A 144179-nucleotide genomic window follows, 5' to 3' on the forward strand; every position below is an offset into this window, starting at 1 on the left:
GGACCAGCCCTAAACTCTGCTTTCTGGTTCAAAGGAAGCTAATTAGCATTTCAGTCCTCAGTTCTTTGATGACTAGTACATGATTTTTAGTGTGCTCCCTGCAAAATAATCCTTGCCATTAACAGTGTTCAATAAATATGTTACTGCCATATCATGCTTCATTTTCACCAGAACTGCAAACAACATTTGTCTTACAAAACTACTAAAATTTTTTGCCTTCACCTGAATTTTTTTCCCTTGCATTGTCCTGTAAACGAAACTTCAGTTTAAAAAATCATCTATTAAAAGTTCACGCAGAGCTAAAAAAATGCATTTGTTCCCATGTTCACTTTTAAATTAACAGTCAAAATAATGTAAGACAAAGGGCGCATTTAGAAGACTCTACAGACTCACAGAGAACCTTTTTTAGCATTTGGTATGTTTTTGTTAAGCTTTGCATTTCTTGTACAGGGTACCCTTTCTGTCATGGAAAAAGAGGGGACAGAGAGAAAAAACCAACTTCAAAAGAAAAGGCTTGCTGTTCAGGTGTACCAATGAAGTGTTCAACTTACATACATAATTCATAGCACCAAGCTGTTTGACCAATCAGAGAAGTTTCCAGTAGCATACATGCACACGCATACTTCTGTACTGGTGTAACTATAATCCTACACAGATGTTTTATAAACGTGCTATCTTGCATTAAAAAATAAGTGCATCAAGTATCTTTGTACATTCAAGTCACTTTCTAAGGCAAATTGTCTACCATAGGTACTCCCAACTGCTTTGGTTTTTTGCTTCAGTAAACTTGATTGCAACGTGGGTGTTTCAGCAAGCAAGTCTGTTAGATTTGATTGGACTTGGTAGATTTTCAATGGGAGCATGCCTTAGACCAAATATTTGCATTTTAAAAAGAAGCAAGTGTATAGTATTGAATGGGGTTCAAACTACTCACATATATTGCCTAAGAGAATGTTACCAGAGAATGAAGCATTAAAAGTGAAGTTGCTAACAGTGAGTGAGTGTTCCGGATTGTATGTCCCTTCAAAGCCACGCTCAGTTTCGCTTAATTTTCTAGCTAATTTGTCCCTAAACTAAAAACGCTTGCTGTTGTGAGAATGTCAACTGATGCAAGCATTCATCATCTTTCTTTTTACATGATGGCAGACTACAGGAGGCAATACTATGGATTGCTGCTTTGAGAGTAATGCCGAACTGATTATTTTATTCTCCTCTACCTCTCTCTCTCACACACTTTCTCTCCCTGTGATTCTCTCAAGGGCAAATGCCCCTACCTGGCAGAAGTCAGCAGTGGTTGCTAGTGCATGGTTTCCAAGCGTTCAGTGGAAATAAACCTGGATCTGCAGTTTTTGCAGAAATTTGAACCCTATAGTGGAAATACTGTTATTTCCCTTAGCAATCAGCAAAGACTGAAAAAAGATTAGTGACTTGCATCACTGTGATACAGTATAGCATTTGGCAGGTATATATATAGTTCAGCAGCTGAATTAGATGGATTACATTTTTAGAAAAGGTGTTTTCAAATTGAAGAATTTCTGGAAACAAAGTTTAAGGTTGTGATGCATTGCTTTTTTTTTTTACAGTTCGATCTTGCATGCAGGGAAAGATTCATCTTGCATAACAACAGTGCTGCTGCTTGCCAAAACCATGATGTTAAGGTCCTGCTGCTTCTCATGGGTCTCTTGGTACCATTCCCTCATCACCTCAGAGTCATGGGTTGGAATTAAGGTCACCTGCGACAGAAAAAAACATTCCTCATCAGATCCTCATCAGTTTTAACACACCATATCAATACTGGTTGGAAAGCGTATGTCTTAAGTACGGGTACATGTGAAGGATAATTAGGTCCAGGAAAGCAATTGATATGAAGTTGGAATGGATCCTATGATGCTGCAAAATCTCGACTCCATTCTCAAGGCAATGAGACCAAGACTCAGTGGCAGATCATCGGCTTTGCATGCAGAAGTTCCCAGGTTCAGGTCTCTGAATCTCCATGTAGTAGGTGCTGGAGAGTATCGGCCAGTTAGAGTGTACACTGACCTTGACAGACCAAGGACTGACCCTGTATGATGCAGATTCTGGTGTTCATTATACATTGCAGCTTTCAGAAAACCACACTTGTAATTAATGGAGCCTCTGCAATCTCATTGGCCTATCTTCACTATATCAGTATGTTTCAAAATTCTAAAGATGTGTGTAATGTTAAATAGCCATTAAAGTTTACCATAGCCTTTTTTAATATATATAACTGGCACCCATGCCTGTACATGGATGAAATCAACAGCAGCCCGTACACGGGATTTCTCTATGGTAGTCCCTACCCTGTGGAAAGGCCTGCTTGAGGAGGTCAGGAGAGCCCCATGCTTCTCACTTTCTGTAAACAATGCAAAACCAAATTATTCAAAAAGGCTTTTTACTCAGATAGGAGGGTGGTATTGTAGGGAGGGGTCTCAGATGTTTCGCTAGAGTTAGAGACCATAACAACAACAACAACATTCGATTTATATACCGCCCTTCAGGATGACTTAACACCCACTCAGAGTGGTTTACAAAGTATGTTGTTATTATTCCCAAAAGAACAAACACCCTGTGAGGTGGGTGGGGCTGATTGACCCAAGGTCACCCAGCTGGCGTCAAGTGGAAGAGTGGGGAATCAAACCCAGTTCTCCAGATTAGAGTCCCCCGCGCTTAACCACTACACCAAACTGGCTCAAAGATTTCACCACTATGTTGCCTTACATATTATATGTTGCTTTAAATATATACTCTTATATACTACCTGTGCCTTATGTTGTCTAATGTCAGTCCTAGAATTGATTATGTTCTGTTTCAGCAATTCTTCAACTTCCTACTGTATCCTTGCTAATGCTATATCTTTGTAAACTTGTATTTATGACATTGTTTATGACATTATGACATGACATTGTTTATGGAAATATCCTTGACACTGTATGGAAATGCCTGCCCTTTTCCTTGATACTGATTGTACTGATCTCACACTACGTAATCCGCCTTGAGTCTCAATGAGAAAGGTGGACTATAAATGACATAACTAAATAATAAATAAATAAATAAATAAATGTCTCTGGAGTAACATTAAAAAGACCCAACTATGTGGGTGAAGGCCAACTGTGAGGATCCCAACCAGAGAACTGGCCCTTTGTCAGGAAGAAAGAGGAGAGGTGTTCACTCCATAGGAAAGGTCCACAAGAGCACGCTCGAGCTGTGTTTGGATCATTGGAATGATCCCCCAGGCATCCACAAGTTGTCCATGGAAACAGCATTTAAGATATGGTTTAACAGGCCCTGCTTTCAAAATCTTGGATGTAAATCAGGAAACAATAAACAACACAATCCATGATTTACTTGGAATTCAGTCAGCTATACGAGAGAAGTTAATATATAGACTGCACACAACTTCTGAAAAACAATCTTCTATATTAGTAAACCACAAGTTGGGACCTGCAAGGACTTGAGGGGAGGCATTTCATTTCCCCCTCCCCCACTATGTTCTTTTTCCCTTCTTTGCCCCCCATAGCCTCTCCACCATTTCCTGCTTCCTTCTCTTTTTCTCACCCACTTTTGTCTGCTCCTCTGTTTTCATCTTTCCCCTTTCTCCTCCCCAGTAGCCTTTTCCCTACTGCCCAGTTGCATGGTGCCAGCTGAGCCAGACCCAATTGCATGATGGGGAACCTGCAAGGACTTGCAGGGGTTACTTCACTTTCTCCTGTATCCTCTCCTCCAGACTATTTCCTCTTTCCCTCCTCCTAGCAGCCTCCATATACTCACCTTTCCCTGTGTCCTTCTCTCCTTCAAACCCACTAAACAGCCTACCTTTTATCTGCCCCCTTTCATCTTTATTTTTAATTGTCTTCATTTATATAATGCATTTCTTCACAATCGTGATCCAAAGCAGCTTACATCATTCTCTTTTCCTCTGTATTAACCTCACAACAACCCTGAGAGGTAGGTTAGGCAGAAAATGTGTGACTGGATCAAAGTCTCACAGTAAGCTTCCATAGCAGAGTGGTGGTTCAAGCCTAGGTCTCCTAGGTCCTACTGTGAAACGCTAATCACTACACTACACTGGCTTGAGAGAGGGATAGCTGTTGAACAGTAGCAAGCACGTCATGCAAGTCATGTAGTATCAAGGCATCTGGTGGTTGCTTCTAAGCCTGACCCCAATGCGTCTTCCCTCAAAGGCAATAACAGGGCCTTGCCTGCTTCCCTTGCCTTTTACTGAAAGAAACCAAGCCTGGAATATTGGCTGAACTGTTACAGTTGTCTGGCAACAGCCACTAAGTGTATCTGGTTAAAGCTGCAGGTGCTTCTTTCATCATGTTGGATTTTTTTTAAAAAAAAAACCTTTCCGATTTTTCTGCAAACCTGGGATATTTTTCAGGTGTGTAGAAAGATCTGTCTTGTCTGTTCACGGCTACTGTCTCCAGACTGAAGTATCCTCAGATCAGGGCCACTTGGCTATTAATATATAAATTTCTTCCCACTATAGCTGAAATCTTATATTGGTTTATAGGTAGAGTCAGGGCTCATTTTGAGGGGGAACGCACAGGAACACAGTTCCGGTAGTTCTCCAAAGAGGTCACATGTCAGGCGCCCCCGCCCACCTGATTTTTGGCCATTTTGGCCTGGATTGGGCCCAAAATGGCCAGGATTGGGCCTAAAACAGCCAGGATTGGTCCCAAAATGGCCAGGATCTGGCATCTTACAGGTGGTGGATCACTTTCCCGCTCTGCAGCAGCCCAATTCTGACCATTTTTGGCCCCTTTTCAGCCCGTTTTTGCAATTTTGGGCCCAATTTCGGCCCTGAATGGCCAGGATTGGGTCCAAAACAGCCAGGATAGGTGAGGTCAGGGGGTGTGGCATATCCAAATCAGTTATGCCAATGACACACTTCCGGTGATGGCAAGGGGCGTGGCATATGCTGATGAGTTATACTAATGAGTTATGCTAAGGAGTTCCTGCAGCTCTTTTTCTACGAAATGACCCCTGGGTAGAGTAAATAGAGTGCTCTCAAACTTTTTAAAGTAGGATGCCCCTTTAAACTTACTATATTTTGGGGGCCCATTTGCAAAGTAACTCCATACTACTCTATCTCCACTCCCAGTTTAAAATACAGACATCTCACATCAGCTAACACTGAACAACTCTATCATGTGTGGCTGTCCACCAGCTTATACTATACAGCTGTTTGGCTCTGAGTTTTATCTAAAAATAGGGTCTAGTTTTCATTTTATTCCTTTCATATCTTAGTGGTAGGTGGCGAGCTTTTAGTAATATTCCAGTTTATTTGAAACTTTATCAACTAGTTTTAGTTTATCAACTAAAATTCTTTGATCATTAACAGCCCTCTTAAAAACATAAACATCTGCAAAAGTTTAAGAATCTTTTTCAGGTGTTGCCTTTAAACAGAGGACAGTGTTGCTCATTAATTACAGGCTTTTATTAAAAGTTATCTTTTCTTCAATGATATTTTTTCACTTTTACTAGACAAAGCTTGAGGATAGAATCTTATCTCTCTGGCACCTCTTATGGTCTTGGCTTAATAGGTTGTCCCAGATTTTATTTTATTTTCAAAGGTTAATGCACAACTACTACAGAGCCTACCTGCATGTTGCTTCCCCACTGAGCTTTGCCCTCCAACAGGGAGTCCAGGACAGCCCTGCTTGGTTCTTCAGCGGCAGGATCATTCCCACTCACTACATAGTAGGAGGACCTCACCCTCTTGAAAAACTCTACATCAACATTCTTGCTATTGCTGTGGTTGGGAATGTAGACTAGGTCCAAATACACCGGAGGTCCTGGAGGCACAGATATGGATTTTGTGGGTTTTCCATTTCCAGGTCCTTAAAAAAAGAGAAAGTTTTGTCTCAGTTATTGGTGATGAAATATTAATAATCTGCTATTGCGTCCTTAGAAGCAACACACTTCAAGAGTTGGATGGAATGGCATTATCATGTTTTTTATGGTATTCAGATGCACTCCCTGGGCCATTTGTGTTGTTGTTATCCTATTAAGCCTAAAGGTATCTCAAAATATGACTTCAGCACACTTTTTAAAACAGTCTACCCTTCCTTCAAGAAGCTCAGGATGATAGAGCCTTTCATTGGATCCTCCCAACAACTTGATAAGTTGATTAGCTGAGACAGACTGGCTGCTCAAAGATCACCCCAAGAGCTTTTTGGAGAATGGAATTTGTAACCACGTCTCCCAGTTCCTACTCTAATGCTCTAGCCACTAGACCTCACTTAATCAGTTCAAAAGCCATGGAGTAGAACGACATAAAAACTTACCTGTGGATATTTTTATAAATCAAAACAACAGAGAAATTAAAAACTTACCCAAGAGAAATTGTGATTCCCGAATTGCCATTTTAAAAAGAATTAAACATGGATTTTTCAAAGGAATTCGTTCAATACCCCTTAAATAAGTCTTTCTATTTATGACAATATGAATTATCATGCAGTTGTCCAAACTGGAAGAATCAGAAATCATGCTGACCAAAGACAAAATAGGAGGAAAGCAGAGGGCAAATACAATGCACAATGTATAGTTCTATACCGCTACTGTACTTCTTCAAACAAGAACAACAGGGCTTAAAAAATAAACTAGAAATTCAGATGTAATAAAGACAGAGCATGTGCCGGAACAGCATGTACTAATTGTGGTTCAAGAGCTATGAATCACCCGAAATAATTCCTGTGCGGACACCTGTCCTTTCCCTCCAGCATCATTTTACCCACCAGGTTGCCAATGGTAAAACAAGGCTCAATCTTATTGCTTCAAGTCATTTCAATCAATACTATAATTGTTCATGATTATCCATAACAGTTTTTTAAAAAAACATTTATTGAACCAATTGCAAGAATATAAGGAAAGCAGAGTAATAACAAATATATCAAAAACGTTAATTTATAATACATTTTGCATGAAGAAAAAAGAGAAAAGAAAAAGGATTTTTTAAAAAAAGTATATAAATATATATGTGTATATATGAAAGTGTATAAATCGTTAGCACTTTCATTTTACGCTTCCCAATTTCAGCATTGTGAAGATTAATAAAATTAAATATGGTATTGATTCTAAAAATTTGGCATTGCGATCTCTTCCCTTTTTTTTGAGTAAGTCTGATTTAGAATCGAAAATAGATTGATACAAATGGTTAGGAGCCTGTAATTGTTTTACTGTAATGTATTCATAAAAGGGTATCCATTTTTCGTAAAATTGTGAGTTTTTAGAAGATACACTCTGATTGCATAAATTATTTGTTATTTTTTCAATAATAACAAAGTCCCAAATTTTCAGGTTTCATTGACTGATCAATGGTTTTGTTGATTTGTTCCAATTTAAAGCTATTAGATTCTTTGCTGCAGTTAAAAGCGTCGATATTAAATCTCTCTTAAGTATAGGAATGTCAATGTTTTGCCATAAATCTAAGAAGATTAATTGTGAGGAGAAAGGAATCTTAAAGTTGGTTATTAAAAATATATGATGGATAATATCTTCCCAAAATTTGCTGATAATGGGGCACTGCCACCAACAGTGGGCATAAGTACCAATTTGACCACACTTCCTCCAGCAAAGTGGTGAGTAGGTTGGTATGATTGTGGAGAGTTTCTTTGGGGTATAATACCATCTTGTGATTATTTTGTATGTTTGGAGTTTCAGATTGATATCTGGCATGTTAACTAGTTTAGATGACCAGATTTGGTTCCAAAGGTCTGTTGTAAGTTGACCATTACAGTCTTGTTGCCATTTAATTTGAAAATTGGCGACTTTTGGTTTTTCGGTGAGAAGTATAGTGTTATATACCTTAGCTATAAGTCCTTTTCGGTTTTCATTTGTTGATTGACTTAGTATAACCTCTAGTTCACATTTAGGTGAGCGGAGTATCTCCTTTAGTTTTATTTTAGAAGCCATGTGTGTCAATTGGAAATATAGGAGCCATGGTATGGCAATTATCCATAACTGTTAACGGTAGTGTGGGAGTCTATGAACGTGATGATGGTGGAAAGTGTTCACTAATAGCAGTATCTAATGCTTATTTTCTTTCAGACGTTGTGTTTCCTAGTATAATTGATAATGGACATAAGTTACACCGATTTATATATTTGCTATGCACCCAAGTATTTGTTATTCCCCATTTACTGAGCAGCCTTGTAAATTCAGAAGGATCTTCCTGAAAGTTCAGCCTGTAAATAGAAGATCTTATATGCATTTTATCTAAACTCACTGTGCACTCTAGTTCTTTCAGCAGTTTGTAATATATAGACCTATTTGATGGGCACTTCCCAATCCTAAGCAGACTTACACTCTTCTAAGTCCACTGAAGCCAATAGTCTTAAAGGGTGCAATTCTGCTTAGGATTGCACTGTCGATTCTTCTTTTCTGCTTAGTGTGGCATGCTGCCCTGTGGAATGTTACAAGTATTTAAAGTTTAAAATGAGAGATGTTGTGGAGCAAAGATTCCTAGCAATCCTCTCCCCTATCCTGAAATTTGAATACTTAAATGTGATTACTCATCAGTAAACCAAAGGCATTTTGCCTTTGTAAGACAGTGCTCTCCTTTTAGTACTGTGGGTTGTATAATTTGGGCACAATTAGGGAATCAACCAATTCTCCATGCCTTACTCTTCCCAAAATAGCACAATGCACATGAGAAACATGGCAATTAGGGTCCCTTTTGCACTTACAGTTTAAACTGCCATTTATGAACTTTTGCCTCAATTGTAATGGCTTTGGCATGGCACCCCCACATTCCACACTGTCCAAGGCAGTTTTGATTTGGCGTCTTGTTTTTCATTTTAGATGGGCTTTCAAGCCTTTGTGAATTTTCGGGCTTTTGGGGCTTTGCGATTCACATCACACTTTTTTTTTTAAACTTTGAGCATGTGTAGTAACTTTGCAATGTTGGAACACATCCCCCCCACCCCCACCTGTATTTGCTGATTGGGCTGTCCTGCGCCCACTGGACAGACAATTGGTGGCAGAGTTCTGGGGGAAAACATGTACTTCCTGTGCTTGTTCCACTCTCATTTATTTTTTAAGCCAAGCCAGGAAAGGGTTAAAATGCTGCTGCTTCATCCTCTCCTGCTTCCCTGCTGCTTTGTTTTGCAGCATGCTTGGGAGTTTTTTGGCATTAGCAGAAGGCACTGGGAGGAAGGGAAAAGCAGCCATTTAACCCTTTCCCGGCTAGCAGGGAATAAGCAGCAAAGTTAAGACTTGTTCCTGGCTTTGGGGGGGGGGGGAGTGTGTGTGCATACCTGGGAGGAAGGAAGCCAACAGAGAAGCAGCCTTATGAGCCTTACTTCACTTTACTGATAAAAATGGTGGGAAAAGGAGTTCAGAGAGCTGAGGAGGGTGGGAGTGGTTAATTCCACACAGACCAATCAGCTCCTGGGGAAAAGGAGAGGGGGGAGAAGAGAAGCAGAAGGGGAGTATAGAGTTTGTCCTGACATTAATTGGGCCAGACACGACTTGGCAGCAGCTTCAAAATAAAATCGGGGTATGTTCTCAGTTGGATAAATCATACCAGGGACAAACATCAGTACTGCGTCCCATGACCACCTTACAAATGTGAAATGCAAACATGGAAAGCAGAACAGATACTGACATGTTTTAAAGCCCCAGTGCAAAAAGGACTGTAGTCTTGCCCAATCTGGAACACTAAAGCAGGGCCTCATCAGGTTCCATCAGTGTGTAGTACAACATAGTAGCACTATTATTACCAAAAATGGTCAACATGTATCTGTAAAGTCCACAGGTGCTTATGACTGGGCCCTACTGGTGTGCCTATAGATGTTTAAAGATGTTGGTACATAGTTCACATATTTACTTTTAGAAACACTGCTGTAGGCAAGTTGCCATGTTAAGTGCAGATTTCATGCATATAGATGTTACCTCTATGTATTACAATTGTAACTTCTTACCTGCAGTTGCAGTTTTTGCAGACTTTGATGCTGTAGTATTGGTTATATTCTTCGTTTCCTTGTCTTTTTCCTCACTACGAGAAGATTTTATTTCTGGAGTAGAGATGTTTTTTGCAGCTTTCTCCACAGATTCTTTCTTCTTTGGAGAAGCTGTTCGTGAAACTTTATCCAATGATTCTTTCAAGCCACCAGGCTTTGGTGAAGAAATCTGCTTTGATTTGCTGTCACTCTTCTTGGCAGGAGAGGAGGACTTGGTCTTTGTACCCTGCTTTTTAGTTTTTGTCTTTTCTTTCAGATCTTTCCTCAAAGGCTTGCCTAAGTTCTGATCAATAGGCAATGCTTCTGGGTCTACCATTGAAACATCAGGGTGTCGCGGTGAAGGGCTGCGATCTTGCAGTGGCGCTGGAGGAGGGTCTATATGTTCGTATGTAATTGTTTTATCTGTCGGAATAGTTTCAGATTCATCTTCAGAGTCAATGTTAGCATCTGCTGTAATAGAAGGGCATTCTTCTGTTTCAGGGGGCACATCTGAGTCAGTCTGTGATGGGGCAGACTCACTGACTGAGGTCGGGGGGGTTTCACCACATAGGCGTGCTGGCTGCTTTCCTCCTGGAGGAGGTGGTGCACCTCCAGATTGCGTTAACGGCTTCTCTTCTTCTTGGGACTGCTCTTCACTTGCAAACCACTCTAAGGGATTAGGGTTGATAAAGGAAGGTGAAAGTTCTGTCTTGGGATGCTTGTATTCGCAGGAAGAAACCAGGCACAGATCAACATCTTGACGAGTCTCTGGTTTTTCAGAAACAAAGTACCTATCGACCTCGTATTGGTAGCTAGCCATGTCAGGTGATCTGGTGGCCTTCCCAGACTCTTCATATGAGTAATTGACATTTTCAGGTGATTTGCTGCTTCTTCCAGTGGTTTCATAAGAATAGCTGACAGTCTCAGAAGATCTAGTGGTTTTCTCAAAGGAATAATCAAAGGCTTCTGGTGACTTGGTAGCTTTTTCATTTTTTTCAAAGGAGTAACTATCATCCTCTGGAGTTCTTGTGATTTTCCCAGCTGTTATATAGGAGTAGTCAAGGGCTTCAGGGGATCCACTGACTTTCTCTATTTTTTCATAAGAATAGCTAACAGCCTCAGGTGATCTGGTGGTTTTTCCAGCTGTGTCATAAGAGTAACTAAGAGCCTCAGGTGATATTGCTGTTTTCTTAACATCTTCCTGTTTTGTACAGGCTGAGAACTCTTGACTATGATCTATTAGTGGATCTTGAACTACTAAGGTATGGTAGCCTAATGATTTATCTGGGGACATAGGCAATGATAATGAAGGTGAATGGCAAGCAGAAGTTTCTTTCATAATGGGAGGGGCATCTGAGAAACTAGGTGAGTATAAAGGAGATGATTCTCGTGGGGTTAATGGAGATAAGTCAGACTTTGGTGAAAGTTTTTCTCCCAGGCTGTGCACTTTTTCTGACGGGAATGTAGAGTGCAGTGGCATTTCACATGGCGGTATAATGCCAGACACACTTTCTTCTTGTAGTGGAGAACTTGCCTGTGATGGTGTATGGGCGGAGGAGGAAGAGGGTGAAGCCTCTATCTGAGATACTGAAATAATCTCAGAAATATCTTTTTCATGGCCAAAACTTGTTTGTTCTATGGGTGATATTTTATGTGGGAAAGAGTGATCCTGTATGTCTGATGGGCTATAATCAACTTCAGTTGGTCCATTTTCAGATATATGATGCATAGCAGCACCCACTGTGGGATATTCAGGAGACTGTCTGCTGAAGTCCATCGCCAAAGAATGTTCAGGGGAATCCTGGCCAAATTCTACTGACATAGTAGATTGTTCAGGGGACCTATGATCTTGAATAGGCGTCCTTGATTTTGCTGTTTTAGGGGAGAAGTCTGGAGGAGAAATGGACATAGGTCTTGGGCACTCTTCTTTAGATGGAGACATTTCTGTTTCCTGAAATGTCGTTGGTGTTTGCACAACGGATACAGAAAGAGAGTCATCTACTTCAGTAGAATGAGGGGATCCTACTTCAGCGTGCAGTGAAGGAGATACATCATCAGTAGTTGGTTCTGGAAACGAACTAGTAGCAACGGAGGCTGTGGAAACAGATGCCACTCCTTCAATATGGGAATAAGTGTCTTCTGCAACAACTTCATCAACAGGTGTTGCAGACTTATCAGACACTGTACTTTCTGAAATAGACATTTTAGTGTCCTCTTTGAAACAACTGAAATGACTAATATCTACCTGTGTAGGAGAAATATCTCCTGGCTTCTTTTCTTCCAAAACCAATGCAGACTGAGTTTCTGAAGGTTCTAAATCATCCTTTTTCTTTTCTAGGTCAAAATCTGATTGTGATGGTATAAACTGCATCTCTTTTTCCACTTGCTTTTCTTCTAAAACACTCACAGAAGTAATTTCAGAAACTGGGCTCTTCTGCAAAGGAGAAACATCTATTTCACTTTTCTTTTCAATGGGACTTTCAGTTTCTCTGGCTGGAGATTTTATATCATCAGCACTCAAAAATGTATCATAAGGAGACTCTGAACCTATCAATGGTGGACTTCGTAGAGGCGAAAGCACTTTTTCAAAAGGCGATTCTGAATCAGGCACTGGTTCATCCATTGGACTTATTCTATGTCTTGCAATATCATCTTTGGCATCAGTAACTTCAAAGCAGATTGGTGCTTCTGATGCTTTTACAGGCATTTCAGATGGAAGATTACTTGATTTTTCATCAGTAGGAGACTGATAATAAGGTGTATGACCAGCACTACCAGCAGCTGATTGTGAAGGAGATACCACTTCTAAAGTTTTATCATCAGGACTAGGGCAATGCTCTTCGCGGACTTCATGATGCTTTTCAGGAAGTGATGTGAGAGTTGCAGTTTCAGTGGCCACTTTAATCTCATTAGGAGTCAGAGAAAAGTTCACACAACGTTCACTGAGAGGTGTTTTAGCAACTGGTGATAGAGGAGTTGGACTTTCATCTGGACTTCTAGTTGGGCTGTGCTTCTCATCTAAAACTTGTGAAATTTCTAAGTTACTTGTACTTTTAACTTCATGTTCTTGTTGGTGATACGCATCTTGTAAGGAAGATTTGCTGAATCTGTCTTCCTCTAAGGAAGAAGGTGGAGAAATGGTAGAAGCTGAAACATTGTAGTCTTTCCCTTCAGTGGCATCTGTTTTAGAGCCTTCAGATAACCCATTGAAAGCATCAGGCAGTGGAGAAAGTTTAGGCCGAGTACATTCTTGAGAGTACAGCACTGACTCATACTTAGTAATGTTAACATATTCCTGGGAAGGTGACTCACTTTCTTCATTATTCGTTTCATCACTCATCACATCCCTTGGAGTTGACATTTCATCCATTGGCGTTGGCTCACTGGATATTTCAATAGTTGATTGTGTGTAACCTGAAGTAGCAGTGAATTCTTCAGGCTGGTCTTCTCTGTTTTCTTCATCTGAAACAGTTGCTTCACTTTCTGAACCACCAGGTAAGGTTTCATCATGAATGGAAGATGCTGGCTCCTTAGCTGGAGACTGGGGTTCTGATTGCTTTGGTGGAGTAGTTATTTGCAAGGCATATTTATCATCAATCTCCCCAGCTTCTGCAGCTTTGTCTACCACAGCCATAACATAATCTTCTTCAGCTTCTATTTTTTCAGTTTCCTCTTCCTCATCTCTGACATCCTCTGTTTTGTCTTCTTCCTCAACTTCCTCCTCAGTCTCTTCTGTTTCTGCCTTTTCAAATGTGTCATCTACGTTTTCTCCATCTTCCACTCTAAATCCTGCCTTTTCATTGTATTTTAGATCTTTCAATTTTTCATACTCATGATGAACTTCAGTAATTTCTTTTTCAGTTTCTTGAGTCTCTGCCATATCCTTTGTACCTTGCTTTTTAACGCCTAGCAGTGCCTCTTCCTCCTCATCTTGCTCTTCTGCTTCCTCCGTCTCAGCCTTTTCTTCATAATCACCAGTCTCAGAAGATTCTTCAAAACCTGTTCCCTCATCTTCAAACTTTTCGTTGTCATCAACCCTGTCCTTTTCTACAGGCTCCAGTTCCTCAGGAGTTTGTTCACATTCTCCCTCAGGTTCAGTAGTAGTTATTCCTTCATCTGGGGAATCTGCTGGCCCTTCTGTTTTTTCTTTCTGAATTTCATAATCCTCTTTTTGTTCTGTATCAGTTAACTTTCCTTCATTTTCTATGATATCTACTTGAAGCTTTGTTTCTTTCACAACTTCAACTTCTTCAGCCTTTAACTCTTCAAAGTCTTTTGTTAAATCCTCCGGTGAAGACATAAGTGATCTCTCAGCTTCAAGTTCTTTCCCAGTAGCTGCTACACCTGCAGCGGCTACGGTTGCAGCAACAGCTCCCAATGCAGCCATTGCAGCTGGTGCTTCAGTAACCTTGATTTCTTTCTTCAGTGGCTTGCTTTTAACTTTTTCCTTTGGTTTCGCAAGAATCCCACTTTCTTTTTTGACAGATTCCTCCTTCTTTTGTGACTTCGGCTTTGTTGCAGTCTTTTTAGAGTCAGGCAAAGAAGCAGATGTTTTCTTTGTTTCTTTAAGAAGCTTTTTGGAGTCTTTCTTGGATTCCTTTTCTTCCTTTTTAATTTCCTTTTTCTCTTCTTTTTTAGCTTCTTTTGGAGGAACTTCTTTCTTTGATTCTTTTTTAGATTCTTTTTTCACATCTTTCTTGATATCTTCCTTCTTAGGCTTTTCCTCCTTCTTAGCAGGCATTTTTTCTTCTCTCTTAGACACTTCTTTCTTTGGCTTTATTTTCTCCTCCTGCTTTTCTTCAGGTTTTACTTTCACTTCCTTTCTCACATGCTTCTCTTTTATTACTTTTGGTTTGACATCTGCTGCTTGTTTTTCAGGTGTTTCAGACTTCACAAGCTGCTGTTCCTTAGCTGGCAGATCTTTTTCTGTCACAGAAAGCCTTGGCTCAGCTTTTGCTGATTTATCTTTTTTTACTGTGGGTTTTTCTTTGCTTTCTGCCTTTTCAGTCTTTTCAGGTGGGCTAGACTTCCCTGTTTCAGATGTCTCTTCTCTTGATTCTTTTCTGACTGTCTTGCTAGAGATTAGTTTTGTTGCAGGCTTGAGACTTTCCTTACTGTCTGTTCGCTGCTTAAGTTTTGCTTGTTTTACTGCTGGGCTAGCCAGGTTACCGGTTAGGTCTTTCTGTGTAACTGTTGGCTGCTTAAGGAAGTCTAAATGTTTGAGTCTTTCTAGTCCATCTAGTATGCTGTATTGAGTACTGTTTCCTGGGAAAAGAACTCGTATTATTTTCTCAGCAGGGTTTGCGGGATGCCATACAATCAAAGATGAGATTGATGTCAAGTAGGAAACAGGGATGTCTATCTCTTGACCATTTGGTAACACCAGTTCAGCTTTATCTTTACTTGTGCCAGTCCACTGGTGCATAAAATAATTTATCTCTTTGCTGTTTTTGACAGGGTTGAGCACATACATTTCAAGCTTTCCTACTCCCATTTTTTGAAAAAGAATGATGGGATCAATGGTGTTTCCTACATTTCTGAAAAGAGGCTCTGGTTTCATAGACAGCTTATTTAAGTACTGTAGTGTGAAACAAGCTTCCTCCACACTTCTTTTTAACCGAAAACTGGGGTCAGGATTAGGATTTCCCAGGCTGTCAGGGACATTGAGAAATATAACTCCTAGGTCAGGCGAAATTAGATTTTTCATCCAGTCACTGTTGGTAGTAGAACCTTGGGACTGTTCCTCTTCTAATTCTGCTATTTTCCGTTGTAGCATGCTATTAATTCCTGGCAGGTTGTCATCGCCAACGTGAGTGAGTAAAATGGAATCCACTCTGTCTAAATGTCGAATGAGCTTCCAGAAGCAAGACTTTCTTTCTGAACCTCCATTAATAAGCATGTTGAATCCATTAACTGCAAATAATGCAGAGTCTCCCCTCCCACCTGGGAAAATGTAACAGCAAGGCTTAGAAAGCTTCAGAAAACCTCCTGATGTTGGTGGCTCCAAAATATCAAAAGGTGATGGCACTTCAACTGATTCTGACAAGTACTCTGTAAATTCAGAAAGCCCTTCCATTTCAGGCAAGACAGAGGCAGAGTTGAGTTTAATATTGATGAAGTCTTGAAGGTTGTGTCTGTCAAGGTTTGAATTTTTCCAGTCCCCTTCCTCAGGACAAAAAAGTGTTAAGCTGGCTTTGTTGGCAGGATGTGTTGTACTCAATAATTCTCCAATCTGGGATTGTAAAACACAAAATAAAAAAGTTTGTCAATCTAGAATGAACCATATCAGATTCTCGTTAAACAAAAAGGTTTTCTCATTATTCCCATACATTTTCAAACAGTAATTCTTGTATTCTACTTCAAAAAGAAAGAAATCCACTCTTGTATATTCTGTGATAATTCTGAATAAAATCTGCACAACGTTTAAACAACAAACTGAACACAGTATACTAGCCTATTCTAAAAAGCTTCTCTGGATCATGCTGCTTGTTTATGCTGAAAACCTTGAACCACAAACTTAATTATAAATACAAGATAATATAAATAAATTATAAAAAAGCATATACATTCATCTACTTTAGAGATTTAAGTCCTTGTTTCTTAGTTTGTTTTCTGATGTATGCTATATATTCTATTTAATGATTTTGAAAGTTACAGTTAACAAGTTACACAATACAACTGCAGATCCTTTGTACCCTCTTTTGTGTACATAAAAATAATGAAACCAACTGAACAGCCATATTGTGTTCTTTCTAAAGTCGCTAAAAATGAGAAATTAACTCATTTCATAGGACTATAAATAGATCTTATCCAAATGGCAAGCAGAATATTGCCTGAGAATCTAAAGAGCTATTATAAAAAGGGCAGAGAACAGCTAAACAGTCCAAGATAAAAGAGAAATGCAAAGAAAAGGTGACTGATTTTCAAAAGATTGTCAAACAGTTACATTTATTAGAGGTTATCTACATTTTTGAAAGGTTTGATATGAAATAACTGGATGCCAGCTGACAAATAATCTCTTTGATCTGGCTGTCCTCTCCTGAGAAGTCCACATGACAAGAGCCATAAGCCAACAACATCTAGACCTGTACTCATCTGGCATTTTGTTTTATTTCAGTTTTGCCCTCAGTGTCCTTAAATAAATCTATGCCTATCTCCCACATATATGGAAAAGGACAGGGTTTTCTCCCCTTTAATAAATGCTTAACTTCTTTAATTGCACCTGAATGTCAATATGGGTCCAAAACAAACAGGAATCCTTTGGCATCTTAAAAGTTTTTATTCTATCATCAACTTTTCTGGATTACAGCTTCCTTTTGCAATAACAAAGCTTATAACAGACTAAAAGCCAGTTAGTTTTTAAAAGAGCCAGAAGATTCCCATTTATTTTTGCTGCAACAACTAACGTGGAATATAGGTGCAGACAACTTAATTTTCCGGGGGTGGGGGTGGGAATAGGATACACATTTTGGGATTCAATTATGAAGTCACCTGGCTCTTTAATTATGAATAGAGAAGGGCACAAACAGAAAAAAAACCCGAACACGATGTTCATTGTCATCCACGAACAGGGATTCACGAACATTGACGGACATGACATGTTCATAAACATGTTCGTAGTTGGAGGTTCATGAGAGTCAGAACAGCCCGCTTGGGACTTAGTTGAACCTGAGCCAGGGAAAGGAGAGTCCATGGGTCTCCCCCTTTCATATCATTTTCTCTTCACAGTGGCAAAAACTGGACTGTCTGCTGGAAGCTACTTTGAGGTGTTACAAACTGACCTTCCCTATGTCCAATACTCACCAAATCTGCAGGGGGCATACTCCTCACTGTCCTATGAAGACCCCCCAAGTTTCAGAGAGATCGAACCCTGGGAAAGCCAAGATCCATGGATCCCTCCCTTTCCTGTCATTTTCTTTTCACAGTGGAAAAAACTGGACTGTCTGCTGGAAGCTACTTTGAGGGGTTACAAGCCAGAAGGAAAGCCAGAAGGAGTTCAGACAGAGTTCAGATAGTCCATGCCTATGTTGCCAGGGGAATTGACTGAAAGGCACCAGACTGTCTAGCTTTACGAATGGCTGACAAATGCCACGGAGAGGGCTTGGAACGAACACATGTTCACCGGGAACAGGGCCTCATGAACAGCTTGCTCGCGAACAGCGGATTGGGCTGTCCGTGGCTTTTTTTTGTACGTATTGCTGTTCGTGCTCATCTCTAATTATGAAGTCGCCAAGTTTAAGATCTTCTAAAAATAATCACATATGAAATGAGCAACAATTTAGGTTTGTGGATACAATCATGTGAATGTGTCACAAAAAGTACTCAGGGAAACAGAAGAGAAGGAATAGGAAGAACACTGTCAATATTTCTGTTCAGATCAATCAATATTAATCTTGTACTCCTTTAATAAGGTCAAGTTGGGTGTGTGCAAACTCCTGGCTAGACTCTATAAAGGTGACAGCAGTGTACCTAAAATGCATATCTCTTGAAAAAAATGTTACTCTAGATACACCCTTACCACAATCTAAGGGCTGGTTCTGACCTCTAAAACCCTACACAATCTGAATCCTGCTTACTTTGAAGGCCTATTTTCTCCCACATTTCTTTTCCGGCATGAAAAGAATCTCAGAAGGTTCAGTTAAGATTCCCTATTCTTTGGAGTCATGGTGGATGCCTGTACCATCTACAATCTTCTTGGTAATGGTTCCCAGTTAGGAAATATGTTGACCAGACACATCTTTCACAGAATAGTTTTCTTCTGGAGGCAACTTTGCCAGGACTGAATTAGTTTCTGATGTGCTTTTAATGGACAAAATATTTATTTTATTCTTGTATTAGATTTTTAACATTGTATTTTAATACAAATTAGAATGCTGCATATGATATACTGTGATATTAATTCCAAAGGAGTAGCCATGTTAGGCTTGCATCAAAAATTAACAGGAGTCTTATGACAACTTTAAGATTAATGTTTTTTTTATTCCAGTGGATGTTTTTGTGGACTAGAATTCACCTAAACAGACAAATATAGCAGGTCCTCACTAGGCAGAAATAGAGAGGATAGAGACAGTGAACCTTGACTAATATATATGAAAAAAAATTAATCCTGATGTTTACATTTTTATAACCTCATTTGTGTGTCTGCCTAGAGAACACCCACCACATGAATCTGACAAAATGAGCAGTTGCCTGTCAATATGCTAGAATAAAAAAACTTTTTAATCTTTAAGATGTCAATGTGACTAGAGTCTTTATCATGGTTTATTTTATGGTTAACTGCTTTGTTATTAAGTGTAATATAAATCTACAAAATAATGTTGTAGATGACAAGTCTCTCAATAAATGTCACATTAGATTCCTATGCAGTGAATGTTTAAAAACAAACCTCTTGGTCAGTGAAGATCTCAATAAAGTTCTGGAATGAGAAAGATCCTGATTGGAGAATAAGCTCGCCTGTATTTTCAAAGCTTTGCCCAGTTAGTACCAGGAGCTTGTGCCTTGCTGCATCTGTGATCATTAAACGCACCTGTAGTAAAAGACAAACACAATATATTGTCCAAAACGTCCTGCTTTCTGTAGCGACAATGGTTCACTTCTCTTTAGACTTAAATATAAAATATCAAGAATTCAAAGAACAAATAATAAATTAATGGTCTTGTGTGTTATTTACTCAAGATGCAAACTTGGCAGGGGGGGGGGGGTCATAAAAATGATAAGCAGATTGAACCTGTTCTGATTCTTGGGTTGTTACCTCAATCTAAGACCCTTGGTTGTTGTTTCTAGTGCTTTAATCCTAATGGAGTCAGAGAGATTTCAAAAAGGACTAAGGTTTGAAATAGCTTTCACTGCTAGTGCAATCCCCCCCGTGTTCTCCCATTGTTTCTCAAGAAAACCTAAGAAAATTGAGACACAAGTAAAAGCAGTGATTCTTTTGTCAGACTTGAGCTATTTTCAGGGTTGAATAGAGCATAATTGAATTCTCTCAAAATATTTTCTCATGGCCAAGTCTTCTAGTTTTTAAAATTTTTTACATGTTGACAGTCAAACAACAAATTGCTCTAACCAATTCTCTCGTCATGAAAAAACAGCATTGACCTGAATTTTTACTTGAGGCCTCACCATTCCTTGCAGGTCGAAGGTATGGTACAGCAGAACATCTCATAATCGGAAGTAAATCCCATGTTGGTTTGATGCTAATTGTGTTGGGATGTAAAACTGTAACACTATCCTTGGTGAGTCAAGTCCATTTACTGTAGGTCTATTTCAGAAGACTACACTGAGAAGTGCATTCAGTCAGCAGCCTGATGAATGTCAATTAAATTTCATCTGTTTTAATTGCATTAAACCCATTAAAGAATTGAATTCTCTTGCTTTATTGTTTCCTGTGTTTGGTGACAAAGGTCTGGGAAGTCTGCCAGATTCTGGGACAAAGCTATTAGATTTTTCAGTAGAAAGAAAGAAAAGACTTGCTGTTTATCACTGCTATATGATTGCTGCATTATATTCTTGCATATTGTTTCTTTAATGATAACCACAGCTGATATATAATGATAGACACTAGAGGAAATGCAAAAGTAAATAACTTTCTAAATGCTTACTTTCAGAACTTCTATCTATTTAAAAAGTGGAATATCCCAATGCCGATATCCTGTGTGCTTAGGTGGTCTTTATGAGACCACCTGCTTTGGCAGGAAAATGGTAGTAGTTAGAATCAACACTCAGTACTCCTTCCAAAAAAGTTCCATGTGAGGGTTGGGTGTGTGTGACCCTTACAATAAATCTGTGCCACCAATGACTGTGCCACCAATGACTTTGCCACCAAAGACTGTGGCAAAGTCATTGACTGGAAAGTTAGCAGGAAAGGGAACATCAGCTTTGCTTTCTTGGGACCTTGATGAGATTTTCTGGGCTCTTATTATCTAATAAAACAGAATGGAAAATTGTGTATGTATGTATGCATGCATGCATGCATGTATGTATATACACACTCACTGTTCATATATACAATTAATTAGAAAGGGGGATTAATTTAGTGTACTGGATATCATCTTTGTAATTATATTGTTGGTTCATGTCAAACTACAGATTATAATCTTGTTACTGTGTTGTCCAGTTTGTTGGAATTGAATCCTCTTTTGCAAGCAGAGTGAATTGTAAGAATCTTGGTGAACTGCACGAGATTGAACTTGGCTTACCACAAAGGTTTGCAAGCAGTTGTTTAATTGAACTCAAAGAGACTATCAGTTACATGTTTCTGCTTTTGTTTTCTCTTCATTTATTTATTACATTTCTAAGATACCTTTCCATCCAATTTAAAGTTATGAAGTCATAGAACAATAAAAAGATTAAAAGCACACATAAATATATTAAAAACAATTAAAAACAATTGTGAATGAGAGGCAGGGTCAATGAGAATTTGTGAAGGAACACCAGACAAAACAGCAAAGTCTTCTCCTGCTGGTGGAAGATAATGACAGAAGGGAACAGAAGAATCTCCCTGGGGAGGGAATTCCATAATCTTGGTGCCATGACTGAAAAGGGCTCCCACTTGGTTAGCCTCAAATGGTAGGAGCACCCAAAGCAGGCCCTCTGAAGATGACCATAGTGGCCAGGTAGGTTCATATGGGAGTAGGTAGCCCTTAAGGTATGCTGCCTCAAGCTGTACAAGGCTTTAAAGGCCAATACCAAACCTTGAACTGGGCCTGAAAGAAAATTGGGATCCAGAGGAGATGGACCAAGAATGGAGTGATATGGTCCCTATGACCCACTTGCAGGGGGCAGGGCTTAGAGAAAAGGAGTGGTTCATTCAATTTATTGCAGAGGAAAAGAAGGAAGACAAAAGAATAAAATTTCCCTACTCCTTCCTCTCATCAATTACAATTATGCTTTCTGATCTTATCCTGAAAGCTACTTTCAGTCCCACAGTGTGGGAGAAAAATGGGCTAAAATATTTTAATATAAATGCCTAGCAGGTTCTAATTTAATACATACTAGACAACTGACAAATGATAAATGTAAGCATGGGTGTGGTGTTTGATATGCTTTAAATGTGTATACAAGAGTTATACTTGTAAATATGGAAGCTTTCTTCTTCTAATTTCCATTTGCCTATGAGTATAGGAGAATATCAACATCAACAGATAGTACCCAGTAGAATAGTCTACAGACCCTGTCCTATCCAAGGCATCTCTCTGAGCCAATTCTTACAATATAGTACAGTATCCAATACCTGAGTAAAAGAGCCCTCCTGAATAATTCAGTTTTGCATAGTTTGCAGAATGCCAGGAGAGTGTGAGCTTTTCTGACCTGCTCTGGCAAGCCATTCCATAAGGTAGGGACTACCATAGAGAAAGTGTGTGTATTGGCAGCTCTTGATTTTGACCAAGTGCTGAAGGTATCTTCCCTGTTCAGATGAGTGATGCTGCCATGGCTGAACTTATGAGGAGAGGCAGTCCTGCAGATATAAAGGGCCAAACAAAGAGTTTCACAATACAAAGGATAACAAAGAAGATTACAATCACGAACACTTACTAAATGTCAAGTCAAAAGTACATTTAAACATTTAATAAACTGTTTCCAACAAAACTGTGTCTAATTCACTTGTGGAAAACAACTGGACGACCTATATAGTCACAATTATTTCCTGAGCTCCACTCATCGGCTGTGTAACAACTTTCAGCAACTTTGGACTATGAATTGAGTTTTGATAAGGAACTGTACATAAATGGATGAAAACTGAACTTTTATCTTTCCAGTTTGCTATTGTGGTTTGTGACATTGGTGGGACTACTGCAATATTCCTTTATTTATTATATTTATGAAATCTGTATGTAAATAGGATTAAGCACTAGCACTTTATGGAGCAAATTTACATAGAAGGAATTTAATATAGGAATGGATTGTTAACAAATAATATTGCTTGTAAGTTGCTTGTTTACCCCTTGTGGTTAAATGCTTGTTTTCCACACATGAATTAGACACAGTTTTGTTGGATACAGTTTATTAAATGTTTAAATGTACTTATGATTTGACGTTTAGTAAGTGTTCATGATTGTAATCTTCTTTGATATAAAGGGCCAAGGCATGAAGGGCTTTGTACGTGATATCTAAAACCTTGAACTGAGCCCAGTAACTGATAGGTAGCCAGTGGAGTGACTGCAGAATGGGAGTAATATGCATGCTCTGCCTAGCTCCTGAGCATAAATGAGCTGCAGCATTCTGTACCAGTCTTTGAGTTGACTTTGACTATGCAGAGTGCATTTCAGTTGTCTAGTCTTGATATTACCGTGGCATGAATCCAGGTGGCCAGAAAGGTAAGAGGTCATCCTCCGGACTAGTCTGAGATGGGAGAAGGCCTTTTTTTGCAGCTGCATTTACTTGTTTCTCTAGCAACAGAGCTGGATTCAGTATATCCCCTAGGCTCTTAACTAACCCCACCAAACATGGGAAGCGCAGTACCCTTCAAGATCTTTGCCTTCCCAACCATCCTCACTTCTGTCTTGTCTAGGTTCAGTTTGAGTTTCTTCCCTTTCAGCTATCTGACCACAACTTTCAAGCAGCGACTCAGGACCTCTACTGCATCACCAGGGGGTTGGATAACAAGATACAGAGCTGATACATCTGCATACTGATGCCATTTAATTCCATAGCTGTGAATGACTTTTCCTAAAGACTTTATATAGAGGCATGAGAAGTAGCTCATAGAATTTCTCTTTCAGCTGTGTACAGCCACAGCAGACATTTAAAGCTGGGTTGCCACATTTCCTGGTTTCTCTTGATATTTAAAAGTGACATAAAAAAATCAAGCTTCCCCCATCTCCCACCACCAAAGGTGGGAATAAATAAGCCACTGTTTCTTTCATTTTTCAGATTCAGATAGGAAAGGCTCATTAGTGGGCCACTGAAAATTTGAAATGGTAAGTATTTATGAACAGCTTCTCCTAGCTTCTCCGAAATGAAGTTCTGGCTCATTTTTATATCCCTTTGTGTTATGTATTCAATGACACATTTCTGGACAATTTTACCTCAGTGCTGACAGCTTCATCTGAAGGGTTAATCAGAACTACAGTTTCTAAGACATCACTTCGGTGGTGAAGGATTTTCTGACCTGCAATATATAAAAAATAATAATAATAAACTGTAGGGCTTGCAATTTATTTATTACCTTTAGATACGACCTCCCCAAGAGGGAACTTTCCTCAAGAGGGAGCTTTTCCCAAGAGTCTCAGTCCTGTACCATGTTGATTTCCTGTCATTCCTTCATGTTTCAATGTTATGGGAAGAGTCTGAAAATAACATTGTTTTATTTTAATCCACATATCAGGTAAGTGCCCAAACCTTAGTATGTCTTCTTTTTTTCCTTTTTCAAAATGATGTTCATGAGCCCATGCACTAGTAACAGCCCCTCTTCCCAAAAACAAGCCTTTGACTTTTTCTTTTTTTTAATGGTATTTGGCACCATTCTAACTGCTGCTTCTTCTGAAAACAGCAGTGATATTAATTACCACTTGTGTTGTGATTCTGAAGAAAATATCATCCAACACTAGGACTGCATTCAGACATCAAGATAAACGGTGGTTTTATTAATTATGATGTGTGAAAGTACAGAGTTCTACAACCTGGGATTGTTAGTTTGCATTTTACCAGGATTTCAGACAGAACCTAGCTAGTTTTGTTAACCACAGGTTGTAGTTAGGGTTACAAGCCCACCGGTGGGAGCAGGGGATACCCCACTCACAGCCCCACCTCCCTGCCATCTCCCCCCTGGCTGGTGGTGCGAGGAGGCATGGGAATGCGGCTGGAGACTCCGGAGGGCACAGCGTGATCCAGAATGCTTCCGCAACACACCTGAAATGACATCACTCCCAGCATGACGTAGAAGAGACAAGTTGCAACTGTGGCTGAGTCAATAAAAATCAGCCCCAAGAACTAAATTTGGGGCCAATTTTGACTGAATGAGCTTCTGGCGCAACCTGCCACTTCCATGTTGCTCTAGGAATGATGTCATCCCCAGTACTATGTTGGAATATTTCAGATTTTGCACGAGAAGTAGAATTCCACCAGCATGTCCCCCCAATTGACTCCTTTCCCCCACTTTCAGCCCCGGGGGGCCTGGCAATCTTAGTTGCAGTAATTTTGGTTTGCTATAACATCTGAGTTCACAAATCACTGTTCCTTGTGGACAATATAACGAAAATGTCATCCCTGTTGGGAAGAAGGGGAGAGAGGGAAAGTGGCCAAACTGAGTTTAGATACAAACCAGGATTAGTTTCTTATGTCTAGTACAATTTGTTGTACCAACCATGGGTACAAAATACATTTTATTATGTATTTGGGGTTTAATGATAACTCTCTTTGTTTCAGTTCTTATGGTACATCCTAAGTGGTTATATGCTTCAAATGGCCATTGAAGTGACTGTCTTAAATACTTCACAAACTAATGTCCAGTTCTACGCATTAAAATGTGACTTATTTATGTCCTTGCTCTATAGCTCCCTTTACTTCTGCCTTCAAGGTCTGAATCTATAATAGCTTTTATACCATTATCTCACGTAGCCATTTAGAGCAAATTTCCACTATACCATCAAAAAGTTTTTGTGCAAGTTCCGTAACTGCCACCCCATTTTATATTCTTTTACTTGCTTATTTACAACATTTATATTCCATCTCTCCGTCCATTCAGGGGCACCAAGGTGTCAATCAAGCGTAGGTAGGGGGTCTCAGATGCTTCACTAATGAGTTAGGGATCACAGAATTCACCACTATGTTGCCTTACATATTATCTGTTGCTTTAAATTTGTACTCCAATATACTACCTGTGCTTCATGTTGTCTAATGTCAGTCCTAGAATTGATTATGTTCTGTTTCAGCAATTCTTCAACTCTGTATTGGATTCTTGCTAATGCTATGTCTTTTTAAACTTTATTTATGCTATGTCATTGTCTACGGAAATGTCCTTGACACTGTATGGAAATGTCCTTGACACTGTATGGAATTGTCTTTGATACTGATTGCACTAATCTCACACTATGTAATCCATCTTGAGTCTCAGTGAGAAAGGCGGACTATAAATGATATTAAATAAATAAATAAATAAGACCATAAAATGCATTATAAAAATATTAAAACCAAAAATAAAGCGCATTTACAAAAACACAAAGCCAGCAACAAAAACATAGGGCAGGAAGGATGGTTATTGAGTGAATAGCAGACAAAACAAAGTCTTCACCTACTAGCAGAAGTGAGAAGAGGACAAATATCCTTGGGGAGGTCATTCCATAATTTCAGAGCCACAACTGAGAAAACTCTCAGGCTGCCACTTATGCCACCTCAGAAGGTGGGGACACACAAGTAGGGTCTCAGGAGATAATCACAATGGTCAGGTAAGTTCACATGAGAGTAGATTGTCTTTAAGGTATGCTGCTCCCAACCCATATAGGGCGCCTTAAATTAGGCCCAGAAATAAATTAGGACCCAGTGGAGATGGACCGATACATGGTTCCTATGACCCAATCCAGTCAGCAATGTGGCTGTAACATTCTGCACAGAGTTTCTGAACACTTTTAATTGGTAGCCACATAGAGAGCATTGCACTAGTCTAATGCAGATGTTACCAGGGCATTGGCCACAGTGGCCAGCTCTTTCCTGTCCAGGAAAGGCCACAGCTGGAAAACCAGTTGAAGCTAGTAAAAGGAACTCCTGGGCAAGCAAAATGGTCACAGTGGGCCACCAAGCAGTCCTCCTCCTGGCTCTCAATAGGTATCTGATGACCTGAAACAGCTCTGTTGGTCTACATTGTGCACACACAATGCTAGTGGAAAACTATTGTTTCTTTGCTGCCACTGCCATGGAGTAGGCTTTGAAATGAGCTTTAGCCCATGTCTTACTGGATTCCTCCACTGTTGTCTCTAGATCTCTCCCTTGTTTTTTCATCAAGGTGTGTGTTCTAACCCCTGAGAGAAGGCACCTAGGAGCGATCATATCAACTATCAACGGCATTTCCCCATTCCAGAGGTCATCCAGGGCATCGACAGGAGCACTGGCCATCAGAAAGCTATTTCACAACTGAGCTGGATATTCTTAATGAGCATAAATTCAGCTTACATGCCATAGTCACCTGCTAGAGTCAAAGGTCAGTTCACAAAGTTAAAAAGTACAAGGCATTTCATAGTGAATTACTTCCTACATTTTGGCATCTCTTGGTGGGGGGTGGATTTATTTTTGAAAGTGGAATCATATGTTATGCCCATCTGCATCAAATTTAGGATAATGCTAAAATGTGGAATGTAATCAGTTATCTTTATTGACCTCTTATTATGTAGTACTTGTTACCTCATGCAGAAGATGCCAATTATCAACTGAAATGCCCTTTTTACTCAGGAGTTAATTTCTGCAGGTCAGGTTTTGACACTTTAGCAGGATGTCTAGTGACCCTTTCCAATGCTATCGATTTCATGTTGTCCTTTCTCTACAGATCACTCATTATGTAGACAAGGTCATTCATTTTGTTTAAAGTTTACATACTGACTTCATAAATAAAGGCCAGGGCAAAATAAGCGTAAGTGCCTCTGACTTTTATTTCCACAATGGCGGTCATTGACATGCCCTTTGTGTACTTAATGCTGCTGATAACATCCCCTGATCAGTCAACTGAGATACCAGCCTGAGTTTTCAATGGCACTGGATACTAATTCTCTCTGCCCTGATTAAAATCTTAAGGAAATGTTCATGGGAATTCTTGATAGAATTTTTCCAGAAAAAAAAAGATCTTTGAAAGATTCTCCTTGTTAAAAATAATAGCGATATTATATTATGTATAATATGTTATGCATAATATTTATTATGTTATGCGTAATATTTTGATAGTATATTTATTTACTATAGACACTGCACCTTAAGAGGCTTAGAGCCAGCATAGTCCTGCAAGTCAGTATGTTGTAGCAGTTAGATTCAGAATGGAATCTGGGATCCAGGTACAAATCCCTGCTCTGCCATGAAAGCTTGGTGGGCGACCTTAGGCCAGTCATACACTCTCAGCTCAACCTACGCCATAGGGCGGTAAGCCGTTTTGGGTCCCAACTGGGAAGGCAGGGTATAAAGTAAGCAAGTAAGTAAATCTGTAAGTAAGTATGTAAATAAGTAAAGTAATGAACATTCTATTTTCAACTGGAAAATGGAATTATCAGCCAGTTGTGTTTAGTTTATATTTGGTTCACATAGCCCCTTGCCTTGACAAAATGTTTCTCTATGATACAAAAAGGTTTTGAAAGAAAGATTCCAGCATCTTCTCAGATTTTAAAGGAAAAAATAATGACACAGACGTGGTGGTGGTGGTGACTAGAATACAGAATGCAGTGTTCTGTTTTAGAAACCACATCTTGACCTTCTTATTTAACTTTTTATGCAGATAAGTAACTACCTCGGAATTGATGTTACTGTTAGTGACAGCAAACAAAGTTATACTTACATAACTCCTACAGGATCATAGATTATATTTTTCATATTGTACCAATGAAAATAGATCACTTTATGGGGCCTGGACTGTCTCACACCTAATGTATGAAACGGAGATCTCAACTTGGAATGGAAAGAAAAACAAAAAATTATTTCAGATTATAATGGAGTCATAATGTTCATGTAATAATATCAGTCATTCAAATTCTATGTTTTAGATGGCTGATTGTGGACACACACAGTGGTTTGTAGACTGTGAACAGAGAGTCCCCATACTGCAGTTTCAGAGCTTTCAGCTAAAGAATTAGCAGGGGAAATAACAGTTAAGACAGGAAGCTCTCTCTTCCCTCGTATCCCCATGGTTTAAACACACAGTCTTTCCAATGCTTCAGTCCCCTATGAAATAAAAACAGAAAAGCCAGACTTTATTGTATGCCAAACAAGATAACCTAAGGAGAGCATTTAGGCAGAGCATCAATGGAAAAATAACACAAAGCACTGATCAGCATAAGAAGTACATCAAAACAATGACCCATGCAGCACAGTAGTCTGTCTCCAAAAACAGCTGTACACATAACAAAATTACTCAGATTAAAAAGAAATGCAAATAAATGGCCTCATTTTTATAAATTAATACAAAATAGAAGGTAAGCGGAGATAGCCATGGCCTTGGAAGGACAATGTTCATGTTAATAAAGCAAACAAGATGACATAGGGGAAGCTGTGGTATGAGATAGAGCACAATTATGGAGTACATTTCATTTAATTTCACTCTAATCATCACACAAGTTAAATAAAAATACAACCACTTGGAATGTCTGCTGATTCCCTGGTAAAGAGCTTTGTAATGACAAGATCAATTAAATGCTGTCCAGCAGCACAGAAACAAATGATGGAAGAGCTAATCAAATGTCTATGCAAAGTTTAAAGAGCTCCTGAACGGGACAAAATCAAGGCAAGCCAGTTTAACTTGGAGGAAGATTGAAGGTGAATTCCAATTCTGTATTCAGTTCTTATGTTTAATTTCTTGTCCTTGTGTTACAGATTAGTGACTATGTTAAACAATAGCTAGATAAACATCATATTAAGTCAAGTGCTGCTTGTTTCCTAGTATATAATATGGATTATATCATTCAGCCATTTGGCTTGAACAGTAATTTCTCTAACTCTGTCCAGTCTCACTCCTGGCATAGAATTGTTCATATTGTTTTACATCAATAGCTATGCTGATCTCATAGCTATGCCGAATCGCAGGGCTTTTTTTGAGGGGGAATGTGCCGGAACACCGTTCTGGAAGCTCTAGAATCTGCCCACATGATTCCTTCCTCCTTCAGCCCCGTGGGCTCTGCAGAGGAGGCTAAGCTGCTTTGAGTTCATTCTGCTTTCTTGAGTGAGAGAGAGAGAGAGAGAGAGCAAGAAAGCGAGCGAGCGCAAGCAGATGCTGCTCGGGCTTGGCGCTGACTCTGCAGAGGAGGTTTAGCTACTTTGAGTTCATTCTGCTTTTTTCCATTCCTCTGTGTGTGTGTGTGTGTGTGTGTGTGTGTGTGTGTGTGTGTGTGTGTGTGAGAGAGAGAGAGAGAGAGAGAGAGAGAGAGAGAGAGAGAGAGAGAGAGAGAGAGAGAGAGAGATGGGGCCTGGCATGAGCTCTCCAGAGGAGGTTTAGCTGCTTTGAGTTCATTCTGCTTTCATTTCATTCACGGGTTTCTGTGTATGTGTGTGTTGTTTAAGTGCATTCTGTTTTATTTTCATTGGGTGAGTGGATGGGTGGGGCTGTATGCATATGTGTGCTGCTTCGAGTTCATTTTAGGGTGTGTGTGTGTGCTGCTTTGAGTTCATTCTGCTTTCTTTTCATGGGGGTGGGTGGGACTGTGCATGTGTGTGTGTGTGTGTGTGTGTGTGTGTGTGTGTGTTGCTTTCATTCTTTTGTTGACTGAAGTTGACATTGGTCTGATTCCCACAGCTTTTGAATGCAGATTGGTTCTGTGTCAGTTAAATATATTAGTTATGGTTATTTGTATTAGTTGAAATATCAGTTATGGTTATTCCAGTTTTATGCTAGGAATGGATAGCTGTGTCCAAGTCACAGAAGGCTTTCATCAATATATTAATCTGCATATAGGTGTTCTTATGTCTTAATAGCTGTAACTCAAATGGTTCTTCCCACCCTCAGCTGATTAACATCACTGAAATTGCAGTGGACATATGGGTGTTAAGGAAGTTTTTATGAATATTGTTTGTCTGGGACATTGGAATATTTATGACCATTTCACAATGTACAACAGCTTAGCCATTGGTAGAGTTGGCAGGCAACAAAAAAAAAGCCATTTTAAATGAAGTATAAATCTAATGCAGCTAGAGTATCTAATTTTGAATTGTTCCAATAAAGCAAAACCCTCTATTCGTTAGATTAGGAATTTCAGACTCTGTGGAATTTTGAGAAAGAATTTGAAAAGAAATTTCTACGCAGGCAGAGGGAATCTGTTAGAATTTAGATTCATGAGATGGGTTTTGGATTTTTAAGAGGACCCCTCCTCTGGAAGGAGGAAGTGAAGTCATCATGCATTTCTGGGAGCACACATGTGATAATAGAGTTCCACCACCTCTTTTCCCAGAAAAAAAGCCCTGCAGAATAGCATAATTAGAAAGTAAAATAGAAACGACGAGTGGAAGCCTCAAGGACTTTCAGGGGGATACCTCATTTCCCTCTCCCTCACTAGTTCTTCTTTCCCTTCCCTGAAAAACCTGATGGCCTCATCTCTTTGCCTACTTCCTTCTCTCTTTCTCACACACCAGCCAACCTACCTTCATCTTCCCCCTGCCTCAGCGATATATATTATTTTTTTACTCCATTTATACCCCACCTATTTCCAAAGTGGAGACCTAAAGCAGCTCACATCATTTTCCTGGCCTCCATTTCATCCTCACAGCAATAACTCTGAGGTAGGCTAGGCTGAGAGGCTGTGACTAGCCAGCAAGCTTCCACAGCAGAGCGGGGAATGGATTTGAACCTGGATCTTCCAGATTCTAGTTTGAAACTCTAACCACTGTACCACACTGGCTTTTGTGGGGTGGTTACCATTGAACAGTAGCAAGTAGTCAGGCCTGGTAAGCCATGCAAGTTGTGTGGTATCAATTAGCTTGGTAGTTGCTGCCAGACCTGGCTCTGATGAAGTCCTCCCTCATAGGCCAAATTAGCCCTGGAAAGGGCTTTGACCCCCCCCCACACACAAACTTTTTACTGTCAGAAAATAAGGCATGAAGACTGTCAGCACTACAACACCATGGATGACATTAATTTGTTAAAGCAACAACACTGCTTCCATATGGGGGCGGGGTTAACCCCAGAGTATTGGAGGGAGTTAGATTTGAGATTTTTCTGTATACCTGGTGCTTTTCTCTGGTTTGTAGAAAGATCTGGATTTAAATACCTACAGATTTGGCCATGCTGAAAATTAGATGTAGCAGGAGCCCGCAAAAATTGCAGCAGGGGAGATTTCAGGGAGCCATGCCCGATCTTGGCGCAGCTCATTTCTGAGGTGCCCAGGTTCTCCCAGTCTCAGGACAGTTTGTTCCTACCATGGCCAGCCTCAGCATTGCTTGTTTTGACAGCACCCAAACTCTCCCAGCATCAAGTCAGATTGTTGCCACCACCACCAGTCTCAGTACCACTTGTTGCTGAGACACTCAGGCTCCCTCAGTTTCAGGGCAGGTTGCTGCTGCTACATCCAGCCTTGGCACGGTTCACAACTGTGCTATTTGGCCAGGTAAAGGCCTGCCCTTCCTGCCCCCATGTCTACTGAGAACAGTTCACGTGTTTGCATAGTAAATTATTCTAGGGTGGGTTTTTGTTTGTTTTTTTATAACACTCAACCCCACCTTTTTATGCTTTCAGATTTTTCTGCAAACCTGGGAGGTATTCCAAGTTTGGAGAAAAATCTCCCTTGTGTCAAAGTGCTCTCAAACCACAGGTTTGAGTATCCACTGGGGGTGGGGGGCACTTGGCTATTAGTATATAAGATATAATACTTATAGCTATAGAGGGCAGACTAAAAATCTAATATAATAAATAAATAATAAAATAATCAACTGAAGAAATGGATATGTAAAAGTAGAGATTATTAATTTAAGGTATAACACAATCTCCAACATTATTTACCCAAAACTTCTTAAAAATTAAGTGTAAAATCAAGTTTAAGTTATAAGAAGAAATGCATACATAAATGAACTCCTCTAAGCTGGCTGGTAAAATATCATGTACATGATTCCCTAAAAATGTGGTACTAGTTGGTTCCTGTATATTGGATTTAAAGTATTTTTCCAGTTCTGCCTTTATAAATTTGAACAAAGCTGTCCAAAACCATTCTTGTAAAAATCCAGAAACAAAAACCAGAACAAAATTTGCAGGAAATTAATTCCATTGATCTAGGTCATGTAGTGATCCAGGTCATACCTAATAACAATCTTCCTTCCTTCCAGGATCTTTACAATGTAATTTAAAGCAAAACAAACAAACAAAATCCAACTGATTATTCTTTGCACCTCAACATTATACCTTATTAGTGCAATTCAGATCTTGAGTTCACACTTTCAGGTTAAGAATAAATGCCTGGGAATAGATAATTGGAATGAAGACACTGATGCTCCTTTAAGAGTAAGTATGTGGGCCAGCCTTGCATAAGATGTGATTATTGCATATCATGCTGTGTTAAGAAGGCTTTATTTGAATTTTAAGGAAAAGGTGAGAGTGGCTTGATATTTGCTACTAAATTTAATAGGTGGATAGCTGTCATCTTCCAACAGGGGCTGTGCCTGCCTCGTGAAACGATTTCTGCTGGGGATTGCTATAATTACTCCCTATCTACTTGAATACTTGGGGGGGGGGTGTCGTTTGAACAGTTCCAGGCCATTTTCAGTGAAAGAGGGTCTAGTAAACTGCATGCCTTAAATCAAGTTTTGTGCACCTAATGCTGTTGATTAACAGAATAATTGTATCAGCTTTTCTCCCTAGATATTGATTTGTTTCATCGTTTACCAACTTTATGTGACATTTAATTTGCTGTCAAACTACTGCCATTAATCAAGTACAGGCACAGGGCTGACCTTTTGTCCCCACTATTTACCACCAGGGACCAACTTTTCCCCACAACTGTCATATATCTCACAGCTCAAAATGCTTTTCCTCTTTTGTTTTAATGTGTGAATGGCAAAATAAAAACCACCCAACAAAGCCCACTATATGGTTATGACAGCAGCTTTTATATCACTTCCGAATGCTGATTCTTGCAAAATTAATTAATTGCTCAAGAAAAAAAATCTGTTCTACTGAAATTAGCAGAGATTTAAGGAGCGCTCAGCTTTGTGATAAAAATCATTTATGGGTTAATTAATCAACTTATTTTTTAACAAAACAAGCACTGAAAGTACTCACAGACCAGAACTGGGGATTTGTCTTGCTATTTCTTATTATTTGTTTAGAAAATTTCTATGCCACCTATTTAGAGATATCACAGGCTGCTTAAGTTGGAAGAAGACTTCTTAGACTGGAAGAAGGCTTCAAACTTTGCACAGTGGAGTGGGAAGATGGGGCAGGATGCACCTCAGTATCTCCAGGAAGACTAGAGGTTGGATCCTGTCTAAATCCTGTGCATGGCAACACGACCCCTCTTCCCTCTCTCAGCAGCCCCAAATGCTGCTGCTGGGAAACAGGGGACTGACCCCCAGGAATAGCATCGGGGGAAGCCAGAGGGCTGCCATTAGAATACAAGAAGAGCCATGCTGGAACAGACCAAAAGTCCATCCAGTCCAGCACTCTGTTCACACAGTGGCTGACCAGCTGCATCCAGAAAGACCACAAGCAGGATGCTCCCCAGCATCTGATACAAGGAGAGGTAGTGCCTCTGGTACTAGATGAAGCAGATATTCATCATCATGACTAGTATCTATTTTTAGCCCCATCTTCCATGAATTTGTCCACTCGTCCTTTAAAACCTTCCCAGTTGGCAGCCATCACCTCATTCTGTGACAACAAGCTGCACAATTTAACTAAGTGCTGTGTGAAGCACTTCCCTTGCCTGTCCTGATTCCCTTGTCTGTCCCACTCCTCAGCTTCAATGAATGACCCTAGATTCTAGTATTATGAGAGAAAGAGAAAGCTTCTTCCTGTACACTCTCTCCACATCATGCATAATTGTATAGAGCTCTATAACAGCTCGCTTTACTCACAACAGAGGTGAAAATCAGTGAAAACTGCCTCTTTCCTTTTTTTTTTTTTTTTGAAAAATTTTTATTGGGTTAGGATCAATTATTTTCACATTACAATCAATTCTCCCATTTTCCGATTTCTAACCCCCTCCCTTTCCCCCCCTTTTTGTTGACTTCCAACAGTTTTCCAACCCTTTGTCCCTTTTCCCTTACTCCTTTTAAATTCCTCTTTCTAACAAATATATATTCTCCCTTTATTCTAAGCAATACTTCTTTAACTATTTTTAATACTCTGTACCCAAACTATGAGTCCTTATTTCCATATTGGATAGACAATTTATCCCATTTTTCATAATTCCAATTTCAAATATTTCTATAGATCATAAACCATATAAATCATGCATTCATATAAATCAAACAATTTGACTTATACTCTATATGTTACTCATTCTATCTTCTTCTTTCTATTTTAGTTATATTTAATTACATTAATATTTCTATTCCCCTTCAATAGTAAATCTATATAACTATCATCATATAATCAATCAATTTGACTCATATATATCTTCAAATAAACATATTCAGTTTGGTACATTATACAAATCTTACCAGAAAGAAAATATTATTAGTTAATCAGTCCTTATAGTTAACCCTTATGGTTAGTTATTTTCTATCAATATTCTATTTGTTATTCTATATATATCAATCTATTAACCTAACTGCTTAGAGATTCACGTTTACCTCTTCTCCCCCCCGGTAAAGTCACCCCCCTCTACATTTTATTGTACTTCAATAGTTCTTAAACTGCCACAGTTCTCCTCCCACCTCCCATTTCTTCTCCAAATATTGTTTCAGCTTCTCCCAGTCTGTGTTAAACTGCCCTGAGTCCAGATTTCTCAGTTTTCTTGTCATCTTGTCCATTTCTGCCATATACAGCAATTTGTAGATCCAATCTTCAATAGTTGGCACTTCTTGTACTTTCCATTTTTGCGCATACAAAATTCTAGCTGCTGCCGTCATGTAAAATATCAACGTCCTATGATGGGCTGGAATTCCCTCCATTCCCAAGTTTAGTAGCAGGAGTTCTGGGTTCTTATTTACTTGAAATTGCAAAATTTCACTCATTTCTCTTATTATTTCCCCCCAGTACTGCCTAGCTACCTCACACGACCACCACATATGATAGAGGGAGCCCTCATGCTTCCTGCATTTCCAGCATTTATTAGAAGTGTTCAAATTCCCTAGCGCAATCTTCTTTGGTGTCATGTACCAACGATAGATCATTTTGTAAATATTCTCTTTAATGCTAGTACATGTCGTTGTCTTCATTGTAGTCTTCCACAAGTATTCCCATGCCTCCATTGTTATTTCTTTATTGAAATTTATAGCCCATTTCACCATTTGTGTTTTAACTATCTCATCCTCAGTATACCATTTCAACAGTACTTGGTATACCTTAGATATTCTTTTCTTGTCCTCTTTAAGAAGGGTCTGCTCTAGTTCCGAATTCTCTGTTCGTATACCTCCCTTTACAGAGTCCGAATTATATAAATCTCTAACCTGTCTGTACTGGAACCAGTCATAATAAGGTGATAGTTCCTCCTGCGTCTTTATTCTAAGTTTAGATGCTTCAGTTCTAGTTATTTCTTTGTAAGTTAAACATTGTTGGTTGTTGGGGGTTTTCCGGGCTGTATTGCCGTGGTCTTGGCATTGTAGTTCCTGACGTTTCGCCAGCAGCTGTGGCTGGCATCTTCAGAGGTGTAGCACCAAAAGACAGAGATCTCTCAGTGTCACAGTGTGGAAAAGATGTAGGTCATTTGTATCTACTCAGGACCTACATCTTTTCCACACTGTGACACTGAGAGATCTCTGTCTTTTGGTGCTACACCTCTGAAGATGCCAGCCACAGCTGCTGGCGAAACGTCAGGAACTACAATGCCAAGACCACGGCAATACAGCCCAGAAAACCCCCAACAACCATCGTTCTCCGGCCGTGAAAGCCTTCGACAATACATTAAACATTGTTGCTCATTATCAACAGCTCTCGGATCTATCACCTCATATGGAACTACCCACGAAGGGGTTCCTTCTTGTAGATAAATTTTGTACTTCTTCCAGATTGTATATAAACTTCTCCGTATATAATGATGCAGGAACATCGAGTTCACCTTTACTTTATCATGCCATAGGTATGCGTGCCATCCGAATATTTTTTTGTATCCCTCTAGGGCTAGTAATTTCTTGTTCTTTAACGTCATCCACTCTTTCAACCACACTAGGCAGATTGTGTCATGGTAAAGTCTCAGATTGGGCAGTTGCATTCCGCCTCTTTCTTTTGCGTCTTGTAGAACTTTCATTTTCACTCGAGGCTTCTTGCCTGCCCATACAAAATCTGATATTTTCCTCTGCCATTTTTCGAATTGCTTAGAGTCTCTGATGATTGGTATTGTCTGTAGCAGAAACATTACTCTTGGTAACACATTCATCTTAACTGCTGCAATCCTACCCAACCATGACAGATTCAGCCTATTCCATTTAATCAAGTCTCTCTCTATCTGAGTCCATAGTTTTTCATAGTTGTTTTTAAATAAGTCTATATTCTTTGCAGTCAGTTCAATTCCCAAATATTTCACCTTACTTGTTACTTCACAGTCCGTTATTTCCGTTAACAATTGTTGTTTCTGCTTAGTCATATTTTTGCATAATATCTTTGACTTCTTTTTATTAATATAAAAACCTGCCAAGTCTCCAAACTCCTTAATCTTATCTATCACTTTTGGCATGTTCTCCAATGGGTCCTCTACAATTAACATTATATCATCCGCAAATGCTCTGACCTTGTATGAATAGTCCTTTATTTTTATTCCTCGAATTTCTTCGTCTTGTCGTATTTGTATCATCAGGATCTCCAATACTAAAATGAACAACAGTGGAGACAGCGGGCAACCTTGTCTTGTTCCTTTACTTATAGTCAATTTCTTAGTCGCTTCATCGTTCACCACAATTGCTGCAGTCTGGTCTCTGTAAATTTCCTTAATTGCTCTGATGAATCTTTCTCCCAATTGTAGCTTTTCCATAGTGGCAAACATAAAGTCCCAGTTTAAATTGTCAAACGCCTTTTCAGCATCAACAAAGAAGAAACCAACCTCTTTGTCACAACGCTTGTCATAATATTCAATAGCATTAATCACTGTCCTTAAATTGTCTCTGATTTGTCTGTCTGGCAAAAAGCCTGCTTGTTCCTCCTCTATAACTTCCGAGAGCCACCCCTTCAGTCTCTCCGCCAGTATCTTCGCAAAGATTTTATAGTCGTTGTTAAGTAACGATATAGGTCTGTAGTTTTTCACATTAGTCAAGTCTTGGCCCTCTTTTGGGATCAATGATATATTCGCTTCATTCCAGGTATCTGGAATCCTTTGATCCCTTAGAACTCCATTAATCACCTCTTTTAGGAATGGTGCCAGTTCATTGGCCATTGTCTTATAAAATTTAGCCGTAAGTCCATCTGGCCCTGGCGCCTTTCCTAGATTTGCAGATTGTATTGCCTTACTTATTTCCTCCTCCGTTACTTCACTGTTCAATTTATTTCTCCAAACTTCCGAGATTACTGGAAGTTTCGTTTTCTCCAAATATGACGCTATTGATTCTTTATTTACCTCTTTCTTATTGTACAGCTTAGCGTAGAATTTATAAAAGGCTCTACTAATGGTAGTCTGTTCCAAATACGTTTTATTATCTTCACAAATTTTATTTATTATTTTCTTTTCCCTTCTCTTCTTCAATTGCCATGCCAGGTACTTCCCAGGTTTATTTGCGCCTTCAAACGCTTTCTGATTCAGTCTTTTAAGGTTCCACTCCAATTCTTTGTTACTCATTGCTGTTAACTGTTGTTGAAGTATTTTAATTTCCTGATATAATTTCTTTTTCCCTGGTCTCTTTTTTAACTGTATTTCTTTGGCTTTTATTTTCTCCTCAATCTCTTGTCTTTTCTCCTCTTTCTTTTTTCTTGCTCTACCATTTAAGTCCATTAGTATGCCCCTTATAACCGCCTTATAAGCATCCCAAACTTTATCAGTTGGTACTTCTTTATTCACGTTGTATTGTATGAAGAACTTTGTCTCTCTTCTCAGCATCTCCATATTCTCTCCTTCCTGTAGCAAGTCCTCATTTATTCTCCATGCTTTCCTTTTTCTCCTTTTCCCTAATTTCCACATAATTGGATTGTGATCTGAGCCTACCATCGGCATTATTTCTACCTCCTTAGTCCATAACGCTAAGTCTTTTGAGGCCCAGATCATATCAATTCTTGATAATGTAGAGTGCCTTGCAGAATAAAAAGTAAACTGTCTGCTTTTGGGATATTCTCTTCTCCATACATCTTCTAGAGTCTCCTGTTGTATCAACTCAAAAAAGAGCTTTGGTAATAGTCCTCTTTTCTTTTGTGCCGTTATTGTCTTTTTATCTAGTTCCAAATCTGTCACTCCATTGAAGTCTCCAGCAAGAATTATCTGGTCATATGAAAGATCGTCTAGTTGCTTCCTCAAATCCTCAAAGAAGCTTTCTTTTGCACCGTTAGGTGCATAGACTCCGACTACCAACACTCTCTTTAAATTCCAAGTACATTCCACTGCTATAAATCTGGCTTCCACATCTTTCATTACGAATTTTGGCTGTAGCTCCTCTTTTATATACAACACCACTCCTCTTTTTTTCTTGTTTGAGGCCGCTACAAATTCCTTGCCCAATTTTCCCAATTTTAAATATTTTACATCCTGCTTTCGAATATGGGTCTCTTGCAAACAAACAATGTCACATTTTTGTTTTAATAGCCAGTGGAAAATATTTTTTCTCTTATTTGGTGAATTTAGTCCATTTACATTCCAAGATAAAACTTTACACTCCATACTCATAGTCTTGTTGGTAAGTCTTTTTCATTGTCCCTTATAAATCGCTCCATCTCTCGCTCAGATCTAATGCGCTTTTTGGCCCCTCCAAATTCAAAGGACAAACCTTCTGGAAGCTCCCATCTGTACCTGATTTTCATGTCCTTCAACATCTGGATTAGCACTTTATATTTTTTCCGATCTAGTAACACTGATCTGGGTAATTCCTTCATTATGATAATTGTCTTGCCATCAATCTCCAATGGGTCTTGAAACTGTTTAGTCACAATCTTCTCTTTCATGTTTCGTGTCGTAAATTGCACAATCACATCTCTTGGTAATTTCCTCTGGGTTGCAATTCTCGAGTTTACGCGATATGCCACATCAAGGATAGCCACAACTTCCTCCTCCTCCTTCCCCAGGTATTCAGCTAACACCTCAGTCATCTGTTCTTGCGCTGTCTTTCCTTCCACCTCCGGCAGGCCGCGAAATCTCAGCTGCTTCTCCATGTGTCTACTTTCCGCAACCGCCATTCTTCCCCTCATCAGTCTCATCTCTGTTTGTTGCGTGTCTGCTAGATTCTCCATCGCTCCTTCTACTGCTTTAACTCTCTGCTGCGTTCCTTGTAATTCATTTTGTATTGTTTCCATACCTTTCTTCACTTCTGACAGCTCCGATTTTACTGTCTGTTTAACCTCTTTGATCAGCTCCAATTTCGTGTCTTTAAGTTCTTTAATCACCTCTAAAAGTTTTTTATCCAGGTTTTCTATTGCCGATTGCCACTCTTTTTTCGACATCGTGGGGCTTGCTTTAGCTCGCTCCCACGAATCCGCTCTCTTCCTTAACTCCGTGGCGTAAAATTTAATGCCTTTTTTGTTTCAAATGTCCCGGTCTTCTTGCATAAATTAATTTTTAAAGAGTCCAAAATGTCGGGCGTCTTTTCTCTATGGTCTCTCTATGATTTTGTAATCCAAAATGGCCTACTTCCTTTTCCGCTGAAGCCGCGACCCTTCCCCTTTCAAAGATGGCGATTCCCTTCTTCCTGCCCTCCAGCAAGGGCCGCTTCTCTCCAGCCACTCTATTGTTATTACGCACTTCCTGTCTCCCGACTTCCCACAGCAGATCTCGCGATGGTGTCTTTTTCTCACAGCTCCATAACCGCAGGTATTCAAAACAATAGTCCAGTTTCTTTAATAACTTCTTTAAACTTAGTCTCTTTTCAAATACAACTCTTGCCGAATCTTCCCCTCCTTTTCATTAGCCTGTTGCAGTTTAAAAATCTACTTTTATTCCTCTCTGCTTTTATCAATCTGTCCCGTATCGGAAGATAGTGATCTTTACCTTCTCATTCACTTTTCTCGGGTTGTAATCGCTGTTTCGATTTTAGCTTCTCCTCTCCACTTCTTCCCCCAATCGAAGCTTGGGTATGTAGGTCTTATGCCAGCCGAATTGGCCCCAGAACTGCCGCAGAGATTGTAGCCGACCTGTCGCAGGGTGGGACCTCAAGGATCGGGAGGGGACCCGTTGTGTAGAGCCCCCCCTCATCCGAGATCTAACTCACCCTAGGGTCTTGAGCGTTCTTTGCCTGCTCTCCGCCTGAGAGCAGTCGGCCGCGGGCTATTTTCACCCCGCCGGCCGCTTAAAACGGCAGTCCGGTCAGCTCCGCAAATGGAGCTGCTTCAGACCTCCATAAATCCCAAACCGGAAGTCTTCAAAACTGCCTCTTTCCTTATGTGTGGGGATTTTGTCCATAGGATCCAACCCTAGATTTATTTCTCAGATGTTTCAATTTGAGTACCAGGGAAGGACAATATCCCAGCAACAGAAACACCACCTTGGGTGAAAATATCTGGATCTCAGTCATTAATGAATCGCAGAACTATGTTTATTCTTTATTAAATTGAAAGACCTTTCAATGCCATTTGTCATCCTCAAAATATTTTTCAAAACTGCAAGAACAGAAGTACAAATATTTGTATCTTTCTCTGTTACAGTGGTCTGCATGTACATATATATTGTTGGATGATGCAATACTGCTCACCTGATAAGGCTGGAAAAACAAAGAGGCTTCTGCACTAATTAATTTTATAGAGCAGGTATTTACATAGTTAAGAACCAACTTCAACAGAGCATGATAAGGCATCAGATAATGCTTTAATTACAGGCTTGGTCAAATATCCTCTAGGGTACAGATTCTGAAAGCCAAATCAAATCTGCAGTATTATGTGGTCCCACATGACCATCACCTTGGATATTGTGTGTGTGTGTGTGTGTATGCTGGGGGTGGGGTTGCATGTTTGAAAGCATGCGTATATCAAAATTGTGTTGCATGCAATAAGTTTATACAATAGAAACATATATTCTGTTCAGTCTCAAACCCAAGATGAAACAAAATTATATTTGAGAGATCGCCTGGAACTTCCTATTTAGATACATTCATGACAAAGGCCTGTTCTGCATGGTGAACATTGCTTTTGGCTTTCTACATATTCAACCCATGAGGATTGGATCCACTTTATTCATTGGTTCTGGTCCCATACTGCTTCGATTCTTTAATTCTACACTTTGAGGAAGTTAAACAGAAGTAGTATCTGTTTTTTTTTTTATTTCTGCACTAGAAAAATGCCCTTATTCTGCTGATTGCTGAGGGAACTTACAAGGTTTTTTTTTGTTTTTTTTAATGGCACCAACTTTGCAATGTTGCTATTTAATTTTGTTGTTGCTGTTGTTTAATTTATTCAAATATACAAAAACAACTACCCATATCCATAATTCAGTTCTAAGAAGCATAAGAGTGTGTGTGTGTGTATGTGTGTGTGTGTGTGTGTGTGTGTGTGTGTGTGTGTGTGTGTATGTATATATATATATATATATTATGTATGTATAGTCTAGTATATATACACACACACACACACACACACACACATTAAAAATATAAAATTACAACACTAGAAAATACAGTATACTAGACCAGCATTTTTCCTCTGAAGACTCTAATATTTACATAAAATCTTACTGGTGTATCCACTGTTGAAATAAGGTAGCCCTTTCCTTCCATCTTCCTTGCGTTTTACTACCCTATAACATGGGGTAGTAAAACTGACTTCCCAGCAGTTATAGTCAAAAGATAACACATTCATAAACATAGTTAATAGCTTTTCTGAGTTCAAAAAGATTTCACCTTGCTGTTCTAAATAATCCAAGATAGGGTGCCAGATAGTTTCAAAATCACGATTATAGGTTCCTAAAAGTCGATGATTTACAGTGCAATCCTAAACAGAATTACTCCAGTCTAAGCCCATTGAAATTAATGGGCTTAGACTGGAGTAACTCTGCTTAGGATTGCACTGTTAAAGAATCAGTTATCTTCACCATCACATAATGTTCCCAGATTTTTTTAAGCCATAGAGACAATAGGGGGGCTGCTGGGTTTTTCCAATAGTGAGCAATAGTCGTTTTCGCTATAGTTAATAAAGTAACAATTGTTACCTGCATGAACATGGTTGGATTCTATCCAATTTACAGTTCAAAAAAAGAGATTCATGAGTTATTTCAAGAGTGTGATAGAAAGCATTCTTTGTATAATCATTTCCCAAAATTATTTTATTTTAGGGCACTTTAACCAGCAATGCATGTATGACCCGCTGTGTCCGCATTGTTTCCAACAATATGGATTTATATTGTTATCTAGGTTTGAAAGCATTTTAGGGGTATAATACCATCAGGTAAGGATCTTAAAAGTTTGAAATTTTATTAAAAGAACAGACGAATTATAGTCTATAGATGTCCACATTTTTTCTCAAATTTCTTCATTCAAAATGATTTCACAATCCTTTTGCCATTTATCCTGAAATGATAACTTACCAAATGATTCAGTTTCATTTAAAATCTTATAAAGTTTAGAAAAACTGACTGGACTAATGTATTTAATTCATATTTTCACCCAATAGATATACAAATTATAATATGGCAATGAAGGACAGAGCAGCTATACCCCTATATAAAAATAAATTCATTGACGCAATTTTGAAAATTTGGGATACATATAGAAAACAAGTAGTGCCTGAATGCTATTGCTTTTTCTCCTTGTTGAATCAGGACTGGTTTCCTCCGGGTCAACAAAAAGCAGATTGTAAATTTTGGAAGTCACTCAAAATTACAAGGCTAGTTGACTTAACAATGGGTAATAAAGTACTGGATAAACAATCCTTAGAAAAAAAGATAAGCCAATTTCATGGTATGCATTTTATCAACTCTCTCATCTAAGTAGTACTATTCAACTTTCAAATATACTAAAATCCCCATTAACAGAATTTGAGATAGTGCTTAATTCGTGTGAATATAACAGAAAGGGACTGATTTCTAATTTTCTAGAAAATTTAGGAAAAAAACTTTGATTGGTTGCTGTTCACCCAATCAGGATACAGGGGAATAAAGGGACGGGCAAAAGGCCATGCTTCACACTGAAGAAAGCATTCTGTACTTCAAAAAAGGCCTGGTTTGACTTTGCTGGGGGGGGGGGGAACCATTGAAGTATGTGTGCAGGGAGAAAAGCTACAGAAAAGCTGCTGAAAGATCAATTCTGCATCAGTTGCAGCCTCTCTCAATGCAGAATGCAAAAAAGTCTGCAAAGCAGTTTGGAGACTGAATCAGGGTATTTTGACTGTGCATGCAGAAGTCCTGAGAGAAATCAATGCAGTATGGGGCCAGAACTGATGAAAAAGCTCTGTGTGGAAAAGACCCAAATCAAGTTTTTAAATCACTTTTAACAGTTGAAGTGAAAATATGCACTAGAAGATAATTACCCTGCAACCACTCATGAGACTCAGGAATTTGGGAACTCTAGTGAATGGCATGAAGTGTGGAATGCTGTCTGCAATGGGCAGGCCAGGAGGAAAATGTCTTGTCTCTTTAACAGGTGAAGCATGAAGGTCTATAGCATCACATGGTACATTACATCCATTAAAACTGTGTGAAAAGGAAGGGCATATTTGCCAGGCAGTAGTAGACCCTATGAGCAGGGGAAGTGCCAGAAGTGACTACTCATGTGCCAGTAGAAGCAGGGTTGGGGATCTAAGCCAATATTTTTAGCTTAATAAGTACTAAAACCACATTAGAACTTTTTGGAAAACACAGGTTTGTCATGCTTGCTGTGCCGGATTAAAGTCTGCTGTTGCCTCTAGCACAGTGTCATCCCACAACTGGCCACTTTGGAAACTTCATCATGGACCGGCCCAAAAGTCTGGGTTTTGGACCTTGAACTTCTGCCTTCCTCACCTACGCCTCCAACCACTTCCTCTGCTACTTGCCGACCAAACATGACCTCCTGCTTCATCTTCCTCTAACCCAACCATTTCAGCTTCCTGCCCAGGGAAGTTCGTCTAATCAGAACCAGTTTCAGCCAAGGCTGATGGACAATCTGCATTATTTCTCACTGTTACTGCTCCATGTCTTGAGGTGAGGTGGGACGGGGGGTCAGGGATAGAGATGGGCACGAACCGCATTACGAACTTCAAAAACCCACGAAATCGGTGATTGCGCGATTGTGATCCAGCGGTTCGTGATTGTCCACGGCAAACAAACCAGCGTTCGGGAGAGGCCTGGTTCGGTGCGTTTGGCCGCGGTTCGGGAAGCCAGACAGTCAGGCACCATCAATCAATTCCCCTGGAAACAGAGCTGGGGAAATACCTGAACTCTGTGCTCCTTCTGTCGCCCTGGAAACCCGAATGGAAGCCCAGCTTACCTTGATCTTCCTTCCAACCACAGAGCTGCAAAATGGTTACAAGTTGGGAGAAGACACCCAGGGGAGGGAGGGGGAAGGGGATGTTCTGTAGCCATGGGCACTCCTATCTCATCCCTGCAAACCCTGATAGCAGCTCTGATGGCCAAACACTGACCTCCTGCATTGCTCAATGGGACCTGTGCTTATAAATAGCCGTGGGCTCCCAGGCTGGGTTTCACTTTCAGCTAGCAGTGGAGTGTGACAGAGCTGCTGCTTGCTACTTGCTAGCCTTTGGGGAGAGAGAGACAGTATAATTGAGCTTGGATTTGGGGGATAGGGATCTATCTCCTCTGGTTCCAGGGCTGCTACCTGGCTCTGGGTCCAAGCTTAGTGGGCACCTCAGCTGAGGGCTCACATTGATTATTGATCAGTACCTGATCGGGTCAGGTCTGTGGGAGTGGTGGGCTAGGGCTCTAGTCCCTCCCTCCCTCTGGTTCCAGGGCTGCTGCCAGGCCCTGGGGCCAAGCTCAGTGGGCACCTCGGCTAAGGGCTCACATTAGTGCCTGATCTGTTCAGGTCTGTGGGAGTGGTGGGCTAGGGCTCTAGTCCCTCCTTCCCTCTGGTGCCAGGGCTGCTGCCAGGCCCTGGGGCCAAGCTCAGTGTGCACTTGGGCTGAGGGTTCACAGTGTCATCTCCTTTCTTCTCCTCAATTGTTGTTTGCTGGCAGGATGAGGCTTCGGGTGGGGGACAAGAGTGGTCGAGGGGGGAAGTGCAGAGATTGTCCCAGTTACAGCATGGGAAGCAGTGCTGTGCAGGACTCTGGAGCAGCAGAGACTCCCACTCCCCAAAAATCACCAGTTGTGGCTGTGGAGGAGGCTGAAGAGCTCTTGCTGGTGGCGGAAGAGGAACTCCTGAAATTTGGGGGGGGGGGAGGCCGAGGAATCCTTGGAGGAATAGTTGGGGTTCAAGGAAACATCCAACCCGTCCCCTTCCCAAACTACCTGTGGTGCTGTCCCTGTCTGCAGTCCACCCATCACTCTGTCTTCCATTGCCAGCTCCATGGCACATCCAGCAACAACCCTTCATCCTTCCTCCCCTGGAACCGTTAGTGGGCCATGGTTCAACCTCAATGTTTGGAGGCACTTTCGGTCCCTTCCTACTGACCCCCATGTGGTGTGGTGCTGTGTGTGTGAGGGCCTGGTGCACAGGGGCAATGACCCCAAAGCACCTGTCATCGACGGCCCTGACTTGGCACCTGAAGAGGCATCACCCGACCCTGTGGTCTCCATCCTCGGCCAGCGAAACATCCGTCGGGAGGAGACCGAGGGCCACCAGCTCGTCTGATCTGGGATCAATGGGAGGGTCTCTGGAATGCACCCCGAGCAAGAAGCCTTGCCCCAAGGGTGCGGCTGGTGGGAGCGGAAGGGTCAAGCAGGCCGCCCTGGGGGAAGTTGTTCCATCGGGGTCGGGGGTGGCTCCGCTGAAAAGGGTGAGATCAAGGGCTCAAGAGGTGGGCATTCGTGTGGTGGCACAGACGATTGCCCTGCAAGGCTTCCCTCTATTGGTCGTGGAGGGCGTGGGCTTCCAACTGCTGCTCCAGCACTTTGCCCCATGGTTTTCCATGCTGTCATGGCGCACCATTGGGTGTCGAGTCATGCCCATCCTGTACGAGACAGTGTGAGACATGGTGCGCAGAGAGCTGTCGGCCGCCCAAGGCACAGTGCACTTCACGGCTGACCTGTGGAGTGGCTGCCATCACAGGAACCTCGCCATCACCATCCATTGGTGGCAACCAGAGGACCTCTGCCTTCCCAGGCCATGATCTGGTAAAAAGGTGCCCAGCTTGACCCTGGGCTACAGGGTGATTCTTCTTCAGGCCCAGGGGATGGACTAGGTCCACACTGGGAAGAACATCGCCACCACTGTAAAGGCGGCTCTGAGGGAGTGGATGTCCGGGGTGGAAGGGTTTGTCCGTGGCTTCATGGTGACAGACGCGGGAGCCAACATATTGGCAGCCCTGAAAGAGGCATCCCTCCCGGGCGTGGTGTGCATGGCACACAAGCTGTACCTCGTGATGCGGGATGTGCTCGGGCTAGGGAGCAAGCTGAGGGACAGCTGGGATGAGGGAACCTTGTGGACGCACAATCTGCTAGACAGCTGCCATCGCATCGCTTCCCACTTCTCCTGCAGCATAAACTCTTCCTGCGAGCTGTTCCAGAGGCAGGGGGAGGGAGGGGACCCCGAGCACCAACTCTTCCAGGACCTGCCCACCCGCTGGAACTCCACCTACGACATGATATGTCGTCTGGTGGAGCAGAAGGGCGTGTTGCAAGACATCCTGTCCTCCTCGGGTGTGCTGAGGAGGGGAGAGGAGTTGAGCCTCAGCTCCATGGACTGGAGAGTCCTTGCCCAGATGTCCCGGATCCTGAAACCCTTCAAGGATGCCACTGAGCTCTTGTGCTCCTACCAGGCCAGCCTGGGTCAGGTCCTCCCTCTGTTCCATGGCCTAGACCAGTTTCTGGCCCAGGAGCTCCAGAAAGGGCGAGCTGCTTTCCAGGGTCCAGGACTTTGTCCGGAGGATCCAGGACTGCTGTGCTGAACGCCTGCATCCTCTACGCCGCAAGGTGCCATACCAACTGGCCTCCCTCTGTGACCCCCACATCAAGGGCACCATTGCCATGCAGGCAAGTCAGATGGAGCACTGGAAAAAGGAGCTCCGCAGAGCGGTGCTCCATTTCCAAAGACAAAGAGCAGGAGTGAAGGAACTGGGCAGCAGCGAGGGGCAGGCGGTGGAGGAAGAGGAGGGGGAAGGGGAGGGGGGGAAGAGAGCCATACCAGGGAAGAGCTGCCCCAACGACCACTTTCGATCTCTGGGCCTTGTCGGTGGGCTGCGTGGTTGGCTGCTGCACAGCGGGCGCATCCCTCGCAGTGGAGGACTCGGCGGGGGCCATAATGCGCGAGTACCTTTCTGAGCCCACTGAGCGCCCCCATGCCAACCCGTTGCAGTATTGGGCGAGGAAATCTGACTGATTGCCGGACCTGTCCATCATCGCTACCAATATCCTGTCCTGCCCTCCCACCAGCATGCAGAGCAAGCGGGTGTTCTCACACCTGAGAGACCTCCTCCGTCCCCGTTGCGCACGTCTGCACCCGGACCTGGTGGACATGTTGACATTCATCAAGGTCAACCTCAACCTACTGGGGCACCCTCCCGTGGACCTGGACCTACCTGGGCTCTGAGCCACCCTGGGGTTCTAGCCGGCCCAGCTCGTCCACAGCGGGCTCAAGCCTCCCTCAGTTCTTGGGGCTGCTTCCATGGCTAGTGACCCTTTGCCCTCCTCTCCCAGACAAATTCCCATTCCCTCTTTCAACCTCTCCCTCTCCGGATGCTGCCCAAACGACCCCTCCCCACAACTTGTCCTGCCCAACCCATCCTTCCAGTGAAAGCAGGAAGGTGGGTGTTTTCTGATGCTCCGGTTTTTGGGCATGTAGGGCAGCTCTGGAGCTGTGGCACATATGGTTGCACAGCACAGAGCCCACTATCCTAGATTTCTGCTGTCCGCTCTGAGCATAGTGGGAATGGGCCCCTTGACTCATCTCCTGTCCATGAAGGCGGGGAGGTGAGTGATGTTGGCGACAGACTCCACCGCAACACAGGAGGGGCGGACAAGCCTCTGCCACAGCAGCCTGCACTATTCGACATGGTGGCTGTTTGGGGCCTCCTGGTCGTCCTCTCCCAGACAAGTTCCTGTTCCCTCTTCACACCTCTCCCTCTCTGGTCTGCTCAGATGCCTCCCAACCTCTCCTGTCTTTCCCATCCCATCCTTTCCGTGAAGGCAGGAAGGTGTGGTGCTGCCAGCTGATGCTGCTTTTGGCCACAAGGAACAGCTCTGCTGCTGTTGCCAGTTAGAGTGGCACCGCATGGTACCCATCCTTCCATGGCACCTGCTGTCCCCTCTGAGCAGGGGGAATGGGTCCCTCCCACCCTTTCCACCAAGGCAGGATGGTGGGTGCTGTCTGCTGCCGCCACTTTGGACCCTGAGGGGCAGCTCAGAAACTTTTGCTGAGCTTGACAGGTTTGAACTGCAGGGTGCACACCTATCCATGTGCACCTGCTGTCCTCTCTGTGCATGGGGGGAATGGGACCCGCCATGACCAGTCACGTGTCCCTTCTGCAAAGGCAGGAAAGTGGTTGAGGTCTGCCGCTGCTGCTTTTGGACATGAGGGGCAGCTCAGGAGCTGTTGCTGGTGTTAGTGTGGCGCTGCACAGTACCCCCTCTTTCCATGGGCACCCTGCTGCCCTCTCTGAGCAGGGGGGAATGGGTCCCTCACCCTCACACCCTTTCCATGGGTGCTGTATGATGCTTCGGCTTTGGGCCACAAGGGACAGATCAACTGCTGTTTCGCATATAATTGCACATCACGGTGGCCCCTGCCAACAGCAGCGGCAGTCCCCTCTGGGCAGGGGTGAATGGTTAATGCCGCCACGACCAGTCACGTCCTTTCCGTGAAGGCACGAAGGTGAGTGATGCTGGCGACAGCCTCCACTGTTACACAGGGGTAGTGGACAAGCCTCTGCCACAGCAGTCTGCGCACGCCTTCAGGGTGGATGTGGGGTCCCTCCGTCCTGGTCCTGTTGCGCAATGCGGCCAGGAAGCCTTGGGCTCAGCCCTCCTCTCCCACACAAGTACATGGTCCCTCTTCTCACCTCGCCCTCTCCGGAACACTCAGTCCCCTCCCAACGACCTCTCCAGTCCTGTCCTATTCCATCCTTTCCGCAAAGGCAAGAAGGTGGTTGATGCTGGCTGCTGCCGCAGAGTTCCTCAGTGGAATCCTTGGAGGAGGCCTCGCGGCTGTTGGGATCTTCCAACTTCACAGACCTTCTTTCGACCTGTCCCTCTCTGGAGCACTCAGACTCCTCCAAATGACATCTCCTCTCCCTCCTGTCCTTTCTGGCAAGGCAGGAAGGTGGGTGCTGTTGGCTGCCACCACAGAGTAGCTCAGTGGAAGCTTCGGAGGAGGTCTTGCGGCTGTTGGTGGATCTTCCCACTTCCCCTCCAAATGACATCTCCTCTCCCTCCCATCCTTTCTGGCAAGGCAGGAAGGTGGGTGCTGTTGGCTGCTGCCGCACTGTTCCTCAGTGGGACCCTCGGGTGAGGACCTGTGGTTGCTGGAGGATCAGGCCCCCATCTGAATGACATGTCCTCTACCACCCACACCGGGAATGCCAGCACGCTCCTCTTTGGCCTGGTGGGCGGGCACATGGGGGGTGCCGCCGGCGAGCAGCCAGACCCCCCCGCCCCCTAAAGGGGAGGTGGCTCGTCGCCACCTCCCCATGACTGCCAGGCCCGGCGGCCGCCGTCAACAGCACCCACGTTCTGTACACTGGGTCAACGTCAACTGGTGGCTCTAACTGTATCGAGTGGGAGTGTCCTGGGGGCCTTGGATTGGAGAGGGTATAACTCCAAGATCCCTTTTGCAATCTTGTCCAAACTTGGGTGATGGCTGTAGGAGAGCCTGCAAAACACTCCCCGGGAACATGGGCTCTCTAAGTGCCACGGGGGCTGTTCCGTGCCCAACGAACTGTGAACCACGAACCAGTTCGGCCGTGGAAAACGTTCATTGCCGTTCGCGACTTTGAGATCGTCGTTGGCACCAAACCACAAACCGCAGAGTCATTAAAATTTCTTGGTTCGTTCCCATGTCTAGTCAGGGATTGTAACTGTTTAAAGAGCTATGATTGCTAATGAGCCTTTAATTTTTCTTTTTTACACTTTAAATTTGCACCATGTTACACATGCACCACCTTACATTTAGCTACCTTGTTTTTTTTTTTGTTTTTTTTTTATTTTTCATAACTACAAAACACTACACCAGACTATCACAAGGAAAGGGGAGAGGGAAGGGACAAAGGGGGGTGGAAAAAGAAAAAGGGGAGGGAATGAACTACAAACACTAAACACTACACTTCAATGTTTCCCTTCATACTGTCATAATACAAAAATAGCTCCATAGAATAATGATGGAGTGGTTAATCATACAGAAAATAAACATTTCAAATTCTGATTAAACTTTCCTCCCCCTTCTAGGTCCCGGACGCAATTCTCTCTGTGCAACTGCTGTTGCGATGCTCTCCTCCTCCCCCCCCCCTCCGGCTCCTCCTTTTCTTCGTTCTTGGTGCAGCAGAGTTCTGGGTTTTTATTCTCAAAATCCTTTAGTTGATCTTCTGATAATATCTTATAGGCCTGATCTTTATATCTGAACCATATTCCTTCCGGGAATAACCATTTGTACTTTATTCCATGGTCCCTCAGAAGAGCTGCAAACTTTTTATATTTAAAACGCCGTTTCCGGACTAGAAATGGAACGTCCTTCAAAATCTTAACTTTCAAACCCATAAAGTCCAAATCCGCATTGTATGAGTTATATAGGATGGTGTCCCGAATCTTTTTAGTTGAAAAGTCAATAATGATCTCACGAGGCAACTGTCGCTTTGTTGCATATTTTGAAGAAGCCCGACGGACCTCCAAAATGGCGCTTTTAACCTCTTCTTTAGTCGTCCTCGCGGGTGTCGCCAGTAGTTCCGAGACCAAATCCCACAGATCCTCATTTTCCTCCTCTTTCACGTTTTGGAGACGCAAAATTGTCTGCGTTCGTTCCACCTGTAGCCCGATCAGTTGGTTCTCCACCAACTTCAGCTCCTTTTTTGTAGCCTTCACAAGTGACGCACTTTCCAGAGCAGACTTTTCTGCCCCCCCCCGCTGCTGCCTTAATGGTTTTCACCTCGCTTTCAATTAAGCCCACCCTTTGATCAGTTTCGTTCAGCTTGTCAACAAAGGGTTTTATGGCTTCCACCACCGCCCTGCGCACCAACTCTTCGAGCGACTCCCCTTTCTGCAAGGTGGCCGAGATTGACTTACCGAGAGCGGGACTTTGCTTCTTTGCTGCCATTTTGGGGGGGGGGGGCGCCAACAAAATTCTGGAACTCCACGAAGGGGAAGAGCGAGTCTTCTTCAGATCAACCTCTCCTTCACAAACGCTTGTAGAACAGAAGGGATTCGCTTGTTTACAGGCTTCCGCCTGTTTCTTTTACTTGCCGTTTCTCGTTGCCCGGCAGCACTCGAGGCGCCGCGCACATCTGCCGGCCTCCATAGGGACAAACGGGCAATTCCCCCCCCGCATTGATTTCGGGGAGTTCTTCCCGCCGCGTCCCGGACCCTGGCTCCCTCCCTGGGAGTCCTGGGGGCTAATCCTTGCGGATCAGCCGCCCAGTCAGGGTGCCCGGTCGTTTCCTCCCGGACCAGCCGAGAGGAGCGTCCGGCATGGCTGAGAAAACGAAACCGAATCACATTTAGCTACCTTGTTAACGTGCCCTGATAATTTCTTTTTGATTCCAGATCCTAACTGCTTCACAAATCCCATTGTACTCTTTGTTTTGTCGAAGTGCAGCACATTTATTGGGATGTGTAGACTGTGCTGTTGAACGGCAGATGTTCTCATTATTTGTGTGTTTGTTTTTTTGAAAAGCAGTAGTAAGCATAAAAATGGCACTGAAGCAGCAGTAGAAAAGGGAATAATGGCAGTAAAGTTGATAAACTAAATAGTCTCACAATTAAAGGGTATTGGGGGGAACATATCTAATCCTCTTTAGCCCCCAAATCCAAATAAGAGAACATTCACTTGACCCTAAAAAAAATTAGCCCACAATTTTAGTTCAAGGAAGTATACACAAAAATGCAAGAATTAAGAACTGCTTCAAAGTCAGATGTATGGTGGATGGCTGTATCAGGCAGGGTTTTCTGGGGGGTTCTGTAACCAAAGTTGCAGAACCTCCTCCCTATATGTTGGAAATGGACTGACACTATCCAAGGATATTCTATGACAAAAAAGATTCCAAGATTAGCTAAGTTATTGACCTATACAACTAGGGGAACTTATTTCTGCTGCTTCGTGTGCTGACCTCAAACCTCGTTTCACACCAACAATGTGACAAAAGCCAAATTCGATAGCATGACACAAACAGCACAGGAGTGGTTCAAATGCACTTTATTGATTTGTGTGTGAAAACTGTACTAACTGAGCACACAAAATTTAGAAGGTCTCTGCTTTTTATATCACATTAGCAATTCTAAGTGATACCTTATAGATGCAAGTGTATTTCTAGCATTCTTTATGAAAATACTGTTAACTAAGTCCTTGATCATAAACTTTCTGATCTGGTATTCCCCAATCCAAAGAAATATGTTTTTGTCTCTGAGAATCTCTGCCTTTTGGGAATCTTTGCAAGCCTGGATGTTTGCCCAGTATGACTCCAGAGATGACTCTCTTAAACAACTTAGGCTTTAAGGTTTCTTTGTGTGACAGCACCAATAAAAGGAACAATAGTCACAGAACAAAGGCTATGTAAGAAGGAGCTGAAAGTCTCTGGAGTAAAAGAAATGTGAATATCTATAGAAAAATGTCAAGCAAATGATCTCGAGGGGGCCATAGTCAGACATCTGAAACAGGAAGATTGACAGGGAAAGGGTTTAGCAAAATGACTTTAGTCTAGTGATCCAATAAAAATTATACAATTTTATTTGGCATCTTCAGTGGTTTTGTATTTGTTTTGAGGGAAATGGTATTAAAATCCCTGCAGATTTTATTCAGTATCTTCTCATTTAGACAGACTTTTATGACAAGAAATTCTGGATAAAATAGTTAAGCTCTGGCAGCTTTCCAGGCATGCTAAGCATTGCTACAATTAGTTTTGCCTAGTCTCATAATTCTGTGGTGATGATATATACAGAAAGGAAAATATCAATACCATTTGTTTTTATAGTTTTATCCCACAGTACTGACTAATCAGAATAATTTTTAAAAGACCTAGAAAGTACAATAAAAATATATAGAAAGTAGAAAGTACAATAAGTACTCTACAATAAGTAGAAAGTACAATTGTAGAAAGTACAATAAAAATATATTGAAAAAACAAGTATCTCGTGAAATTTACGGGCACATAATTAGTTTTACATTCTTATAAGAACTAAGATGCAGAAGTAAAACAGTGTTGTATTACTTATCTATCGGTGGCAATCCTTAAAAACCGTACAGAAAGACTTATGGGTAAAATCAATGATTGGCTACATTATTTAGATTTCTCTGTGTAATCTTTTAACAATGCAACCCATTAGCAAGAAGTATATGTCAAATTCAGGTTCCACGAAATTCTAAGATAAGCAGTGTTGTTGAGTGCTAAATGTCCACCAAAATGAGGCAGCAATGAAGAATGCAAACTCCATGTTGGGGATTTTAGGAAAGGATTGATAATAAATGGCAAATATTGTAATGCCTTTGTACAGAGTCATTGGTGTGGCCTGTACTGTGTACAGTTCTGTTTAAAATAATTTTATAAAAATTTATAAAATAAAATAATAATTTTATCTCAAAAAGGATAAAAATAAATAAAAACAGAGCTGGAAAAAGTACAGAAGAACACAACCAAGATGATCAAGTCGTTGGAGCACCTATGAGGAATATTTGGAGAGTCTGAGACTTTTAGTTTAGAAAAAATAATTCTAAGGAAGTTTCGACAATTATGATGGAGTGGAAGTTTCTAAAATTATGCATGGAGTGGAGTGAAGAAAGTGGGTAGGCAATAAGTACAGGACACAAAGGGAAATACTTCTTTGCTCAATAAGTAATTAAATGTGGTATTCACTGGAAAGAGCGATCACTACAAACATGGATAGCTTTAAAAATGGGGAGGTTAGAGAGATTCATGGAGGACAGGTCTATTTACTCACTAACCATGGTGAATAAATGGAACCTTCACATTCAGAGGCACTGAAGTTCTGAAACCCAGTGATAGAAGGCAACATCACGACTGGCCGTGCCCTCTATGCCTATTGGCCTGTCAGAGCAGCTGGCTGGCTGGCTGGGTATGTGGGTGGGTGGATGCTATATGAGACAAGATGATGGACTGGATAGACAACTGATCTCATCCAGCCGGGCTCTTCATTTGTTCTTATTAGCTGCAATCTGCACCAGCTCTGGATTTTATCTGTCTATTCTCTCTTATTTACTTGTCCATGGTTTCTAGCCACTGATGTAGAGCAGAAATGGCTGCTCCTGGATGCTTTATTAAAGAAATATAGAAAATTGACTGTCATAAACAAAAATGGTGACAGAATTTATAGCACTCCAAACAGCAAGACTCCTACTATATATTCTAGTCTGTCCAAGAGAATATCATGATTAACCATGTCAAAGGCTCAGAGATGTCAAACAGCAAAGAGGCATTCCTTGCATACATCTGTAGACTAGGACCACTAATTAATCCCTGTCTCATGATGACCAGAGACCACCAAAAAAGGTCAAGAAACAATGAATCTTCTGGGAATGCACAGTATTGCTCTGCTACCATATACAAGAAACACTCAGAACTTATCTAAAATTGGCCAGATCATTCTTGCCTAATAATTTTTTGAGGATGAGCTACTCTTTTTAAAATAGATGTTGTAAGCTCCCCTTCACTGAAGAAGCATTATTACACAGAAATCCAGTTGCACCTTCAAAACTAACAAAAATTTTCAGCATTAGGTTTTGTGAGTCAGAGCTCTCTGCCTCACATACTGAAATATATTTTGCTATTGGACTCTTTATGTATTTTTCTACAGCAGACTAAAATGGCTACCCCTCTGCAATGATAAAGAAGCTTTGTGTGTCTTTTAGGTTCATCAGAGCAAGGATTTGGTTTACATGTGACGGCCTTCACAACCCTTCACAAAGCAAGGGAGAACAAACGTTAAACAACTGAAGAAAATATGAGCCAAAACACACGTTAAGAAAAACCTAGGTTCAGCACGTGTTCTCTTACCTCAAGGTTTGCTGGGATCTGTAGGCGTCCTGGAAGCTTAAAGTTTAGCATTTACAGAGCAGCAAAAAGGGAAAGGGAAATACAGGCGCCTGTATTTTAAGCTTTAAGCTTCCAGGACGCCTTTAAGCTTCCAGGACGCTTACAGATCCTTTAAGCTTCCAGGACTTTAAGCTTCCAGGACCCCTACAGATCTTTAAGCTTCCAGGACGCCTACTTTAAGCTTCCAGGACTCCTACAGATCCCGGCAAACCTTGAGGTAAGAGAACACGTGCTGAACCTAGGTTTTTCTTAACGTGTGTTTTGGCTCTATGATAACTGGAAATACTTCATGTTGCTGCTATATATGCTACTTCCAAAGTGGCATCTAAATTGCGCTGAGTGATTTTCAGTGAAATCCTATTTGAAGAAGTGAGCTGCCTGTGACTCACAAAAGTTCATACTCTACCACAAATTTTGTCATTCTTATAGATGCTACTGGACTCTTGCTCTTTTATACTGCTACAGTCAGACAAACATGGCTACCCATCTTGATCTATATCCCAAGCAAAGTTACTCCAGTCTAAGGCCATTGAAATCAATGGGCTTAGACAGGAGCAACTCTTCTTAGGACTTCACGGTTTATCAGCAAAGAATCTTGTTACAGCGGGTTCTCAGTCATGGCTCAGGATTAAGACAATAAAATTCAAATCATTGCAAAAGCACTGCAGAAACCTGATTATAGATTTGTAGTAGATGTTCATAATATCTATAATAGCAAAGGAAATATTCTTCTCATGCAGTTGTAAAGGCAAACAAATGTAAATATATAAAATTTTGTATATACATTTATATTCCTCTACATTTCCTGCTTCCCCTAAATTACTGACATCCCCATGCATTCCGTGGGATATTGATTATTACTGCTTTAGATTCTCTTCTTCCAGAGCCTTCCCTAATGACACCTACACCCACCTTCTGACAAAGAAAGGTTAAATATGGATTCTCCACAATAACTGCAGGAATTCAATACCAACTTATTAAAAATGCATTATTTTACTCATAGCCTTCCTAGGAGCACAAATGAATTCTAAAGATACTGTGGACAGAAATACAAGGAGATTATTTCTTTAATGTATCTACAGTGCAGTTTTACTTCAGATTTTCCTAAGGGAATGAACCAGCAGAACCACTCTATAACGGTTATGGATTGGAGAAGAATAAGATCAATCTTGCTATTCTTATTTATACATAATACTGTTATTCATATAGTACCATCAAATTAATTTTGCTTTTCAAACAAACAAGCACAAAACAGGTCTCTGCTCTCAAGCAGTTTACAGAAAAGGCAGAGAAATTTGAAAAAGGGGGTGAGAAGAAAGAAAGTGCTTTAGGCAACAAGAGAGATTAAACGTAGTTGATTAATAACAACAACAACAACAACAACATTTGATTTATATATCACCCTTCAGAACAACTTAACGCCCATTGAGAGCAGTTTACAAAGAGTGTTATTATTATCCTAACGACAATCACCTTGTGAGGTGGTGGAGCTGACAGTGCTCCAAGAAGCTGTGAGTGACTCAGCTGGCTTCAAGCAGAGGAGCGGGGAATCAAACTCAGTTCTCAAGATTAGAGTTCTATCGCTCTTAACAGGATCCAACAAGAGATCTACTGGTGCTGGGGTTGCCAGCTCCAGGATGGGAAATTCCTGGAGATTTGGGGGGATGGAGTGCAGTGCTGGTGAGGGGATGGACCTCAGCTGTTATAATGTCATAGAATCCATCTTCCAAAACAGCCATTTTGTCCAGGGAACTGATGTCTGTGGTCTGGAGATCAGTTGTAAATCTGAGAGATCTCCATCTACTACCTGGAGCCTGGTAACCCTAACTGGGGCCTAGAGGACCTGTAGCAGTCCCCTGGTCTATTACCATAATATGTTCTATTCATTTCAGATTTTCCCCCTTTCATATATAAGATGTACGGCATGGGATTGATGGAAAGGATGGTTTGTTACAAATTGGACCAGGAACCAAGATATAATGCTGGAACTCCACCCAAGAGCAGTTCAGGAAAGTCTGAGAAAAAATCCATGGAAATCATGGTAGTTTTAAAAAAATGCTAAACAACAAAACCTTGCTTATTATGTGCCGAACGTTAAAAGAATGAGAAGGCAGAATTCTGGAGTGGACTATACTATTCCACAGTGTAGGTTTTTGAATGGACAACAGACTCACTGACTTGCAATGCTATCTTGAACAGAGTTACACCCCATGGAATTAGAACACTGTGAATCTGCTTAGGATGGCACTGCTAATGACTAGAGATGGGCACGAACCAAAATTAAGCACGAACCAGGCCGGTTCGTGGTTCGTGAACCACGGTTCGTCAGATCCCGTTTCTGACAAACCACCATGAACTTTAGGCTGGTTCGTTTGGTTCAGTTTTTTGGTTCGTCACTGCAGTCAGCCTGGTGTCAAACAATCAGTTTCCTAGGCAACAGGGAATGGATTTCCTGCAGACCTTCTTCTAACCCGGAAGTGAACTTCTGCTGGCCCAGAAGTGATGATTTTCTGACCTGGATGTGACATTTTCATGAACCAAACGAACCAGTTCGCAAACCAGGGGTAGGTTCGTGAAAGTTCATGGTTCGTAAAATTTGACAAACCACGAACCACATGGGTTGGGTTTTTTCCCGGTTTGTGCCCATGTCAACTAATGACTACCAAATTATCAGACAAGCAAATATGTAGCCTAAGAGATATATACTATGTTAACTGGATTCTCTCTGGCATTAAAAACAAATTGAACAGAAAATACACATTTGTTGAGATTTTTTGTTGTTGAAGATTTACAAAAATTAAAATAAGATTTCCTCAAACTTTCTTCTGAACAAAAAATACTGTGTTTAACCCTCTTTAGATGTATACATCAGTAGTAATCCAATTTTTAAATTCAGTTCACCTCTTTGCTGTTCCCACATATGTACTTGGCTTTCTGAGGTATTATCTTTATAATGTATTATAAATCCACGGGGAAAGTATACAAAATGTTATAAACTGGTCTTCAGAAGTGCTTAGGGATTTGCTTTTTGCAATACTACGTTTCAGCGAAATAGTGCAAAGAAGCAATTTATAATACAGAAAGAAGAACATCAGCAGGCATCTTGAACGATGAATAATCATTGGCATTGTCTGAGTTGTTCAGTCAGCTGGTACCTATTCTGAAAAAAGAAATATGTTGTAGAACCTGAAATTATAGTTTTCTAAATTGACTTTCAGTTTCAAACACATCTGGCCACATGTTGAAAGAAACTGAAGGATATTTTCAACATTTGAATCATTCAGTAAATCCTCACTGAGTTTGCATTTGCCACCTGTATTTGTTTGAAATACCTAAACCTCATGCATTAGTCATCTTCTAACATTTTAATAAGCTATTTGACCCACTATTTAATGCTTGCATGCAAGTTTGCAATCAGCATGTATTTTCTAAAATCCAAAACCATCTTAAATTATAATACCAGAAATCACTGCTAATACCTTTCTAATTATTTTAAATAAGTGCTCTATGTGTTCTGGAATTTTATATACCGTATAAAAATGCTCTCTTAAAGATGTCTCAGCTTGTGAAATCCATCTTGTGCCCATGCCTGAGTGATCATCACTATAACCCCTTCTGCATGGGCCAATTTCGCTGTTTCAGTTCTCATACTGCAACATTTTTTTAATGACCATCCTCACTCAATTTGCTGCCATGAATAGTCACTCTGACTACTATGTGGCTTTTCCACAGCTTTCCTGGGAACGCTTATATCATGACTTTTAAAAAAAATTCATTTACCAGTCTGCTGTTTCCCCATGAACAGTCTTTATCCCGACTTTAGTGTTTCACCGTCTTCTGCCCCTCTCCCACCCTCTGCCAGCCTACTTCATTTTGATTGGCCACTGTTGTCTATCCAGCCTCTCCCTCTCCCTTCTTTCCATTCCTCTCCCATCTCCTCTTTCCTCTCCATTTTCCTTTCCACTCATTTTTTAATATTTTTTTAAAATCCAGTGTAGGAGAAATCCAGGAAATAGACTAATCCAGCATTGGAGAAATCCAGGAAACAGATTCATCCAGTGTTCCAGTGATGCATCAATTCATTGAGTGTGCAAAAAAAAAAAAAAAGGAAAAGGAAAAGGGCTGGTGCTGTGATGGCGCCGATGATGCCATCAGTGACAAAAGTGCCAGCACTCATCAATCCTGACACATTTTGACACGGTGCAGACTAACAAGAATGGCATCACACTGACCAAACATGAGAAGGCCCAGACAAGCCGATTCCATGCCTTTTGGCTTAACATTTGGGATACAGAGGAGTTAGATCCCTGGTGCAGAAGAGGCTTCTCTTAAGAATTCTCAGCAAGTCAACTCTCAGTTTCTACTTTGATTGGCTCCAGTATTTTGGATGTCAGAAGGAGTGATCTGATAATATGATGCAGGTCAACACTTCAGTCTGAGAGATCTTTTATGCTTTCACATTAGGGTGCACAGTTCTGGAAAGGATATGTACAGTAAACATGAATTTACCAATCAAATCATACTTTGGCAGCTTAATTATCAGGCTTTGAATCCCTGTGGCACAGTTCATCAGCAGTTTGCTAAGCAATACTGTGTCTTGGGATCAGTTTCCACCTGACTGTCCAGCCAAATGGAAACATACATGAGCAAACAAGATCTCATCTCTCTCCATTTCTATCTATCTGGTTTCTGCATCAGTCAATGATTTAGGTGTACATGCCAGTATTTGACAGCAGTCATATTTCTGCAGAACTACTGCTCCCAACCAAGACTATAATACATTAGCTGAAATTCTGATGGGCCTGCAGAGTGCATAAAACTTTTAATACTGGTTCTTGTCAGATGAGGTGTGTCAGAAGTCCACAGTTCTTCCCATTGTACATCCTAGCAACATCCATTCTTATGTTCCAAAAGTTTCTTTGGAAGAGCTACTTTTGGGAACAAGTAAGGTATACATTTCTCCACATAAATTATTATTTTCTGGAAGTACTGAGCAGATTGTATGTCCCACAAAAATAAACTCAGTAATCTCACACACACTTTTGTCACTTCAGGTTTACATTTGCAGTTCTGATTTTTTTTCCAATACAAACTCCATGCATTGGCAGACAACTGGGAGGAGGGGGCTGCATTCCCCATTCGACAGGAGACCGGCAAAAAAACCTTACCCAGCCCCAACCTCAACCACATGCCTGGAGGAACATCTCTGTCTTACAGATCCGACAGAAGGATAGTAGATCCTTCCAGGCCCTGGTTTCTACAGACAGAGTGTTCCATCACCCTTTGGCTCATGTCCTGCAACCTTGGACAAGCTTGCCCACTAAAGTGAGGAACAGCCCATGAGTAATTTTGTTTATTTGTATTGTGTTTTTATTGTTGTGAGCTGCTTTGTGTCCCATTGGGGAGAAAAGGAAATAGCTTAAATGGCATCTCCAGCAACAGTAAGCAGCATAGCAACAGAGCATGGGAGAAGGAGTGCGAAACAGAACAAGGGGGAGATGAATGCCCAATAAAATGCTGATGCCACAGAAAAATAATGTGACTAATGCACAAGTTGCTTCCAGTTTCTCCTTCTTTTTTAGATTCATGCAACAAATCTCTTCTGTGCAGCAGACATGGGTTGGTGAGTTTTATTCTCACCACCACAAACCACAAGGGAGAAAAAACGGAATTCAGTGGCAGGGAGAAAATCGTTCAGTGAGCTGAGACCATTGCTACAAAGGGACAGCTTGGTGTGTAAACAAGCCATCATGGGGAATGATCCAAATGGTCCACTGTATGGCCACTTCTTCATTTGCAATAGCCATTGTTAGGGAAAGAAAAATATAGAATATGAAAGACTAAAAGCTTTTAGTCTGTGTAGAGCTGTCCAGAAAGAAAAAAGTAAATAAGAAAGTAAATGAAGAGGGGAAATAAAACATTCTATTAAAATGCTGATACTTAAATTCAAGAATAGCCTCTGAGCTGCCAGTTATGCATGCAGCTATCCCTGCTTAAATGAATAATTTGTTACATGTGAACTCAGTTTATATATCTGCATAATTCCATGTGGATCTCTCCTCATACAATTCTTCTCAGGTGTCTTTGAAAAAAGCCTGTCATATTTTGACAAATCAGATAATGCTAATCTAATTATCCAACGAACAAGTCTGTTATTTTCAGCAAAATGCTATGAAATGTTTCCATAAAAAACATAGATTCTGAAATATAATTAGTTAATTTTTTATTTCCCTTAGCTGTGAAAAAATTACAATAGTCTTATTTTGTACTACAAAGACATAGCCCACCATTTCAAATCCAAGTGTCTACTGATTTTCTAATGATGACTAGATGTTTACTATTCTTGAAATTAATCTTATTGTTGCCCTATATGTACCCAACAAGTATAGTACCAGCAATATATTATTTGTCAGCGGCTATGCAGGGGTTTTTTTTCTGAAGATGAATACAAGTTTTTTTTAGCTGCCGTAGGGTATAACCCACTGTTTTCTATTTTACTAAATAAAAGACAAAATTTAACCTGTGGTCAAAGTTTATTATGCTTCCATGGACACTTTCTTTGTTTTTTAAAATCTTTTTATTATGCATGATGGGAGGAAGTTGTGGACATTCTGCACCAGCTGAACAAGACCGGCAACAAACATTGCTCCTCCCCTTTCTGCAGTTTAAGCCAAGGCATGTCCCAAGGCAGAAGTGCAAGCCAAAGGGGTCCTGGCCTTTGGTTTTGAGCCCGATACTCGCAGCTTGCAACTCTGTGTGCATTCACGTGCCCCCAGCATTCATGTGTCCAATAAAAGGTATGTGAACCATTCATTCCTGTACTGCCAGAACCAGTACTTGTCCAGGATGATTTGACTAATATCTATAATTTGACTAATATCTGTAATATCTGCATGATATTAAAGAAAGAGACTCCTCTAAACTGCAAAGACCTTAGCATTCCCCTTTCCAGGTGGCATTTTAAAAAAAAAGTACTTTATAGCAGGAATATTTGCTATTATTTTCTTTCCGGCTGCAACCAGTCCTTTCAAACCTGTTGTTAAAGGCAGTGTTTAATCATACAGATCACAAAAGCTTCTCTTGTACAATTTAATCCTATTTGTTCTACTCTGCCACACAGATATATTGCCCTCCACTTTTTGCTAGACTTTTATCATTCTGCTTTAATACCAGGGGAGGGGCTCATTTTCAGTGGGTTCTTCTGTAGGATTCTACTGTTTCACTAACTACTGGCAAAGTAAAATGCAAAATGACTGCATTTGATCTAATCTTTGAAATCTAAGCACACGTACAACCACAACACAGACTAGCAATTGCTCTTGGCCAATAAACAAACAAAACTAGAAAGTATTTAAATAATAAACAAAACAAACAAGTACTTTGTTAACCAAAAGGAAAAGGAAAATAGATAGGAAGTGACTTGCCCGCATAACCAAGTAATGGTAGGACCATGATAAAATGTTAAAATGTATTAAATCCAAATTATATGCTTGCTCTTCTAGATAATATGATACAAAAGAAAGGCACTGTCATTCTTTTCTCTTGCACAAAGTAACATAGAGCTCTTTGATTTATCCTTTAACTCAAAGCATATTGGCCACATGATGAAATATGGCATTGTAATTTCCAAAAAGCATATTTTTAGTAATTATAATTGCAGTTGAAACTGCCTCAACATCCTCGTAACCTAACACATCACATTAGGATACAATCTTCAACATTAAATTATAGCCATGGTATTTTTTTTCATAAGACACACATGTATTACCCAATGTACAGTTGCTGAATAAGTGTGCCTTGGCTCAGAGCTGAACTTCTGAAATTAAGCCAGAAGTTTGGCAGCCTGGTGATCGTGCTCCCCAAGCTTAGTGATCAAGCTCTCCAAAGTTTCAACATCTTCAGGGTTGGTACTGGTGCTCAGGCACTTTCTCAAAGTTCTTGCCAGGATAAGAATTTTGTTTAACTTGTAAGCTACCATTAATACCCCACCTGCATTCATGTGTCCAATAAAAGGTATGTGAACCATTTATTCCATGATAAACATTGCGACATATTTTTGTCTAAACTGCAACAGGGCTTTTCAGTCAGCAGTGGGGATGGGGAGGGCCCAGCCAGTGGCAAATACAGGCCATGTTTATTGGAAGAGGAGATTGGGACTATTTTAGAAGAACCAGCCTCTTGCCACTTACTGGCTCACGGGGACCTCCTGGGAAGCTATCCTAGGAGCCCTGGGTATCAGGTCTTTGGAGTGCTGCAGATGCTGACAGAGCTTCTTCCAAACACCTTGCAGTTACTCCATAAATTATACTAGAAGACAACTTCTCAGCCCCCAAAACTGTGCCACTGTATGTCAGTGGATCCCCAGGAACAACATGGGAGACTAACTGGGAAGAGGGAATCAGCAGAAAGCATCCTTCTCTCTTCTGCCAATGGAAATGCTTTCTATCGGTGGAACTACTGCAAATACCCACAAAATAGTTTGCTCTGCTTCTCAGATTAATTCTGTTCAAGTTTTAGAATAAAACTGAGATAACTATTATTTTTTTATCATATATGAAGTACCTGTTCTTTGCATGGGAAGGATAGAATTTAATTCAGTTAATGCACTTGTATTCTAAGATAATGTAATTTCCCTTTATAATAAATGTCTAAGGAACGTTTTCACTTTGGATTTCACTTCACTTTCATGCTTTTAATGCTTAACATCTCTTTATAATCCCCCTCAAGTCCCACTGTCAATTCTGGCTGAGGACATGGTGGAACTACACATTACAAAGAGCAGAACCACAAGTGACAAAAGGCACAGATTGGACACTTGTCTGCTTCCCTCAAGTTTTGATGGGAAATGTAGGCATCCTGGTCTCGCAGCTTCGCTCTCTGACTGCTGTCCAATGGACTTTTCAACTGTCACTTGTCCAACATTCCACCAAGCTGCCTACATTTCCCATCAAAACTTGAGGGAAGCAGACAAGTGTCCAATCTGTGCCTTTTGTCACTTGTGGTTCTGCTCAAAGTTAACACTAGATTCTCAAATTCATGCATGCCTTGCGACATTAATGATGGGAAAGACATTTTCTGGGTAGAACTGATGGCTACAAAGAGATGCTTTGCCTTTCATAGTCCCTATTATGAGCCACTTTCAAAGCTGTTTTGGGATGAGTGTGGGCCTCCTCAAGAATTTTTAGACCCTTTTCCCACCAGCCAGAGAATGGAATTATACTCTGAGGGAAACCAGATACAGAGGGCATTGCAAGTGACCTTCAGGAGAAAGGGGAAGGGTCTGGAAAACTTTCATCTCACCTGCTGATTCTCCCGTATTGCTTACCCTTCCCCCCATACACACACTGAGGAACACACTTTTCTGAGGAAGCATGTAACACTGCTTTAAGTAGAAAGATTAATTTTCCCAAACCCAAATAAACCTTTTGCTAGCCATTCATCTCAGCTATTGTGTCCGGGGTCTGGGTCCCAGCCCCCAGACTTGGTAGGAGGGAACAGCAGGTCAACTGGGCGGACAGGCATACAGAGGGGGCAGCCAGCAGCCAGCAGGTCAACTGGTCAGCCAGCAGACAGCAGGTCAACTGGTCAGCCGGCTGACAGCAGGTCAACCGGTCTGACTGGCAGGCAGAGGGGGCAGCTGGGGGACAGCAGGCCAACCCCTCCCATGGGCAAATGGGGCCAGAACCTGCCAGTGCCAGGGGCAAGGGGCAAAGGCCCAGGGCCTCAGGAGGCAGGGGGAGACAGAGAGAGGCCAGCGAGTCCCACTCCCCTAGGAAAAGAAAGGGGACTAAGCAAGGCGGAAGGGGGCAAGGGCAGAGAGATTGGGGGCCCAGCAGTCACCCACCCAAAGGCCTTACCTGAGGAGGAGAAGCAGCAGCAGCCCCAACAACCCAAAGCCACGCCCCAGCTAGAAAATAGTAGCCTGGCCCAGGAGTTGCCAAAAGCCAAGCCACTCCAGGTGGGGCTAGTGGAGGCACTCGGCATGAAACCCTGGGCAACCAGCCAAGGAGCCGCAGCTGGACCCACCTTCAGCCATCAGCTCAGCCAGGGAGGCCGGGCTGCTAGCCAGGGAACTGCAGCTGGACAGGCCTTCAGCAATCAGCCAAGGCAGGGAGGCTGGGCAGCCAGGGAACAAGGCACAGCTGGTGCTGGTCAGTGGGGCCAGATCAGCTACCCCAGCTGCAACTGCTTGGTGCAGCCCAAGACCAGGCTGGAAGAGGGGTGGGACAGTAGAAGGAAGCCCTATAAAAGCTGGCTGGGAAGAGCCCTGTGGTGGTGGGTGTGAATGAGGAGTGATGATGTGGAGTGAGAACGGTGCAATGCAAGAGTGGAGGTTTGGAGGAGAGTTCTGGAAGGAGGGGATGAAGAAGGACACAGGGGGCAAGCAGGCCAGGTTGAGCAGGCCAGCGAGTGGACTGAGAGGGAGTCTGGGTGAGGTATACCGCCCCTCCTTCCACAGAGCAGGGTCCTGCAGCATCCCTGGCCCCCCTATGACGTCAGGAGCAGACCGCCCAGGGCCACACCCAGCGGCAGCGGCGGCACGCCCTGACAAGTTGGTGGCCCGTACGGGGAAAGTCGTTCCGACGCAGGCGCCAGTCGAAGGGATGTATCCCAATGCCGTAGCCCCAGCAGACCTCAGACTGTGGCTAGAGGAACGCTTGGACAGGATGTGGAGGAAGCTGGAGGCGGCCTTCCAAACAGCTCAGGCAGAGCTAATGCAGGCCGTGGAGCAGCGGATGCAAGCCTGCACCCCCACAGCCTCCTCACCAGTGGTATGTGCGTTGGCTTGGGAAATTAACCCGCCAGCTGGCAAGAGGATAGAGAGTCTGCGCGCCACCGTGAGGATAGGCCGGCAGAGCCTGCAGGCCCTGTTGGACTCAGGGAGCGCAGTCTCGGCGATCCACACCCAACTCGTCCCAGCTGCCACCCCAGTGCACCGCTGGATCCCGGTGACAGATGTGATGGGCCGCACCCTGCCGTATCCTGCGGTCTGGGTCACGGTGGAATACCTGGGGGCGATCCGCCGCATAGAGGTCGTCAAGGTGGCCCACTTACCCCTCCCCATGCTGCTAGGGAGAGATGCCCCTGAGTTTTCCCGGTTACTCAGGGAGGCGATGGGGGCGTTGGCAACCCCCCAAGCTGCTGTGGCTCTGCAGGTAGAGGAGGCAGCTGACCCCGGCGAGGGCCCTTCCCGTGGACCAGTGGCCGAACCACAGGCCGAGGACCCCGCAGGTCCTCCAGCAGACCGCCGGTTCCGCAATGCCCAAGGTGCAGACGAGTCCTTGCAGCGCCTGCGAGATACGGCAGCTCGTGAGGAGGAGCAAGTGCGGGATGAGAGAAGGGCCCAGCGGCTCCCCCGCATCGAGAAGCAAGGAGAGGTTTGGGTCCGTCTGGCCCGTGCCCCAAATGGCCAGGGAGAGGTCCGCCAGCTACTGGTGCCGGCAGCCTACCGGGCGGAAGTTCTCCGCAAGGCCCATGAGCATGCTTGGGCCGGGCACCTGGGGCACCACAAGACCCTGAAGAAGGTCCTCGAGCGGTTCTTCTGGCCCTCCGTGAATGCGGACGTGAAGGCCCACTGCCGCTCATGCCCCACCTGTCAGCGGGTGGCTGCACGACGCCCCTCAAAGGCCGCCCTCTCCCCATTGCCCGTCATGGAAACACCCTTCCAACGCATCGCAATGGACTTTATCGGCCCGCTGCTACGCACACCCCGGGGCCACCGCTTTGCCCTGGTGATCGTGGACTATGCTACGCGGTTTCCGGAGGTCATCCCACTAAAGACAATGCAGACCCCGGGGATGATACGGGCCCTGTCCAAGCTGTTTGCAATGGTGGGCCTGCCGGACGAAATCTTAACGGACCGGGGGGGCCGTTCCGTGCCAAAGCCATGCGTCAACTCTGCCAGAATTTGGGGATCCGGCAGGTATTCACCTCGGCTTACCACCCTCAGACGGATGGTTTGGCAGAGCGTCTGAACCAGACCGTCAAGGAAGCCCTGAGGAAGATGACCCGGGACAAGCCCCACCAGTGGGATCTGTACATTGACCCCCTCATGTTCGCCCTCCGGGAGACCCCACAGGCATCCACCGGCTATAGCCCCTTTGAACTGCTATATGGGCGCAAGCCACGGGGGATGCTCTCTCGGTTGGCAGAACGGTGGAGTCCCCGCGCCAGCAGCCCTGCTCCCCCCATACAGGAGTATGTGAGCCAGCTCCGTGAGCGGGTGCAGAAGTCCCAGGCAGAGGCAAACCGCCAGCTAACACACACCCAGGCGCAGCAGAAGGCTGCCTACGACCGGGGTGCAAGGATGAGGACCTTCCAAGTCGGAGAAAAGGTCCTAGTACACCACTCGGTGTTCCCACGGGAGGAGGGGGACCCATGGAGGGGCCCTTACCAAATTCGGAGGGTACTGGGTCCCACCACTTATGAGCTGCAGTGCGGGCCGGGCCGGCGCCGGCGGAGGACGCTCCATGTGAACCTGCTGAAGAGGTGGTACGAGCGGGACAGCGAGGAGTGCCAGCTGGCGGAGGACCCCCTGGAACTCCCGTCCAGTGAACTGCTGTGGACCACAGAAGGCCCAGAATTCGAGGAGCCCAAGGTGGACCCCCAGCTCGACCCAACTCAACGGGCCCAGCTACAGGCTCTATGGGCCCAGGTACCAGGCGTCTTCTCCCGCAGACCGGGTAGCACCAGCCTGATACAGCATGCCATCCCAACCGAGCCAGGGCAGGCGGCCCGGGCTACGTGGCGACCCATCCCTAGAAAGCGCTGGGAGGCAGTGGAAAAGGAGACGGACGAGATGCTCCAGCTGGGGGTGATTGAGCCCTCACGGAGTGCCTGGAGGAGTCCAATAGTCTTGGTGCCCAAGCCGGATGGGACCACCCGCTTCTGCGTCGATTACCGAGAGCTGAATAAGGTGGCCAAGTTCGATGCCTATCCCATGCCCCGAGCAGACGTGCTGGTAGATCACCTGGGGTCCGCTCGCTACCTGTCGGCTCTCGATTTAACCAAGGGATACTGGCAGGTGCCCGTGCGGCCTGAGGATCGGGAGAAAACAGCGTTCGCCACCCCCCGAGGTCTTTTTCAATTTAAGAAAATGCCTTTTGGTCTCCATGGTGCGGCAGCCACGTTCCAGCGACTAGTGGACCAGGTGCTGGGCGAGTGCCGGGCATACGCAATGGCCTACATTGATGACATCATTGTCTTTAGCCCGGACTGGCCCACCCACCTCCAGCACCTGGAGTCAGTCTTGAGAGCCCTTCAACAGGCCGGACTGCGGGCCAACCCAAAAAAAAGCCATCTGGGGTTCCAGGAGCTGCAGTACCTTGGCTTCGTGGTCGGGGGAGGACGGGTCCGACCACCGCCGGACAAGGTGGCCTCTATAGCCGATGCCCCACAGCCCCAGACCAAGAAGCAGGTCCGGCGTTTCTTGGGACTGCTGGGGTATTATGGGCGGTTCATCCCCCACTTTGCCTCCCGAGCGGCACCTCTGACGGACTGCTTAAGGAAGGGGATGCCCAGCCAAGTCGGGTGGACCCCAGAACTAGAGGTGGCCTTCCGAGACCTGCGGTCAACCCTCTCTAATGCCACCGCCCTGTGGAACCCGGACTTTGACCGACCCTTCACGCTGGCCACAGACGCTTCAGACACCGGCCTCGGGGCTGTGCTGACTCAGGAGCGTGATGGAGTAGACGTCCCCATTCTCTTCCTGAGTCGGAAGCTACAGCCCGCAGAGAAGCGCTATGCCACAGTGGAGCGGGAGGCCCTAGCAGTCAAGTGGGCAGTGGGGGCCCTGCAGTACTACCTGGCCAACAACCCCTTTGTACTGCTGACGGACCATGCGCCCCTGCAGTGGCTCCACCGCATGAAGGCGCACAATCCCAGGGTGCTGCGGTGGTACCTCTCCCTCCTACCCTTCCAATTTACCATCAAATACCGCCAGGGGGCACAGCATGTGGACGCAGACTTCATGTCCCGCATGTTCGAGACTGAACCGGACCCCCACAACTCAAAGCCAAGCGGGGGTGTGTGTCCGGGGTCTGGGTCCCAGCCCCCAGACTTGGTAGGAGGGAACAGCAGGTCAACTGGGCGGACAGGCATACAGAGGGGGCAGCCAGCAGCCAGCAGGTCAACTGGTCAGCCAGCAGACAGCAGGTCAACTGGTCGGCCGGCTGACAGCAGGTCAACCGGTCTGACTGGCAGGCAGAGGGGGCAGCTGGGGGACAGCAGGCCAACCCCTCCCATGGGCAAATGGGGCCAGAACCTGCCAGTGCCAGGGGCAAGGGGCAAAGGCCCAGGGCCTCAGGAGGCAGGGGGAGACAGAGAGAGGCCAGCGAGTCCCACTCCCCTAGGAAAAGAAAGGGGACTAAGCAAGGCGGAAGGGGGCAAGGGCAGAGAGATTGGGGCCCAGCAGTCACCCACCCAAAGGCCTTACCTGAGGAGGAGAAGCAGCAGCAGCCCCAACAACCCAAAGCCACGCCCCAGAAAATAGTAGCCTGGCCCAGGAGTTGCCAAAAGCCAAGCCACTCCAGGTGGGGCTAGTGGAGGCACTCGGCATGAAACCCTGGGCAACCAGCCAAGGAGCCGCAGCTGGACCCACCTTCAGCCATCAGCTCAGCCAGGGAGGCCGGGCTGCTAGCCAGGGAACTGCAGCTGGACAGGCCTTCAGCAATCAGCCAAGGCAGGGAGGCTGGGCAGCCAGGGAACAAGGCACAGCTGGTGCTGGTCAGTGGGGCCAGATCAGCTACCCCAGCTGCAACTGCTTGGTGCAGCCCAAGACCAGGCTGGAAGAGGGGTGGGACAGTAGAAGGAAGCCCTATAAAAGCTGGCTGGGAAGAGCCCTGTGGTGGTGGGTGTGAATGAGGAGTGATGATGTGGAGTGAGAACGGTGCAATGCAAGAGTGGAGGTTTGGAGGAGAGTTCTGGAAGGAGGGGATGAAGAAGGACACAGGGGGCAAGCAGGCCAGGTTGAGCAGGCCAGCGAGTGGACTGAGAGGGAGTCTGGGTGAGGTATACCGCCCCTCCTTCCACAGAGCAGGGTCCTGCAGCATCCCTGGCCCCCCTATGACGTCAGGAGCAGACCGCCCAGGGCCACACCCAGCGGCAGCGGCGGCACGCCCTGACATATTATACACATTGAGAGAAACAGCGCCACAAACCCATGCCTTTTATGAATTGAGACTGGTGTAGGGTGCATGTTATTAAATGGAATGTATTTTTCCTAGAAACTATGATGAAGCAATGATTTGAGGCTCTGTTTGTGGATATTTCAGAACAAAATCATTAAAAGACACTGCAGATATGTTATTCTGTATTCAGATTTCTCTGTCACAAATACCCAAAGTAGCATGCCTAATCATGTTTAAGATTTCATTCTTGGGTTACCAACTCCTACTTGGGAAACTCCTGGAGATTCAAAAGTGGAGCCTGGACAGGGCAGGGTTTGAGGAGGGACCTCAGTGAGATCAGCCCCGGCGCCAGGTTTTCTGGCGCTGGAGGCCAGCCTCGTGATGACATCATCACACAGCGCCGCCGGCGGGTGGCTGGGGCAGAGCGAGGAGGCCGCCCGTGTGCTGCGTGCCACCCCAGCCGCCTGTAGTCCCTGGCTCGTGGCTGCAGCACCTGCCCGGGGGTGGGTGGCGGCAGCGGCGGTGTGGGGCTGGCCGTTGGTGGCACAGGGCTGGCTGGCGGTGGCGCGGGATGCGCACCTCCACCCCTGGCACCCCCTCTGGCACCCCCTCCGTCCCCGCGGCGCCCACGGCCCCCGCCTCATCACCTCAACAGTGGCGCCGGCCCTGAGTGAGATATAATGGCATCGAGCCCATCCTCTAAAGCTGCCATTTTCTTCATGGGAACTGATCTCTGTAGTCTGGAGATCAGTAAAAATTCCAGGCTATCTCCAGGGATAGCCAGTTTGGTGTAGTGGTTAAGAGTGCGGGACTCTAACTGGAGAACCGGGTTTGATTCCCCACTCCTCCACTTGAAGCCAGCTGGGTGACCTTGGGTCAGTCACAGCTCTCCAGAGCTCTCTCAGCCCCACCCACCTCACAGGGTGTTTGTTGTGGGGATAATAATAACCTAGTTTGTAAACTGCTCTGAGAGGGCATTAAGTTGTCCTGAAGGGCAGTATATAAATCGAAGATTTTTAAAAAGGGACCTACCTGGAAGCTGGCAATCCTTTTATTCTAAAAATTTCTGTGGCATATTTTTTCTACATCTGGTATCAGTTCTTTTAAGATTAAAAGCAAATATATAAAACTAGCAACAAAGCCCGTTGCGTGAAAAAATACAACTGGCTCTAGAAAACTGTTGGTCATTAAAAAAAAAAATTCAATAAAACATAATCAGTAGAGCTACCCTGAGGAAACTGCCTTCAGGATTGCAGCCAGGCTTCTTTAGGGAGGGGAGACTAAGCTCCACAGGATTCAGCAGGGACCCCTCCCAGGCAAGTGTGGACACATGTCCAGTGCCTCAGGGACTTCCGCCTTCTCCTCAGTGACCCTCAGGCAAGGCGCGGGGAGGAGTGCTTAGGCTGCTGATTTGACGGGTCCCCTCCCGGCAATGCACCTGCCGGAAGATTAATTTGTATTCTGCTCTTCCCCTCATTGCCCTCCCACTCTAGCCTGGAGGTGGCTGCGAAGCACCCACTTGCCACTGCGAGGGGCCCCAGCAAATCGACGGCCTGAGCACTCCTCCCGGTGGCAAGCGGGTGCTTCACAGCAGCCTGGAAGCCAGAGCAGAAGGGCACTGAGGGGAGGCACCATTGATTTGGCAGGCCCCCTCTCAGCAGCAAGCAGGCACTTTGCAGCAGCTTCGAGGCCACAGAGCGCCTGTGTGAAGATAAAAAGCAAGTCGTCGCCAAAATGCCTTTTATATAGTGGGATGTTTTGCTGCAATGCTCTCTCCTTTAAAGTAAAGCTAAAATCCTTAGCTCAGCAAAAGCTTATAAAATCAGTTTGAATGTACAGAAATATCCAATTTATCTGAAATAAGATTCTTGACAGCATTTCAATTTTTTTTTTTTAAAAAAAAAAATCTCCCTTGGGTTCCTAGATATTTCTGTAAAAGTAAGGGTTCAGAGAACATCAAATGTCTTCAGTATTACTGTCAGAATTTTCATATAGCCTGTGTTAAGGAAAGAAGATATAGTTAAATCTATGTCAGTACTCTTTCCAGTGATATGTATATCAAATGGAATAAAGTTTACTCCATTAAAAACAAGAAATGCGAGTTACTTTTGTTTTTAAAAATGCATGGTGGTGTAAAGTGCTGTCAAGTTGCAGGAGGCTTATGGAGACCCCATAAGGTTTTCAAGGCAAGAGATGTTCAGAGGTGGTTTGCCATTGCCTGCTTCTACGCAACAATCCTGATCTTCCTTGGAGGTCTCCCATCCAAGTAGGGCCAACTCCACTCAGCTTCCAAGGTCACGCTAGGCTGGGCCATCCAGGGCAAAAAACAAAACAAAACCCAAATGCTTGGTGGTAATGTATTTAGCTTTCTTAATTGATTTTTGGGTACAATGAAAAATTAAAATATCATATATTGAAGTTAGCTGGGCTTTTACTAATGGCCATATCTAATAGCACAATACAAGATTAAGATCTCAAGATAAAACCTTATACAATACCAAAGCACACGGATTGCTTGCTGATACTGAAAAAAAATCCATAACATGAAGGTCATTTCTCTAATGTGGTTTTATTAAGATATATGTGTATTTTTCCCTCAAAGGAAATTTGGTTGCAAAAGGCTACATCTGGTCTCCCTGTGCAGATAATTCATGTGAAATATTACTTAGGTAGAAAGTTGGCATATGCAGGAGGCGAGGGTGGGTGGTGGAGGAGGGGACAGGACATACAGAAGACAATGAAGCCACGGAACAGATGTCTAGAGAAACCTCTCTAATACCTTATTTCCCTGTGGTTTTCCTCTTCCATTCTCCTAGCAGTTAAGTTTGCCCACTAATTTCTATAAATAATGGCTGCTTGGATGGCAAAATTTCTTAGATGCTTGGGAATCTATTTATTAGTATCAGAATTATCTAGATTTAGTACATTTTATAGTATAAATATTATTATTTGTCTTGTATGGTCTTCTGGTATCCTGTAGTGTCTAAGGAAGGGAGAACTATTAGTTGAAAAGCATGCCAAGAGACCCCGAGAAACTCCCTTTGGAATGTTTGTCAACTGAGGAGAAAACTTGCATCAATATATCACAGAAATCTTTGTTCATATTTATTCCTGCCCCAGGAGCTCAATTAATAGATAAAGCCAACAGCATGGGTAGTATTGAAGACTATGTCCCTGAGGACTGAAGAACTTGCAAACGGGTTTTTAGAACAAAGGTAGCTGATGTGTTTTCTAGGGCTTTACTCTGCTACACCATGATACAGCCAGCCATGGAAGTTCAGGTTTTGTCTAGATATTGCTACATTCAAATGTCATTTATAGCAAATAGTGTATCCATGCAGAGCATGATTTTTTTAGGTAAAGTACATAAAAATAATGCTATGGTTCATTTTCTTATTACTCACTCTGATCCCACTGAAACCAATGGAATGATTAATAACAGTTAAAGTATAATCAACAACAATTCTTAGCACAAGGCTCATAAACTGGCTTATGTGAATAAAATCAACAGTTAAATTGCAATAAAGCCATTAATTGCAAAGATCTTACAAAGCTAGCACTAAATCCAAACCAAACAACACAAATGATACCCTCATAGTCACAAACCCAGCACACAACTAAGTCAATAAAAAAGCCTGACCAAACAAGTTTTCACCTGGGCTGCTTCCACATGGAGATGATGCTCTATGTAGCTCTCATTGCTGCTGTGCCTTGGTTTCATCACTCCTTGGCTGCTATCATTGGACGACTTGGGAGACATTTTAAGAAATCAGTAATCAAAATTCAAAAGATCACTGAAATATAATTTCATCATAATCTATTGCAACAATGTACTCGTTCCTAGCTTTCAGATTTTTTTAAAAAAGTAGACTTCTTTGTTGCAGAGTTATAAAGGGAAATGTACCATCTGCACCTTTTCCTTTGCCTCTCCTACAGAAAAAGGGATAGAAATGTATTTTTTTTTAAATGAAAGCTGGCAACTAGTACATTTGTGTACACCAAGATCATATTCTAATGTTACGGAGGCCTCTGAATTACCATCTTAAAGAGCCCTAAAAAGTCCTCCAGTGGAAGACGAATAGCATCCATGGGGGCTGAGGTAAGGAAAAAGGCAGGACCTGAAAAAATGTGAACCTTCCTGTTCACATAGCATCTAAAGGTTACATGGCTAGATTAATGCATTTTAAAGTACAAATATTGTCTTCTGTTATCCTGTGGTGCCTAAGAAAGGAAGAACTATCAGTTCTTCGTTAAGCATGCTATCTTTCCCAAAAAGCTTGTACCAACCAGTTACAACTTTCTATGCCCACTGACTTGAATGGACTCTGAATGTGTAACTGCTTAGGATTGCTTTGCTGGTTTAGAAAATGTCACAACAAAACAGGGGGAAACATAGAACAAAAATGATGAATGCTCCCAAAATCAGAGCTGCAGTAAAGAAGCCAAGCTGGATCAAGATCTGAGTCCGATACCATCTTAAAGACCATCTGAATTTCTAAGGTATGAGTGTTTTTGATGACTCTGGTCAGGCCTGATTCAGATACAGGCATGCACTTAAGATGTCCTGAGTGTCTAGTTAGCTTTCCCCTTGGCCGTCTTTGGAGCTAACATTTGATCGGTTCAGCCCATTCTCTGGGGAGGAGATTGACAGGACCCTGTGATCAATCAGGACCACCACGTGTCCCTTGGACCCACGCCCATCATGGCTGGTAAAAGCCAGCACAGAGGGGCTACGGTCCTTGTTGGAGGCCATTGTTAACATATCCTTGAGCACTGGAGGTTTTCCCGGGCCATTAAAGGAAGCCATGGTGAGACCTCTCTTAAAGAAGCCATCACTGGACCCTACTGACCTGATAAATTACCACCCGGTCTCAAACCTCCCGTTTCTGGGAAAGGTGATTGAGCAGGTGATGGTGGAACAGCTACAGGGTTTCCTGAAGGATATCTCGGCCCTAGACCCCTTCCAGTCTGGGTTCCATCCGGGGCATGGGACAGAGATGTTGCTGGTTGCCCTTACAGACTACCTTCGCAGACACCTGGATCGAGGTGGCTCAGCGCTGCTGATATTATTAGATCTGTTGGCAGCGTTCGATACAGTTGATTATGATCTTTTGACTCACTGCCTCGCCAATGTGGGGATACGAGGGATTGCCTTACAGTGGCTTGTCTCTTTTCTCCATGCTCAGGGACAGAGGGTGGCGCTTGGGGAGAAATTGTCATCTCGCCACCCATTGGTGTGCGGGGTCCCGCAGGGAGCAATACTCTCCCCGTTATTATTCAACATTTATATGTGCCCCCCTTGCCCAGCTGGTGTGAAGCTTCAGACTTGAGTGTCATCAGTATGCAGATGACACCCAGTTATATCGGACGATAGACGGCCGGCCCGACTCGGCCCCAGATGCCCTGGAACATGCGTTTCCAGCCGTGACTGGTTGGTTGAGGCAGAATCAGCTGAAGCTGAACTCGACAAAGATGGAGGTCCTGTACTTGAGCCAGGGGGGACTAAGTTTGGGACTCCGGCTCCCAGCCCTTGATGGGGCACAGCTTGTGCCAGTTCCGAGGGTCGAGAACCTGGGGATGATCCTGGATGCCTCCTTAAAAATGGAGGCACAGGTCACAGCAGTTGTTAGGTCCTCTTTTTTCCATCTGGGGCAGACCAAGCAACTTGTCCCTTACCTGTCAACCTGTGACTTAACTACAGTGATCCAGGCAACTGTCATCTCGAGGTTGGACTACTGTAACTCGCTCTACACGGGACTGCCCTTGAGCCTGACCTGGAGATTACAGCTGGTGCAAAATGCAGCAGCGCGTGTTATTACAAGAATGCCAAGTAGAGCGCATATAACACTGATATTATGCAAGATGCATTGGTTGCCAGTGGAGTACTGGATCAGATTCAAGGTTCTGGTATTGACCTATAAGGCCCTATGCGGACTGGGGACAGCATATGTGCGGGACTGTCTCTCCCCATATATTCCTTGGAAGACTCTCCAATTGGGAGAAAAACAGCTATTAGTGGTCCCTGGTCCCAAGGAGGCCCGCCTGGCCACAATGAGATCCAGGGCTTTCTCAGTCCTGGCTCCTATCTGGTGGAACATTCTGTCTACTGAGACCAGGGCCCAGTGGGATTTATTGTCTTTCCGCCGGGCCTGCAAGACAGACTTATTCTGCCAGGCTCATGGCTAAAGTTAGGCCTCCGCCAGCCTGGGGCGGGGGAAAAGGAAATTTAACACCCCCCCTTAGTGAAAAACTGTCCACCACAGTATGCATGCAAAATATTATAAGTCTTCCTGATGCTGCCGCCACACAATACAAAATGTCGCTGTTTTAAATGGTGTTTTAATATTTAATATTTATACAGTTGTAATGTTTTAAATTGTTTTAAGATGTTGTTAGCCTCCCTGAGCCCACTTGCAGGGAGGGAAGATATAAATAATAAATAATAAATAATAATTTCCTATATCAAATCATTTGCTCTTGGCATGAGGTACAGCACAGATAATGCCTTCCATTGTTTCATGCTTTTTCCAAGGTTGTTCTATTCTAGGCCTCTAAATTCCCTTTGTGGCATGTCTGGTTATGGGGCCAGGTTGGCCCTGTTTCTGTGTGCAAAGAAATCTTTTATGACTTTCTTGGTCATATCAAGCAACAGTTCTCCTATAGTTTTAACTATATCCATGCCATGAGCTTTTGAGGGTCAAAGCTCCCTTGATTCTCAAAAGTTTGTACCTTGGAAATCTAGTTGTCTTTATGGTGCTATTGAACCCAGATCTTTCTCTCTGAGTATAGCTACCCACCTGAAACTCTCAAGATGGATCAAAACATGTGTATGGAAGCAGTCCTGGTGCCTAAGTCAGAAATGCTAGGAACTAAGATATGAAACGCAAGGAGTGATTTAATGAAGTTGAAGTGCCACAGATGAAAAGTGAATAAGCTGGTGACAATGATGATCAGAGGTGCCTTTCAATCTGGCTGGAGAGTCACCTGTGGTCCTTCCTGGGGGGAAAGATCACTCCACTCTGGTACATGCCCGGGTAACATCTAGATTGCATTACTGCCATGTACTCTATGTGGACTGCCCAGGAAGACTGTACGAAAGCAACAGTTTGTACAAAATGCATGGACCGAGTATTTTAAAAAGTGGGTCATAGGGACCATATCACTAATTTGCTTCCAGGCCCAATTTGAAGTGCTGGTACTGACATTTATATGGCTTGAGACCAGCATACCTTAAGGACTACCTTCTCCCATATGAGCCTGCTCATCCACTCCGGTCACCTTCAGAGGCCTTGTTTTGGGTGCCACCACTGTCCAAGACTAGATAGGTGACAACCTGAGAAAGGGCCTTCTTGGTCATGGCTTCCTCCCCAGAGCAATTGGTCTGTGTCTCTTTGTCATTGTGTTCTGCCAGCAGGTGAAGACTTTTCTGTTTTGTTTGGCATATCCCCAGTAAACTCGTATTTGTCCTCCTCCCTAGTTGTGTTTATTTCTCTAAATATTTTTATTGTATTATTAATGTTTTAAGTGTTTAATGCCTATTGTTCGCCACCTTGAGTGAACATTTGAGTAGAACAGTGGCATACAAATGTTTTAAATAAATAAATAAGTCTGACGACTTTGAGGAAGATCTTTGGGGACTTTAAGGAAGATCTTAATTGGCTGGCAGCCTTTTACAGGTACAAGCAGTCCTTCAACAATCCACCATTTTCAAAGTAGCCACCTGGACCTGCTAAATAGTATTTTAAAAAACCTGCTTAAGTAACAAAACAAAACAGGAGTTTAAAAACTAATTAGATTTCTTCCAGCTTAAGCTTTTGTGAGTCACAGATCATCTGATTAAATTTACAGTGAAATAAATTTCATTGGTCTTTAAAGTGCCACTGGACGCCTGTTTTGTTTTATTGCTACAGACTAAGGAAGTTATCCACCTGAAACTATCACGCTGAAGTATCTATACACAGCTGATGTAAGACAGTGGTTAAGTGCTTGGGCTGCAAATCAGCACTCTGCTGGTTTGAATCCCACTATTGCTATGAGCTCAGCAGATGGCCTTGGGTAAGCCACTCCTCTCACCCCACAGCTGTATTGTTGGGATAATGAAAACACTGACCTGGTTCCCTGCTCTGAGTGGGGCACTAATCTGTCTAGAAGAATGGTATATGTGCACTGTTATTATTATTGTTATTGTAGCTATTTTAAATCAAATATGCTTTGGGCCTTAGCCAAGCTAGTTCAAGCATGGTGAAAGTATAGCTAAGTTGCTTCATGTCCTTTCTCTGACAGCTTCTACAACTGGAGCTTGAAGCAAGAGGCTTCCAATGCAAATGGATCCAGCTTACTTCCTCAATTAAAATAAAACCTGCGAAATCAACAAGGCTTCCCTTTAAGCAGCTTTATGATCTCTGTGTTAGCTTGATTTAAAAGCTCATTCAATGGGATATCAAAAGACCATTTAATCCACTGAAATCATGTAAGTACCTGCTACTGATACTTTAAAATATTTTTGTTGAACAGGTTTTCTCTTCAAAATCACAAGTTCAATATAAAAACATTTTCTAATGGCCTCTTTTATACCTCTCTCTACTTATTTTAATAGCACGTCCCTAATATGAAGTTTATTATCCTTTTCCTTCTACTGTTTTAATGATACACCAATACCATGTTGCTCTTGCATAACCATTGTTAAGATGCATACTGGCATGTACACAAAATATCAGACGTGATATATTTGGGTGGTAGGGAAAACCTATTGAAACAATGCCAAACACATTTAACTTATATAGGAACATTAGTCAAATATTTTCAGTGGAAATGTCTCCTTCCATACAAACTTGAGCACCACAGAATGACCTTCACTTTCTGCTGATATTTTCAGATTGTCTTCAAAGAGAGGGAGGTGACTTTTCATTCTTGGTCTTCCCAAAGGCAGCCCAACATGGCAGCTCTACAGAAGCTGGCTGGCAACCAAGCAAGTAGGGCTCGAAGGCATATTTGAGGGTCATATCTAAAGGCTGTTGTTTTCACATGCTCCCTCAGGCCATTTTACTTCACTTCTGAGATTTTGGCACAGAAAAAAGACTTTTACTAATTCTTGTTTTATTTTTAAACGTATTTGTAAATCAAGTGGCTGTCTTTTGTTTTATTGTTTTAATGAGTGGCTTAGTTTTATTGATTGTAAATTACTTTTGAGGGTTATTTTTAGCAGAAAGACTATCAGTTTTATAAATACACATTCAGCCTGCATGATTGGAAACATATTTATAACCTAGTATTTCATCCTTCTTCACTTTTGTCCCAAGAAGACAGAAATACTCAGCTATTCTTGAAGAAAAGAGCTATGATCTTTTGGGGAAATGTCAGGTTTGATTAGACTGTAGCAAGCATAAAGTGTTATTTTAGATATGTAACCTTCTGTTTGCTGATTTATACTTACACTGTGTAATGAGAGTCTCATAAATTGTACCCCATCAGAATGACAAGGTGTCAGCACTGGCAACATTTTAACATAGTTAGCGAGAAATTTATTCAGTTAAGCTTTTAAGATCACCATCAGTCAAAAATAACACCCTCATCTAATGACAGGTGAATGCTAATTTCACCAAGAAACATTTATGCGCTCTTATAAGAGTTAGATAATTTTAAGTTTCATGGTTTTCAATCCAGCGTGGCTTAGTAGGGGACTATTTCTCAACATATTTTTGGAAGGTACCTAGTATTTTCTCTAAGTGCTTTCCCCATAAAGAGATACTACATCCACTCTAATGTATTCTAATAACAACTAATAATAAATATTTAAATAACCAGTGTATTCTATTTATTCCTACAATGTATGCTGAGCTGTATGTCTAACACAAAAAGGAATGGAATAAACTACATCAGGTCTTATTGGCCATGGTGACCCACCATCATGACATCATCTTGTCAAAATAGCATCATGACATCTTATTCTCATCAATGGAACTAAGCTAAATAAAATTCATGAATCCAGGATTTTATTTTCATTACTAGTGATAAATTAGCTTTGTTTTCTTAATGTTTAGATGTTTAGATTTCACATTAGTTGTTATTATGAGGGATAAGCAAATTCTTTCCGTTCTTTTTTTGGTGTTAGTCTACTGTTCCATTATGACTTGGGTTTCACTCTGGTTGCCTTCCAGCAACAAAGGAGAATTTCAGTAAGCAGACAACTGATTTGATGTGAGAAAAAGCCCTTTAAGATTTGTTCCCTGGAAGAAAAAAAAGTTGCCTTTTTATAGGCATAATGAACAGTGCTCCTGCATATCATAAAAAAGAAACCCTCTCTAAATGTATTCCCTATGTGCCAAAACACAGAGACAAACAAAACTGCAAAGAAAGTGATTAGTTCTGAAGAGGCATCTTTGTATTTTGTTTTTATGTGGCAGAGAATGTAATCACATTCTTCTGTATGGTAAAAACAGAGTAAGAAAAAACATTTTTAAACTTGTGAACTGAAAAAAAAATAGCACTCAAAGGGTTAGTTTGTATTTCTCTTTGTTCATAAAATATGGAAATAATGTTCCAGACTGCAGTTTCAAATATTATGAATTCCACTCCAGAAAAAAAGTCCCAGTAATACAAAATTCCAAAATCTGAGCAATTCAGCAGGGCAGATTTTGTCAGCATTCCCAGTTAGCCTGATAAACTAATTGTGAGTAGTTTCTGTAAATACAACACTGCTTTTATCCAAGCTTAAATACTGCACTCAAATAGCATGACATAGGAGCATAATGGAAACCAAGAGGCCAATCTAATCCATCAAAGTAAATCCCTTCTAAGACCAGGTTCTGACAAAGACCATTTAACTGTTAGTTTGAATCTTTGAGTAATGACGAAACCTGTTTAGCAGGACACACATTTTACTTATAAGAATCTTTGCAATAAACATGGATACATCTTCTTGTCTCTTAGAAACAGGGCACTCTTTCTTGCCTAATTAAATTGTGCTAATATAATGGTGTGCACCAGCTCTGTAAAGCACAGCAGATCTGCCAGATTGTGATGTGCCTTCAAGTCACACGTCATTTGAAAGACATGCATGAGAACTCTGTCTGCATACTAATATACCCTACTACATCATAATCTACCCAGACAGAATTTTAATCAGCCTATACAACTTCAATTTTAAAATGTTCAAATTAACCCTTGACTGTAAGATATGCACTAATATAGGGGGTGGGGGAGGAAGTTAGTCAATCCTCTCCACTCCAGGAGCTGAAGGTGACACCAGGAAATAAACTAAAATCTGTGGTTTAATCAGTATAGCCATCTATTTTGGGCTGATTTTTTTCACCCTGTAAGCATTTCTGGCATTGACTAGCAAATAGATTCCAGAACCAACAAAAACACATACTTCCAGGGAGACATAGCAGTGCTCAAAAGCACACCACTCTTTTGGAAAATAAAACCTGAATAGACAGCAGCCCATATTTTATCATGCTCAGGTTTCACTTTGCAAAAACAATTCAGATTCCTTTAGAAGCCTATCTGCATTGCTAAGGCTTTTTGCCAAGACTGCCAAAGCCAAAAAGGAAAGGGTGAGGGAGAAGGTAGTCGAACATATACTTGGCTTTCCCCTTAACACAGAAGCTTAGTGAATCAGTATCACTGCAGCATATGTTGAACGAATCTTGGTAAAAACAAAGAACAGTTCCCAGAACAAAAATCAGGCCCCACAATTGCCCATATAAGGCATCAGAAAATAGCAGCTCTTCAGACTGGGCTAAGGCACTGCTCCAAAGCTGATGTGAATTCAGACAGAGCCTATTCTGAAACATCATACAAACAGGAGCAGGCTTGATTCACAAAAGGGTCACTGTGGACAAAGTTGGCTCTCACCCCAAGGTGCTTTCAGATCCACCCCTCTACCTCCCTTGCAAACCGTCTCCTCCTATCCCATCTATGTATCACTTTATTATCCAATGCTTCCTCCAAGGAACCCAGGACGGTATTCTTCCCTCCACACAATAACCCAATACATCCACTGGCCTTTCAAGTCTTCCAAGGTGAAGAGGTGACACATTCCCCATAAGAAAGCATCATCGCAAAACACACATGAAGCTACCTTATTCTGAGTCATACTGTTAATCAATCAAAGCCAATATTGTCTACTTTGACCCCCCCCCCCCAGTAGCTCTCCAGGGAGTGAATTAGAGGTCTTTCACACCACCTACTATCTGATCTTTTTAACTGGAGATGCCTAGAAGTCCCTAAACAGACTTTCTATGAAATGCAGGGCTGCAAAACTTCTGTCTTGACATAATTAAACAGTTATTGGATTATAGGATAGGGAATTTGCCATGGCAGCCAGAAACGCATGTCTGAATAATTCTTACGTACCTTCGGATGTGTTCATTTATCAAAGGCATGTGTATCCTCGTCTCTATTTAACACTGCCTTTTATCTTCTTCTTTTAATCTGCTGTTTTTATTGATGTTATCAACAAACTAAATTTTTCAAATTGTTTTACTGATTTCCTTATTTTATTGTAAGCAACTTTGTTAATCTATAATCCAATAACTGTTTAAGTGTGTCAAGACAAAAAGTCTCACAGCTATATATTTCATAGGATCTAAAATTTGGCTTACTACCAGCTGCTGCAGTGTTATAAGATTTAAATTAGTATTACCACCAATGTTATTTCATTTATTTATAAAGGATATGGAACCAGGAATGAAGAGTACCAAAAAGTTTGTAGATACCAAACTATTTAGAAATGGGCAAAGCCAAGCAGATGCTTATGTATAGCACCACAAACTCTCTGAAATGGCACCAGAAAATGTAAAGTGATGCATGTTTAAGTAAATCTTAGAGACTCTCTTTCTCTCTCTTGCACTTGCACTCGCACACAGGTTCTTGGGATCAGTTCACCAGCCAAGTGAAAGCCACTTAGAGCACTACACCAGCCGAAAATGGCATGGCTTGAACTCTGTTTACCCAATAAAACTCTGGATCTGTTTACCCAATAAAATTGATTCAGGACAATATATTCACGCATGTATAGTGCATAGAATTTTCTGCCACAAGATCCCTTGATGCAATGCACTCTGTTTGGGGCTGCCCTTGAAGACTGTTCAGAAGATGCAATTGGTACAGAATGCTGCAGTTAGAGCGTTGATTGGAGCAGGTCATAGGGACTGTATAACTCGCTTCTTCGGATCTGAAGGAGTGAGCTGTGGTTCACGAAAGCTCATACCCAACCACAAATTTTGTTAGTCTTATAGGTGCTACTGGATCTTTTCTACTGCTACAGACAGACTAACATGGCTACCCATCTTGATGTATAACTCCAGTCTTCTTCCATCTACACTGTCTCCCAATTTGCTTTTAAGCCCAATTCAAAGTGCCAGTAGTAACTTTCAAAGCCCTACATGGCTAGGGACCAGCATACCATAAGGACTGCCTTCTCCCTACCCTTCAATGCCTGTCATCTTCAGAGGCCTTGCTTTGGGTGCCACCACCATCTGAGGCTAGATGGGTGGCAAGCCAAGAAAGGGCCTTCCTGGTCATGGCACACAAAACTTTGGCACTCCCTCCCCAAGGAGATTCATCTGTCTACCTTTGTCATTGTCTTCTACTAGCAGGTAAAGACTTTTTGTTTCATTTGGTGTGCCCTCAGTAAACCCTTACTGGCCCTCCTCCTTGACTCTTTGTGTGTTTGTTTTTAAGACTATGTTTTTATTGCATTTATATCAGTTCATAAAGGATAGTCAATAATAGACCTATTAGTCAGAAATCTACAAGTTCAGAGGAAGTCTGTCTCTGAAGAGCAGTTGCTGGAGGGAAGATAGGGAGAGAGGTTTTCATGACCCACTTGAAGGGTTTCCCAGAAACATCTGGCCGGCCACTGCTGGAAACTGGACCCTTGGTCCAATCCTGCAGAGTTCTTCTTATGTGATAAGATCACACTAAGGCTATGCAACCATCACCACCACCAAACTCAGAGTAGGATGTTAGTACAGCCTACTAACAACACAGGACCTGAGATGTACACAAGAGACCTTCCTCAGGACTTTTCGGTTGCCACCCCTCTTAGGCATGCTCTCCCTCAGGAGCGAGGAAAGACACCCCCCTTCCACCAAGGCCTCCCAGACTTGACTGAAGACCTTCCTGTTCCAGGGGGCTTTTAACTAGACGAATATATTTATATTTCATGTTGGTAATGTTGGGGGGAGGGATTTTTCTTTGTGTTACAAATTATTTGGAAGGTTTATCTGTTTACGTTGTATTTTAAGGCTTCTACTGTGAACTGCTTTGAGAACTAGATACGGTCAAAAGGCAATCGAGAAAGTTACTAAAATAAAGTTTCAGTAACGCTTTCCAGTTGGGAAGGATGCAATTGGAAGAAGGGGAAAATCATAGCTGAAAAGCAATTATACTGTTTTTTATTACACAGACATAAAAATAAGGCATTCTATTTCTTCCATTTCACATTTCAGAGGAAACAGCAATTAAAAATTGAGATGGATGTAGAAATAGTTTATATAATGTGGTTCATTCCCAATCTTTAACATATGTGCTCATGTTTAGTTGCCAAAAAAATATGGAAGATTCAGATCATCCAAACAGCCACGGAATCATGAGACTATGTAGACATTTTTTTCTATGGAATCTTCTCAATATCAGGAATGGAATGAAGCTAAAAACTCATTAATACGCAATAAGATGAAATAGGTCAAACAGGAGAAACTTAGCAATAGCAACCAATAGTGGGAGTTTCATTGCTATTTTAAGTCTATTGCATATTTAATTTTTTGTTGTTAGTTGCTACTGAAAAGTGGGGAGTAATTTTTTTAAAACGATTTTTTAAAATTTGGCAATTGTTATTGACCAAAGTTAGCTAGGTTGGGGGTAACCATCTCCATTATGTTGTATCTTGCCAGCAATTCAAATAAAAGTCAATGAAGGCTCGTCTCTTGGGGATGCTCCCTCCATTCCAATCTTAGCCTCACAATGGGAATAAAACAGGAAGCCCAGTGGTAGTTGGTGGTGGTAGAAGTCATGACTGTGTATGGATGAATAGGAAAGAAGCAGGATTTGGGCATAGGATGGATATAGCAAGTAGAAGCAGCAAAAAGCAGGGATGCAACCCTTATGTTGTTTTCTATTGGGTTTCTTGATTAAATGGTGACACTCCCCTCCCCCAATTTTCTAGCACTGGTTTCCTGCATTCTTTGATCACGTCTTATAATAAGTGTGATCCTGGAACACCAGTGCTTCTATTTATCTAACTAATGATTGCATAGAAATCCTTTTGTGCCTCCTGTGTTGCCTGTAATTGGTGGTAAAGTGTGATTATCTGCATGCCCCTATTACCTCGCCCAGTAAATGGCTGTGCCCCCTCTCTGAATCATTATGAGATGAATACAATCAGATTCTCCTATTTTACTTAAAACAACAGTGTCAGCAGGTCTCCTTGCACCCGATAATCCCCGGTTTGACATGCAATGACATTATCCCGCTGAAGCCAAAGACAAATTATAATTCTGGATGTAATTACAGGTTTTAATGGGGGGAGGGGAGTTGCTGAATGCAAAGCAACCATTCCCATTAGGGTCTCTTTATGGATACAAATTGGGCTGCTACAAAACCCTGTATGAGATTTTGGGATCATAATGCAATTCAGCCCCAAGAAAAAGCCACAATGACAATACTATGCATATCTCCCCGAGCAAGGAGAAAGGAGGTATACAAATTAATTCTTCAAAATATATATGTGCAGTAAAGCCCTGTTTGGATTTTAAAATTATTTTACAAGAACTTTTAAAAATAACCATTTTGTTTAATGAAAAGCTTTTTTAAAAAATAGCAACCAAATATGTAGTAAAGGATAATAATTATGAACTCTAAAAGAATGCTGAACTTTCAAAATCCTTATTACCTATTGAAGAATTTTAATCTCTTTTAAGTCTACTGGTTTCCCCAAAATCTGAGTTCCACAATGATAATGAAGACCTTACATATACAAATAGATCAGGAAAAATTATTGTGTGTATAATTAAATTAGCAGATGGTTAAACCCCATTTTTGGACACAGCAGAGTAAATGGGTTTTTAATATTCAATTAAAAAAATAAAATATATTTAACAGAAATTTTTCAAAAACCTAGAAAGAAAAGCTGAAAGGTATCTCATCAATATAAATAAAAAGAGTGAACAGAATGTTTCCAACTTCCCAAGCAACTGAAGAAAAGTTGCCATTTCATAGGCCAAAGACAGGGTTCATTGCTTTAAGAGGCCAGCTGTGAACTCTGTGCAGAATGCTGATGAAAAGATCCTCTCTTCAAGTCATGCTCAGTGCCCCACCTGCAAAGGCAAGGTGGATACAACCAGATTCAGGACTTTTTAAAAGATAGCACCTCACATTTGGAATGCTCTCTCCCCGTTGAGCTTTGCTTGATACCTAATTTACTGTCCTTTAAGTACCTGGTCAAAACATTTCTTTTAATTAGGTTTGCCAGCCATGGCCTGGCAACCAACAGGAAACCAAGGGGTTAAAAGGCGGCAACAATCAGCATGATGTCATTTCTGTGAAAACTCAGATATCTGATAAAACTAGAGCTCCTGGCAATACCTAGAGAGAATTGATGTCACATCTGGTTTTCCCACTGTTGGCCCGACCACCATTTTAAAAAAAAAGACTCCTGCCTCTTTTCTGAGCAGTGATAAGAAAAGGGAGCCGGGGGCTTTGGATCTCCCACCCACAGCAGGGGCCTGGCAACCCTATTTTAAACTCAAGCTTTTAAATGAAGGGTTCCATCCATTTTTCCTCTGTTTTTATTGCCTTCTCATCTGAGAGCTGTTTCATGAATATCATTTTAGGATGCAGAATGGGTTTTTTTAAAACCTCTTGTTGATGTGGCTTGTTTTAATTCTGATCATTCTTAATGTTCCTACAAAATATACCAACCCTTTTTGACTAGAGATTACAGTGGAACAGGAAAAAAAATAAGTGCATACCACATTCAATCAACTCTGGCTTCCTGCCATAAAGTGACATCTAAGATGTCAAAACAAATTCTTAATAAAAGGGGATCAGGGTTTTGGTAAAACCAAACTGTCTGGAGTTGAACTGTGGGATAGAAAAGATTTCCCCCCCACCAACAAGATCTAAGAGCTGATCCTCCACAATGAAACCTGTGAGAGTTTTCAAGTGTTACCACACTTCTATTGTGCCCTTCCTCCAAAAAGTTCAGGGCTTGGTAGACATTACTCTCCCCTCTTCAGTTTCAAATTCCAACCTAATCTAAAATTTAGTAACTAAACTACATGGACCTTTGGTCTAATTCAGAAAGTGTTTTTTTTTTAAACTTGAGGGTTCTACAATACACACTTGCTGCTTATACAGGTTTACTAAAGTGTGTTCCAGTAGATATGTTAATACATCACCAGAAATGAATCACAAATGAAACAATATAACAACACACCAATCCTTCCCAAGATAGAAGCATAAATGTGGAGGGGGGCCTGGGGGCTGGAGGGGGGTTAGCAACATAAAAGAATTAAAAAAATAAAAACTTAAAAAATATCAAGTCACAGCTGAAGCTAAGGCTGTGTGTGTGTTTCAATTGTTACTTTATTTCTATTATCTCTTAACATGCAAAACTGTCATAGATTTATCTCACTGCAACGTAATAGCTGTTTAAAATGTTACATGATTTATATACAGAAATTACTTCGTACATACTCAGCTCCTTAAAATGTTATACATTTTATATACAGAAATCACTTTGACATACTCAACAAAATATACATCAGTAAGATCATCCCACAGATTTAAAGCTTTTTTTCTACACAGAACTGAGCTTCCATACTAGAAATGTCTGCATGTCCTGTCCTCTGCCTACAAATGATATAAAGATCTACAAGAGAAAAACAATATATAAACATGGGGAAAGAATAAAATAAATAAATAATGTAAGCTCCAGTACCAAACAAAAAAACCTTCAAATCAGAATCCTGATAGTCATCATTTTAGCAATGAATGCTTCCGTTCCTGTTTCCAAAAGGCATTTTGACCACCTACTGATGTATTATGTTCTTTCTATAAGTAAAACTACTTATACTTGGTGTTTTTCCCCTACAGAGTGAACACAAACCAGCAACCTCTTAAGACAACAGTATTCTCTTCCTTATTGTTACTGTGTGCAGTGATATAGTGATGCTATGCCAGTTGCTAATAGCAACACCTCTATGGGGGAAATTAAGCAAGGATCCATTTGCATGAGTCAGCTAAATGAATCTAACCTCTGCCTTGGTCTCCGTTTTCTTTCTTCCTAAGAGCAACAAATAGAAAAATGGTCATAGCAATTTCAATCAACTGGACAAAAATTATTCAGAGATCTGTCAAGGTCAAACTACTGTGATTTCACTCCCAAAGTTACTATTTCTCCAGGTCTCTACTACACTCAGAATTTTAAAGATTACTGCTGACAGTCCAAGTTGCTTCCATTTTTGGCACTGATATTTTTACAAGCTAGAAAAACTGCTATAACAGTCAATGGATTTTCTCTGTGACAGAAGAAAATCCTACTCAGGATTTTATTCAGCTCTATTCATTGGGAAAGCACTCTTAGGAAAGTATTCCCTGGGAAGTGTTCTTCAGGTTGCACTGAACTTCTATTGCCTCACAGATGCTGACATTTTGAAACATTAGCTCAGTGATACTCATTCAGCAACTCAGGAGCCACATGGCTCTGACATTCTACTTGTGGCTCTGCTGAGCACCATACCCCAATGTGGCACCCATCCCATACGCAAGGAAAGTGAGCAAGGGCATTACCCAATAGGGCTTGTGATGGGCAGGTGATTTTTACCTTGAAACAGCTGCCACCAAAGCAATACTGGACGACCTATGAGCTCTCCTGAGCTATGGGCCAGGGATGGATGTAAAGATGACTCTATTGAAATCAGTGGAGGAGTGGCACTTAGTAGTGAGAATGTGAAAGTTAACAGGCAATTTCAGATGCTGTCTCCATGCCCGGTTTATTTGTCCTTTTATAGAATGTTAGAATTATTACAATTCTAACAGAAGTACATGGTCGTGTTATGGTAAATTATATGGATTTAATCCAGTTTACACCAATTCTTTCACTGGAAGAAATGGGTTTACACTTCAGCATACTAACGGACAGCCAGATTCTATATACATTTATTTTGATTCATTGGAACTTATTTCCAAGTAAATGTGGCTTGTGGTTTATGGTCTAAAAAATCTGTCACAATAATATCCTCCAATCGAAGTAGTTACAAAATGTAAGAGAAATAGACACATTTGGAGGACTGAAATTCCTCATTACTCCTTTCATCTTCCCTTCCACCACTGAGTCCCAGCTACTGGGTGCTTTCAAAGACAATACTGTGTGTAGATTTAATCCAGAATGGCTTCACATGTAGTGGTCATGCTACATGGAGAATTATACCGGCTGCGTCCCCTAAAGCAGCGCTCTGTCGCTGCATTTGGAGATTTGAAAAGATGTCTTCAGTCTTTTAAATCTCCAAGCAATCTATAATTAGATTTTTCATAAAATGATAATAAAAAAATACTGACAGTGCAACCCTAAGTAGAGCTACTCTGGTCTAAATCCATTGATTTCAATGGGCTTAGACTGGAGCAACTCTGCTTAGGATTGCACCCAGTGACAACCTCAGAGCAAGTTGTGTCATGTAACTACTTCTTACGTAGTGTGGGTACTATAATCTCATCGAGGACAAGTCTCCTCTACATATCATAAAGCTTAGTTCCCTACATTTTATAGATTTTCCCAGTCTGGTGGGAAAATCTATGAAAGCATCCTTTGCATGGCATTGTAAGGAATGGCAGACAGCAGAGGACCACACAGGGTTGGATCCAACTAGCTTTTTTACTGGTCAAAAAGGGAGGAGAACCTTCCTTTTAACCACCAAAAAGGCTATGCTGGGCATCATAGGGCCCGACAAAATCATGCTTAAGAGGGGCTGTAATAAGGAGGGGATTGGCTGAAATTAAGCATAAAAGATGGCTGGATCCAACCCATAGGCTCCAATGAGAGGACACCAGCAGTGCCATCCTAAGTAGAGCTATACCCTTCTAAATCCATTGAAGTCAGTAGTCTTAGGAGGATGTAATTCAGCTTAGTTTGGAACTGTAAAAATATATATAAGCACATAAGGCAAACTGTTTCAAACAGTGCAGTCAGGCAAAGCGGGGGTGCAAATATAAAAGTAAAATTTAGTAACAAAGCTCTGTTTCTTAGGGATTTTTCAGATTTAAGGCACAGCTTCTTCACAAAGTTTGAATGCTGTTTTCCAGTTTGTTTAAAAACAAAGCAGTGCTGAAAACATGGCCATTACTGCATGCCTCAGAGTCTAGAACAAAAAGGCAGTTTGCTAATCACACTTCTCCTAGAAAAAAAAATCCACAAGTACCTTAAATCTTTCCATTGAAAAACATGATGCCTATATTTTGCTTCACTCATCTGAATGAAAGCAGAGGATTTGCACTATTTCACGGTTTCCAAAGTGACAGTGTCATCTTAAGCAGGTCTACTCAGAATCCTCTTCAGATCTATTCAATGGAGCTTACTCCCAGGAAAGCCTTTTCGGTCCTGGCTCCCACCTGGAGGAACGCTCTGTCTGCTGAAATTAGGGCCCGGCAGGACCAACTATCTTTTCGCCGGGCCTGCAAGACAGAGTTGTTCCGCCAGGCATATGGCTGAGGTTGGGCCTCCGCCGGCCTGGAAAAAAGGGGTGTATAAAACCTTCCCTGTGAAGGCTGTCCACCATTTTTTAAATATGTTGTTTTTAATGAACATGAATTTTTAATTGTATTTTAACTGTATTTTTAATATGTTGTTATCCGCCCTGAACCCACTCGCAGGGAGGGCGGAATACAAATTTGAAATAAATAAAATAAATAAAGTGTTCTTAGGACTGCACTGTCAGTAACTCTTGTTCAAAGCAAGAATGGTGTTCATAGGTCAGGGTTCAGAAGATCAAAAGACCGCACATTTGCATCTCTGTCCAGGGATGTGCCACACAAGCAATGCTGAATCTGCATCAGAAGTACAAAATAGCCCAATTCGTATGTGGACAAACCTTTTATGAACTAAGTTTTCACTGTGCTCCAGGGATCTATGAAGCTTTGGAACGTGCCACAGCATTTCCTTTGGATTAATCTTAAAATGTGTTGTGCCACCAAATCCATTCTTTGGATGGAATATACCAAAATAAATTTCATTACAATGTCACAAAACACAGTATTGAAATGGCATTACTATACTGTGTTTTGTGACATCATAATAAAATTTATTTTGGTACTATATTAAACTGTTTATGGGTCGTTGGTTTGGCCATACAGTAACTTCCTAATATAACGGTAAAATTTTGCTAACCAGATTTTATTTCTAACATTTTACCTTTATATTAGGAAGTTATTAGTTAAATATACAGATAAAATGTTACCTAGCTTGCATTATCCAAGTACTCCCAGTGCCACAAAAATAATACTGTATGGCCAAACCAAAGACCCATAAACAGTTTAATATAGTGCATATGGAGCAATATTGTCAACATTTTGTACCATGGAATGCAGCCATGTATATTCTGCATATACAGGCTTGTTTCATTCTTTTAAAACAAGCCAAGGGTGGAAATAATCAAAACCACCACATTTTGCTAAATTTAGAAGAGATTGTATCCGCCATTTGTGAAGCCTAATATAAATAATACTATAAAGAAAATGAGGTTTTAGGCAAAATACTAACAGTATACATGCCTATTAAATGCTGCAAAATGAGTATGACAAGAGTAATAAAAATATTATTGTGAAATTTGCTCCAAGAAATCTCTTGCTGCTAAGATACAGGTTTTATATCCTAGCCTATACTGCTGCCTACTACACAAAACATACCTTTGTAAGGCAAGACATCATAATGCTATGGTTACAGTCAGTTTTTTTAAAATTAAAAAGTTAGCAGTTCTCAAGTATAAGGTGGTCCTGATTTCCACAAATTCCCCCCTTAGGGCTTGGGAAAGCTCCAGAAAAGGTGCCAGTACTCAGTTACAGTGACTACCATCACACAAAAAAGCCCTAGCTACAGGATTTTTTTTTGTCCATCTCACCACTGAATTTTGTATCTGAACATGTAACCTTTAGGTTTACTCTGTGACATTAGATGGTAGAAATGAATGTAAGTAACACTTCAGACTGCATGTAGGAGTAATTACATTTTTAAATATAGAAAAGAGCAAGAGTTCAGCTCACTTGGTATCTGAAGGAGTAGAGTCACAAAAGCTCATACCTTACCACAAATTTTGTTAGTCTTAGAGGTGCTACTAGACTCTCTCTCATTTCTACTACTACAGACAGACTAACACAGCTACCCATCCTGATCTAGCTACATTTTTAAATGTTCCCCTATTTTTTTTTTAACTTGCTTCATGTAAGAAATATACTGCCAGGTTAGTTTGTTTGTTTACTTGCAGGCAGGCAGGGATTTTTTTCACATGCCAGAGTGTTAAAAATGGAAATTCCCACCTTCAGGTAGCAGTATCATCCAGTATAAGAGGTGCTCTACCAGATCAGACCAGCGGTCCATCTAATTCAGCCTCACGTTTCACAAAATGGCCAACCTGTAGCCCTAGAGGGTCAATGAAAAGGGCACAGCTGCAAAGGCCTCCCCTGTTGTTGTCTCTTGGCATGGGCATCCAGAGCTTTACCATGTCTGGAAATAAAGGTTCCCTTCAGGCCCCACAGCCACGGATGAACCTGTCCTCTCTCTGTCTAATCCCCTTTTAAGCTATCTATATTAGTGGCCATCAGATCCCTTGGCAGCAAATTTCGCTGTTTAATTACTCATCGAGTAAAGTAGTACTTCCTATTGTTCATCCTGAATCTATTGTCCATCAACTTCATTGGGTGTCTCTGAATTCTAGTATCATAGCATAAGGAGAAAAAGTTCTCTATTTACTTTTTCCATCGCATACTAATCCTATTTTGTCTAAATTGAAAAACTCCAAACTTTGTATCCTTTTCTTATAAGAAAAGCTGCTCCAACCCCTTAATCATCTTGGCTACTCCTTTCTGCACTTTTTACTACTCTGCAGTATCTTGTTTGCAGTATGGTGACCAGAACTATAGATAATATTCCAAGTGTGGCCGCACCACAGATCAAAGATATTGCAATACTGGCCATTTTATTTTCAGTTCCAGAGCCAGTTTGGTGTAGTGGTTAAGAGCGCAGGACTCTATCCTGGAGATCCGGGTTTGACTCCCCACTCCTCCGCTTGAAGCCAGCTGGGTGACCTTGGGCTAGTCACAGCTCTCTGGAGCTCTTTCAGCCCCACCCACCTCACAGGGTTTGTTGTTGTGGGGATAATAATGGCATACTTTGTAAACTGCTCTGAGTGGGCATTAAGTTGTCCTGAAGGGCGGTATATAAACCGAATGTTGCTGCTGCTGCTGTAATAATTCCTAGCATAAAGTTTGCCTTTTTCATTACTGCAGCACACTTGGTTGACATTTTCATTGAGTTATCCACTAGACTATAAAGATTTCTTTCTGTCTCAGCCTCATCACAGGTTTGCTAACTCCAGGTTGGGAAATTTCTGGAGATTTGGAAGGGGAGGGTGGGAAAGGCAGGGTATAATACAGTAGAGCCCAACCTCCATTTTCTCCAGGGGATATGATCTCTGTAGCCTGGAGATCAGTTGTAATTCTGGGAAATCTCCAGGTCCTCCCTGGAGGTTGGCAACCCTTTCTCACAAGCATATATTTAAAACTTGGGTCTTTTATTTCAATGTGCATCACCTACTCTAAACTTCATTTGCCACACTGTTGCCTAGTGGTCCAGTTTAGAGAGCTTCTTGGATCTCTTGGCACATTTTGTTTTTCACTATCATCTGCAAATTTATCATCACCTGCAAATCTGACCACTACACTGCTCACCCCCAATTCCAGATCATTTGTAAATAAATTAAACAGTACTAGTCCCAATGTCAATTCTTCTGGGAACCTACCATTTACTTTTCTCCACTGCAAGAACTCTCCCTCTACCCTCTGCTTTCTGTTTAACAAATTTTTAAGAGGGCATATCATTACTAAATGTAATTCTAACTACCTGAGGCTAGACCAAGGAAAGTAATCTCAGAGTCTATGCATGCACACAACCACACACACATGCACACACACTCACAACATGAAAGAGTGATTTCTTAATGATTAGATAGGACTCCTATCTGGTACAGTCTATTATGGAGTTCAACAGCTTGCCTGCAGTTATGAAACAGGACACTGGATACATACAAGCACTTGTGACATTTTATTTAACCAGAGTCAGTCATCAGCCACATAAGTTGTTTCTCCTCACAGAAACCACGTAAAATCAACTGCATTGTGAAAAAAACCATCCAGAGGCTTGCTCCTGAATAAACTCAGATTAATTCTCCAGTTTCTTCCCCTCCTCCCAGAATATATTTCTGTGTAATTTAAATTAACACTCAGATATTAAAACTTGGTTCCAAAGTCCAGGGAGATGTCTGACTTTTTCCCCTTTAAAATGCAGGGACCCTGCTTCATCTAATGAGAGTCTCAAGGCTCCTGAGAGGAAGGTACTCCACAACACACTCTCCACCAAGCACATGGGCAGGGAAGGAGGACTGCAGCAAACGTCTTGCCCTCCCCCACCCCCCGCCTCCATTTATTTGAGGCCTTTCCATTTCATATACAGTTTCTGTAACACATCCTGGAACAGAAATAAAACTTATATCCTGCCATGATACTTCTTGCTTCTTCAAATTTGCAGGCTTATCCCATCAAGCTTAGAACTTCAGCTTTAACCAATATGTGGACCAGGGAATTATGTCTAAAACCAGCTTCAGCAGAATATTCTATTACTGCAGAAGGAATATGTGGAAAATGTAAAACTGTACAAGAAAAACATTTCCCCAAAACCCAAATCTCATTTGCTGAGTTCAAATGCAGCATGGCTAACAGGACAGATATACACCCTTCTAAGACCACTGATTTCAATGGACTTAGAAGAGTGTAATTCCACTCAGAACTGTACTGTCACAAGCTTGGGAATTACTTCCTAGTAATCCTTTTAGCACTACAGCTTACGACTGTGATCCTAAAAACACATTTGACTAATTTCTCCTGCCATCAACAAGGACTTCATTTAGGATTTCATTGATAGCCACATATGATTATATATATTAAATTATACATTAAGAAATTAATATAATATCTCAAAGTCCTATTTTATCTTGAAAGATAATATTCAACATACTAAACAGAAACGTTGAAGCATGCTATTAGAAATTTTAGATCTTCTTGGAGATCTTAACAATCTCACTTTGGTTTTCACTGTCCTGGTTCATGTATGCTACATACTAGTAAAGTTAGAAAAACATGCCCCACCTCGTACATCAGGAGAAAACCGAGCAGAATGTCGAGACACAAAAAGCTTAAGTTCTTGATCCAAGTTGCATTCAATTAGGTTTGTGTCCCATGATCGTATTCCTGTAAATCAAGAGAAAAAGAATTATGTGTATTCTTTTCCAAGAATTACAACAAATATTTCTGAATTCTGTTTCACCAAATCTAAATCCTCATAGCCTAGGGCTAATAGCCAAGGACTGGACCTAAGGTTGTCAATCTCCAGGTGGGATGTGGAGTTCTTTCAGAATTACAACTGATCTCTAGACTATGGTGATCAGTTTCCTTGGAGAAAATGACAGCTTTGGAAGGTGGACTCTATGGCATCACATCACTGCTTTGCTTCCTCCCCTCCTCAAATCTCCAGGAATTTTCCAACTTGGCAAGCCTAGGGGGCCCATATGTATAAGTAAATGCACCCAACAGGGTCAGCCACATCACTCGTTTAGATTTCTGCAAACAAAGAGGAATGCCCATTTTTGCAGAAAAACCTGGACCTCGCAGTGAAAGAGAGAGTAGATTTCCCACTCCACAGGTCCCTCCTTGTATAACTATATTCCACAAAGACATCTGTAATCTTTCTGCTTTTAAAAGCCACATTTAAAAAAAATGTTCTCCATATTATTCTTCCAAATTCCTGCTCCAACTATTGTAAGCACTTCTTTAAGAACTTTTCATTAGGATATATTTTGTCACTATACAGCAGAATTATGTTATTGGATCAATCCAATCTGCAGCAATTATATATAGTATTAAATGTTTCATGCATAAAATTCAAATGATTTCTGCCCAAAAGTATTTGGGCAGAAATTTAATATTCAGAAGAGAAAACACATAAAATTTGTTTTCCTTATTGTCGTCATCAATTATACCATGTAAAATAACACTAATATGAAATCACCAGTCTTGTTAACACTGGACTTTATGCAAATGCAGTACAATCAGCAATTACACTGTCCTTTACACATAAACTTCTGGTTTACTTCAGAAAAGTTCCTTGAACTTAGGGCATTCTGCCTCAGAAAAATCACCAACATGATCCTACTCGCAAAATCTACTTCTTCATAACACTCTTCGGTCACTATGAAACGATGGGAAATTGTAATTACAGCAAGCAAAGGGGGTAGCTAATCTGTGGTTAGGTCCTCACGTGAATACTGAATCACTCTCTCTCCCCCACCATATTAGTTAGTTAATTATACCATGCTTTTCTCCCCAATGGAGTCCCAAAGTAGCTTACAACATTCTTCCTGCCTGCATTTCATCCTCACAACAACAACTCTCTGAGGTAGATAGGAAAGAGTGTGACTGGCTCATAGTCACCCAGCAAGCTTCCACTGCAAAGGATCCCAAGATAATATGGTTCAGGATCCTAATATTTAGCTACTGAACTACACAGGAATAACTTTTATTATTCTGTTCTTTCCTCAAGGGCATAGCTGGACGACATATGAACTTTCTATTAGCCACTTTACAATCAACAGACAGACATGCTGTTGTAAACAGCAGTACTAAGTACAGCAGTATGCCAAACTACCTTTTTGTTCTTGGCTTTCATTTGTGCTGCATCTTTTTGTTATAAGAGCCTTTTAGTTCACACACTGCTTGTGCTTGAATTGGAACTCAACCAACCAGCCCTCTGATTCCTAAATTTTTAATGAAGACAATCCATCAATAGAAGACAGTCTTTGTTTGAGACCTATCTTTTAATTATTTTTCTACTGAAGAAATAATACCCTTTATGCTGTATGTTGAACTTCATATACAACGTTATTCAGGATGTCCAGCCAATGACTGCCAGCCATTGACTTGTTGTTTCTTTTCTCTTTTACTTCATTTATACCCTACCTTTCTCCCCAGTAGGGGCCCAAAGCACCTTACATCATTCTTCTCTCATCCATTTTATCCTCACAGTAAACCCTGTGAGATAGATTAGGCTAAGCGCTTTTAACTGGCCCAAGGACACTCAGCTGAGAGTCCATGTCAGAGCAGGAAAATAAATTGTCATGTGGATATACGGGAATTTAAAAAGCAGGTCATATGTGTGAGGATTCCTTTCAAAACTTGTGGAAGTACTTGGGTTTGTGTAGTTTACGCTTCCATTTACATTAAATAAAAATTAATATCTTGCACTGAAACAGTTAAAGATGAAGTCTTTTTAAAAAATTGTATTTACTATTTTTGAAACTCCAGTTTATCAACCAGTTTGACTTACGAATAAGAGAAAAGTATGCCACATTCATTCTTGAACAAGCATATATGGTTATACCATTTATTCTCCCCTGAGATGAAGAGTGGTTAACTAAAAGAGGAGGGCATCTTAAACTACAGCTGAACAAATGCTTGCTGAAGCATTAACTGTAGCATTTCTATAGCTATAGCACTTTGTTGAGGAATTTAGGAAGAAGACAAAATTCCTAGAGAGCCACACTGTAGTTTAGAAGAGATTGTGTCAAGATCCCCCAGTTTTAAAATTCTGCAAGTTGGGTTGCAACTTTGGGTTGGGAGATTCCTGGAGATTTGGGGGTTTGATAAAGAGAGGAGCTACAGCAGGACAGAATGCCATAGAGTCCACCCTCCAAAGCTGTTGTCTGGATATCAATCATAATTCCAGGAGATCTCCAGGTTCCATCACACCTGGAGACTGGCAACTGTATCTGAAAGTAAGAACTGAAATTCAGATACCAAAGGTCTTACTTGCAACAGCAATAAAAACTCATTTGAAAAAAAAAAGTATCCAATTGCTTTTTTTCATAACTACATGTAATTCTTGGAGTAGGAATTACTTTAAATTACAGTTAAACATAGCAGCTTCAAGAGAGATGACTTTGCATTTCTGATGTCAGTTGCAGCTACAGACGAACTGGGCAGGCAGAAAAAAGGCATTCAAGAAATTTACAAGTGGTCCCTTACTATATAATTTTAATCTAGTGTCCTGGACGGATGAGATATGCAATGCCATATTTGAAATTTACTTGTCTAATTTCTGCATTAATTATATATCTATGCTGTGAATTTTTTAAAAATGAAATATTTTTAAAAGAATATACAACACTGTACTAATTAGTACATTAGTATTCATCCAAATATCCAAGACTCAGAAAATAGCCGAAGTCATCAGAATTCAAAGAGCAACAAGGTTAACTCACATATCATTTTTCATCACTTGACCTATGATGAGTCTCAGAAAATATCTGAACTCTCTCCACTGAAAAGTAAGTTTGGATTGACATCAGGTGACATGAAAGTTTTGTTACTGGCGATTAATCTGCGGCAGCTTGAAGCTACAGTCAACGTGCCAGGGGAGCCTGCATAAATGAATTGGTCCTTATGCAAACACTTTGAAGTTAGAACAAGGATACAGCCCTTCAGTTATGTGTATATATATCAGAGGCTCTATTTGGATGAAATCTTTCATAACGGTACCATAGCTGTCAAGGACATTTATGAGAATAAGCTGAAATCCTAAAAACACTTTCCTGGAAGTAAGCCACTCTGAATAGAGTAGAGTGGTTTAGGATTGCTGCCTAAATCCTTGTGTGTGTCAACTGTACACAACTATATATTTAAAGAAGAGGGAACTGTTACTTATTATGATAGTATTCTACCCAGTGTAAGAAATACCAAAGAGACAGTGTTGGTGTCTGTTTAGAACCTGGCCTTCATTTACTAGTACATCATCATAGAACATGATACATTCTTCTTCATTTTATGTCTTCCAGTTATCAAAAATATTTTAGAATGAATGGATGATCATCGTTAGGACCAAACCACATGTATAAAGCATGTCTGGAGAGGGACCATGGCTCAGTGGCTCAGCACGTGCTTTGCACACAGAAGGCTCCAGGCCTGATTCCAGGCATCTCTCATTAAAAGGAAGAGACAGTAGGTGATGAGAAAGATCTCCACCCAGCACCCGGGAGAGCTGCTGCCACTCAGAGCAGACAATAATAACCTTGATCGACCAATGATCTGACGTTGTACAAGGCAACTTCATATGTATATTACCATGTGATAAGGTAGGATTCATAAACATTTGTGCTCTTGCACACTCACATTTACGTTGATCATCAATTATGAAAATTAAGCAATAATGATACAAACGAGCATAGTCACATTTTAATCCAGCCTTTCCTCCCGGCAACTCACAGCAGCATACAAGTGTCTCCCCTCTTGCGTTTTATGTACATGTGCCATCAAGTCATAACCAACTCATGCCAACCACAGCAAGGGGCTTTCAAGGCATGTGAGAAGCAGAGATGGTTTGGCCATTGCCTTCCTCTGCAGGAAGTGTTTTTAGGATTTCAGCTTATTCTCCTTGGGGGTCCCCCATTCCAGTAACAATCCTCCTTAGCTTCCCTTAGTTTTACCCTCATACAAAAACCTAGGAGGTAGATTAGACTGAAAGAGAATGCTTGGCCCAAGGTCATCCAGCTCTATAGCAGGGTGGGGAATCTGAACCCAGATCTCCCCAAGTCCCACACTATGCTCTAACCACTACACTACACTGGCTCTCATCAGCCTGCGATACACTTATGAAAATGAAAGTAGAGAAAGCCAAAACAATGGCTTTAATGTACAACATTGTTTATTAACAATTCAAAGCAAGCAAGACTCCCAGTGCAGCACTAATGCAGCACTATGATTCAGCAGTTCTAAGATAAGCACAACTCAAAAGTCTGTGACAAAAAACAATAAACAACCAATGGTTTATAAAGCCTGTAATAAAATAGCAAAAAAATTAAAATCTGCTGCTAGATTGAGTCTAGATTGAGTGTAGTGAAAGTCTAGCTAAGACAGAATTGTTTGTTTCCTTCTGTGAGGAGAGAAGGAGGTCTGACTGCGAGCTCTCCATTAGCAACCTGGGCACACCCACAAGTCTTAAGTTCTGTATACATTCAAGCGTCATCTTTTTAAAATATAGATGACTTGTGTGGTGAAGTAAAATGCTCTGTAAATGGTGCTTGAACCACACTGGCTAACACTACAAACTGAAGTCTCCTCTTGAAAATATTTAAAGAAAACAAATCTTCATCCATCAAGGCTTTCAGGATAACCCTTCAGTGAGTCATTAGTACATGATCTCGTCTCAGATTTCTCTGCAGTGATGCATGTTAATCCAGCATCTTCAAGGGTGGTGCCCAAGGGAAGCATAGAGCAGATACTGTAAAATCTAAGATCACGAAGGCCTTGTTGGGAATCCTAGTGATGAATTACTGCTTTTAGCTCATAAAGTACTTTCCAAAAAGAAGAGATCTATTAAACCCATATATGTGCCATGGAAATAAATTGATAGACTTCCACAATCCAAGTTCAGCATCAAACCAATGATATGCCCAGATGCTCAATTCTACTGAGATTATTTACCACCATCTACTCAAAAATTCAAAAGTGGACATTGCTTTTAGGTAACTATAGCCAACAGAATGCACTAAAGAAATGGCAATTAAAACAGTGCAGGTGCAAAACTTCTCAGGATTGAACTATATTTCTCCTGTGATAAGATGACATCATAGTTTTAGCGCATAGAAAACACCCATCTACTGTATGATGCTAAGTAAAATTCAGTTCATTTCAAGTTCAGATTTCAGCTCAAACTTGAGCTAAAAGACAAAATAACCAGTGGAGCCTAAAACAAAGATCATCAGCCAGAGCAGTTCTCAATCACTGAACAAAGGCGGCCATGGCTATGCCAGTTTCTTTCATACAGGTGGGCCCTGTTTCCAGTGGAATGCACATTCAAAAAGGAATCCACAGAGAAATTATCAATTTTAGTGGCTGAAAGGAAGTGAACCAACAATACAAATACATTGAAGTACCTCTTGGGGTGCTGAACCACACCTATATCGCAAAAATAATCAAGACGATGCCTAAATATTTCTCCGACAATAGCAAGTTTCTGAAATCTCTTTTTCTCCTTTCTTAAATAAAAGACATTTGAAATCCAAATTCATTAGAGCAAAACCCATAAGCGCCAAGTTTGTGGCCTTTTAATGCAATATCTAGCATTTATTTTGTGGGCATGCACATGAGTACTTCTCAGGATGATACAATTACATTACATTTAAGAAGCATCACCAAGAAGGAATCCATTGCTCCCTCCCACCATACCCCAATGTGTGAGTTTTATCAAATAAAAGGTTAAGTTGGTCAAGCAGTCCACAGCAGTGGTAATCTGTATCTGAACAATGACAACCGTTTGAGAGAAAGTGCATTTCTGTTCTTTACTGTTGATTTTTCTTCTTTTGATAAGACTCAGTCTCAGATTTGTTCCTGAAGCAAACCTATGAAAATCCATGAGTGGCTGAAAGTTAGAGACAAAGGAAGCTGGTGCCTTTTTTATTATCAGAAGCGACACAGTCTGCAGTACAACAGCTCTCTAGATCCTTTTTTAACTTCCGTTTTCAGAGAGCAGAGGCAGATTGATTGAAAATGGATATTTAATGTAATTTTATTTTTCTCCTTGACTGTGTGAACGCCCTTTGTCCGCTATGGGCTGCCATAGGGACCGCACTGCGGACTGCACCACGCCCACAAGCCGGTATCTCTGGGCAGACTCCCCAGCAGCAGCACCAAGAGGCGAAAAAAGAGAAAGCAAAGGAGGCACTGTTGCTGTCTCGCAAAAGACCAGAACGACCTCTGCTCTGAGCCAGTTGGCGGGGGGGGGGGGGAGGTTTGGGGGTACATGTAAATGTCAAGAGCAAGAGGGGAGGAGGAGGAGGAGGAAAGATTCACAGAAGGAATGAGTGGAGCTAACTCAAGATCAGCAGCATGTGTTCCAATCCCACCTTCCTGGTGCCTCTTGATGCAGCAAAATGTCAAAGCCAACTGCAGATCATTGTGTGGGAGAAGCCAAAGAACCTTCCTCCTCCTCCCTTTTCTACTGCTGCAGCAGCAGCTCAATAGCCATGTACATCTCCAGATGCTGCACCTCATACTAACCAGACAGATTCACAATACCTTGGAACCACCCTCCCCCTCCAATCCCATTATGTTCCTGCAATTTCTCCCTCTCTTTTATGCCTGGCAATACGGGGAGGTCTACAGAGGGAACAGCCTGCTGTGAATTAATCAAGCTCCTCCAAAGTGGAGGGGGGGGGGGTCAACTTTGCTTTAGAGTTCAAAGTTTCTTTTTTAAAAAATTAACTATTGGGCTTGGGAGAAGAAGAACCACTAATCAGAATGGAGACATTTCTTTCATCTACTAAAGAAAACTGCAGCCATCCAGTGAAGAAAACACGCCCTTCAGTGAATCCAGCTGCAGCCTCTCCTTTTATTCCATACTGCAATGCAACTCCAAGAAGAAGTGAGAATCTGAAAGGGATGCAGAAGAGATTGATGGACTGAGTGGATATTGCTGCCAACTCTAGGACTGCAGCTCTAGACAAGGACCCCCCCCCCTCCCCGCACAAACAACACACACACAAAGGGCGGAGGAGAAGGGAGTGGTTGCATCAGATTTTCTTTTTCTCCCTCCTTCTTTGTGGCTGGGTGTGAAGCCAGCAAACATGAATTCCGTGCTAAAACGACACTAGGCTGAAGATGTAGTGGGAAGGAGGCTGTGCCAAGGTTATGCAGTCATTGATTTTTTTTATTATTGCAGAGAAATAACCCTCCCGCCGCCAACAGCACATTAGACCGAGAGCGCAAAGGACTTTTGTGCAACCTGTAGGTCGCCTCCAGTCCCTCGCTCCCCTTTCCACCACCCGGCATTTGATGAGAGGGGAGGGAGAGATGAAGCAACTCGTTCTTGGGGATACTGAAGGGGACAGGGGCAGCTGGGACATGCGTGCAGCCGACTTACCTCGCTCTATGCTGGCTATAGCTCGCCTCAGATGCTCCTCGGTGACTAGTTCGCCTATAACGACCAGCAGATAAAATTTGCTGTCGAGGAAGCGATGAGACAGGCTAGGCGAGGGGGGGACGGCGTTGGGCAGGCTACAAGACGGCTCCGACTCCGCTTCCAGCACCACCGTCGCCATCCTGGCAAGCCCCTCTCCGTCTCCTCCTCGATCTTCTCCCTTCAGGCGGCAGCGAAGGAAGGGAGGGACGGAGGGCAATGAAAAGCTTTAGTTCCAAAAGGCGCCTCCCTCGACAGGGAGAAAAAAAACCCGCGCGCCGAAAGGCACCACCGCGCTCCAGGCAGCTGGGCGAGTGAGGGAGGGCGGGGAGGCGGCGGCGCTTTTATACCGAGACAGTGCTGGGCTGGGACCGGCGAGGCGGAGGAGGGGACCCGGCGCAGCCACGCGCGCCGCCGCCGCCGCCGCCGCCGCCTTGCCAGCATCCCCCATACACAGCTGATGTCATCTGCAGCAAATCATTCCCATCGCTGCCTCCGGAAGCAGAAAGGACGAGGTGTGTGAACAATGCCCAGAAAGGCAGGCCCAAGGCTAAGGGCCTGCGTGGGGCTCGGGCCCCGGCTGACTCCCAGGGCCAGGCGGGGGGCTGTTTACACACATACGAACATGCAGCATACGAGGGAATGAATAGTCCCCAAAAGGGGAGAGAGCATTAGCCCTTTCTTCTTAGTTGAAGCTGGAGAGAAGGGGTGTGTCTGGGTGTGATTCCATCACTTATGGGTCCCATAAGATCAGGGCCTTTTAGATTTCACGGGATTTAGCAGTCAGGGCTCCCCCACCCACCCCCGCCCAACAAATGTTGAATAAGCAAGAGAGGTCTTTTACCAGACCAACTGAAGTTGTTTGAAATTTGCAGGAAGATTTCAAAAGACACATGTTTTTCCTCTAAGACTATGTGTGAGAGGCACCTATTGCTCAGTCCCACTTCATCTCTTTTGGTCTGGCCCAAGATCATGTGCCAAAGCTGCTGCCCACACCATCTGACACATGCATACCAATGTCCTTTGCAATGTTTCAGTGCAACTTCCCAGTGTGTGTGGTTTAAGAATTACTTCCAGTAGCTTCTATGCCATTGCAAGGGAGCCTGGAGCATACCTATCACAGAGCATACACAGAGTACGCCCAAGTGGCAGTTTCTGCATACCAGGGGAGAAGGCTTGCCTATGCTCAGTTTTATCTCGCTTTGCAATCATATTTTTATTGAAATTGGCATTTATACTGAGTATGGTATGTTTTAGAATGTGGTATCTTGTGCTTAATATTGTCATTATTTTGTTTCACTGTTTTATTGGCATAAGCCTCTTTGGATGCTGTGTGGCAGAAAAACAATGTATCAGTACTGATGGTTGATTGAAGACTAGGTATGGTTGGTATTTCAGCTTTCAGCACATCCAAACTGGGCAAAGTGAAAGAACTGAATGCTCACTCCCACATTAACCCATAGATAAACCACACACATTTGAGAACTATGGGCTTAGCTAAGAGTTATATTACCGTATGCCCTGGTGGAATAAAAAATATTTCATTATTTAACTTCAGTGATACCCCTCCTTTCTACTCAATGGTGTCTTAAAGCTGCTTACATCATTCTCCTCCATTTTTTCCTCACAACAACCCTGTGAGGTAGCTTAGGCTGAGAGAGAGTGAGTGACTGGTGCAAGGCCACCCTGCAAGCTTCCATGGCAGAGTGGAGAATCGAACCCGGGTTGCCCAGATCCCAGCCCATCCCTCTACCTGCTACATTACATGCTCTCCCTCCCCTCAATAAAACCAGCAAGGGAAAAGCCATGTGGGTAAATTGACAGAGAGAATTCTGAAAAAGAGAATCCAATAACCAGAAAGAAGCTGACCTGCTAACTTGAAGCAGAACCAGTTGAGAATCTGAGTGTGCACCTCTTGTGGAAGAAGGCAGTCTCTGAGATATCTGCCATTCAGGTCTGTCAGCACCAGTCCCTTGAACATGTCTTAGGCCCAGTAAGCAAAGAAACACTTTCAGCACTAGTTTTGTATATGCATGACTGTCTTGTGCTTCTGCATCCTGAATCTAGATGAAGTTTAGAAGCCATCTTTGGGGTTAACTTTCTTTGCAGGGAATGAAATTACTAATCTAGAAGTTACAAAAGCATATGTAAGAGTTGGGTAGCCCTTAAGTCTCCCAGGAAAGGATGCTTCTGGTTGGACCTAGAGATGTAGAATTCCCAGAAATTTTGCACAGAAAGTAAGTATTTGGGGGGTGGGGGTGGAAATAATGAAATAATATGCAATATTTATTTTCGTATCGAGCCTAAACTTTTACTAACTGAACAACATAAAATGCATCATTTGTAACTTAGTGAGCATATTTATAGCATGGGAAAGTAGAAATATCTTCCCTTTCTTTTAGAAAAGCTGCAAGTATACCCAATGCATGAGAAAGAGTTGCAAACTGCTGTATCTTATGCTACCATAGCACATGAATCTTTAATTTTTGACAGAGAAGTAGGAAAAATAAAAGATGAAAATGGAAGGAAAATTCTGTAATAAACAAAAAAATGCAATCCTGTGAAGAGTTACACCAGTCTAAGCCCATTGAAATCAATGGGCTTAGACTGGAGTAACTCTCCATAGGATTGCGCTGAAAAGGAAGTATATAATTTGGACTGGAACGCTCTCATAGAGTCACAATATACAGGACTGCCAGCATGTTTAGATATTAACTTTATGAAAATACTATATTCTTTAATAACATTATCATTAAAGATATTTTAGCATATTAATTGTTTTCTAAATCATTATATTTAACCAAAAATTCTTGAAAATACAGTTTATGTCTAAAAAATGTTATTTATATTTGTGGCACATAGGTCTCTTGTACATGAGTGCAATTGACTCTGTTATTTAAAGGATGGGTTTACACTTTATATATGGTACCATGATCCTTTCCCTCATGTATGTATGCATGCATGATGCATGCAGGGGTCATTTTGTAGAAAAAGAGCTGGAGGAACTCATTAGCATAACTCATTAGCATATGCCATGCCTCTTGCCATCACCGGAAGTGTGTCATTAGTATAACTGATTTGCATATGCCACATCCCCTGGCATCACCTATCCTGGCTGTTTTGGACCCAATCCTGGCCATTTAGGGCTGAAATTGGGCTCAGAATGACAAGAAGGGGCTGAAAATGGCTGAAAAGGGGCCCAAAATGGTCCACATTGGGCTGCTGATGAGTGGGAGAATGATCCACCATCCGTCAGAGGCCCGATCTGGGCCGTTTCAGCCCCAATCCAGGCCAAAATAGGCCCAGAATGGCCGAGAGGTGGGCGGGGCCACCTGACATGTGACCTCTTTGGAGAACTGCCAGAACTGCATTCCTGTGTGTTCCCCCTCAAAATGAGCCCTGTATGTATGTATGTATGTATGTAGTTATTTATAGATAATATAGCCCTTAGGACTACAATTGAAAGGTGCAGAGGAAGAGGGATTAATTAACATTCTCACTGAAAATCACCATAATCAAGCTGCTTTTACGCCTTCTGGTAAAATTTATGTATATTTTCTTCAGCACGGCCAAAAGCAGTTGAAGACCTTCTAATTCAGTCAGGCATTTGGATTAACATTTCTCTTCCTTGGTTCTATACTTAATTTTGTATCATTCAGTTTTTCAGCACTGGTTATTTTGATGTCGTTTAAGTATAATTTTAATCTGTTGTTGACTGTTTTATTGGTATGTTTTTTGAATTTCTGTTAGTCTTTTTATAACAACATTCAATTTATATACCATCCTTCAGGACACAGAGCGGTTTACAAAGTGTGCTATTATTATCCTCACAACAATCACCCTGTGAGGTGGGTGGGGCTGAGAGAGCTCCAAGAAGCTGTGACTGACCCAAGGTCACCCAGCTGGCTTCAAGTGGAGGAGGGGAGAATCAAACCCAGTTCTCTAGATTAGAGTCCTGCTGCTCTTAACCACTACACCAAACTGGCTCTCAAAACAAATGCACATCCGGAAAATGAGCTAAAATGATTTAATGTCCGTCATAAGTCGAATTGTTGTATGAGCGGGGGCTGAACTGATACAGGAATATCTGGAGCTGACTTGACCCATTTCAATCTGACTGCAGGCCTGACTTTGGAACACTGGCATTGGTGACTCCAGCAGCCAATTTCTCTTTACACATCTATAAATGGCTCCCTTCTGGTCCTCCTGGGCATCACTTACTACTGCTAGAGCATTTAAGATCAGATAAAGTGGTTGGAATTATTGTTCTAAGGTGGTCTAAGTCTTTCTTGATCCACATGCAGAAGGAGATAATAGGTGGTAAGGAATCAGCAAGATGGGATTTGCTGTGGATGTGCCATAGGGTTCTGCTATAAATATGAGATGTCTAAGTGAGATTGTGAGTGGGTTGATGGCACTCTGATTTATATACCATTAAATAAGCCACTGGATGCCTCTGTCTCTGCCCTGGGCTGATGCCTGCCTGCTGTGGTAAAGAGACGAAGAGAGAATAAATTGAAATTGCCCCGACAAGATTGTCCAGGGTCTGAGACTCAGCCCCCGGACTTACCTGGAGGAGGGGACGGGAGGCAGCTACCCAGCTGCCTTGATGGACACCCAGGGCCTGAATGCGCCAACAACAGAGGGGGGGGAGAAGCACCCAAGCCACAGAAGATCAGATGGGGCAGGTGGAAGCCAGCTTGCCTCACCCTCAGGTGGGAGGCCAGGAGACCAGGCAAGGAGAGTGAGGACCACCAGGAGAGGACCAGACCAGAAGGAAATGGCACAGAAAGCAGGGACAGTCAGCCAGCTGCCAGCCAGCCAGCCAGCAACCTTACTGGCAGTGGAGGAAAGGCAGCACAGGGCCACACCCCACCCTGCAGGCAGGCTAGAAGGGATTAGCAAGGACCAGGTGAGGCTGGGAGGAAAGCAATCACAGGTGGGGCTGCCTGAGGCAATCAGCAAAGAAATCCCAGCAGCCAGCAAAGAAGGCACAGGTGTAGCTGCCCAAAGCAGCCAGCAGAGCAACCCCAGATATGGCTGCCTAAGACAGCCAGGGCCGTGGCTAGAATGCAGGGGGTGTAGCTGGTAGGTGGAGCTGGGAATGAGTGAAGGGATATAAGGGAAGCCCACCCACAGGTTGGAGTGCGTTGTGTAGGAGTGTGGTGTTTAGGTGAGTGAGAGAGAAGCTGGGAGAAGGAAGAGTTAAGGAGGAGGAAGAGTGAGGAGGCGTGAGTCTGGAGGCTTTGGAAGACAAGGAGTAAGGGAAGGCAGCTAGGGCTCTGTCAGGTTGAGCAGGCCTGTGAGAGGACTGACAGGGAGTGAGGGTGATGTGTACCCCCCTCCTTCCACAGAGCGGGAATCTGCACAGTCCCTGATGGCCTCCCAGGATCAAGGTCAGGCATGCCAGTGCCTCACATAGCGGCACCCCTGGCAGAATCTGACAAAGGTAAAGGTAATGCTGGTCAGTAAGGCATCTGCATTGGAAGGGGTCTTACTCCTCCTGTGAGATGGGGTCCAAATTTCTTTGACTGACACCATGAAGAATCTGGGAGTCCTGCTAAACCCGCTCTGTTATTTGAGAAACAGGTGTCCACAGTAGCCAAAAGCGCATCTTACCAACTACACATACCTTGTAAGTTTTCCCTCTGTCAGATTCTAATGGCCCATGCAACAGTAATCTCAACATATGACTACTATAACATGTGCTAAATGGGGCCATCTTAGTTGCTTTCCTACCCTACATAGTTCAGTGTTCAATGTTTCCCTTGAAATGAATATGCTGGTTTAAAGAACTAAATTCCTTCAATGCTGTCTGCAAAATGGGCTGTGTTCAGAAAAAGAAATGCTGACTTGTGTTTCTTTTCTTCTTACACCAATTTATCCCAGTTTATAAGGATGATGTGCAGGTACCACTATGATAACAAGGATCAACTAATGCTAAAGTATATGGCTTTAAAATTAAAGAACATTCTGCATAGGTTTCATTCCTGTTCTCTGCTCTGATAGGTGAGCACTTAAGGTCTCAGGAAATTCACTCTGCCATGGCTCTTAATTCAAACTATATTCAAACAGGTATCAGATGTCATACTTTCACAGATACATGTAATATACATGGCTATGATGCTAAGTTATTTTTATGCAGAAGATAATTCAGCATCATAGCCATGTGTATTACATGTATCTGTGAAAGTTACCTACAAGTATGACATCTGATACCTGAATGATAATTAGGGTACACTTATATAACACCACACAGATTTGTGTACCTTACCACCTTGTTACGTGGTCCTTGTAGCCTATCTTCTTGGTTCTTGCATTGTTTGACCCTCACACATCTTCTGGAGGAGTATTTTGCATACTTTCAAAAGGCAGAAGAATGTTTAATTACTCTTGAAATAATACTTGTCACAAGTAAAGAATGTGCAGGAGAGTAAGAACAGAAAGAACAAGAGTTATGACTACAGTCCCTGAATTAGTTACTTCCTAGGAAAGTGGAGGGCTAGGAGTAAAAAAAAAGGAATAAAATTGTGGTGTAAACAATAGATTAGAATAAGCAGAACTGGGAGATAGTTGATACCTACTCATTCAATACTTGCTGACGGCTGAATGTCTCCTTTGAACAGTATTCTTTCAGGTGCTTGAAACCTCTGGCTGTGATGGGCCATTCACAGACAAGCTATCACTCGATGTAGCATCAGTGGTGAATATGTTTATCTGAACAAGGTCTGAGGTGACATGTTCACTATTCTAGCATGCCAAATCTGGCAAAGCCTCAACCTTGTTTAATGTTCCTGAACAAGATAAATAGCATAAAGAGAAAATGTGGGCAAGGGTTTAGCTACATTTAAAAAAAAATTCTTTGGAAGAGCTGCTTGTTATAGCACTAAAATGATATATTTCTGTAAGGTAAAGGTAGTCCCCTGTGCAAGCACCGAGTCATTACTGACCCATGGGGGAACGTCGCACCACGACGTTTTCTTGGCAGACTTTTTACGGGGTGGTTTGCCGTTGCCTTCCCCAGTCATCCACACTTTACCCCCAGGAAACTGGGTACTTATTTTACTGACCTCGGAAGGATGGAAGGCTGAGTCAACCTTGAGCCAGCTACCTGAACCCAGCTTCCACCAGGATCGAACTCTGGTCATGAGCAGAGCTTGGGCTGCAGTACTGCAGCTTACCACTCTGTGCCACGGGGCTCTTTCTGTATTTCTGTAGGTGGGATAAAGTCACAGACTTGAAGCAGAGTCCCTGTTTGCTTCCTCACTTTCTTTCTGCATCCATGACAATTGTTATTCCCTCAGGTCATGCTATCATAACATCGCTCAGCTTCTGCCTCAGAATTCATAAAAAGATAGTATGTTTTTTTCCTTCAGAAATTAGCTAGCCCCCAGCACTAAAAGTTTACCAGCCAGTCCATAATTATAGTGCTGAATGAGCTCTTGTATCACAGAGAGCTGTATAAATATACTGCTCCCAAATGTCTTCCCTCAGAGGCCAAGCATGTCATCATTGAAGCTGCTATCATCTGAGAGAATTTTGCTAGATTTTGGTATACACAGTGATCTAAAATGAATTCCAATCCCTTGCGGAGGATCTTCTGAAGGCTACTTCAAGGACACTGTGAAAGAATGACCAAGCATATTGGATAAGATTGCTTGTCAGTTACATGGATGGTGCACTTCTCAGAGGAACAAGGAGACTTCAAATCTATTTCCTGACTTCACCATTTGACCTTAAGGAAATTGTGACATTTCCACCTTTAAAAGGAGATTCTTGGCTTGTTGCTTCTAAATAACTTCTAGATTACCTTTCCTTAATATAAAAAAATCTACAACCTTAGTCCCTGATCTAAACTAATTATCCAATTGTCTTTAAAAAAAAACCTTGATAGCTATATTGCTATATTAAGTTCTTTGTGATTCACAAGTCAATAAGAGTAACATTTTTTGTAATTAAATTTAATCACAGTTTTCACTATGATGATTACAATGCAAAATTGCTGAAATTGAGTTTATTTGCGGATTTGGAATACTAGATGCCCCCCCACCCCCACCAAGGTTGAATCAGAACATTGGATTTTTCTCATACTACATATGCTAATTTTTTACACTTCACACCCCTCCTCTATCAATCTAATTAAAATATGTATTATAGATAGCTTCCTGACACTCTAATTTGCACCCTTTGCCTGGATTATAAATATTCCTACCATTTTCATTATATGTATCAAATGAAGGAAGCTTTGACTTTTGAATGCTCATACCCTGGAAACCTAGTTGGTCTTTAAGGTGTTACTGGAACTGAATCTTAGTCTTCACTGTAATGATGTAAGAGACAAGATCCTGCTGGTCATAGGCTGGATCTGCTTGTCATTGGATATTGCTGGTTATTTTCCTAGGTCTGGGTAGTGGTAGAAAATGGATACTTGCTGTAAAGCAAGACAGCAGATTTCCTTCTGATCAGTGCTTGCTTACACACTTCAGTGTTCTATTGTGCTATACACAACTGACTGCTGGATGTTTTAGGTTTGTTTGGAGAAACGGAATCAGTTATACCTGGCTAGATGTCTAAAAGTAAAGCTGGAAGTCTCTTTTGAGGGAAGAAGCCACCAAAAACAAAATTAATGAATTTGTGGCCCTCGTGTGGCAGGCCTTTTCTTGCTCATGGACAGCCATGAGCAACTTCTCAGTAACAGCAATGCACCACCTAACAATTAGACAAATTCAGTAACCAGATCCTGCAATGAATGTAGATGCCAACTTTATCTTCAAGTACATTCAAGCAATATGATCACAGGATGCAATAGCATAAGCTATATACCATCTCAATCTCATCTAGTTGCTTATCCTCCAATGTAATCTATGTCAACATCATGTATCAACAATGCTCTTCTACTTTCTCCATTGGACAAATAGATCAGTCCTTTGACAAAATAATAAATGGACTCATATAAAATCACAATATTCAGAAACAAGAGGGTGAACTTTTTAATCCTCTAGGGTATTCTGTTGCTGATCTTAAAGTAATTATTGCCCTGGGGGGAAACTTCGAAGGGGGAATGCAGAGGGGAAATGGTGAATTAAAATTCATCAAGAAATTTAACATCTTTCCAGGTTTTAACAGAAACCTACCATTTCTTACTTACTGTAGGTGCAAATATCACATCCCATCCCTTATACATGTTAATTAGTTCTGCTATACTCTACACTTTTCTAATTGGATCTGCATATCATACATCTGCATATCATACCCCACTATATATATATTTATATTAATCTTGCTTTGCTTATCTGTCAACAGTGGGGAGTGGTCATCCGCTCCAAGTGAATTGATTACTCTTTTGATATAGTAGCACCATAAAATAAACAATAAGATGAAACATTAAAAGACCATCTATAAATGTTCCAGTAGTTTGTGTATATGATTGGATATTGTTTTAAAATGGCCTCGCTACTATAAAGTATTCGTTGTTTTTAAAATTGTGTGAACCATATTCAGTATTCACGATTAGAAAGACAATTGATATAACAACAGCAATCCAATAGATTATCTAGACTTCAGCTGTATATCATTGTTATGTAGCAAAATTGATAGATAAGTCTATCATAAGCCATTTTGAAATTAGTAGCACAATTGTTTTCTGGGAATGCTGTGCAAAAGCTTTGGTCATTGCTCCCTCAAACCTACATGGAGTGCTGAAGAAAACAGGCTAGATTTGTAGAACATGCTTTATTTCATGGTGCACCAAATGATTTTCTGTTGTTTAAACACTACTATATGTTAGACAGGGCTTTTTTTCTGGGAAAAAAGGTGGTGGAACTCAGTGGGTTGCCCTCAGAGAAAATGGTCACAGGGCTGGTGGCCCCACCCCCTGATCTCCAGACAGACGGGAGTTTAGATTGCCAGGGCAATCTAAACTCCCCTCTGTCTGGAGATCAGGGCAATCTAAACTCCCCTCTGTCTGGAGATCAGGGGGCAGGGCCACCAGCCATGTAACCATTTTCAAGAGGTTCCGGAACTCCGTTCCCCCGCATTCCCCCTGAAAAAAAGCCCTGATGTTAGATGATGTATCGAGTTTACTTACAGCATTAATGAGGCTAACAAGTTGCTGACAAATTACTGAGGGTGGTGGTTCGTTCAAAGTCCAAAATCCAGAGCATGTTTTGAGTTTCTACAAAACAGTGAAGTGAATTATTTCAGTTCATAAATGATTAAAAAGGGGAAATCTTAATTGTCTTTGCAGTGCCATAGTTAGACTTGTCTTCTTGTATGGCTCTCATCTGCTTAATAATGGAATTGCTATTGATTTAGGAAATAATGATCAAGGGTGAGATTCTAGATTAATTGTGGACTGAGGGGAGTTGATGGCCATAAGCAAAGCCAAAGGCATTTAACCTCATCTAGACATTAGCCCCTAGATATTGCTTTGTTCTGACATTCTTCTATTTTTATAGGTATACAGTGAAGAACAAATGCAGACTAGAAGCATAATAGATCGTTACTGGAAGGGGGGATGACGATGGTGAGGAGATGCAAAGGAAATATACCATGCATTTTGGTCAAACTGTGTATTCTTTACTTTTGATGCATCAGTCCTGAGCATGCAGCTCCACACTGTAGATCAAGACCTAATGACTCAGAATTTAGATCCCAAACAAGTGTTAGCTAATACCAGAGTGAAAAACTGGTAACAAAAGCAAAGTAGGGAATTATAATATATTAAATAACATCATAATTCTAGCAAGTATATTGCATTTATAATCAAACTAGATGATCAAGAAACTGATCGTTCTCCACAGCATGTTAAGAACACCATGACTTTTAAGGCTGATTGGCAGCAAACACATTGTTTCAGAGAAAGGACGGTAACCAGCAACCAATTTCTTCTCTACTCCCTCTCACCACGTTTAAATATCAGTCAGAAAGAAACCTAGAGAGCTGCCTTCACCGCCTTGCTCTACCTGGCCTATTTATATCAACTGGATAATCAAACATGATCCCCATGCCTTGACATCATCTTGTGAGACTTCCTGCTTCTATTCAGACAGTCAACCCTGTTGCCTAGGAGATGGAGTCAACTGTTTGCTTCCCTCCACCATGTCCCTTGGGCAGGACTTATCCCTGCATACAGACAAATACAAAATTCCCTGAAGAAGAGGTAATCAAAACACATCAAAGTTTTCTTTGTTGTTTTAATATTTAGTACTTTCTGTGAGACCCAGCAATCTTATCAAAGCACTAGCGTTAATTTTATCATACCAGTGTTCTGTGCAATACAACATTATAAAAAATGCAGATTTAGATATTTTAAAATCACACGTGTATACTTATCAAATCTGCAACATTTAGTCAATTGGTTAGATTAATCAACTGAAAGCTTTGCTCAACTAAAAGGATGTTATCAATTAATTGGATAGTCACTTTGTTGTATTTTAAGATTAATTTCCCTACAATTAGGCATAAAACATGCAGATGGCATCTTAGAAACAATGTTTCCCTTCTAAAACAATGTTTACTGAGATAAGTATACATCATCTAAAAGCAAAGGACGCTATGCAAATGTAACCGTTATTAAACCATAAATCTAAAGGTTAATCAAAGAAGATTTCTTAAATTGCATTACAATCCTGTACTTGTCAAATACTTACAAGTAAGTGCCTTTTGTAAGATGTTCTTGGAGGCAGGCAGACTGCCCACATCTAAGAAGGGGGGGGTCGTCCTTGGTAGCCTGTAAAATAAAGAGATGCCCTGTCTCTTTAATAGAGATTTAATAAATAGAATTGGGCAGCTGAACTCTTTCATGACACAAAGTTAAATAACATCACTTGGTAATTGCTTCCAGATCAGTAGATATTAAATGGACACCTAGGTGGACACGTTTAAAGGTTGACAACTCTATTTACCACTTTAACACATGGGGCATTCTATACATTATGCAGAAGCAAATCTATGTACAATCAACAAGAGGGAACTGCAGCCAACTTGTTATTTAAAAGTTTTTATTGGATGAGGCAATATACAATAATTGATTAATACCTTAATCTTATCCTAATTAACCCTTCAACTTAGATATATACCCCTACCCCTACCCCTTTTCTTTGTTGACTTCCAACAACACTCAAACCCCCCTTTTATTCATAGATATTATTATTACATTGTATTGCTATTACTCTTACCCTGATAAAGATCTTAATATATTTTTCTTTCATTAAAGTCTTTTTATATAGAATTTAAAATCCCTCCAAAGACCACAATTGTCATTTAACATCACATTTCTTTTCTAAATATTCCTTAAGCAATCTTCCAAAAAAGTATCTGGATCTTGCTCATTCAAATTTCTCGTTATTTTATCCATTTCGGCCATGTACAACAGTTTCCTTGTCCATTCTTCAACATTCGGTATTTCTTCTTTTTTCCAATATTGAGCATATAAAATTCTTGCTGCTACTAACATATAATATAACAATGTCTTATCATTTCTATTGACCTCTTCTAAGTGTAAAGATAGTAATAACATTTCAGGATTTTTAGCAACATTATATTGTAATATCAAAGACATTTCGGCTCATATTTTAGACCAGAAGTCTCTAGCCTTTTGGCAAGTCCACCACATAGAGAAATAGAGAACCTTCATGCTCCTTACATTTCCAACATTTGTTTGATAACTGTTTGTTAGCTATGGCTAATTTTTTTCGGTGTTAAGTACCATCTATACATCATTTTATATCCACTCTCTTTAATGCTGGTACAAGTTGATATTTTTAAAGTATTTTTCCATAATTGTTCCCATGCTTCCATGGCTATTTCCTTGTTACAATTTATAGCCCACTTTACCATCTTCTGGTAACCACTTCTTGTCCTTGCTGTTTAACAGAGTTAGGTTTCCTCTTGTTACAGCCTTATAAGTATCCCATACCATCTGTATTGAGACTTCATTATTGTTATTTGTTAAAAAGAATTGTTTGGTTTCTTCTTTCAAATACTTCAGATTTTCTAGATTTTGTAATAAGTCCTCATTTATTCTCCATCTAAATTTTTTTCGACCCATTGTCCATTTCCATAACATTGGATTATGGTCTGCACTCACCCTTGGTAAAACTTTCCACTTTTTTAGTCATTAAAGTCAATTCCTTTGTCACCCAAATCATATCAATACGTGAAAATGATAACTGCAGCCAACTGCAGCCAACTTGTGACTCCTAACAAGTGTGAACGAATAGTACAATATTCATTGCATTTTAAAATTTAGGTGTTGTACTAGAGAAGCATACATACAAAGTCCTTTCTTTTTTTTTGAGATTTCCATTTTGTGTTGGCAGTAGAGATCAAACCTTCACATCACACACATTGCGTAGAGCTCACGAGATTTCCCATCTCTCCCTATAGATGAGTACTCTTGATAGATACATCTCTTATGATCCAACTACCACTAATTAATGGTGCAAACCCACCCCTTGGTGCATTGGGTTCAGGTATTGGCTTTTACACGCATCTCCCCTCTGAGGTCAAGGCTTTGCTTATCCTCCCAAAAGGGTCAAATGTGTCTTCAAATAATCCTGGGGAAAACATTGTCCCTAACTGGATTTTGTCAGGTGTTACCTGAAGAATCCCTAACATAGTTCTCCCTTATCATGTGGTAGGATTAATAACTGTGGAAAGATCTGCTTATCAAAATGTTTCCCTGATCAGAAATGATTTCACTATCTTTTGAATCTCTCTCCCACTCCTTTCCTTCTCTGTGTTTGGAAAAATATTGAAAATTGGACAGAATGCTCTATGATGAGTCATTGTTGACCTGGCCCTTTTCCTGGTCTTCCTCTACTTGAAAGTAAAAGTGGACTGAGTGAGTGACTGCCTGCCTTGTGGATGTCTGAATTTCTCTTCCAGCGATCCAGAGGAGTTAGCCGTGTTAGTCTGTAGTAGCAAAATCAAAAAGAGTCCAGTAGCACCTTTAAGACTAACCAGCGAAGCATGCTTATTACTTGTTCCTTCTATGATGACAGCAGCAGTTCAGAGATAGGATTCTCAGTGGGGTGGCCATTATTACTGAGTGAGGAAATAAAGAGAATAAGAACAGCAGCTATTACAAGTGCACACCATAAATCTTACTATGTAAGGGGTTCTTACTCAGTTATAACATAATCCTATGTTAGAAACAGACAAAACATCTTAATTGTAGATGTATGTCATCTTTTCTGCCACTTAGTTTCCTGGCATTTTTCTCCTTGGTTCCTAAAGCACATTAGAATAAAAAGAAAGCTTAGGTCAGAGCAATCCATTACATTGGACTTCCTGAAAGCTCTGCAGTACCATATGCCATGCTAGCCCCTGTGAAGGCAGGAGGAGGGTAGTTCTTTGGTTTCTATTTTGATATGCTAATGCTGCAAAATACTCTGCAAAAATCTTAACTGATAAATCCATATAAATGGATGATTGAACCCAAGATACCCATCTGTGTCTTCGTTATTATACTAATTATAGGCATACGCTAATGGCATTGTAAAGGTTAAATGTACTTTCCAAATTCTTCTGCATAAGAAAACCATCTCAAAGAATTAAGGATAATTTATTATTGTAGGTTAGTGATGATAAACTGCCAAGAGGCAGAAAGATAATTAATGTGGATATAATGATTCCATGCCCAATGATATCTCAGCTATCAGATACAGATGTGAGACCATTATACCCTCTGTGTATAATATGAAGCAAAAACAAGCTACAGTATAATTTCTGAGTTGTGACAGAACTGGAAGCAATGAATATATATTACACAGTGGGCTCGATGGCTAGACTTGGTCATTTTGCTGAGTGACAGTATAACACATTTTTGCCAAATGTGTCTTTAAAAAGACCCTTAATTTCTAGCTAATTAATAAGGCTTCTGTTTTATTAAATGTTTAAATCCAGAAATATTGTTGTTGTGGGAATATGGAAATATTTATCAGTTTAAGCATAAATAAAGTAAAGGAATGGGATGCTGCCCAGATATGCATATAAGTATGTAATGCAAAGATATGCAAAGTAAACTTTGCCTGACATGGATAGCCAGTCTAGCCTGATCTTGTCAGATCTCAGAAGCCAAGCAGGAGCAACCTCGATTAATAATTGGACAGGAGACCACCAAAGAAGACCAGGGTTCCAGAAGCAGGCAATGGCAAACTACCTCTGTTAGTCTCATGCTTCTACCATAAGTTAGATATGACCTGATGGCCTTTTCCACCACCACATAAGCTTTACTGCAATTAATATGGCTGAATTATCCCTAGCATCATTGTATTTGCATCAGAGATCTTTTATACTAGTTCCAGTATTATACCAGATCCAGCTGCAAAAAACACTTTCTTCCAGCATAGTTTGGCCCAGAAGATGGACCCATACCATGACTCAGCAAATCTGACCCACTTGGATCCACGCCATGGTCACACTGAGGCTAGACTATTGTAATGCATTTTACGTGAGTCTGCCCTTGAAGTTGGTACAGAATGCTGCACCTTTTGTTATTATCAGAAGCCTGCTGGATCATGCGTATCACATCCATTCTGCAGTCACTCCACTGGCTGCACATCAGTTACTGGGTTCAGTTCAAGATACTGTTTACCACATCTAAAGCCTTGCATGGCCTTGGACCCGAACATTCGCAGGACCTCCTCTCTTCCTATGCTGTGCCTCAACAGGGCCACTCATCTGTCCAGGGCCTGCTGTGGTTGCCACCCTGTAAATGGGTGCAATCATTTGTAACTCGAGAAAGAAGTGTTAACCCCATTCAAATCCAAGGCCACAATTCTGTCTTAAATCCCTTCCCCCATGGTGGTTTTTTTTCATTTTCTGTTTTTTATTTTGAACAGTTTTCGCACCAAAACAAGCATTACAACAGCTTATCTAACTAGCATAATTACAAACAGTGAGTAAATCCAAGTAACAAATAATAACATTTGATTTATATATCGCCCTTCAGGACAACTTAACACCCACTCAGAGCCGTTTACAAAGTATGTCATTATTATCCCCACAATAGCAAACACCCTGAGGTGGGTGGGGCTGAGAGAGCTCCAGAGAGCTGTGACTAGCCCAAGGTCACCCAGTTGGCTTCAAGTGGAGGAGTGGAGAATCAAACCTGGATCTACAGATTAGAGTCCCATGCTCTTAACTACGACACCAAATTGGCTCTCAAAACAAGCCTTATGAAGTTTGTATATATTATGCAAACCATAGGTAACCATTTTGTGTTAACATTTTTTCAACAATTATAGCAACCAAATGATCAAATAAGTTCAATATGACTTCTTTTTTCACTCAATATATTCATCCTCTAAGCATTTGAAGGACTCCAAGCTCCAGAGAATCCCCCTGCACCTAATTAACCTAACTGCATCAGGAAAGTAGTTTCTATTCAAAAATATATTAAGTTGTGGTAATATGAATTTTAGGTAGTATCTCCTTATCTGAATGATATTGTATTATAGGATGCCACACTTCCATGACTCTTTCATAACTCTTACATGACAGAGACTGAGAACCATATGTTGTCATTTCCCCCAGAATAAAGTAGACCCATAAATGCATTTTCCAGGATTGTATTATAGGCCCTGGCTTATTTTGCCAATGTATTGCTATAGCTAATCGTGCTACTGCCAATAACGGATAATTTATGCTTTTGTTCTATTAACTAGATTTTAAGACCACCAATTTAGCAATACCGTCTCTGGAAGGCAAAGTAAATTACAACCAGTTATGAATTATACCTCTCTCAAGGTCTTTTCCCAAAAGTCATTGATATTAGCACATCCCCACCAAGCATGCAAAAAATCACCCTCTTGACCATAACCTTTCCAACCATTTGAGTTACTTATTTTTCTCATTTTATACAGTTTTACAGGTGTTACATTCGACCTTGTTGCCATCTTGACTGCTTGAAATCTAATGTTGAATACATTTGATTTAAAACACAGAGCTTTCCAAATCTGTAGCCAATCATGATGTTTTTTAATGATACAGTGATCAGGAAGATCTAGGGTTGTTAGTCCTTCTTAACCTCCCTGTGGAGAGACTGGCTCCTTGTACTTGCCTCTTGTGGTGGGGGGGTGCACGCACGCGTACTCCCACAAGCACGATGACGTCACTTCTGGGAAGTGACAACATCACACAGCCCCTGGGAGCGTGCCCACACTCCACAGGGGCTCAGACTGGGGCCACTGCAGAGCACAGGAGCGCTCCTGCGCTCCACAGTGGCCCAAAACGGGCCCATTTCTGCCCAAATCAGGCTTGTTTTGTGCCCATTTTGGCCCAGATTGGGGCCACTTTGGAGCACAGCAGAGCTTCTGTGCTCTGCAGTGGCCCAAAATGGGCCCAATCTGCATCAATCCGGGCTCATTTTGGGCCTGTTTTGGCCCAGATCGGGCCCATTTTGGCCTGGATCGGGGACTCTGCAGAGTGTGGGAGCACTTCTGCACTCCACAGCGGCCCAAAATGGGCCCAAAGCGCTCCACAGCAGCTCCAATCCAGGCCAAAATGGGCCTGATCCAGGTTGCTGCTGTGCACAGGAACGCTCAGTGCAGCAGCGCTTCTGTGCTCCGCAGCAGCCCCAAATGAGCCCAATCTGCGTCAATTCGGGCTCATTTCGGGCCTGTTTTGGCCCAGATCGGGCCCATTTTGGCTCGGATCGGGGCCTCTCCAGAGTGTGGGAGCATTTCTGCACTCCACAGCGGCCCAAAATGGGCCCAAAACGCTCTGCAGCAGCTCCAATCCAGGCCAAAATGGGCCTGATCCAGGTTGCTGCTGTGCACAGGAGCGCTCAGCGCTGCAGGGGAATGCACACGGAAAGTGCACACACACACACACACACACACCCGGCCAGGTAAGTGGAGGTGAGGTGTGGGGACGGGGGATCCCCCGCCCCCACCGGGGGTCTGGCATCCCTAGGAAGATCTGACTATGAACCTCTCACATACCAGTCATAAGCTATTTGAGAGGCAGCATGTTATGGGGGATGATACTGTTCAGGAAAATCAGGTTTAAAGCATGGTCTGGGAAGGAAAAATGGAGCTGGAAAAGGGCCCACTTCCTGGCCTTCCCCTCCAAATAAGGGAGAGAGGAAGAGGAAGACTGTCTGGTCTCACCCACTCAAAGGAGGAAGAGAAGAATAGGCAGTCTGTTTTCCAGACATGGTACAGGGCTAGGCACCACCTCTCCTAGGTCATGTGGGGCTGGATCAAGATGGAGAGGCCCCCAAGCCATGCTGGATGCAGCCTTTCTTTCATTGGGCTGGCCTGGCCCAGGTGGGGAGACCATTGGCCCACTGGGGACAAGTCCCAGTAGTCATAATGGCCAATCTGTCCCATCTAAAACCTCGTCACTTACTGGTTAAATATAAGCAATTACATTTGTAGAATGAGATTTTGAGGCTTAATGGGATTTTATTTACTACAAAATCCATTTCCACACAATAAGCCTCTATTAAAGGGACAGAACATTTTCTCCAGGCCATTTGGAAACCCCACTTTCACCTTACTTTTACAACTTGTTATAGAACAACTTGTTATGGAAAGTACATGAAATAGTGCTTTATTTATCTTATGTATTTAAAAAATACATTGAGGGGTTAAAAAAATAAAAAGAGTGCCTGTAATTTTAACCAGATGCCCTCAGTGGCTGTTGCTAGGTAACCACAACGGTTTAGCCTGTATTTCAGGCTTAGTTGCTGTCAGTAAAAGGCAGAGCTCTTTCCAACACTGTTTTAGCCTTTGAGGGAGGAATCATTGGGGCCAGGCCCAGAAGCAACCACCAAGTAACTTGATACCACATAACCTGCATGACTCACCCAGGTCTGCTGCCTGCTACTGTTCAATAGGAGCACACACACACACACAACAAACGTTAATGTAGTGGAGTGGCTAGAGTTTCAGAGTAGGATCTGGAAGACACAGGTTCAATTTACCACTTTGCCGTGGAAGTTCTCTGGGTGATTTTGATTCAGTCACACACTCTCAGCCTAACCTACATCTCAAGGTTATTGTAAAGATAATATGGAGGCAAGGAGAATGATATGAGCTGCTTTGGGTCCCCATTCTGGAGAAAGACAAAATATAACTGACATAAATGAAGATGTATAGGTGAAGATGGGGGGCAGATAAAAGGTAACTGTTTAATGGGTTGAAAAAGTGAAGGACATAGGGAAAGGTGAGCATATTGATGCTGCTAGGAGGAGGAAATAGGAGGAAGGGGATACAGGGAAAAGAGAAATACTCCCTGCAAATCCTCGCAGGTTCCCCACCATGAAACTGGGCCTGACTCAGCTGTTATTATGCATCTGGGCCACAGGTGAGAGGCTGCAGGGGAGGGAGGTGAAGACAGGAGGACAGACAAAGGTGGGTGAAAAGAAGAGAAGGAAGCCGGGAAAGGGGAGAGGCTACGGGGGCAAGGAAGGGAAAGAAGACATGGAGGGGGGAATAAGATACCCTCCGCAAGTCCTTGCAGGTCCATACTTGTTTACTATAACAACAACAACAACAACAACTGATATATATACCACCCTTCAGGATGGCTTAACACCCACTCAGAGTGGTTTACAAAGCATGTTATTATTATCCCCACAATCACCCTGTGAAGTGGGTGGGGCTGAGAGAGCTCCTAGAAGCTGTGACGGACTCAAGGTCACCCAGCTGGCTTCAAGTGGAGGAGTGGAGAATCAAACCCGGTTCTCGCGCTCTTAACCACTACACCAAACTGGCTCTCTATCTACCTTTCTTGCTGAAACTCAAGGCAGATCACACAGTGTAAACTGATGCAGTCACCAGAATTAGGCATCTAATAGTAGGACTAGGATTACAGAAATCTGAAACAAGCATAGAACATTAGAAAAGATATAGAATGCAAATATAATGCAGAAAAATGGTATTACATCAGTATAAAATGCTGCTGACAGAAGTACTATTTCCTTCCTTTGTGTGTGTGTGTGTGCGCTTCTTCCCTTAGAAATCATCAGGAAAGAAGGAAGAGCAGAAGGCCTGGTGCTGTAAGGAAATAAGGACATGCCAGACCAGTGATCCAGTGTGCGCAGCAGGTGTAGACCCACAATTAGGCCAGTAAGCCCACAGACCCAGGAATTGTATGGATGAAGTAACAATAATGGTTTATTGATCTGAAACTATTCTTTCAGTCATGTGGAAAGAAGAGAACAATATTTTGGTCTAATAGTGGAGAGAGATTATAGCTGTGAAAACTTCAGTACTGCAGGTCTGTAATGTGGCCATGTGTTGAAACGACTGCCATTTATAATTATCTTGCTGAAGCCTATCTCTGTTTGTTCAACTGCTATACACCAAACGGAGCTGTATGGCGAGACTAAAGCAATAGAACTGCATCCAGTTGAATTAAATAGGAATAACTGAATGTCACACTGACCTAGGTAAGAGGCAATAATGCAGTAATGTCAAAATGCTTTGCTTTGCTTTGCATGCCTAATGCAAAGTAAAATGTTGGCTGATCCCAACCAACTTTAAATAATTCAGTGTTCCTTGGTTTCAGCCCCTTTTTGCCATTTTGGGCCCAATTTCGACCCTGAGTGGCCAGGATTGGGTCCAAAATGGCCAGGATAGGTGATGTTAGGGGGTATGGCATATGCAAATCAGTTATGCTAATGACACACTGTCGGTGATGTCGAGGGGTGTGGCATATGCTAATAAGTTATGCTAATGAGTTCCTCCAGCTCTTTTTGTATGAAATGACCCCTGATCTTCTGTAAAATATACTATATTTCTAAACTAGAATCCTCTGAACTACTCCATCTTTCAAAATGGATTAAAAAATGGGATCAGATCAGATGTTTCCCTGTTCATTAAATCAGATCATGTTCTATTGAGCATGGAATAAAAAGAACAGCATGTTTTCTATATAAGAAATTATTTGCTTTGAGTGCTCAACCAAATGTCTTCTTCCTGCCAATATGTTGCATATTCCTTTAGTATTTCTGAGATTTATTTTTTCATTTATTGTACTTCTCCCCAGTGGGAACATGAAGCAGCTTACATCATTCTCCTCTCCTCCATTTTTTCCTTACAACAAACCCTGCGAGGTGGGTTAGGTTGAGTGTGTGAGACTAGGCCAAAGTCACTCAGCTGACCTTGACCTATGACCATTACCTAAATACATGTTTATCAGATTCATTCCACCTTTTCTAAGTTGCTACAGGTTAATATAATGAAGTGTTTTGCGTGTCAACTGAGCTACTTGAGGTAAAGAATTTCAAATGCTTCTGTGGTTCTAGAGATGATTATATAAAAACCCTGCTAGACAAAATGATACAGACCTAGTATTGCTGCTGCTGTTCACACTTACTCCATAAAGATTTTAATACAAGAGTCAAAAATAATTTCTGGTTTTGATTAACTACCTGTTAACTAATAATGATAATTGTTTTCAGCATTATTTTCTTCCATCAAAAAAAAGGGGGGGGAATTGATATCACAATATACATACAAGTTCTTGAATATTACTATATAATGAAGAGGAGAGGTTAGTTTGACTTAAAATAGCATTTGCAAGTGTTTTGCTTAAAATACATTTCTCATTAAAGCATTATGGATGGATTTTCAGGGCTGTGATCCCAGTCCGACCTATAATTATACCTGAGAAAAAAAATCTGACCTATAATTATGCCTGAGATACTATCTGCCTTGGCAAATTATATTGCAAATGATCCTACTCGGGGTATCCCTGGCAGTATTTAAGTAGTGCTACAGTACTAGTGACCAACAGCACAATCATAAGCAGAGTAACACACTTCTAAGTCCACTGAAATCAATAGGCTTATACCGGAGTAACTTCACACAGGATTACACAGTGAGTCGTGGGGGGAGATGTGTCTAAAGGGCCTAGTTTTTCAGAGAGCTGTTCCCTTGGAGAAAATGGCAGCTTTGGACGGTGGGCTCAATGGCATCACATTCCTGCTGAGCTCTCTCTCTCTTCCTCAAACTCTATCCTTCCTCAGCTCCTCCTTCCCCAAATGTCTAGGAATTTTCAAAACTAGGGTTGGCAACCCTATTATAATGGGACAAGTTACTGTAAATAACATGGTGGTATGTTTTATCTTTCATGTGCATGTGTATATAAAGTGCCAAAAAGTCATAGCCAACTTATAACAACCCCTGCTGAGGTTTTCAAGGCAAGAGGCTAATAAAGGTGGTTTACCAATGTCTGCCTTTGTATAAGGCAGACATGTGGTCTGCCTTGGAGGTCTTCCATCCAAGTACAACCAGTACCAATTCTACATAGCTTCTGAGATCTGATGGGATTGGGTTAACCTGGGTCATCCAGGTCAGAACTTTATCTGTTACATTGTAATTTTTTTTCTCCTTGAATTTAATTGTTATGTAAAACAATTATTTTTCAACAAGTTTATTTTGTAATGGATTGATGATTAACAATAATATATATAAAATTCTAATAATAAACAAATCTCCAACCTAATGTACAGGTTGACATATTGTGAGATACTCTAGGAACCATCTGGAAGGTCTCTTAATTATTAAATGTATATTCCATCACCTGGCTCTTAAAGCATCTTCAGAATAGCTTACTACATGTAAAATATATAGTAAAAAAACTGTGTAAACCCAAGTGATTACAAATTTAAGATATCAAGTGCATCTTAATATTTTTGTCTTTTGAATTTAGTTCTACAGACTGATAGAAGGTTGCTTAGAATGGCCATTTCCACACACGTTGAATAATGCACTTTCAATGCACTTTCGTAATCCTTTAGAAGTGGATTTTTTGTTCCACACATGGAAAATCAGTTTCAAATCTTCACTAAAGAGTATTGAAAGTGGATTATCCAACGTGTTTGGAAGCAGCCAATAATTATTTAATGAGTTTTTTAAAGTTCTTTCATTTTAAGCCTGTTGTGTGTTGATTTCATCAGGCATAACGAAATGTTCACAAGCCAATGGGAAGTCACATCCCATAGGCTTAATTCAGGCACCGTGTCCACCAAACTGTGGCAGATGTTGAGCTTTATGTAGCTTGCTTTATGATTGAAATGATCTCAAAATCATTTCCTCTGATCAAATAATAGATCATGCTCAATATGTGAATGTTGGCAAATAGTCATAGCTCTCAAGGCAATATATATTTGACAGTAACCTGTAAACAGAGCTACCAAAAATATGACTGGCCCTGTCATATTAAGCTTTGTGCTTAAAAATCTATTGTGCAAAAAAGCACAGACGTTAATGTGCGTGGGAATCACAGGCCAACTTTGTTTGTACAGGGGTGGGGGGTCACCTCCCCCCCCACTGTGGAAGCAGGAAAGAGTGGGCTGGAAGTGCAACAGGACAACAGTCCATGTGCTCCATCCCAAATCTCCCAGGCCTCTTCAGTTGCTGTCCATTGTGGCTTGGCAATTCCCCCTTCCCCCTCTCTTTTAACAGCTGATCAGTGGCTCGTCTGTTTAGAAAGTCCTTGAAGGGCTGAAAAGAGAGGGGCATTATCTCCACCATTTTTAGGCAGAACTTAGTTTGCCCCCCCCCCCTTCACAGACTCTGAGCCAAATGTGCGCACAGATTCTTGCAGCTACCTACAGTTTCCCCTTTTTCTGGAACAAAGGGAGTGTATTTTTCGCTTTGGCTTAAAGAGGAAAACCCTGGGAGCCGCACACCATGTGCTTGGAATGGACATGACACTGTGCAGAAACAAACCCAAAAAAACACTGCAGTTGGAGAAGGAAGGTGGAGCAAAAGCTCCACGTGGAAGCACCACTGACAGCCTCAGTTTATAGATAGCCATGATTAAGTCTCAGACAGCAGTATGCAAAGAGAGACAAAGAGGAGTCAGCTGTTGTGATCTCTGGCTCTGCACTTTATGTGACTGTGTCATGCTGCTGTAAGGCTTTCAGCTTTGAGCTTGGGAGGGTGATGTAGCAGAATTAAATTGGATACAGTTAACAGGCTCACAATGACTGAGCAAAGGTGCCGCAAAAGTCAAAAAACAAAGGAAGTTGATATCCATTTATTGATTTCATACAATCCAAAACTAATTGAAGCATTCAAGATTGCCTACTTATTTATATAACCCTTAAAATAAAAAGCAAAAATCTGCCAACTGTCACAAATGTTCTTGGGTCCAGTAGTCCAGTAGCATCTTAAAGACCAACTAGATTTCCAGGGTATGAACTTTTGAGAGTCAAAGCTTTGACTCTCAAAAGCTCATACCCTGGAAATCTTTGATTCTCTAAATCTCGTACCTGGAAATATAGGTAGTCTTTAAGGTGCTACTGGACCCGAATTTTGCTCTTCTACTACAGGCCAATATGACTACCCACCTGAAAATATGTTCTGGTTTCTATAAGGAAGTGGTCTCAAAAAGTGGTCTCAGTAAAGAGATAGGGATCATAGTGTTCACTACTATGTGTTACTATGTACTCTCTGTTGCTTTAAGTATGATCCTACTGGGTAATTCTGTGTTGTTTAATATGTCAGTCTTAGAATTGCTTATGCTCTGTTACAGTATTTCTTGAACTCTGTATTGGATATCTGCTGGTTTTAAATCTTTGCACATTTGCATTCATATATCCTACTAGAAACAGAGTCCGTTTTTTTAAAAAAAAAGGCTCTAGAAAACAGAGTGCAGGAATGCTGCCGGGGCAGTGCGATGAGCCCTGGAGTGCTCCTGTACTCTGCAGTGGGAAATGGGCCCAATTCAGCCTCAAACAAGCCAAAATCAAGCCACTGAGGAGCACAGGACTACTCCAGGGCTCGTCATTCTGCTCCAGCAATGATCCTGTGCTCCACAGAGGCCAGATTGAGACCAAATTGGACCCAGAGGGAAGCGCCATAGCACCTTGACCTTCCCACCACGGCAGCGGTCTCCAGAGAGACTGGCCACCTCTCCTGGCCTTCCCACTGTGGCAGAGGGGTGGGCCGTCTGGCTTGGCCTTCCCGCTGTGGCATGGGCCTCCGAGGGATGGGCTGCCTCACCTGGCAGCGCCCTACAGAGGCAATGTTGCCAAGGATTCAGTTTTTATTCTGGTGCTCCTGTGCAGGTGCACCAGGATAAAAAGTGAGTCATCGGCAACACGGTTTGCCTTTTATATAATAGGATTACATTGTTTATTGCAATCTCATTGAAATCAACAGTAGTGCTAGAGCCAGTGCAGTGTCAGAAAATAGTAACACTACTATGGTATCCTCATATTTGGGATAAGACGGTGACACTTCCAGGCAAGTACAAGCAGTCGTGTATAAGCAGGACTGATTATAACCAGTTTGATGGAAATATGAGACTACCTGTGGCAAAACTCACAATGTGAAAAAGGTTAACATTTCTATCTGCTTGTGACTGTACATGCAGTTAATTTCCTTTTCCCATAGTGTTTCTGTACTTCACTGTATGTGCAATCTCATTATTCATATTATATGTTTAAATATTTACCCTCTCCTAAAAAGAAAGAAGCACCAATTTTTCTCCCCTTGTACTTGTTTAATGCTAAACATTACTTTCTATGCATTTGAAAATCGCCTCCAAAATGCCTACATTCTACTCTACATGTTGTTTTCCATGCTTGTTCGAAGTAGGGCTTGTTCAAAATATGCCTAGTTTTGATACTAATTCTCCCTACTGCAGCAGACCCTGTCATTTTCCACAGGAGTTAGCCGTGTTAGTCTGTAGTAGCAAAATCAAAAAGAGTCCAGTAGCACCTTTAAGACTAACCAATTTTATTGTAGCTTATGCTAAAGGTGCTACTGGACTCTTTTTGATTTTGTCATTTTCCAGTATCATTTATATCAAGTACATGTAATAAAAGAAAACACACAAATTCCCAATATTTCTCATACTGTGGATTGCAGAAGTGGATTTGCATTTCAATACATAAATAAAAGACTACACAATCTTGTCATATAGTCCAGCTGGCCAGCTCTCAGACTCTTTCCACTAAATGGATTACTTTGCCCCTCCTCCACATTACTGCATTTTCCCTTTTGACATGCAATGTCATTTAAAGACTCAAGGGGGAAACACAGCTTTCGGCTGTCTTTGGAAGGCACAGATAGACGAGAGGTCTCCCTTGCCAGTAGGAACATATGCTATTATGGTTGCAAAGCTTTTTGATACAGCAAAGGATAACTGGCTTTGTATCTGTATCATTCAGAGGTGCTATTCGAAAAACTCCTGTCCAAGGATGGGTTGTTTGGGCTTGTTCTTGTACCATATTTATGCTGCATTATCAATTTCTTTTCTGTGTAGTCTTCATCCCACTGGTTCAGACAGTGTACATTTGTTTTTATAGCTCTCCAGTTACTCTTTAACTTGTGATGTTTCTAGGCAGTGAATGCATTTGTATGTCACAGGAAGGAATGGTTCACATTGGTCTGAAAATTATAGAAGATTCAAGTAGAAATTGTTTTTTAGAAGTGTTAAAAATACAAAGTTTCCCCTGTAGCTAGTAGGATGCTTCAGAACGTAATTACTTCAAAAGAGAGTGACAGACACAAAACCAGCCAGTATCTTGTTCCTTAAGTGAGAATTCAGGTGATTTGGGCAGCTTTTAAAGGATATGGAGATTTACTGAAACTCTAACCCACATTTTTGACACATTCTCTTCTGAACTTTCTAAAGCAGCATCTTTGTTTTTCATTATATTTTTAGAATACCAGTTCTCAGCATCTGAAGAAGTGAGCTGTGACTCACGAAAGCTCGTACCCTACCACAAATTTTGTAAGGCTTATAGATGCTACTGGACTCTTGCTCGGTTCTCAGCAGGAAGCTTAGTTTTTTTGGATTAGTCAGCAATTTTGTTCAGACTTCTGGAGAAGTCCCTTGCTCAATGCAACAGAGGTAGAGAGGGGTGATCAACACTATGTCCAACAGGTTTCTAGTTCTTTCACAATCCAATATTCTCCCAAACTGTTTTTTTTAATTGCTCATAGATCCTCATGTGTTCCTCATTTCAAAGAGTTTTAACTTTAACTCTCCTTGATTTAAAAGGGCAACAAGAATAGCATGGATCTCATTCCTAGGAAGTTTATCTCTTTCATTGTTATACTGTTTCATGCATGCATCTGACATATTTGATAAAATATCATAACTCACCGGTGAATGTATGAACAGCCTGAAACGTATTGTGTTTGAGGCAATATTACATACTTGTCTATTATGTCTTACAAGTCATCACAGTTGAAGTGTCTACTGAGGTATCCTTCAAAGTCCAATCCCATGCCTGTATACTTAGAAGCATGTTCTGCGTAATCGAAGGGCTTACTACTGAGTCAATGTGCCTAGGATTGACACTTCACAATCTGGTCACATACAGATTTTTTATCCATTCTGCATAGGGCCTACTGGCTCAGAAGAAAGGGATGAATAGGCCTGACATTAGCAGAAGAAGCAAGTAGAAATTTAATCTGTACTTGAGTTGTTTGGGAAAATGATAGAGAACATACAATTTAATAGAGAATATACAGTCTTAATATTATTCTAGCATTTCACTGTCTGGTTACAGTGGTAAACAGCAAAAGTGGTGGGGGAAGAAGGTGCCTCAACAGATGTGACAAGGACATTGTCCAATCAAAACAGCTTGCCAATGTTCCCACCAAACAGGAGCAACTGGCATTTCGGTGCACACCATTTTCACCATCAGAAGCATCTTCGCTACACCTCTGTAAGGTTTTCTAACTATGCAAAAGCACACATTTATTTATTTATTTATTTATTTATTTATGTTATTTTCTATGCTGCCTCGAGTCCTGCTCAAGGTGGCTTACAATTAAAACCACTTCACAATATAAAAAACAAGCCATTGAAACATAAACAGCATAACAACTACCCATAAAACAGAAGCTGATTAAGAAGCTGATAAGATAAAAAAACCTTAATTAAAAGCATGGGTAAAAAGATGTGTTATGACCTGGAACCTAAAAAAAAAAGTAGGCACCAGTCAAGCCTCAACAGGGACGGCATTCCAAGGGGGAGGTGCCATCACACAAAATGTCTAGTTGTCACCTGCCTAATTCTCAAAGAGAGGGGGGGGGCACAGAGAGCAAGTCTTGAGATGCAGATCTTAACTAATGAATAGTAAGGGAGGAGATGGTTCTTTGGGTACCCTGACCCCAAGCCAGTTAAGGCCTTAAAGGTAAGAACCACCATTTGAATTGTGCATGGAAACAGCACAGATTTTCCAGCACAGGGATGATATGCTCCCTGTAACCAATTCCCGACACTAAGCTGACCATTGCATTTTGGACCAACTGAAGTTTTCAAACTGTTTTTTAAATGCAGCCCCACATAGATTACATTACAGTAATCTAATTACATTTTGATAATTATCTTAGGCACTTTATAAATAAGTATTATTATTACATTATCAGCTTTGTATTTAAAAATAAAGAACTTGACATAAAGATGGGTCCTTTAAAATCTTCTCTGTAAGAAATATTTAATAAAATGTAATGCAAAGAAGAGCTGAATGTTGATTTTTAGACCTACTCTGTGATAAAACATTCCTTCACATACGCTGTGCTGTGCTGCTAATGAGAAACCTTGCTCTGTCCCCTCATTTTGGACGTTTCATTGCCCATGAACTCGAGGGTAAGCTTATATTGATCTAAAAGAAACACCATAAATTTTCCAGATTCAGGTTTGAATTGCATTAACTTTAAAAGGCACATCTCTGCAGGACATGATACTGCAAAAAAAATCAATATATCTTTCCTTTCAAAACAATACAAAACGTGTTTTTTAAAAATGAAAAGGCAGACGTCCCTATAGCATAGAATGAAACATCACTATCCACATATTCAGGACATCTATCAGCAGGGCTCATTTCAAGTGGGAACGCGCAGGAACGCAGTTCTGGCAGTTCCCCAAAGAGGTCACATGTCAGGTGGCCCCACCCACCTGACTCTCGGCCAGTTGGGGCCCGTTTCAGCCTGGATTGGGGCCGAAACGGCCTGGATCGGGCATCTGACGGGTGGTGGATTACTCTCCCACTCAGCAGCGGCCCGATCCTGACCATGGCCAAATCCACACGCACTCACCATCTGCTTATCTTGCGCAGTCATGGCAGCTGGGTTCATTCCACTACCATGCTGTACATCATCACATTCACCCTCCCGGTGCGTCTTCATGGCACAATCAGTTCTCCACACGCCACTGACTAAAGTGTTATAGTGGGCAGTTCCCTCCTCCGTCATCAGTGATGACGGCGCACATCACTTCCCTTTCCCCCCCCAAAAAAGTTAATTTTGCGCTATTCCGATATTCCAACTCTTATGTAGGCAGAGCCAGGGAAAAGCCAGAGTATTTATGGGGGGAACCAGGTTCCATTCAAAGCCGAGAGCGGAAAGTAACTAATGGTAAGATAAAGGCCCATCATCTGTTTCTTTTCCCATGCAAACCCCTGCTCACTAAAGTAGGTTTTGCGGTCTACTGACCTTTCTTTGTTGTGCAAATGCTCTATGACAGCCCTTTAAAAATAAAAAAAAAGGGCCGGGCAAAACCAGATTTCTGCCATTATCATGTGCTACGGAAAGGAGGCGCAATTGTGGCGCAGTGGTGGCAGGGAACACGCGGAATGGGAAAGAGTGTGAGTATCTGCTTGAACAGCGCTGCAGTTGCAAAAAAAGTGCGGAAACAAAAAGGAAGTGTGGATTTGGTCCATGTTGGGCCCCTTTTCGGCCATTTTCAGCACCTTTTGCCATTTGGGGCCCAATTTCTGCCCTGAATGGCCAGGATTGGGTCCAAAACAGCCAGGATAGGTGATGCCAGAGGGTGTGGCATATGCAAATCAGTTATGCTAATGACACACTTCCGGTGATGGCACAGGGTGTGGCATATGCTAATGAGTTGTGCTAATGAGTTCCTCCAGTTCTTTTTCTACGAAATGACCCCTGTCTATCAGTGTTGCTTCTGTCCTTGGAAACACCAATCAAACCATTAAGCTTGGACATTTCAGGGCTTAGAAGGGAACAATGCTGCTTAGGATTGCACTGTTACATCTATCAGGAGAATCTGTCCTATTGTAAAGACAGGGTCTACATTGGCAAATTGCTTGAGTCCCACATCAATGGATGGTATTATATTTTTGCAGCATTTTCTCCAGGGCAAATTAATTTTAATCTAGAATAGTTTCAGTCAGTTGTGCCAAATATTAGACCCTAATTCACGTCTGATAGGTTCTCATTTACATCTAGCAAATGCCTGCAGTCACTGTTCAGAGCTAAACTTACAGCTACCAAGAGACTATACATTGTTACTTCACAGGGCTGCAACTAAGGAGCATTCAAAACATAGTGGGTACACAAGCCTAGAGAATGCATTACGCTCATCAGCTGAGTCGAGTCACTGGTTTAATAGAATTGAAGTGGGCCAGACCTACATCAATCACTTGTCCAATTTCCTTTAGCTCTCTCCTTTTTATTGGAACACAGTGTTAAAATTTAATGATGCATTTCAGTGTTTTCTAATTTGGAAACAAAGGGATTTCTCTTTCCAGCTCATCAAGAACAGTCACCATCCATTTGGGTCCACATATCTTTCTGAGAGCTTGTTTGTTCCACAGTTGCTCCTGTGGACATCTGGACATGCCAAGATTGCATTTTGCTGCCTTAAACTTATTGCAAGATATTCTAGCCGTGACTGCTGGCTGTAGACTTTTCCTCCCTAACAGCATAGCAGATAATGGTGCATGGATTTTCTGCAACCAAACCCCTACTCTGTTCCCACTTTTTCTTCATCACAGGCAACTCTACTTTGATAGCAGAGACCATGTTTTATACTACTTTAGATCCCATGGTGTTTCATCATGTGAGCGGATTTAAGACATAACATTCCACACAATGAGATTATGCAGTACAGTACAGTATATATTATTCTTAATGTATGAAATAAATGCTGAAGTTTCTGAGTGGCTGAAGTGGGAGGACAGATATATCTGACTATATGAACCTTCTGGGCTAAATATATATATATATATATATATATATATATATATATATATATATATATATATATATATATATATATATGGCTTTACAGGAAAGAAGTTGGACTGATATTCCTTTCGCAGGATTTCCTATTGTTATTCATATTCCAAATTCATTAATCCTTGTTAATGAGAGGAAGCCATTGTACAGAATCAAATTCTGATGGGACTTAGACCAGTAGTTTCCAAGCATAGCTCTGTTTTCTTTTTAAACCATGTGATAAATATATGTGTGTGTGTGAAATAAGTGAGAATGGGGCAGGATCCAAAACACTAGATCATAATCCATGTCTGGTTTTATTTTTTCTCTTTGGGTACCAAGGTTGAAGCATTCAATACTGCAAGTTTATTAATGCCCAACTGAGCATAGAATGGCTAATGTGATTAGACTAGGATGGCTTGGCTGAATGACTACACTCCCTTGTTATCTTCGTACTTTTTAACTATCCAGAGAGCTGCTTTGGATGTTACAATACTCAACTCAGTTTTGCATTATTACATGCAAATGTTTGTTGCCATTTTTTAAAAAAAAATACTGTCTTTACTTGCTGTTTGGAAGGCATTGGGGCAGGATGAACATCTAGTCATAACTATGTATTTTCTGCATAGCCTATAATTTGCAAAAAGTATACATGTTGGCAGGGCTTTTTTCTGGGAAAAGAGGTGGTGGAACTCGGTTGCTCTCAGAGAAAATGGTTACATGGCTGGTGGCCCCACCCCCTGATCTCCAGACAGAGGGGAGTTTAGATTACCTCTGCAGCGCTTGGCGGTGCGGAGGGCAATCTAAACTCCCCTCTGTCTGGAGATCAGGGGGCGGGGCCACCAGCCATGTGACCATTTTCAAGAGGTTCTGGAACTCCGTTCCCCCGCATTCCCCCTGAAAAAAAGCCCTGCATGTTGGTGAGATGATAGCACTGTCACCTTTTATGGCCCATAAAAGAAGCCTGACACACAGAAATGTAACCAGTCAGGCTTTTCCTGACACATAGTTGCACAGGTTTCAATTGCCACATTTCTATGGCTGTTTCTGAAAAAATGCAAAACCCTGATTTGTTTTAACTATGGTTTCCCAGTTTGGTGTAGTGGTTAAGAGCAGCGGGACTCTAATCTGGAAAACCGGGTTTGATCCCCCACTCCTCCACCTGAAGCCAACTGGATGAACCTGGGTCAGTCACAGCTTCTAGGAGCTCTCTCAGCCCCACCCACCTCACAGGGTGATTGTTATGGGGATAATCCTTTGTAAACCACTCTGAGTGGGTGTTAAGTTGTCCTGAAGGGCGGTATATAAATCAAATATTGTTGTTACTATTATTATTATTATTTAGTTTGTGAAACCACAATTGGGCTTGTAGATGATTACTGAATGCTGGCTCATTTCAGCAAATCCTGTTCAGCACCCTTGCTCTTCCCCCCACCAGAGATGCAACTGTTATCCCAGCTTGTGTCAAGGTAACAAACTGAGGCTAAAGCTTCATTGTATCACTAGCTTTTCTTTTTAAGGATGTGCCATTAGCTGAGCTAATGCAGAAATGAGCCAGAAAATCTAAAGAAAATGCTGAGGAAGTACTACTGTTCTTGACAATCTGGGAGCACAGCATTACAGAGCAGTCTCATGGATAGACTAAGAAACTATTGGATTATTTCTCTCCTGCAATCCTCTGCAAATTTATTATAAATTATTTCTCAAAATAGAACGCACCATGCCCTTTCAATGGAACTTGAATTATCCATCCACCCATCCCCTGTAAATTTCACAAATACACCTGTGCTTATGTAAACTCATCAAGGCAGGTAAGTGCTCAAATGCATCATATGTTCTTGAAATAAACATTGTACATACAATGCACATCTGATTGTCATTCAAATTAGGCAGACTGGGCACTTGATGAAACTAGCTGCTTTTGCATCCTGTGTGACATTGTTAACACTGTCATGACAGTCATGGAAATACGGCTGTCTGGGGATGTTTTATTTTCTTTTTAACCATTACATATCCAATCAACTTGTTTTAACACTCTCCTGCACGGACACAGAGGGAGAGATTTCCAAATATTCCGTCTCATAATAACAACTCAAGGGCACCCAGTGAAATTGATGGACAACAGATTCAGGACATACAGAGGGAAATACGACTTTACTCAGTGAATAATGAAATGATTGAATTCACTGCTGGTGATGGCCACTAACATAGTAGGCTTTAGAGGGGATTCCTGGAGAAAAGGCCCATCAATGGCTACTGACCATGGCAATTAAAGGGAAGGAAACTCCACTCGGAATACCAGTCCCAGGAGGCGACATCATGGGAAGGCCTTGGCCTCAAGTGGAGGAGTGGGGAATCAAACCCAGTTCTCCAGCTTAGAGTCCCGCCGCTCTTAACCACCACACACAATGGTTGGTCATTGTGTGATAAAGGATGCTGGACAAGATAGACCACCAGTCTGAAATTCCTTCTCTACCTAATGAAATCAGTAGGGAAGTGCACAGCTATCTCTAGCCACTGAAAATTCAGCCATCTGTGTGATGAAGGGATGATATGGCAGAGTAGAGTCAATTGGAGACAGTCTCTGCCTGGCCCCATGCTGTTTGGCTGCTCTCCCTGCCTCTCCACCTGTCCCTCTCCATGTGCTCCATTGCACCAGGGCAGAAACACCAAGGTAACCACAACTGCATACCCCCTATGGGCAACCCACTCCTTTTCAAAGCTTAGCAGCAGCAGCACTACTCAGCACAGGGGAGAAGCGTTTTAAAGGGTTGAAAGGGGAGAATGTGTTGTTTAGCTCTGCTTCCTCCCTGGATGGCCAAGCATCTACATTTACTTGTAGCTGTTTCTCCTTTGAGTCTCAGCAAACGGGATGCTTTTCTTCCTCTGGCTAAAAGAGGGAAGCCCAAGAAGCCTCTTGCATCATGCTCAGAATGAACATGACATTGTGAGGAAGCCAAACATAACTTTAAAAAAATCCTTCTAGAGATGGGCATGAACTGAAATACGAACCAAAGTTCATCATGAACTGAGCCATTTTTGGTTCATGAACCAGTGGTTCGTCGGGACGCATTTTTGACAAACCACAATGAACCACTATGATTTTTAGACTGGTTTGTTTGGTTCATTTTTTGGTTTGTCACTGCAGACAGCCTGCCGCGATCAATCAGTTTCCTAGGCAACGGGGGGATGGGCTTTCTGCAGACTTTCTGCTGCCCCAGACATATTCATGAACCAAATGAACCAGTATATGAACCGGGCAATTTCATGCTGGTTCGTGGTTCATGAAATGCGACGAACCATGAACTGCAATGAACCACCATTTTCCCAGTTCATGCCCATCTCTAAACCTTGTTCTCCATTTTCTCTTGTGAGTTGCCAGCTGCAAACTAGCCACCCTATCCAAAGTCACTATACTAAATTTTGAGGCTGGAGTGTAGTTAGTTCTCTGGATATTAAAATGGAGAGTGGGGCTAAGGAGAAGAGAGGAATTCCCCTCAGAGATATAATTTTGTGTCTAAGTTCCCTACAGGCATATAAGGACATAAGGGATTGCTCTCTTGCAGCTTAAAGCTTGCCCCTCATACTTTAAGCTGCCAGAGAACAATCCCTTATGGGGCTTCAAAGACATAGTTTTATCTTGTGAACTTTCATGAGATGAGAAACTTACCAATGTATACATGAAAAGTTTTATTTATGTACTTATTTACTTAGAAAATGCATAGGCCATCTCTCTGGAGACCTCTTTGAAGCATTTCACAAAATAAAACAACAGCATAAAACCAACCATCAAAAGCATAAAAATAAGCCAGAGACATAAAAACAGCATAAAACAACATTCTTCAGCTTAAAATGATATTCATAAAATAGTCTTCAGGTTAGAAGCAGACCATAAAAACAGCTTTAAAAGATGGAACCTCTCAGTTAAAAGCCTAGGTGGAAAAAAATGTTTGGGCCTGGTGCCTAAAGATTAATGTATACTCCAAGTGAGCTTCAATGAGCAAGCATTCCTGAGATGAGGAGCAGCAGCTGAATGCTCAGTGCTGCAGGCAGGGCACAGAGAGCAGGGCAGTCCTCCATTATCCTGGCCCCAAGCCATTCAGGACTTCAAAGGAACAAGGTAGTACTTTGAATTGTCTCTGGATGCAACTAAGCATCTATTGATAATTTTTCAGCACAAGGGCGGTATAATCCCTGACAAATTTAGACAAGTTGGAAGTTTCCAGACAATTTTCAAAGTCACCTCCATGTAAATCTCATTACAATTGTGGTCTTCATTTCTTCTTACAGGTCAGGAATAGGGTACCAACTCAGGTTTCTTCTTAGACATCCCAGGTCCCCTGCTGTGGGGGGGTATCCCATGCTCCCACCCTCCAACCCCCACCCACTCACTTGGCCAGCAGAGGAGGAAAGCACAGGAATGGGTCTCATGGGTGTGCTCTTGGGGCAGCGCAACAATGTGACTTCCCAGGAGTGACATCATCACGCTGTCCTGACAGCACTCCCACACTTTGCAGCAGGCTGATATAGGCCCCAAATGGGCCAAATTGGACCTGTTTGGGGCCCAAATCAGTCCGTTGCAAAGTGTGTGCATGCTCCCGCACCTGTGCAATGACATCATTCCCCAGAAATGAAATCATTGTGCACGCACGAGGAGTGAAGACAAGGTGAGTGCCAGTCCCCTCCCCTCCCACTGGGAGGGTTAGGGGTATGGCTGCCAGGTCCCCGTGTCCTCCTGGTGGAAGCTGGGGGTCCAGGCACCTACCTGCTTTGGTGCTCATCATGCGCGCGCTTTGCATGCACGCATTCCCATACTCGTACGATGGTGTCACTTCCAGGAAGTGACATCATCGCACAGGCCGTGGCCACCCTGGGAGCGCTCCTACGGTCCGCAAAGGCATGATTCAGGCCAATTTGGACTCGAATCAGGACATTTTGGTCCTGAATCTGCCCTGATCGGGCTCAAATCAGCCTGGAACAGGCTGCTGCAGAGCGTGGGAGTGCTCCCACACTCCACAGCAGCCCAATCTGGACCAATTCAGGCCTGAATTGGACTGGATCAGGCCTGTGGGAGTGCACTGCACCCCCGGGAGCATGCCCCAAGAGGCCCATGCCTCACCCGCTGGCCAGATAAGTGGAGGCAGGGGGTGGAGAATAGGAACAGGGGATCCCCCACCCCCATCAGGGGAATAGCAATCCTAGTAAGGGGACCTGGCAACCCTATTTCTTCTCCTAAGTTCACTCAGCGGTAGAGGTGGACACAGTCCGGAAAACAGACCTAAATTTGACATGGTCCGGCCCGGTTTGTAGTTCGTGAACACACGGTTCATGGGACTCACCTTTTTCATGAACTCTGGTCCATTTGGGCCAGTCCATCGGTTCATGGTCTGTGAGTCCAGACATTCTGGCTCTGATCTATCAATTCTATGGGCAATGGAGGGGTCATCTACAGACCTTCTGCAGCCTTTAAAAACTTGATAGGCAACTCTGCCAAAGAGCTCCCATTCTCCTCTATGCGAGCAAGGAGGAAGAATTAATTCCCTAGGCAACAGAGGGGTGGACGTTCTGCAGCTATTGGAACACCAATCTTAGCCCTCAAAACCTTGATAGGCAGCTCTGCCTGCCAACCAGAGTGCTCCCTTTATGTTCTATGCAAGCAAGGAGCAAGAATTAATTCCCTAGGCAATGGCTGGGGAAGTGTCTGTGTGTTGAGTGAGGGGGCTCTTCCCCCACCCTTTTCTATTTGATTTTGCTTCATTACAACTTTTTGGTGCTGCAAGCCAATGAAAGTCAATTGGCATTTGTGACTCCTAGTATTTACTGGAAGTCTCCTGGGGAGGCTGCTTTGGGGGTCTATAACTTGGACCTCTGAAATGCGATCTTGTCCAAACTTGGAGGGTGGCTGGAGGAGAGCCTGCCGAAGCTTTTCTGTGAGGTTGGCATCTCTGAGTGTGAAGGGGATGATCCTAGAGCCCCCAGAAGTGACAGACCGCGGACTGATGAACCGGTCTGTGAACAGGGCCGGTCCCTGAAAAGTTCGTGATCCATCATCCATGAAAATCGACGGACCATGGGCCCATGGCCCATGGCATTTTCCTGGTCCATGCCCACCTCTATTCAGTGGAGATTAGTGTGTTCACAATATCCATTTGCTAGAAAGAGATACAGAGAGAGGGAAACTCGTTTCAGGACAAGAATGCATGCAGTCTACAATTCTATCTATCAAACAGAATCCAGAAGAGACTCCACCCATGAAAATAAAGCAACTCAAACTAATACTAGAGGGGGAAAGCAGACTGATCCATTGTAACATATACAATAAATACACCACAACAGGAATCTAACCTGGCTGTAAATAGAGCATGAATCACCATGGCCGGGTGATGCTTTTAGAAGAAGGGCTGTAGCCAGCATATTGGCCAAAGCTCAGAAACGGCTCTGTGTGCCAGATCCCCCAGCTGTACACCAGAATCCAGCAGCACTGCAAAGAGATGAGCCTGTTCCTTCAAGAGGAACACAACCCCCTGCAGATAGTTGCAATGTGGTCCTGAGCTTGCTGTGATTTTGTATGACTTTGTGTTTATAGATTTTAATGTTAGCCACCTTACATGGCAGGGGGGAAATATAAATGCAAATAAATAAAAGAAAAAGAAAAGATTATCTGGAGTATGGGTATATGCTTCTTCTACAATTTTATATAGAAGCATTATTGCTCCTAATATCTATACATATTTTTTCCTAAATGGGGACATTTCAGTTCTTGTTTCAGAACAGCATTGGATGTTTTTACTTATTCCTCTCTTTTTATGCATCCTCTACCAAACAGCTGAGGGATAATGATACTATCTATGACACAGTTCTAATACATTGATATTATTCTATATGTATTCTTCCATGGAAAGAAAAATAAAAAGGCAGCCAAAACATTTTCCTGCTTCTATGAGCTTTTGGTTCTATTCAAGCAAACCTGATAAATACGCTACACTGTAAGGGGATATGTTGACTGATTTTAAAAGGAGGGGGAAGAGGGAAGACTACAAGGAAAAAAGTCTCATTAAAAAGGTATTTCATATCTCAGAGGCAGACAAAATGCCATGTGATGTGACAGTTTCTATAGTGACTGCTCTTTTATTTGAAAGTGCAGTTAGCAGTTATACAAAGCCAAAGAAACCAGCTAGGTTAGCACAGTGGGTCTTGTCTTCTCCCCCATTACATATAGGGATTTTCTGCATTAAATTGAAAGTACCACCCACCCTCTGAAAGGAATAGGCAATATTCAGCAGGAAGACAACGGAAAGCAGAACATTACTACAAATGACAATGTCATCTACTCCTCTTCCCAAGTCCTAATCTTAATTAGCATTCACCACTTTTGAAGGTGAACTGAAGAATAGCTTCTCACTTAAGCAGTACTAATATCTTTCCTGCAGAACTGTTCACAGTGCCTCTGTGGATATTGCATGGGGGTTTATTGACTGCCATTTTAATCCTAATTAAGTTGATTCAACTTCATTTTGTGTGCTGGGCACAGCCTCCCTTGCTAGAAGCCCATTTACTCATATGTGAATGTGGAATTTTCTTTATTTAACACATTCCCTCTGGGGTTTCTTAAATTTCTTCCTCATTTTAAAGTACTATCCTAGTGAGAATTACTCCATTGTAAGTCTGTTGATTTCTAAATACGATTAAACTATGAGTGTTGTAAAATACTTCTTCCATCTGGCCAAATTATTCCACATATTGTGTAGTGATCTAATTCATAATGGCCCAACATTTCCTGTGATGTGTTTGCCACTCGAAGTCAAACTACTGTGCATCAGGTGTCATATCTCCAAATAACTGGATGTTGGCCAATTTTTGCTCTCATTGGATGAACTTGTCAGCCTCTCCTAACTGTTATGCAACAATCGGCCAGAAGCTTGAGTCACATGTTTGTTATTTGTTCAGCAGCTATTAGAGGGGAAGGTGCTTTCAGATAGCATGGCTGGATTTCCTGTTTCTTCTTGCAGGGTTGAGCTGTGCAGCTGAAAATTAGCCACAGTCTATAACTGTAAGTAAGGCTAGAGTCCTCCCTGGTTTTCAGATCTGTATTTAGTCAGTGTAGGAATGTTTGTGTAGGATCTGTATTTAGTCAGTGTAGGAATGTATGTATTTTCCTATTTTATTACCTCTCATCATTTTTGAATTTTCTTTTTTGTAACCTCTCAATGTCTTGTAATTTCTAGTTTTTCTTTGATAATAAATAAATTACTTAGACTTTTTTGTGATAACTGCACTTTAAGGACTTTTTACATCCTGCCTCCCAACATCCATGCTGGGATGGATCACCACATATCAGGTTCATGACCAGATATTATGTAGTCTTTATTCTTTTTTATTAGAGTATTTTGCTCTTTGTATAAGAGGCTTATTGTAGTCAATTTGCACAGCCTTCTGATGGGAGTCTTACTAAACCTTGTACAGGAGGTTTGGAGTGAGTTTAGGTGAAGTTGGGTGAGGATCAATCAGGCTTGGAGAACAAGTTTAAGCAGCATGTTCCCAGAGATTTAAGTCCTCTACAATAATTGTTCCCCATAATTCAAGCAATATAGATGCAATTGCCCTTTCATGATCTTATTGGGGCTCAGAATAGCAATAATATTATTGAGCTTTTTGTACTGTAAGGCCACAGTCCATCAGAATGTAGCCATTGGCATTATC

At 42.0% G+C, this 144179-nt stretch overlaps 1 protein-coding gene across 1 annotated transcript; it reads right to left on the minus strand.

Annotated features, from left to right (window-relative positions):
• Positions 1–1418: 1418 nt before the first annotated feature.
• Positions 1419–104684, minus strand: MAP1B (microtubule associated protein 1B). The gene is made up of 7 exons (XM_054986759.1): positions 104488–104684; positions 96666–96767; positions 23990–24072; positions 19351–19491; positions 9948–16197; positions 5626–5864; positions 1419–1733 (listed from the first exon to the last, which is right to left on the minus strand). The coding sequence occupies exons 1-7, from the start codon at positions 104663–104665 to the stop codon at positions 1578–1580; spliced, it is 7149 nt and encodes a 2382-aa protein (XP_054842734.1). The 5' UTR covers positions 104666–104684; the 3' UTR covers positions 1419–1577.
• Positions 104685–144179: the final 39495 nt, after the last annotated feature.

The sequence above is a fragment of the Eublepharis macularius genome, chromosome 8 (genome assembly GCF_028583425.1).
Source record: "Eublepharis macularius isolate TG4126 chromosome 8, MPM_Emac_v1.0, whole genome shotgun sequence".
Classification (NCBI taxonomy): domain Eukaryota; kingdom Metazoa; phylum Chordata; class Lepidosauria; order Squamata; family Eublepharidae; genus Eublepharis; species Eublepharis macularius.

What these genes read in the sequence shown, in the direction of transcription:
- MAP1B (XM_054986759.1), bottom strand. Translation starts at nt 104,665, where the DNA reads ATGGCGACGGTGGTGCTGGAAGCGGAGTCGGAGCCGTCTTGTAGCCTG. An exon ending in TATAGCCAGCATAGAGCGAG is followed by an intron (nt 96,768 to 104,487) that starts GTAAGTCGGCTG and finishes CTTGATTTACAG; the next exon opens with GAATACGATCATGGGACACA. An exon ending in ATGAAGCTGTCAGCACTGAG is followed by an intron (nt 19,492 to 23,989) that starts GTAAAATTGTCC and finishes CTTTTACTACAG; the next exon opens with GTGCGTTTAATGATCACAGA.